Source organism: Microtus oregoni, unplaced genomic scaffold (genome assembly GCF_018167655.1).
Source record: "Microtus oregoni isolate MIOR12 unplaced genomic scaffold, Mior012 000067F_ref0000223, whole genome shotgun sequence".
In the NCBI taxonomy this organism is placed as follows: domain Eukaryota; kingdom Metazoa; phylum Chordata; class Mammalia; order Rodentia; family Cricetidae; genus Microtus; species Microtus oregoni.
This window is the reverse complement of record NW_024543974.1, coordinates 8808125-8952303: the sequence shown is the minus strand read 5'-3', so window position 1 is coordinate 8952303 and position 144179 is coordinate 8808125.

The window sequence follows — 144179 nt, the reverse complement described above, 5'->3', positions numbered from 1 at the left end:
AGGTGTGGTTTCCCTCATTTTAAGCAATTCCAATAAAAGAGATGTGTAACCACCAATTTTGGCATGAAAGCATAATAGTGTTTCAAAATTACACAGTGCATAACAATGAGTTATAATTCCACTTGAGGAATTAATAAGCATAATTGACATAAGTTGGGGAATGTACAAAGATATTCTGTTTTCATATATTGAAGTTTGTAATAACTTAGTCACATATATACTCATATTTAATCAAAGTTAAAGGTGTCAAATGTCCAGACATTCTTTTCTTAACCATGAATATAAAAAGTAAGAATATTCTAACAGAAGAAAACACTAATTCTACCAATATCATTGTATTCTCTAGAATGTGGTATACGTCCTGGCCTTGTCCCCCAGTGTCCCGACTGTTGGGAAGCTGAAATAGGTGAATTCCCATGGATGGTTTCTATGCAGCTGTCTTACTCCCACTTCTGTGCTGGTTCTATTCTTAATGAAATGTGGGTCCTCACTTCTGCCCGATGTGCCAATTTTATGTAAGTCTTACAAGACACTTTAAAAATTGAGATATATCGTACATTGATGTAAATTTGAGAATGTTGAAATGTATGTTTTTTTTAAAATATAGTTACTTCAGTATTCATGTTTCCCTTATTCAACCTTGTCTGTTCCTTCACTCTAACTGTGATCAATTTTCTTATCTCATATGAAAGCATTCCCCCATGGATAGATGAGAACAATTTTTGACCTTGGTTATGAAGCTTATTGCATTCTCCCTTATGTTTTACCTTATGCTTTGACAAGATTACTCTTTATTTTATCAGGATACCTTCAATATTCTCATAAACATATCTATAAGTTATGAAAATTATCATAATTTTATATTATTTAACTTATAAAATGGTGGTAGGTGCTAATTTCAAATCAGATATTAGAGTTTTTCCATTTTGCATTGTTTCCATTTCAGACTTTCCTGGCTTTACAGTCAAGCAAATATCAAATACATTCATTGTATTTAATTTTTAATTTTCAATTAGTACAACACTTTTAAGTCCTGAAAATATTAATGCAATAATTTATTGCTTCATTGTAATAGTCATCTTTAGATTCTAAATGTGTTCATGTGTACAGATCCTCTCCATACTTTGTTTATGATTAGCAAAGTCTTATATGTCTAATCCAGGTTTCATTCTCTTGGCACAAGTTTGCAATCTTCTAAAACCAAATCATCAAAACTGAGAGAGGAGGATTGTGAGTACTTGTTTTGTATGGGCTAGGGTATGTGGTTAATGCTAATATAAATGACTAGAATGAACAGAATCTAGACCAAACTGAAATATCTCTAAAACCAAAGATAAGCGATTTGAAAACATTATCTTAGCAACACACTTGCTATTTCATATAATCAATGTAACATCTAGGTTACTTTTAATTGCAAAGAATAAATAATAAAACTCTTGATAAATTTTCCTCCAGAAAACGGTCAGAATCTCTGGCTTTAGTCCAAGTGGGTCTGGTTGATCTTCAGGATCCTACACAAGGTGAAACTGTAGGTATCCAGCGTTCTATACCATACTTAGGTCCCCGGGGACCTTTAGGACCAGGCCTAATCTTCCTGAAGCAGTCAATACGTTTTCAACCTTTGGTGCATCCTATTTGTCTGGAAGAAAGTCAAGAACAAGAAAGATACATAGAACTATATGACTGCTGGTTACCCAGCTGGTCCCTCATGAGAGGTAAGTAGTAATGATGAAGCAAATAGAATATGATCATAGAATTTTCTTATTATCAATTGAGGTTTTATCTTTTTTATATTTCATAAATGCTTTGATTTATTTGTATCACAATAACCTCCAAACCTTTCTGATTTTTATCAGGAAGTCCGGGTATCCTGCAAAAAAGGCACCTCAGCATCATGCAAGTCAGCACCTGTGCTAAATTTTGGCCACAACTGAATGAGTACACTTTCTGTGTAAAGGCCAAGAAAGCTATGGGGGAATCTGGCTGTAAGGTGAAAAATAGAAGAATGGACTGTAAAGACATAAGAAATATCATTTTATAGTAAACGTTGTCAATTACTATCTTTCAGTTTGTCAACTAATGTTTTATTTTCAATTTTTTTGTAGGCTGATCTTGGGGCACCTTTGGTATGTCATCTAAAACAAAAAGACACATGGATGCTGGTGGGAATTTTAGTTCAATTTGATGATCATTGCACAAAGCCTTATGTCTTCAGTCAAGTTAGCCCTTTTGTTTTCTGGCTCCGGAAAGTTACACAGCCCAGTCATGCACCCTGGTCTCATCAAAGACGTGTGGTTGCCTCTTCTTTCAACACCCTGTCAGTCTCGACTAGTAGGAAAGATTCAACTTTTATGCTGCCATCTGCTGCTGTTCATCCACACTTCATCTCCCTACCATACCCTCAAGGTGAGATCAAAGTGTATTTTTGTATGGGATCAGTATGAAAGAGAAAATTAGAGATTTAAAGAAGGTAAAGAAATTTTCTGTCTCTGAAAATTTAATTATTTTTCTATTATCTGCAGATTCAAGATTTCTTTGGTCTTGGCATGAGCTGTTTATAGCTTATGCACTGTTCTGCTATTGTAATGTAACTGTAAAATGCTTATGTAACTGATTATACTTTATATAATTATAATAATTGACTACTCTAAGACCCAGAAAATTAAATACTTTATTACAGTTTAAAAGGTAATGAGCAGCACATACCTTGATAATTTAATATCTAGCAGAAATTATTGTTCATGTACATATGCCTTATTTTGATAGTGGAATAATTTTCAGTTTAGATACTTTGGCTGAACTGATAGGGAATATTGACTTCATAGGTTCCTGAGCAGACAACTCTGTAATTGTTTGTGGTTGTCATCTTTTCCCCTTCATTGTTTCTGAAATATATCACAGTATCATAAATGGCAATTTAATGTTACTTGCTTAAAGTAGAATATACACTAATGCTGCATACAATCAAGAGCTAGTATAACATTTGAAATGAATATGCTTCCATAGTTACATTGAATATTTTAAACACACAATTTAAGTTATTTTATTTATTTGTTGAAATATAACACTTAAAACTTTTCTTAGAGTACTCATTGAACTACAAACTGGAGATGATAGTTATGCTTCTAGTTTTTTCATCAATTGGTGTTTTATGACATATAAATTATCTTCACCATTTTCTATTAATCTCCATTAATTTGGCATAATGAAATTTCTGTGACTAAATTTCTAATAAACAAGGATATTGGTATTGTCATGCATGCATTTCTTGCCTAAGATATTTGCTCTTAGAGTACAATTTTAAGTAATCTGGCTCCATTAATATTTGTATTTAATGGTCTGTCCAACACATTCTTTCATTTTATAGAATGCTATAAAACTAAACAGTTTTATTTCCTACAAAGGGATAAAATAAAATATAAATAGGAGTTGTAAGATAATAAAATGGTGTCCAATATTTTCTCAAACAGGGAAGTAGGAAATATGAGAAGATAATCCCTTTTGGAGGAAAAAAAATCTTTCTAAGGATTAAGGAAACTCATTTCAAAAACAAATTTTACAATGCTCATTGTTTGAGAAGAGACACATGAAATTAAAATCTTTAAAAATAGTTCCAACTAACATTTACACCAAATTTAACCTCTATTTTATATTTCTATTTCTATTCAGCTTTAGCAGATCATATTTCTGTGCAATATGCTATGCCATGGCAAGCTATAATCTTCAGCTGTGGCAATCAGATCTGCAGTGGCTCCATTATTAGTAGCTACTGGGTTCTTACTGCTGCCCACTGTGTGAGAAACATGTAAGTTAAAGCCAAATATTTTCTCCTACAATATTTTGTATTTCCTCAAGTATGTTGAGAATTTTCTTTGAAAAATTTAGTCTCTAGAATAATTGTCCATTTATCTTTTTCTCATGATACCTTGTATCTGTGACAACAGCAAATTATCTCAATATGTTAGTTAGATTTTATATATTATAATACATTTAATGAATGATTCCATATATATCCTCACTTCCTTTGTTGGATTCTCTCTCTCTCTGTCTCTCTCTGTCTCTCTCTCTCTCTCTCCAAAGAAGGAAATGAACACAAAATCAAGAGATATTGTTTATAAAGGTGTAAATTTTAAATACAATTCATTTTGATAAATTTCTACCTACCATATAGGAATCCTGAAGACACTGTTGTGATACTGGGCCCTAAACATCCTGGAACACCTATGAGAGTTGTTAAGGTGGCTACTATTTTACTGCATGAAAGATTCCGTTTAGTGAGTCAGGTTGCAAGAAATGTCCTAGCTCTGGTGCTTCTTCGAGAAGGCCAGAGTTCTATTCATATAATGGCACCTTTAGGCAGAATGAATAATTTGAACACTTCAGAATGCTGGCTTTCTGGACCCCAAATTCTTAAACAAGGTTAGTGCACAAATTCTTTCATTTATCAGGGGAGGATCAATTTTATTTTTAATAAATACCTGGATTTTAATGTTACACTTAAGGAGGAACTGTAATTAAAATAGTTTATGCAGTCAACATGTTCAAATTATAGACTTTCTCACAGATACATTTTTGTATATAGTAGTCTCTGTTAGAAAGCATGAATAATAAGGTATTGTTACTTCAGTATATCAAGGTAAAGAAAATGAGTATACATATGTTGTACTTTTATTTCAAATTTTGTTGCTTCATGAAAGTTTACATACATGAGACTTTTATTCTTCATCTATTTTCCTAGGATATATATTTGAAAATCCAGAAATGTTACATATACAAGTGATAGGAGCATCCAACTGTGCCTATCTCTATCCAGACATAGGAGGTTCTGTGGTTTGCTACAATGCACAAACTGGTGTTCCTGAAATAAGCTTGGTAAGCATATAAGCTTTACATTGCTTTATTTACCTATCAGAAAATTGAATGTATAAATATGAGATCTATATTTATATTTAAAAATATATCTTTCTTTGATGTTCTCTGAGTCCATCCATTTATATTTCTTTTATTGAAAAGGACAATAGTGTAATTGAAGGCTCAAATATTTTGTCTTTTCTGATTTTTTTTTTTCGAGACAGGGTTTCTCTGTGGCTTTGGAGCCTGTCCTGGAACTCACTCTGTAGACCAGGCTGGTCTCGAACTCACAGAGATCCGCCTGCCTCTGCCTCCCGAGTGCTGGGATTAACGGTGTGCAACACCATCGCGCGGCTTGTCTTTTCTGATTTTGCAAACATTTTAGAAAGAAATATTCTTTTCTGGATCAAAATTGCACATGCCAACTTTATGAACATTGCCAGTACTGTTTAAGAAGTCTAAGAGTAATAATCCCTTTTCATAGCAACTTATCTGTCTTTTGCTTAACAGGAGTCGGTGAGTCCTGGAAGTGCTGTTATATGCAGACCAGTATTTGGAAATGGCAAATGGAGACAAATAGGCTTCACTAGTCTCAAGCAACTAGCTACCATAGTTGCTCCATACTTTTCCTGGATCTTGTCCTCAACAGCAAAGACAGGCTATCCCTTAGATCAGGCACTCATTCCTTGGGTAGAAAATTCCGAGTCTTCTAGACTTGTAAAACATCCAACCATATTGCTACTTTCCATCATAATGATTATTTCAGTGAAAAGGGTTTTAATTTTGTAGTGTACGGATTACATCAATGTGTTCAAACCTGCTGAACAAATATACCAGAAAAAATAGAAAAAAAGTTCTGACTTAATTCCCAATATATTGTTTTAATAAAGAGTATTTCCCTAAACAATAACAACTTATTTTCTTTTTCCATGAGTTACCAATGATATTTGATTAATTCTACAATTTTATAAAATAACTTTCTTAATACATACTTATGTGTAGTCCTTGTACAATCATGGGTTCCCCAGGAAAGTTAGCATGTAGTTGATCCTCTTAGATATACACCCAACTGTGAGATACCTAACATAGTTGCTAAGAAACAAATTTAAGTCATACAAAATAAACACTGGTATCTTTTTGGACTCTCTCTTTCCCTTCACCTGTATTTTAATTACATCTTAGCATTTAAATGTGCACATGAAGAATAGAAGACAGTTCTTGATCCACTAGACCATAAATAATAGTTAATTGAAAGCCACCATTTAAAAGCCTGGCAAGCATTTTAAAGCACTGTGACATTTCTCCCCATGCATTAACTCTTATTTGAAAAATTAGAACATATATGTAGCACTAAAAAAACATCACAGGGCTTGGCTTATTATTAACTTATTTAAAAAAATAAATGATATATAAATAAGATTAAGTTTGTTAGTTATATACAATATGCATCTTTCTTCTCTCACAGTGTATTGCTAGCTATATTCTTTATTAATATTGGTAAGAATTAGTTTATAGACACTTAATTGGGAATTAAACATTATGTTAATTCTAACACAATTTTGCTTTTATTAAATAAAATTCAAGATAATAGCATAGCTAATAATCCAGGCAAAACTAGGACTTAGGTCTTTAGGATATATTTCAGGATAGATTAGAAGGAACTTTTAACACTGTGCAGAACATGAACAAAAATATTCAAGGAGTATTGAGAGCATCACCATCTTTTTAATGCCAAAATTATATTTCATTCTGTATTTGTAGAGTGCTTCTCATCTCTTCTGGAATAAACCAACAGCATCTGAGGATCATGTTCTTCAATGCGACTGTTGATGTCATTTAACTAATGACAGTAAAACAAAACAAAAACTGATTGTAGCACAATGGTACTGTAGTTAAACATCGACAGAAAAATAATAATATTTAATGCCCAGTCCTCCTAGAACTGAGAAGATGTTATTCCCCATTGCAAAGCTCTATCTGTTATACTTAACAATTTTAATCAGGTATTTATTTATTCTTCATTGAGTTTGTGAGAAAATTTCCATTCATCTGAGTGGAGGTGATTCTTTAGGTTATAGAAATCTACAATTGTATGATTCAAAACTATAGTTTCTCAAAATGACCAATATGATAATTGGCAAGGTTTAGAAAGTATGAAAATTTTCTGAAAGTATTATTTGCACTGTTAGATATAGGGTGATGGTTAGGGTTAGGGTGATGGTTAGGGTTAGGGTGACGGTTAGGGTTAGGGTTAGGGTCAGGGTCAGGGTCAGGGTCAGGGTCAGGGGTTAGGGTTAGGGTTAGGGTTAGGGGTTAGGGTTAGGGTTAGGGTTAGGGGTAGGGTTAGGGTTAGGGGTTAGGGGTTAGGGGTTAGGGTTAGGGTTAGGGGTTAGGGTTAGGGTTAGGGTTAGGGGTTAGGGTTAGGGTTAGGGTTAGGGGTTAGGGTTAGGGTTAGGGTTAGGTTTAGGGTTAGGGTAGGGGTTAGGGTTAGGGTTAGGGTTAGGGTTAGGGGTTATGGTTATGGTTAGGGTTAGGGTTAGGGTTAGGGTTAGGGGTTAGGGTTAGGGTTAGGGTTAGGGTTAGGGTTCATGATTGACATATCTCACTCATGAACAGCGACGCAAAAATTCTCAATAAAATACTGGCAAACCATATCCAAGAACACATAAGAAAAATTATCCATTATGATCATGTAGGCTTCATCACAGCGATGCAGGGCTGGTTCAACATACACAAACCTATCAATGTAATCCACCATATAAATAAGCTGAAAGAAAAAAACCAGATGATCATTTCATTAGATGCTGAAAAAGCTTTTGACAAAATTCAACACCCCTTTATGACAAAGGTCTTGGAGAGAATAGGGATACAAGGGTCCTACCTAAATATAATAAAAACTATTTACAGCAAGCCGACAGCTAACATCAAATTAAACGGAGAGAAACTCAAAGCCATCCCACTTAACTCAGGAACACGACAAGGCTGTCCACTCTCGCCATAACTCTTCAATATAGTGCTTGAAGTTCTAGCAACAGCAATAAGACAACATAAGGGGATCAAGGGGATTCGAATTGGAAAGGAAGAAGTTAAACTTTTGTTATTCGCAGATGATATGATAGTGTACATAAGCGACTCCCAAAACTCCACCAAAGAACATTTACAGCTGATAAACAGCTTTAGTAATGTGGCAGGATACAAGATCAACTCCAAAAAATCAGTCGTCCTCTTACACACAAAGGATATGGAAGCAGAGAGGGAAATCAGAGAAGCTTCACCATTCACGATAGCCACAAACAGCATAAAATATCTTGGGGTAACTCTAACCAAGGAAGTGAAAGATCTATTTGACAAGAACTATAATTCTTTGAAGAAAGAAATTGAAGAAGACACCAGAAAATGGAAGGACGTCCCTTGCTCTTGGATTGGGAGGATCAGCATAGTAAAAATGGCAATTCTACCAAAAGCAATGTATAGATTCAATGCAATCCCCATCAAAATCCCATCAAAAGTCTTCACAGATCTGGAGAAGACAATAATCAACTTTATATGGAAAAACAAAAAATCCAGGATAGCCAAAACATTCTTATACAATAAAGAAACTTCTGGAGGCATTACCATCCCTGACTTCAAACTCTATTACAGAGCTACAGTATTGAAGCAGCTTGGTATTGGCATAAAAACAGAGAAGTCCACCAATGGAATCGTATGGAATGCCCAGATTTTAACCCACAAACCTATGAACACCTGATTTTCGATAAAGGAGCTAAAAGTATACAATGGAAGAAAGAGAGCATCTTCAGCAAATTGTGCTGGCAAAACTGGATGTCAACCTGTAGAAGAATGAAAATAGATCCATATCTATCACCATGCACAAAACTCAAGTTCAAGTGAATTAAAGACCTCAATATCAGTCCGAACACACTGAACCTGATGGAAGAGAAATTGAGAAGTACTCTACAGCACATGGGCACAGGAGACCACTTCCTACGTATAACACCAGCAGCACAGACATTAAGGGCATCATTGAATAAATGGGACCTCCTGAGGCTGAGAAGCTTCTGTAAACAAAGGACACTGTCACTAAGACAAAAAGGCAACCCACTTACTGGGAGAAGATTTTCACCAACCCCACAACTGATAAAGGTCTGATCTCCAAAATATATAAAGAAATCAAGAAACTAGACTGTAAAAGGCTAATCAACCCAATTATAAAATGGGGCATTGAGCTGAACAGAGAATTCTCAACAGAAGAACTTCAAATGGCCAAAAGACACTTAAGGTCATGCTCAACTTCCCTAGTGATCAGGGAATTGCAAATCAAGACAACTTTAAGATACCATCTTACACCTGTCAGATTGGCTAAATAAAAACTAATCCTACATAGATATTATGAATTTGGATCTAAGGATATGATACTTTGGAAAGGAGTTTCTTATTTTGTTTTCACAGAGGATGAGACGCTGTTCATTTCTTCTATTCCGATTTGGTATGATGGACCACGTCCTCCTGAATGGTTCCTGTGCACGCCTTCAAAAACTTGCTTCGCTCAACTGCCAACTGAGATGAAACTAGCTCACAGGTTATACCATGAAAGACCTAATTAACGACGCCCCCATTCAGCAGGAAGCAGTTTGGAGAGAAAAAACTGCGCCCATGTTCCCAAATATGGTTTATAAACGTTCTTTTACATTTAAAGGGGGATATGATATAGATATGAATAATTTACATTAGTCTAGATTTTGCTTTATTGATAGAGATTTACGGTCAATTTTGTTATATGTATAAGTGTTTCTGATTTTGATTAAGGTATTGTGATTGTGTAGTTCATTTAAATATGTACTGTATAATTAAGAAATATAGGTTGTTAATGGATAATCATCGATAATAGTAAAGCTTGTAGTCATGTTAGATTTTCTAGATATATAGAGATATATTTTAGATAGGCATTCTTCATGTCTTTCAAAGATTACAGAATAGGACATTTAATATTTTAATAACTGAGGACTTTTCATGACAATGAGATACTCTGCTCCTGGCAGCACCAATTTACTTCAAGAAGAAGATGGGCATCGAAGAGGCTCGTTATGGAGTTTGATAGCCATTTGGGCAAGAAACTGTTCTTGCCTGGACTATTGCATAAACTGGACAAAGAGAACCCGCAGAGAGAGGACTGCTGAACTTGCCTAAAGGTGAGATGATCTTTCGGGGTTCCTGATTCATGAAAGAGTCTGCGAGACATTCAGCAGGACACAACAGATAGTGACTGAACTGACTTTGAATTTTCCTGCTTTATGGAAATGTCTGCTGGATATCATGGGCCTGAAGGCTGAAGATGGATGCCCCAATGGTACAGAGGAACTTTGGGTGACTGTCCAGGCAGCAAGATGTCTCTGTCATTTCTAGAGTTTTCAAAGTTGCTTTTCTCTTGTTTGCTTAGGTAGTATTGTATCTTTCTGGAGTCTTTGATGGAGTTAAGAATAGTTAGTTATAGTTTTCCTTAGTTATGATAAAGATTATTGTAACTTTTACTTGATAACTGTTTTGTTATATGTAATTTTGCTATGGTAAAGTTAAAGCTTTTTTTTTTTGTTTAAACAGAAAAAGGGGAAATGATGGAGGAAGGTCATTGGTTAATAAAGGAACTGTCTTGGCCCATTTTATTGGTTAGAGGATTGGTGGGAGGAGTAAACAGAACAGAACGCTGGGAGGAAGAGGAAGTGAGCTCAGACTCTCGACAGCTCTCTTCTCTCTGGAGCAGACGCCTGAGAGAGACGCCATGCCCTACTCCCGGGATGAAGCTCCGACCCAGGATGGACTAGGCTAGAATCTCCGCGGTAAGCGCACCTTGGGGTGCTACACACAGATGATTAGAAATGGGCTAAATTAATATGTGAGAATTAGCCTAGAAGAGAATGGGCCAAGCAGTGATTAAATGAATACAGTTTCTGTGTAATTATTTCGGGCATAAGCTAGCCGAGCAGGCAGCTGGGGTGTTGGGAACGCAGCCCCGCTGCCGCTCTTATTACTACATACAGGCTTTTGTAGTAAGATCTAATGACTCTCTGAATTTCCTCTGTGTCTGTGGTTATGTCCCCCTTTTCATTTCTGATCTTATTAATTTGAGTGTTCTCTCTCTGTCGTTTGATTAGTTTGGATAGGGGTTTATCAATCTTGTTGATTTTCTCCAGGAACCAGCTTTTTGTTTCATTGTTTCTTTGGATTGTTTTCTGTGTTTCTATTTTGTTGATTTCAGCCCTCATTTTGATTATTTCCAGTCTTCTACTCCTCCTAGGTGAGTCTGCTTCTTTTTTTTTTTCTAGAGCTTTCAAGTGGGCTGTTAAATCTCCAATATGTGCTTTCTCTGTTTTCTTTAGGTGGGCACTTAGTACGATGAACTTTCCTCTCAGGATTGCTTTCATAGTGTCCCATAAGTTCGAGTATGTTGTTTCTTTATTTTCATTGAATTCAAGGAAGACTTTAATTTCTTTCTTAATTTCTTTCTTAATCCAGGTGGGGTTCAGTAGTTGACTGTTCAGTTTCCATGAGTTTGTAGGCTTTCTGGGGGTATCATTGTTGTTGAATTCTAACTTTAATCCATGGTGATCTGATAAGACACAGGTGGTTATTAATATTTTTTGTAACTGTGTAAGTTAGCTTTGTTACCGAGTATGTGGTCAATTTTCAAGAAGGTTCCATGAGCTGCAGAGAAGAAGGTATATTCTTTCCTCTTTGGGTGGAATAATCTATAGATGTCTGTTAAGTCCATTTGCTTCATTACCTTCATTAATTCTCTTGTTTCTCTGTTAGGTTTCTGTCTGATTGACCTGTCCATTGGTGAGAGAGGAGTGTTGAAGTCTCCTACTATTAATGTGTGCGGTTTGATGGCTGCCTTGAGTTTTAGTAATGTTTCTTTTACGTACGTGGGTGCTTTTATATTAGGGGCATAGATATTCACGATTGAGACTTCTTCCTGATGAATTGTTCCTGTTATGAGTATAAAATGTCCCTCTCCATCTCTTCTGATTGATTTAAGTTTGAAGTCAACTTTGTTAGAAATTAGTATGGCCACACCTGCTTGTCTCTTAGGTCCATTTGCTTGATAAGCCTTTTCCCAGCCCTTTACTCTGAGTAGGTGCCTGCCTTTGTGGTTGAGGTGTGTTTCTTGTAGACAGCAGAATGTTGGATCCTGTTTTCTTATCCAATCTCTTAGTCTGTGCCTTTTTATAGGTGAGTTGAGCCCATTGATAATAAGTGCTATTAATGACCAGTGGTTGTTAACTCCGGTCACTTTTTTAGTAGTAGGGTTTGTGTGTTTTCCTTCTTTGATTTGTGCTGGTGAGGGGTCTCTAGATGTCTGAGTTATTGTGGTCTTTCTACATGTATGCCTGCAGGCCAGAAGAGGGCACCAGACCTCTTTACAGATGGTTGTGAGCCACCATGTGATTTCTGGGAATTGAACTCAGGACCTTTGGAAGAGCAGGCAATGCTCTTAAACCGCTGAGCCATCTCTCAGGCCCTATATTATATTTTTAAATGAACTACACAATCACAATATCAGATATACTTATACATCTAACAAAATTAACCTTAAAATCCATACCAATGCAAAATATTCAAATCTATAGCATATCCCTCTTTAAATGTAAAATGACATTTATAAACAATATTTGGGTATATGGGCACAGATTTTTCTTTCCAAACTGCTTCGGGCTGAATGGGGGTGCTGTTATTCAAATTTTTCATGGTGTAACCTGTGTGCCAAGTTCATCTCAGTTGGCAGTTGAGTGAAGTAATTTTTGATGGTGTTCACAGAAACCTTTCAGGAGATCATGGTCTAGCATACCAAATTGGGATAGAAGCAATCCACAGGGTTGCATCCTCTGTGAAAACAAAAGAAGGCCCTCTCAAAAGCATCATATTCTTAGTCCCAAATTCTGTAATCATAATACCCTTATGATATACATTCTGGTTCCACTTGGAAATCCATATAATGAAATGTCTCTCTGTATGTAACTCCTTTACAGTCAAAATATCCAAAGAAAACACAATAATACAATAAATCCAGACTCTCTGTGAATTTTCCATTTTTATGTGACTTGTTTTTACTCTATCACTCTGTTTTATTCTGTCTCTTTAAACACTTTACCCTTTTTTTAAACCATTAACTTTATTTTCTATATTCTTTTTCTTTTCTCTCCCAAGCCTACATATTTCTAATACATTTAAAGGTCTTTTATGTCTGAATCTGTCCTATTGTGAATCTGTAATTCTTTATAATCCAGGAGCATTTCTTAAAATGTTAAGCACTTCTTAAAAACTTAAGTTTCACCAAGTAGAGGTAATACGGTATTGCCTGTATCCTGCCCAGTCTAAACCTTAACTGTGCTGTTATTATGGTAATTAAAATACTTCCTGCTTGTGATCAGCACAGTTCAGCATGGCAGAGCTGCTCCTGACTCAGAGCCATGTGGTGCCCCTGAGCCTATAAAATACCTCCCCCATCCCCCCCAACCCTATACCAACCCCTAAATGATGTCCATAAACCCAAGGGCAAACTCTGCTGGGAGCGAGGACATTGTCCTCTAAGATTGCTTCCAGGTGGCATGGGGGCGATGTTCTTCTTAGGAGGTCCTATGAAAGTAAATGATGGTAAAATTCCCAGATTAATATTTGGTCTGAGACAATTGCAAATAGTATCTGAGTGTTTTGAGGAGGTCTGACCAGAGAGTTGCCAAAAATGTGTACCATTTGAAACTGTCTTGTGCTGCTGGTACCAAAAAACAGGACTAATATTAGCACTATCAATATCATGATGTTATAGTAGCCAGGTGGAGTTGATGTTGTGAGGCCCCATCTCCATCCTGGACACTTCAAAAATTACTGCAAGAAAATTTATTGTTTGTTTCAGGAAAATTAAGCATTATCTACAAAGAGATATACAGACATATATATTCAGTGAAAGGTTTAATAAAGACAGAAACAGATATGAGGAGAGGCAAAGAAAGTTTATCTATTATTATGATTATTATTATTCTGTCCAATATCATGGCTCCTGACATGGACAGAAACTCTAATATATCTCTTATCAACAGGCTTGGAATTAGAGAGGGACTGAGCCAGAGTTCAACTCCAAAATCAGCTCTACATATTTATAAATAAATACACACTAATACTTATTAAAATATGGTCATACTTGCTGAACCTATTTAGTTTTTTTTTCATTTTTTTAATTGAAAAAAGGAGAAAAAAACAAGTTTCCACCTCCTCCCAGCCTCCCATTTCCCTCCCCCTCCTCCCACCCTTCTCCCCCTCCTCCCAACCTTCTCCCCCTCCCCCCACTCCTCTCCCCATCCCTCTCCAGTCCAAAGAGCAGTCAGGGTTCCCTGCCCTGTGGTAAGTCTGAGGTCCTCCCCTCTCCATCCATTTCTAGGAAGGTGAACATCCAAACTGGCTAGGCTCCCACAAAGCCAGCACATTATGTAGGTTCAAAACCCCATGCCATTGTCCTTGGGTTCTCATCAGCCCTCATTGTTCGCCATGTTCAGAGAGTCCGGTTTTATCCCATGCTTTTTCAGTCACAGTCCAGCTGGCCTTGGTGAGCTCCCAATAGATCGGCTCCAATGTCTCAGTGGGTGGGTGCACCCCTCGTGGTCCCGACTTCTTTGCTCATGTTCTCCCTCCTTCTGCTCCTCATTGGGACCTTGGGAGTTCAGTCCAGTGCTCCAGTATGGGTCTCTGTCTCTATCTCCATCCATCACCAGATGAAGGTTCTATGATGATATGAAGATATTCGGCAGTATTGCTATAGGATAGGGTCATTTCAGGTTCCCTATCCTCAGCTGCCCAAGGAACTGACTGGGGACCTTGGCTTGGGCATCTGGGAGCCACTCTAGGTTCAAGTCTCTTGCCAACTCTAAGGTGGCTCCCTTAACTAAGGATTGTGCTTCCGTGCTCCCCTATCCAACCTTCCTTTATCCCAATCCTCCTTTTTCCCCAAAAAAAAGGTTACAATGAAATATTACTCCCCTTTTCCCTCTGGCCTTGATACTAACAGACAAAACATTAAAAGTCAGGTTCTCTTTCCTCCCCAAGTGATGGAGGAAGGTCATTGGCCAATAAAGAAACTGCTTGGCCCTGTGGGTGGAGTAAACAGAACAAAATGCTGGGAGGAAGAGGAAGTGAGGTCAGAGACTCAACTGCTCTCTGCTCGGGAGCAGACGCCTCAGAGAGAGATGCCATGCCCTGCTCCCGGGATGAAGCTCCGACCCAGGATGGACTAGGCTAGAATCTTCCCGGTAAGACCGGTTCTCACAGATTATTAGAGATGGGTTGATTAGTCCTACTGAGATTGCTTGGTAAATTAAAGATTCATGTGGTCAGAAAAAGAGAGATATACAGTAAAGAGAGATTCAAAGATGGAGAAAATTTCTGAATGGTTTAAAGTGTGTTAAAAATATATGCAGACTAAAAGTTGAAGTTCTTAAAGTAAAAAACAAAAAAAAAGGAAGAGAGTTGTTGTGTGTGGTAGCACATGCCTTTAATCCCAGTGCCTAGAAGGCAGAGACCAACAGATCTCTGTGAGTTCAAGGTGTAGTAGCTTACACCTTTAATCCCAATGCCTGGGAGGCAGAGACAGGTGGATCTCTGAGAGTTCAAAGACAGCTTGGTTTACAGAGTTACTTCAGGTCAAAGATACAGAGAACCTGTCTCAAAAAGCAAAGAGTTAAAAGTAAAAATAAACAAAATAGACGTTAAAACAAAGCTGTACAAAGATGGAAAATACACAGAGAATCTTGATACTGTATGCTATTATGCTATCTTTGAATTGTTTAAATGCTGAGGAAGGAGAAACAGATGCTAAAAGATATTTATTTATAAATACTGCTGAACTAATCCTACATAGATATTATGAATTTGGATCTAAGGATATGATACTTTGGAAAGGAGTTTCTTATTTTGTTTTCACAGAGGATGAGACGCTGTTCATTTCTTCTATTCCGATTTGGTATGATGGACCACGTCCTCCTGAATGGTTCCTGTGCACGCCTTCAAAAAATTGCTTCGCTCAACTGCCAACTGAGATGAAACTAGCTCACAGGTTATACCGTGAAAGACCTAATTAACGACGCCCCCATTCAGCAGGAAGCAGTTTGGAGAGAAAAAAACTGCGCCCATGTTCCCAAATATGGTTTATAAATGTTCTTTTACATTTAAAGGGGGATATGATATAGATATGAATAATTTACATTAGTCTAGATTTTGCTTTATTGATAGAGATTTACGGTCAATTTTGTTATATGTATAAGTGTTTCTGATTTTGATTAAGGTATTGTGATTGTGTAGTTCATTTAAATATGTACTGTATAATTAAGAAATATAGGTTGTTAATGGATAATCATCGATAATAGTAAAGCTTGTAGTCATGTTAGATTTTCTAGATATATAGAGATATATTTTAGATAGGCATTCTTCATGTCTTTCAAAGATTACAGAATAGGACATTTAATATTTTAATAACTGAGGACTTTTCATGACAATGAGATACTCTGCTCCTGGCAGCACCAATTTACTTCAAGAAGAAGATGGGCATCGAAGAGGCTCGTTATGGAGTTTGATAGCCATTTGGGCAAGAAACTGTTCTTGCCTGGACTATTGCATAAACTGGACAAAGAGAACCCGCAGAGAGAGGACTGCTGAACTTGCCTAAAGGTGAGATGATCTTTCGGGGTTCCTGATTCATGAAAGAGTCTGCGAGACATTCAGCAGGACACAACAGATAGTGACTGAACTGACTTTGAATTTTCCTGCTTTATGGAAATGTCTGCTGGATATCATGGGCCTGAAGGCTGAAGATGGATGCCCCAATGGTACAGAGGAACTTTGGGTGACTGTCCAGGCAGCAAGATGTCTCTGTCATTTCTAGAGTTTTCAAAGTTGCTTTTCTCTTGTTTGCTTAGGTAGTATTGTATCTTTCTGGAGTCTTTGATGGAGTTAAGAATAGTTAGTTATAGTTTTCCTTAGTTATGATAAAGATTATTGTAACTTTTACTTGATAACTGTTTTGTTATATGTAATTTTGCTATGTTAAAGTTAAAGCCTTTTTTTTTTTTGTTTAAACCGAAAAAGGGGAAATGATGGAGGAAGGTCATTGGCTAATAAAGGCACTTCCCTGGCCCATTTTATTGGTTAGAGGATAGGTGGGAGGAGTAAACAGAAAAGGATACTGGGAGGAAGAGGAAGTGAGCTCAGAGTCTCCACAGCTCTCCTCTAGGGAGCAGACGCCTGAGAGAGACGCCATGCCCCGCTCCGGGCATGAAGCTCCGACCCAGGATGGACTAGGCTAGAATCTTCCCGGTAAGACCGGTTCTCACAGATTATTAGAGATGGGTTGATCGGGATGTGAGAATTAGCCAGTAAGGGCTAGGGCTAAAGGGCCAAGCAGTGATTAAATGAATACAATTTGTGTGTTGTTATTTCGGGGCATAAGCTAGCCTAGCGGGCGGCTGGGGTGCTGGGGAAGCAGCCCCACCGCCCTTATTACTACAGTTGGCGCCCAGACGTGTGGACAACTAAACCCACTTAAAAAACCTGAGAAGGCTTAAAAATAAGGGAGCGAGAGTTTAACACAGATTTTTGCTGTTTGTTGGTGGCGTGCTGTAGAGAGATTTCCTGATTCGGCAACAGTAGCAGAAAAAAAAAAAAAACGCTGTGTCATTTTAAAGCGCGACTTCCTGGGGCTGTGCCGCCATTGCAATCTCTGTCTGGCTCCTGCAGGAGACAGAGCTTTTGAATAGAGCATTTGGAGTAAAGTGCTATGATTTGTTTGATGGCAACTAGACTCGCTGTGTTCTCGGGTCTGCTCTGCTTGTTAGAGGCAAGCAAGCGCCTCATCTAAGAGAGGCTTCCTGACTCAGCTTTAGCTGCAAAGCCTGCAGCTCATTAAGAGGTTCTGCCACGAAACACTTAAATGGTGTTGACGAAAAGCTGAACGCATGCTTTTCAGTTTTCAGCCATAGCAGGAAAAAAGCTGCGCCATTTAAAAATGCCGGCTTTCTGGGCCATCCTGCCAGGGCAAACTCTGACAGTTTGAGGCAGGAGGGCCTGCTACCGAGAGGACTTGAGTGTTGTCTGTTGTAGCTCACTTGCTGGCAGGGACCTTGAAATGCCATACAGTTGTTGCAGTAAACATGGCTACAGCTTGTATATCCGCCATGAGGCTGGAAAGCTAAGGAATGGACTGAATCTAGCTGGCAAAGCCACGCCTTTAGTCCTACTGAGATTGCTTGGTAAATTAAAGATTCATGTGGTCAGAAAAAGAGAGATATACAGTAAAGAGAGATTCAAAGATGGAGAAAATTTCTGAATGGTTTAAAGTGTGTTAAAAATATATGCAGACTAAAAGTTGAAGTTCTTAAAGTAAAAAACAAAAAAAAAAAAGGAAGAGAGTTGTTGTGTGTGGTAGCACATGCCTTTAATCCCAGTGCCTAGAAGGCAGAGACCAACAGATCTCTGTGAGTTCAAGGTGTAGTAGCTTACACCTTTAATCCCAATGCCTGGGAGGCAGAGACAGGTGGATCTCTGAGAGTTCAAAGACAGCTTGGTTTACAGAGTTACTTCAGGTCAAAGATACAGAGAACCTGTCTCAAAAAGCAAAGAGTTAAAAGTAAAAATAAACAAAATAGACGTTAAAACAAAGCTGTACAAAGATGGAAAATACACAGAGAATCTTGATACTGTATGCTATTATGCTATCTTTGAATTGTTTAAATGCTGAGGAAGGAGAAACAGATGCTAAAAGATATTTATTTATAAATACTGCTGAACTAATCCTACATAGATATTATGAATTTGGATCTAAGGATATGATACTTTGGAAAGGAGTTTCTTATTTTGTTTTCACAGAGGATGAGACGCTGTTCATTTCTTCTATTCCGATTTGGTATGATGGACCACGTCCTCCTGAATGGTTCCTGTGCACGCCTTCAAAAAATTGCTTCGCTCAACTGCCAACTGAGATGAAACTAGCTCACAGGTTATACCGTGAAAGACCTAATTAACGACGCCCCCATTCAGCAGGAAGCAGTTTGGAGAGAAAAAAACTGCGCCCATGTTCCCAAATATGGTTTATAAATGTTCTTTTACATTTAAAGGGGGATATGATATAGATATGAATAATTTACATTAGTCTAGATTTTGCTTTATTGATAGAGATTTACGGTCAATTTTGTTATATGTATAAGTGTTTCTGATTTTGATTAAGGTATTGTGATTGTGTAGTTCATTTAAATATGTACTGTATAATTAAGAAATATAGGTTGTTAATGGATAATCATCGATAATAGTAAAGCTTGTAGTCATGTTAGATTTTCTAGATATATAGAGATATATTTTAGATAGGCATTCTTCATGTCTTTCAAAGATTACAGAATAGGACATTTAATATTTTAATAACTGAGGACTTTTCATGACAATGAGATACTCTGCTCCTGGCAGCACCAATTTACTTCAAGAAGAAGATGGGCATCGAAGAGGCTCGTTATGGAGTTTGATAGCCATTTGGGCAAGAAACTGTTCTTGCCTGGACTATTGCATAAACTGGACAAAGAGAACCCGCAGAGAGAGGACTGCTGAACTTGCCTAAAGGTGAGATGATCTTTCGGGGTTCCTGATTCATGAAAGAGTCTGCGAGACATTCAGCAGGACACAACAGATAGTGACTGAACTGACTTTGAATTTTCCTGCTTTATGGAAATGTCTGCTGGATATCATGGGCCTGAAGGCTGAAGATGGATGCCCCAATGGTACAGAGGAACTTTGGGTGACTGTCCAGGCAGCAAGATGTCTCTGTCATTTCTAGAGTTTTCAAAGTTGCTTTTCTCTTGTTTGCTTAGGTAGTATTGTATCTTTCTGGAGTCTTTGATGGAGTTAAGAATAGTTAGTTATAGTTTTCCTTAGTTATGATAAAGATTATTGTAACTTTTACTTGATAACTGTTTTGTTATATGTAATTTTGCTATGTTAAAGTTAAAGCCTGTTTTTTTTTTTGTTTAAACCGAAAAAGGGGAAATGATGGAGGAAGGTCATTGGCTAATAAAGGCACTTCCCTGGCCCATTTTATTGGTTAGAGGATAGGTGGGAGGAGTAAACAGAAAAGGATACTGGGAGGAAGAGGAAGTGAGCTCAGAGTCTCCACAGCTCTCCTCTAGGGAGCAGACGCCTGAGAGAGACGCCATGCCCCGCTCCGGGCATGAAGCTCCGACCCAGGATGGACTAGGCTAGAATCTTCCCGGTAAGACCGGTTCTCACAGATTATTAGAGATGGGTTGATCGGGATGTGAGAATTAGCCAGTAAGGGCTAGGTCTAAAGGGCCAAGCAGTGATTAAATGAATACAATTTGTGTGTTGTTATTTCGGGGCATAAGCTAGCCTAGCGGGCGGCTGGGGTGCTGGGGAAGCAGCCCCGCCACCCTTATTACTACACAGGGGCTTGATTACAGCTCCAAAGGGTTAGATTCCATGACTTTCATGGCAGAAAGTAAGGAAGCAGTCAGGAAGGCATGGTGCGGGGGCAATAGCTGAGATGTCACAAGTGATTCAAATCCAGAGGCAGAGACAGAGATACAGGGCCTGGTATGATCCTTTAGAACTCCAAACCCACCCCCAGTGATTACTCTTTTACTATTTGGGTGGCCCGCTCCCAAATAAATACACATATATAGTCTTACTTTTCCTTATAAATATTTGACCTTAGCTTGGCTTTGTTCTAGTAAGCTTTTCTTAAATTATCCTGTCTACCATTTTTGTCTCTTTGCCTTTAGCATTCTCTGTTTCCAAATCTTTTCTTTCCTTCTTAATCTGTGTCTGGCTGTGTGGCTACAAGGCTGGCCCCTTTTCTTCTAACTTTTTGATTCTTGTCTTTTCCGATTTGTCCTCTTTTTTTATTCTATCTGATTTCCAGTCCCACCTACCTTTCTCCTGTCTTGCTATTGGCCCTTAAGTTCTTTATTAGACTGTAGATGGAAGTTTCTCTCCTGCTCAGTCCTGCAGCTGTTAAATCCCAAGGAAACACACAGAAGATTATATTAATTATAAACTTTTTGGCTGTTAGTAAATCACTCTTACAACTTAAATACACCCATAATTCTTGTATATGTGTAGTCACGTGGCCTGGCACCTTTTTTCAGTAAGGCATTCTCATATAGCTTCCTCTGCATCTGGCTGTGGCTTACTCTCTGCCTTTCATCATCCCAGAAGTCTCCTAGTCTGACTGCCTTACCTATCTACACTTTCTGCCTGGCTAAAATGGCCAATCAGTATTTTGTTAAACAAATATGAGTGACAAATCTTTATAGTGTACAAAAGTATTATCCTGCAGCATTAGACCAATCAGGTCTTTTAGACAGTCAAAATAACACAGCTTCATAGAATTAAACAAATGCAACTTAAAAGAATACAACACAGCCTTTCATCTTTAAAATAATGTTCCACAGCCTAAACAAATGCAACACATCTTTAATTTTTTTACATCAGAACTCGCTGCTTTATTTCAAATGCATGACTAAAGGAATAAAGAGGGTACATTATTATACTTTGAGCAGTGGAATTCATTGCTCAACCTCTCTTAATTTTTATGCATCAGATGAGAATATATCATTCAAGTATTTGTCTGAAGTATTCTGGTTTTGTCAAAAGATTTATGTTAGGCTCTGGTGTTTCTTTTCCAGTACTGTAACAAAAAAGGAAAGGTCTTTAAGCCTTTTAGTCTAAAAATATTCATGATTCCATGTTCCCTAAAGCCCAAACAGGAATAGAGTATATGATAGCTAATCTTCATTGTCATCTTGATTGGATTTAGGAGCTAGAGAAATATCTCAGTGTGATGGCTATGAAGTCACTTTAAAAGGATTATCTGAAGAAGAAACTCTAACTTGAATGTTGGTGGCACCATTACACATACTGTGGCTCTGTCCAATATAAAATGAGAGAACTCCTAATAATACCAGTATCTCTCTTCTCTGAACTTCCCTGCCATTCTTTTCTCACCATGATGGAATCAGCCCCTTAGTACTGTGATCTAAAATAAATCTTTCTCTTTTTGATTTTGTTAGAATGTTGATTACAATGACAGAAAATAATAAATAGGAAAAATTAAAAAGAAACTCCATTGTGTTCACTGTCTTTCCACTGTTTATACCCAATTTTCTACTGTTTACCTATCTTATAGTCACCTTGCAATTGCTATTTACATTTAGTTTTTGGTTGAGTGAGAATAGCAAGGAATGTTGGTCTTAAATTATTTTTTTTATATCTGGGGGTCACTATATTATTTCTGCATTATTAAATATTTTAAAATAATTTTGCAGTATTATATACTGTACATTCTTTATCTAGATGGTTAAATCATTATATCATTCACTATTAAAAATTTTCTGTTCTTTCTTTCTAAACTTGATATGAAGTTTTTCAAATATATTTATCTTTTGTTTTTAGCTATCCTTTTATATTTTACTTCAATATTTTATAATTAAACATATTCTGTAATTTAAGTATACTTTCTAATATTGACTATTTCAATTTATTTTACATATATTTTTGATAATTCCGTATATGCATACAATTAAATATGATCATACCTACCCCAAATGCCTCCTTCAACTCGCCCAATGTTTCCCTATCATATCTTCTCACAACTTTGTGATAAAATATTAAGTATAGTTAGTGTCGCCTTTATGTGCATGTATGTGGAATCATCCACTGCAGTATGGAAAACCCAAAATTGTCCACACACTTAAAAAATAAATGATTGTTGCTGTACCAACAACTATCCCTTTTCAATTAATCCACAGTAAAGGATAAGACTTGGAGTTCATATATCCAATCTTTGCTGGCATTTTTTTTCCTGTATTTTATGTATTTACAGATAGCCTTATGTGTTATAAGTTCACATTTGACATCCATTTTGTATGCAGAAGACAGCATTGCACGGCATTTCTCCTCATCGCTTAGTTCTTACATTCTTTTTGTTTCTTCTTCTGCTATGTCCTCTCAACCATGGTGAAGTTAATATAAATTGCTGCATTTAAGACTGAGCTTGAGTCTCTTACTCTCATTGTTTCCAGAAATTACTTGCCTCTCTATTGATATCTGTCCACTGATAAAAGAAGCTTCTGTGAACAAGACTGAGAGCAGCTTGTGTTCAAGGTAGTTTGCAAGGATTGCAATTTAGCCAATAGTCATAGCTTGTTGATATTTGGGCTTTTCAGAGTTTTTGTATTCTTTAAATATATTCAACACTATTATTTTATATTTGCAGCTTTTGAATCATTTGCAAATAAAATTTAGCTGTATTATCTTTTTAGTTTCTTTAATATGTTTTGTGGTATTTTTCAACAGTGTGTTCATATTTATTGGTAGTAGAAGCATATACATGATTCTATAATTTTGATTAAGTTTTTAAAGACATATTCAAATATTAATCACCATTCTAATGTTCTTTAGCAAATAAAATACATTTTGAAAGAAATAAATTACTGACTAGTTTCAGTATTCTTAAAAGGAAAGTTGCCTAATAGTAGTACCCTAAGAATGGTATAGAGTTAGTAACTGAGTCTTAGCCTTTAAAATTTTTCAAAATAACTTAGTCTGCCTAGGAATTTGATTTATTCTGAAATGAAAATATAAAGTTGACATATTTCATGTTTTTCTAAACACAACAATAGTCTAGTATAAGATTCATTCAATCCAATCAATTCTCTCATAATTTATGATGTTGCATGTAATTTCAAATTAATAAAATATGTATATATTAGAAAAAGCATCTTCCCAGGACCTCAGAATCCCACTCTCAATGATCCATTAATTTTTTACCCTACTCCACTAAAATCTTTTGAGAAAGTGATTAAATTAAGCAAAGATATGAAGGTAATGAATATCCTGCATTATTTGGACAGTCTCTAAGGGAATTTCAAACCATAAGGAATTTTGAAATATGGCAGAGTCAAAAATATCAGAGAAGATATGATGAGAGTAGATAATAGAATTTGAATGAGAGTTCTGGAGATAGATGAAAAAGTCATGATACAAAAACTACAGCTGGCTTCTAGAATCAACAACATCAAGAGAATAGATTCATCCCTAGATTGTGAAAAAATACAGCTCTGTTAACAATTTGTTGTTCACTCATTTTATTTCTCAATTCTAGAACTGTCAAATAATCAAATGTTTCTTTAAAGTAATAAGTTATGTCAATTTTTACAAAACCGTGGGAAAGTTTCATCATTCAAAATTAAGTTTTTAGATTGTTTCCTATAACTCCAGGATGACTAAAGAATATTATTATGAATACCATCATTAATATTACATAAGTGTTTGCTATGTGTTTGAGAAAAAGAATATGTGTATGCATATCTGGGTGTGAGTAAAGGTCAGAGAACACCCTTCAGGTATTCTCGCCTTCCTGCAAGGAATCTAGGAATATGTTCAATCTTGTTTTTTCCCTTTTTAAAAAGATTTGTTTTCATTTTTTTTGTGTCTATGTGTCTCTATGTTTGTATATGTAGTATATTCAAGTTTTGTACCCTTAGAGAGAGGAAATAGGGGTGAGATCCCCTGGAATAGTAGTTACGCCTGATGGTGAGTTATTATATTTGGAATAGGAATCAAAACTGGATACTCTGTAAGAAAAGAAAACAATATTAAGTCATTTCTCCATTGTGCCACTTCTTCAGCCTCTTATCTTCTGTTTGTTCTGTTTTTTTTTCTGTTTTCTATTCATGATTTGTGCATACACGTGTATGTGTATATATATGTGTGTTCTGTGACTGTGTGTATATATAAGTATGTGCCTTGTTGCGCATGCAGAGGTAAAAAAAAAAACTACTTTGGGTGATCATCTTTGTCTTCTTCTTTACTTGATAGACCATCTCTTCTTTGGCCAATGTGTATGCCAGACTAGTTTGCTCATTACCTTTTTTAGAATTCTCCTGCATTTCCTTCCCATCTCGCAGTAGGATTGATGGGATTACAACACATTAAAAAAATATGCTACAAAGTCTGGTTTAAGTACTGCAGATTCTAACTCAGATTCTGACTCTTGGTTTATCCATTGCACTATATCCCTACCTTGTAATAACAGGTTTATTTAAAAAAAACAATATTTCTTTATAGAAAAATAAGTGTACATAGGGTTTGAGTGTATACTTTTCAGATTACATTTGCTTGTACTATTTCCAACTTATATGTTCAAGTTTTTCAATTTTTAGATGGCTTTCTTTTTTTAAATATGACTGCTAGTAATATTATTTATTGTGTATGTTTGGAAGAAGGAAATAAAACTAATCTGCGCAATTCATTTATTCAAATACCTAACAAATAGTAAGCCCTTAACTATAATGTTATGAGCACCACTGCATACGCAATTGCTGCTGAAGTACCTCTGAACAGGCCACAAACTCCCATTTGTTTAATTCTCAAATAATTCTCTATATACTTTATGTTGAATCAGAATGAACAATTAAAGAAATCTGCAATGAGAAACATTTTTTCTAACATCTGGTTCATATTATTCAAAAGTTAGTCATTAAAAATGAAAAAAAAATTATAAACAGTCCCAATGAGCATGATGACTACATGTGATATGGGAACCAGCATTATTTTTGAAGCATATATAATGTTATCAGAAAAAGTGGTTAAATATAAATACAAATCATAGTTTAGTTAATTGTATTCAATTGATAATATTTTTAGTTTTGATGATTGTGCTCTGTTCCTCTAAATTGACAACAATGATATGAAGCTAGTGTGAGTAAAGGGCTTGTGGGACACTGTGAAATTTTACAATTTTTGAGCTAGGGTCACATATATCCAAAGCAGATATCCTAGTGTAGTAATATTTTATTTCTATTTTAATAAATAAAGATTGCCTGGATTTCAGAAAATAAAACAACTGCACACTGGTCAGCCTTACAGATTAGTCAGTGTTGACACATACACCTTTAATCCCAGTAGCCACACCAGTTTGCCACAGAAAACAGGTGGTAGTGGGCATACCTTTAATCCTAGCACTAGAAAGGAATATAAAACATAAAGAGACAGTTCTCAGACACACTATCATTATGAATTACTAGAGACAGGATCACCATTTTGGACTGAGGTAGAAGTAAGAGCTAGTGACTGACTGTTCTGCTTTTCTGACCTTCAGGTTGAATCCCAATTTCTGCCTCTGGAATTTTATTAATCATGTTACAATCCTAGGTTGACTGCAGCCTCCCTATACACTACTCAAATTCATATATCTTGAACTCCCGGTCTTCCTACTCCAAACTCTTAGTGCTGGGATTACAGGTTTTTGCCACCATGGCTGGTTTATGTTTTGCAAGAATCAAGAACCATGTATATACTAGGTTAACACTTTAATAAAAGTTACATCTCTAAACCCTGTAACATTAAAAAAATCTATTAATTCAATTGACAAAATAAAGAAAATGGATATAAAATTAATTGAAAAATGAAATATTTGTATGTTAAGCATTCATTCATTTATTAAAATAGACATGTATATCTTGCGTGTTAGGTTTAAATATTATACTAGATACAAGTCAACCAAATGTAGTCATGACTTGTTTTTCCGCTGAGGATATTTTCCATTGAAATAGAAAATTTTGATACATTAAAAATTATGATGAACACTACTATTTTATCACTATAAGGCAAATGCCTTAGATCTTAAGTCATGATAAGCTGCACATTTTAAATATATCTTACAGTTTATTATCCAATTTCTTTTGTTTAAAATTATTAGTAGAGGTTTTTGCTATAAATTTATATGTTGAATCTCAGAATGTGATCATATTTCATTTCTCCACCAAGAAAACTTTGATGAAAATAATTACAATGATATTTCAATATACTAAAATTATGGGAAATGGACATTCTGATTAACATGTCCTTTATCCTGTGAGAACTTTATCTTGCTTTTATGTGTGATATATTCATCTGCATATGATGTAAACATATATGTTGTAGGTATATACAACTTTATGTCCTCTTTAAATATCATAGAGTTCAGGTCTTGTTCCCATATGGTACTGTATTCAAAACCTTCCAATAGAGCATAGTTGGACTAGTTGGAGTCACACTCCTAAAGAAAACTTTCTCTCAGGTTCCTAGTAGCTATAAGTTGCCAGTATATCCTTAACTATAGGTAGAGCTTCATGCCCTCTTCCCCTAATTAATCCTGTGAACTTGTCTTGCTTTGGCTTTCCAGAGTCTTATATATGGTGTCACAATTGTTGTGAGTTCACAAGTGCAACATTTCTGTCAATTCTGGAAAACACTCCTTTTGGTGCAGTCATCTACTACTTCTGGCTCTAATAGAATTTCTTTTCCTTCTTCTGCAGTGATTCCCCAAGTCCAGGGAGATGAGGAATGATATAGATTTTTCATTTAGGGCTGAGATATACACAGTCTCGTATTCTCTACATGTTGAGCAGCTGGGAGTTTCTATATTAATTGCCATAAACTGCAAGAAGAAGATTCTCTGAAAATGGTTGTCAAATTCACTTATTTATATTATAAAAAAAGTCATTAAGCATCAGTTTAATACTATCTCAATTTATCAGAATAATAGTAATAGCTTTTTTTCTAGGGCTTGTGACTTATCTTTCCTAGGGTTCATGGTCCCATTAATAATGCCAGGCATAAGTTCCCATGAGTGGCATAATTTGTCTGATCAGTGTTTATTATAGCTTTCAGAATTTTAAGCTATGTGAGACTGATGAGAATTTTTCTCCTGTGAAAAGAAAAATAAAATCTCTTTGCACTGAAATAGCTAAGCAATACAGATCAAGCTTTCAAATGAATGCCATTTAGTTTTTTCCGTTTACTGTAAATCAAGTGTGTGATAACACCAGGAATAGAATTCTTATCATCATGTTGTGGGGAGTAACAGAAGTATTGGACATAGCTTGTAATGTTTGGGTATCTACAGGGACCCACTGACCAACAACTCCAAAAGAACCAAAACATCCTTAGTACTACATTTTTTTTTTTAAATTTGTTAGCCTGTGGCATCTAAAAAGGACATAGTAGTATACATTCATTTAAACTTTTCTATAGCATAGAAAAAAATCCCATATATCTGACAGGCAGTATCTACAATGTTTAAAAGCTATAAAAACCAAACCCAAAAGAAAACAAAAGTCCCACAATACTAAACACCAAGAAGCCAAACAAGCCAATCAAAAATTGAGGCATGGAGTAAACAGAAAATATTCAAATGATGAAACACAAATGGTTATGAAATATATTTTAATAAAAACTTTATATATATTAGCATATATATAAAACTCAGCTATCATGTAAATGCAATTTAGAATTAGAGATTTTACCCAATTAATAATGGCTGTCAGAAAAGCAAATTATGAGAAATAATAAAAGTGGGTGTGGAAAAAGGAGTACATTTATTTACTACTGAAGGGAATGCAAGTTGTTGCCACCACTATGAAAATCATTGTAAAGTTTTCTTAAATAGCTAGAAATAGATCTACCATATGACATATGTGTATCAGTATTTTGAAAGAAACCTTAAGGTTTGGGGATCATTAATGAATTATAAGGTCATGAGGTGTTCTGCCATAAGAGTAAAATTAACACTATAAGTTCTATAGTTAGAAGTATTGATTATAGCCAAATCTTATGTAGAAAAGTAATTCATTTGCATTTTTGATGTACAAGTATGATGTGTTGTATAAAGAAGTTGTATTTATTAGTTTAGTAGGTAGTCTATTTCTTCTGTCTCATTAATGATAACATTAAAGAATTTCTGAAATTTGCTTCTATAAGAATCAGCCAATTAACAGTAACACTTAGTTAAATATTCATTTGAAATGAAGAGAGAAAGTCAGTCTTTATCTGTATTTTGTTTGAGCAAATATGATAACCTATATAAAGAAATTCAGTTCCAAGTATAGATTTTTAATTAATGGAGACTGACATTCTGACTTCATGTATTTTATTCACGAGCTAGAATGAGGCAAGAAAGTTAATGTCTCACTTGTGCCTAATCAGTGATCATCTAGTAGAGCAACATGGAATTTCTGAAATCTTAGTTGTTAAAATGCAAATGTCTAATCTTAAGAAACAAAGGGATTGCAGGCACAGAATTTCTAGGAATAATATCTCCTCTGGGAATGACAAAAATAGGAGACCTCGGCCTTCAGGTATATGTAGGAGATGCGGTAAAGGCTGCCATTGGTCCAACGAATGCAGGCCATCAACAGACAGACAAGGCAACCCGATACTGTCGGGAAGCTCCTTAGGGGCCTCTCGCAGGCCACCAAGCCAACAGTGGCCCAGTCATTCCCAGTCACAGTGGAGAACATGCCTCACCAAGAAAACTAAAAGCTCCAGTTTCTGCTGTAAAAAGTAATACTGGTCTAAATGATGAATTACACGTGGAGGATGAGTCAAAAAACCCAGTAGGACAGAGTAAACGTATATTTTGGCAGACTTCTATTAACAATCAAAGACCAAAGCTAAGAGTCTATATAAATGGCACTTTTATTGAAAGCTTATTAGACACAGGTGCAGATGTAAGTATCATTACTACAGAATCTTGGCATCCGAATGGGCCTCCTCAAGAGATAGATGCTCAGTTTCTGGGAATTGGAACCCTATCTCATGTAAAACAAAGCACAAGATGGGTTGAATGCATAGGACCCGAAGGGCAAATAGGAAGACTAAGGCCATATATAGCCAATATTGCAATAAATTTATGGGGCCGTGACCTGCTACAGCAATGGAATACCCAGATTAATGTTCCTGTAGTACCAGAAACTCATAATTCTGGAAAGGATATGATGAGGTATTATGGAAAACAGTCACCAGCCATTCAGATTGTACAAGAGCATACAGCAAATACCAAACCTTTAGAGGTACCAACAGCCCTACCTTTAAAATGGCTAACTGAGAAGCCAATGTGGATCAAACAGTGGCCTCTAGATGAAGATAAATTACACACATTGGAACAGCTGGGGCAAGAACAACTAGATGCTCACCATATTGAAGAATCAACCAGTCCTTGGAATTCTCCTGTGTTTTTTGTAAAACAAAAAATCTGGTAAGTGGAGAATGGTGACAGACTTAAGAGCTGTCAACATGGTAATTCAACCTATGGGCCCACTACACTCTGGAATTCCTTTGCCTTCTCTATTACCAAGAGGATGGCCTCTTATAGTTATTGATTTGAAAGATTGTTTTTTCACTTTATCGTTACAAGAAAAGGATAGAGAAAAATTTGCCTTCACAGTGCCCACTTATAATAATTCTCAGCCTAATAGGAGATATCAATGGACTATCCTCCCACAGGATATGCTCAATAGTCCTACATTGTGCCAATATTTTGTAAGTAAGCCATTGGAAATAATTCATAAACAATTCCCCAAGTCCATAATTTATCAATACATGAATGACATCTTGTTATCAGATTCAAATAAAGATACTTTAGAAAGGATGTTTGAAGAAGTAAAGAAAGTCCTGCCTAGGTGGGAATTACAAATTGCCCCTGAAAAGATTTAAAGAGGAAAGTCTATTAATTACCTAGGTTACAGAATAGGGTTAGAGAAAATCAAAACGCAAAAGGCACAAATTAGGAGAGACCGGTTAAAGATTCTTAATGACTTCCAAAGATTGTTAGGAGACATTTCCAGTCTATGACCAGCTGTTGGGATAACACCTGATCTAATAGTTCATTTAAACAAAACCTTAGATGGTGATAAAGATTTGAACAGTCCAAGAAAATTGACAGCTGAAGCAGAAAAGGAACTGACAATGATTGAGGAAAAATTACAGGAGGCACATGTAGATAGGGTGAACCCAAATCTTAGCTGCATCCTAGTCATATTGCCTTCCAGAATTTCTCCTACAGGGATTCTATTGCAGAGGGAAGATATTATTTTAGAGTGGATATTTATACCTAATAAACCAAGTAAAAAATTAAAAACTTATGTGGAAAAAGTCTCTGCATTAATTATAAAAGTAAGCTGAGACTTCGTCAACTAGCAGGTATAGACCCAGCAGAAATTATAGTGCTTTTTACTACTGAAGAAATACAAAAGTTATGGGAAGACAATGAAATGTGGCAAAGACCTTGTGCTAATTTTTTGGGAGAAATTAATAGCAACTATAACAAAAGTGGTAGACTTAACCTTATAAAGAGAACTTCTTGGATTCTTCCTAAAATTGTACGTGATGCTCCAATAACTGGAGCCCGTACGTTCTATACTGATGCAAATAAATCAGGGAAAGCAGGTTACAAGTCATTTGAATTGAGTAAGGTGGATCAAAGCCTTTATAATTCTGTCCAGAAGGCAGAATTATATGCCATTCTTATGGTGCTAAGGGATTTTAAAGAACCTCTTAATATAATTACAGATTCACAATATGCAGAAAGAGTTATCTTGCATATTGAAATCGCTGAATTTATACCAGATGACACAGAGTTGACTTCATTGTTTATCCAGGTACAAGACATAATCAGGAATAGGCTTTGTCCGATGTACATAACAGACATCCGGTCCCATACAGGTCTGCCTGGTCCTCTAGCATAAGGTAACACTGAGATTGATCAATTGTTAATTGGAAGAGTGTTGCAGGCCTCAGAATTTCATAAAAAGCATCATGTCAATAGTAAAGGCCTAAAGAAAGAATTTTCCATTACTTGGCAACATGCTAAGGACATTATAAAGAGATGTCCTACTTGTTCTTTCTATAATCAAACACCATTGCCTGCAGGGAGTACTAAGAGAAATTAAATCTGGCAGATGGTTGTGTTCCACATTATGGAATTTGGTAAATTAAAATATGTACACTACACCATAGACATGTATTCAGGTTTTCAATGAGCTACTGCCCTGACCTCAGAAAAGGCTGATTCAGTAATCACACATTTATTGGGAGTTATGGCCATCATGGGTATACCTGCACAAATAAAGACAGATAATGGTCCAGCATATTTATTTAAGAAAATGAAAAGCTTTTTTGATTATTATAACATAAAACACATTACAGGTATAATAAATAATCCTACAGGTCAGGCAGTTATAGAAAGATCAAATCGTACTATAAAGGATATGCTGAAGAAACAGAAAGGGACAGAAAATACACGCAGAAATAGATTACATAATACTTTATTGACCTTGAATTTTCTTAACGCTAATGAGAATGGAATGACAGCAGCAGAAAGACATTGGATAATGGAAAAGTCTGCTGAACTAAATCAACTGATTTATTTCAAAGATGTGCTGACCTCTCAATGGAAGCCAGCAGATGTGCTACGATTAGGAAGGGGTTTTGCTCCTATTTCCACAGAAGAAGAAAAATTGTGGATACCATCAAAATTAATAAAGTTTCGATTTGATGAGGAGAAACTCTTGGAAAGGAGAAATAACAACTCATCCACAATGATAATATTTATACAGGTGGTAAGAAAAACTTATAGAATGGGATAAGGGTTCTCTTCTTATCTCCGCAGGAAAACGCTCATCTTCAGAAAATTCAAGGGACCCTGGATGATTGAGTTCTGATTGATGGAAACTATTTACAACCTAAAAGATTCAGCAAGAAAGTCAAATAGATCTCGTAAGCAAAATTATTCTACTATTATCTTTAAATATGTATTAATGTGAATTTATTAATAAATATATATAACTGGTTTTGAAGTTGGACTCTGGCTCAGTCCCTCTCCAATTCCAAGCCTGTTGGAAAGAGAAAAACCTGGAGTTTCTGTCTCATGTCAAGAGCCATGATATGGGACAGAAAGAAATATGAGTTTAGAAAACATATTTTCTTTTCTTCATATCTATCATACTTTTCATTGAATATATCTATCATGCCTTTCATTGAATATATATATATATATATATATATATATATATATAATGTTTAAGTTTTTTACAATGAACAATGAGTTTTTCCTGAAGTTACATTTGAAGTTCCAGGAAGAATATGGGGCCCCATAACAACAACTCCACCTGGTTGATATGACCTCATGATACTGATAGCACTACTACAAGACTTGTTTTGGGTACCAGCTGCACAAGACAATCCCAACTTGATTAGCTGAAATGGTGCACATCTTATACAACATTCTGGCCAGACCTCCACAAAATTACGAAGAGACTATTTGCAATTTTAAAAGACATTGATCTTGAAATTTAACCATCATTTTACTTTCACAGGATCCCCCAGAAAGTGTGTCGCCCCCATGACAGTTGGAAGTAATTCTAGAGGACGATGTCTCTCCCAGTAAAGTTTGTCCTTGGGTTTAGGGACATCATTTAGGGTTAGTATACGGTTGAGGGTTGTGAGAGGAATTTTATAAGCTCAGGGAATATTTAGAAAAAAAATGGGATGATGGAATAATAGATTTGTAATTGTGAGTTGCTGCTTTTAGACAAATATATTGGTATCGATTCTTGTATATTGATACAAAGTTAAATTATATTGACTATTGTATGCATGCATGATTCTACCTCTGTTTAAAACATTTTTTATATGTTGACATGTATTGTATATATATATATATATATATATATATATATATATATATATATAGTATATATTTACCATATTACAGTGTACATTTCTACCTCTGATTAAGATACTTATATAATGTTTGTGTATTGATATATATTTACCACATTGCAATGTATATTTGTACAGTGTTTATATTTGGAGGTCATTATCCTCATGTGTTACACAGTTGTTTGTTGTCTTAGTTTTTACGTTAGATAGATATTGAGAATTATATAGATTAATAGTCATCTAAGTTTGTCATTTATAATTAGACTAATCAGGTTCTTTAGATATATAGAGATTATACTCAGTATAGAAGGTAATCTTCAACCTCTTCAAAGAGCTGTAGAAAATGGCCTTTAATCTAACTCAGAGTTTTTTGGTAGTGAGACACAATTGCTCCTGACAACACCGCTCTATTCCTGAGAGAATGTTGAGCACCAAAGACACTCCACCTGGAGCCTTCTTTTTGGCAGAACTGGCTTTTGGGCAAAGATATGCCCATACCTCAACCACTGACAGAGATACAGAGCATGCATCAATGGATAAAACAGGACTGTCATATCCTGCCAAGACAGGGTAAGATAGTTTTGAAAAGTTGCTTGCCTTTGTTAATGGTATGTCAGTTATGTTAGGCCTTAGCCAAAGTTGGTTGCTTCAACACTGCAAACGTGACTTTGGGTGATAACCCAGGTAGCCAGTTGTCTCTGTGATTTCTTGCATGTTTTGGAAGTTGTTTTACTCAAATTCCTAAGTACCCAGGTAACATTATTTCCCTTCTCAGATCTTCGATGGGGTTGAAGACTATATAAATGTAGTTACTTGTTTCTCATTACTTGGCCAAGTTATTTATTATGCAAGACCTAAGCTAGTTAGAATAGGATATTTGTACTTACTGTATATAATTTCATAGTAGGTTTAGAATTCTCTTACTTAAACAAAAGGGGGAGGTGTTGCAGGAGGTCCTTCTGCTCCTCCAGCCAATAGCCACTGAGATACCAGCCCATTGGGGCATGGTCTCTCTCCCTTTAAAAAAGTGGCTACTTCCCTTCTCGCTCTCTTTGCTTCCTGCTCTGGTTCCGGTGACTAGACTTCTTCTTGATTAAGCACAGGGCTGTTGTCTGGGATGGTTATCTGTAAGTTTTTTTCCCCTTTAAATAAATACCACCCTATTAAACTGGTGTGGCATTGTTTGTGACTTACGCCTTCACTCCTGCATTGCATTGAGAATGCAAGCTGGTACAAACCCTTCTGATGTCGGTGTGGCAATTTCTCTGAAAATTAGGAAATAACCTTCCTCAAGACCCAGTAATACTACGTGTGAGTATATATCAAAATGATGCAAAAGGATGTGCCGCAAGGGCAGGTACTCAACTGTGTTCATAGGAGCATTATTTGTCACAGTCAGAACCTAGAAACAACCTAAATGCCCTTAACTAAAGAATGGATAATGGAAATGTGATACATTTACACAATGAAGTTCTACAAAGCAGAAAAAATAACATCTTGAATTTTACAGGCAAATGAATGGAGCTAGAAAACATCATTTTGAGTAAGGTAACCCAGGCCCAGAAAGATAATTATCGCATTTTCTCACTCATAAGTGGTCTTTACACAAATCAAGGAAAGCTAGCTCACAAATCACAATCCCAGAGAACCTAGACAGCAATAAGAACCCTAAGGAGACATACATGGATCTAATCTACATGGGTAGTAGAAAATGACAAGATCTTCTAAGTAAATTGGAATCATGGGGACCTTGAAAAATGGTTGAAGGGGAGGGGAGAGGCAGGGAGGGGAGCAGAAAAAAAGTGTATAGATCAATAAGAATCATTTTAAAAACAAAACAAGTCTTGAACAATGAATTTAGAATTGTTAAAATGTGTATCTGATGATAAGGGGAATGGATTAACTTTTAGAATAAGTTCAAAACATTAGTGTTTTGTATTTTCTTTGTTATATTCTTATAATATCTTTTGAGTCCTTGCTGACTATAGCTGAAAACTTGAGCAAAACTTGATTTCCTACAAATCTGAAATACACTTGAATAAAAAATGAGATGAGAAGGTGTAAAGAAATTAAGAAAACTGAGACTCTCAACACATTACCCTATTCATCTACAAAAATGATAGTGCTTGCAAATGAATTTTGTTGAAAAGTTCATATTTTCAGTACTCTGATATTTTCTTATCGCCTTTAAATATATGTTTTTGTGATATTTTAGATGTTTCATTTATGATTCCCGTATTCATGTATATTTACTGTTGATTGGCAAATGTAGCAATTTTCATGCTGGTTACTAAATTCTGATTTTTTTCTTTCAGAAAAATGGTGAGATTATATTTGGTGATTTTTCAAGCTGGATGGTTAGATTTTCCAATGAATCATGAGTAGAAAAATCAAGTTATCCTCCTAGACCCAGCATTTAATTGCTGTGAGAAACTAAATATTGCTTTCCTTTTTAGCATAGTGACTAGTGAAAATTACAGCCTTTGGTTAGTTTCTGTAAACTTTAATTCCTAAATGACTATAATGAGAATCATCTCTACAAACTCATGATAGACATATAATAATGAAATACAAATAAGCATTTGCTGCTGTGAGTCTAGATTCTTGCAGCACACCTTAGGTGTTTCTAACTATTGCAGGCACCCATGTAACAACTAAGGACTTTCAATCCTAGGAAGCTTCTGCATTATTTACTGTATTTTTATGACCCATCTGATACTGTGTTAGGCTTCATTTAGAAAGACCTATAAAATAGGTTTAGACTTCGCATACACATCACACACACACACACACACACACACACACACACATATATATATAATCTAAGTGTGTATATATACAATCTAATATATATATATATATATATCTAAGGATATATATATATATATACATATATATATATGAAAAGAAATAGAAGGTTATGTATACAAAATGCTATGCAAAAAAATGACCTATATAACAGTCAACTGTCTAAGCAAGGAAAAAGAGGAAAATTCTCAGAATGTAACATTTAAATTTTATCTTGAAAGATTAGTTTTAAAATGATTCTAGGAATCAGGAATATGTTACATATATATATATATATATATATATATATATATATATATATATATATATATACTCATATCATTAAACGTAGGAGATACATTTCTTTCTAGCCATCTGAGCAGTTTTGCTATTCAAAGCTAAAAAAATATAAAAATACCATGACTAACTTGTAAGATAAAATATTTGTTTGTAGTTTTTTTTTTTGATATTTTGTTATCTGAGGTTTCTGTTACGCCCAGCCTCAGTGTCATTAAGTCCCAAAAAAATCATAAAGAGGTCGACATTAGTTATAAACTGATTGTCCCATTAGCTCAGGCTTCTTATTAACTCTTATAACTTATATTAGCCCATTATTTTTGTCTATGCTAGCCATGTGGCTCAGTACCTTATTCAGCAAGGCAGTCACATCGTACTTCATCTGTGGCTGCTTCACTACTGCTGACCAAGACTTCCTTCTTCCCAGAATTCTCCTGTTCTCATTGACCCACTTCTACTTCCTGTGTGATAGTCCTGCCTATACTTTCTGCCTGGCTACTGGCCAATCAGCATTTATTTAAAATATAATTGAAAGAATACAGACCATAGTCCCACACCAGTGTTTTAGATGCATGCACATAGAATTTCTTAATCCATATATCAAAATTCCCCAATATCCAATACTTTCTAATTTCTACATAACAAGATATATACAAAATTCTCTAAATTACCTCATATGCTATACTATAGTCCAAGGACACTAAACATCTTGCTACAAAATTACATTCAAGCTGTGCACACATATTAAACACAAACCAAATCTCATGTTTAGACTTTGCTTCCATTACAAAGCTATCTCATTATGTACAAAATACATAAATATTCAAAACTCTGAAAAAATTAAATCCAAAATATTTCTAGTCCCTCATATTTTAGAGAAGTGGTACTCAACCATATAATACTTAATATTTGTTTATGTATGTTTATACAATACACCCTGAATTAAGTAATTTAATGTTTGATTCTCAAGTGACAAGAATAATTGTAATTATTTGACATGTATCAGGTAAGTATTCCTTTGGTAGTCTGAATAAAAATGACCTCTAAAGGTTCATATATTTGAATGATTTGTCCCAATTTTTTTGAACTGTTGAGGAAGGATTATGAGATATGGCCTTGTTGGAGAAGGTATGTCACTGAGGGTGGACGTTGAGGTTTTAGAAGTCCATACCATTTCCAGCTCTCTCTCTCTCTCTCTCTCTCTCTCTCTCTCTCTCTCTCTCTCATTATTGTCTTATAACTGTTAAGCTCTCAGCTACTGATCCAGAAATATGCCTGCTGCCATGTAACCCCCCCCAAAAAAAACTGGTTGAGAACTAAATAAAATATTTTCTTTTATAACTTGTCAACAGAAAATTAACAAAGACATTACCTATTTTTTCCATATATATATATATATATATATATATATATATATATGAATGTTACTGTGTTTCACAATGCCTAATCACATATTGTTAAATAAAATATTATTTGTGATACTTAATGAAGTGCATCATCTAATATCACTTTTTATTAGTTTTTGAAGTTCTTGTATTTGTATAAAATGTATCTTCATGAAATTCCACTCTTCCCCAAATAAATATAGCTGTCCCTCTTACATCAAGTGCCATCAGTTTCTTTGTTAGGAGTGAAGCATTGGGAGCTCCTCCTTTACCCATGTTAGAATTTTAATCTCTTGATTTGCAGAGATTGTCTACAGGTGCGAACAGCTGCTGTGAGTTGATATCTATATCAGTCATATTATATCAGATGCCAGCTTTAAATAGAACCTTCTCTATCCTCTGAGTCTTCTGTTCTATCTACTTCTCTACTTCAGTGATGTTTTCTGACTTCTGTGTTTTAGGTGGTAATGATGACACAGAAGTTCCACCTATTGCAGAGCACTCACCACATATTATTCTCAATATTTTGAAAATTTAACCATGTCTGCCTTAACTACTGTCTTCTGCAATCAGAATAGTTTTCTGGACAGAGACAAAATTATCATGAATCTGTTGGCACAAAGAGCTGAGTCCATGACCCACTTGATTTTTAGAGTGACTTCAAAGGTATTTGTATTTAAAACTTCAAATTATTTTTTTCTGACTATCTATTTTGTGTTTCAATTTTCTGACAGAACCCGCTGAAACATCATCCAAATAAAAACAGTACCCCAGGGTATACTTTCAACACACTTACATGATTTTATGTTAGGATATAAAGCTAGAAGTTTGAATGTTTTAAAATTCTGACAGCAAACATTATTCTTAAGTAGTACATGGTGTATAATGCATTTGATAAATATCTTAAAAACTTGTTTGAAAAAGTATGTGACTGAGTCTTCACAATTCAAATCATTAAATTTGTCGTCATAAACTTTTTGATTGGCAATTTTCCCTATTGCCCTTGAATATTATCTTGTCATGCCTAGTGCATGAACTAGATTTATGGAACCCATTCTCTACTGTGGGATAACTTGCAGAGCCTAGGTACAGATCATGTGCCTCGGTTCTGCCTCAAGTGATGTGACAGACTTTATTGACTCCCCACAGGAGGCCTCACCCTCTCTGAGGAGTGAATGTTAGATAGAGTTGGCTAAAGGTGGGTGGAGTGGAATGAGAGGAAGGAGAGGAAACTGGAATTGATGCATCAAATAAATAAGATTGTTCTTTATTTCCCACAGGACAGGGAACCCTGACTGCTCTTTGGACAGGAGAGGGAGGGGAAAGGGGAATGGGGGGAGGGAAATGGGAGGAGGGGAGGAGGTGAATATTTGTAATAATAATAAAGTGTTAAGATGCTTAAAATCATTGTTAATATTATAAAATTAATAATTTTATGTTGTTTGAAATACATCATGATTTCCAGATATATGATGAAATATTATTATGGATATTTCTATGGAGCAGTTTTTGAAGAAGTTTAAAATTTAAATTGGTTTACTCTGAATAAACTGTATTGCACCTTATAATGTGTTTGAAATGCAACCAATCATTAGAGAGCAATACTAGAACAATAAGGATGATTTCTCTACAGCAAATATGAATTGTATTATGAAAATACCTTGTACTTGAACAGTACTCTTTCTTAGGCCCATTTCCTCCTATCCTATCCTATCCTTCATATTTTAGACATTTGAAATATGCCTAATCATGTGAATTAATTCTATAATATCACTATGTGAGGGCATTCATCATGATGCATGTGTGGAAGGCAGGATATCAGTTCTCTCCTTTTACCATGTGAGTCCTGTGGTTTAAACTCAGGTCATCATACTTGGAAATAAATGTTTTTACCCACTAAGCCATCTCCAGCAATGGAATAGCTTAATTCTAATAAAATTGGTGAAAATTTCTTAAGAATCAGTACAGAAATCATGGTAGTGTGCATATATTATGCTTAGAGACACCTGAACAAATAAAAACATTTATATGAAATCATTTTACTATTTTTCTTCATTAAGTAAAATATCTTTAAATTATTCAGAAAAGAACAAAATAATAAAACTTTCATATTGCATATACAGTTTACTGTGGTAGATTGTAAGTTGCATCATAGAAAACTGCAGTAATTATGGAAAAGAGCTCTTCTGTACAATGTAGGTATAGTGACTATGGGTCACAGCTGTCCTGGATGTACTAAATATTATTATCATCCATATATAAGCATTATTAGTATTTATTCAGGTAGGAATGGGTAGATCCCAGGCAAAGAACACTGCCTCAAGAGAATACTTAATTTGGACTTGTTGACAACCAAGAATGGAGTAATGAAGAGAGAAGCATTAAACCCACTAATTACTTTTCTTGTATATTTCAGTGAGGGTGAAATGTCAGATCCATATATTAATTAAAAGAGATTTTTAATTTTTCATTAACTCTAATTAATGTTGACTTTTCATGTTTCATTAACATTACTTATACTTACTTGGGAATTTATCAAAAGTGCAGGAAGGATCATCAGTATATGCCAGATAATGTATTCCATGTATAGAAAGAAGGATGAAATATTCTATTTTATTTTAATTCTATAATCATCTGAAGTACAAGTTACCTCTGCACCAGAAAAATTGTAGGCCAAAAGAAAACCCGGAAAATAAGAATTTCCTGCTTCTAGTATTGGAAGAATCACTATTATGTTCTTATTATTAGTCTAATGCACTGTGGTTACTGAATAATTCACCAGTATTTTCTCTAAGCAAGAAGTGTAGGATAACATGTTTCTTTAATGGAAAACTCTCAGGTCAATATATTTAAAAAAAAATTAATAGTGAAAGAATGGATATTTCTACTCTAAATTGCTTAGCACAGAGAGGGACAATATAATCTGTTGCTTTCTAGCAGTTGTTGCTATAAACATATTAGATTGCATGGATCCTGAGAATGGTTAAGGAAGAAAGCTCAAGGGAGTCAATAGATACAAAACATAGGAATACTGTGAGCCTTTTGAAAATAACTGAATTATAAATAAGATTTTATGCTATGACAAATCTCTAGTCATTGTGTTTGATTATTTACAATAACTAATACTTCGCTTTCTTTTTGTAATTGATTTTATTGAGCTATACATTTTTCTCTGCTCCCATCCCTGCCTCTCCCCTCTCCTTCAACACTTTCTTATGGTAAACATGCTCCCAATTAACTCCGGAGATTTTGTCTTTTTCTACTACCCATGTAGAGAATATCCAAATTAATAAAATCAGAAATGAAAAGGGGGACACAACAACAGATGTAGAAAAAATCTAGAGAATCATCTGGTCATATATATAAAAAAACTGTACTCCACAAAATTGGAAAACTTAATGGAAATGGACAACTTTCAAGATAAATATCACTTACCAAAAATAAATCAAGATGAGATAAGCAAATAAAACAGACCAATAACTGCTGAAGAAATAGAAATAGTCATCAAAAGTCTCCCAACCAAAAATAGGCCCACGATTAGATAGTTTCAGCTCAGGATTCTAAAAGACTTTCAAAGAAGAACTAATATCAATACTCCTCAAATTATTCTACACAATAGAAACAGAAGGAACATTACCAAACTCTTTGTGTGAGGCTACAATTACCCTGATAACAAACCATAGAAAGAAATTACTAAGAAGGAGAATTACAGACCAATCTCACTCATAAACATTGATGTAAAAATACTAAATTAATGCAGGCAAATTTAATCCAAGAACAAATCAGGACTAACTATCTTTCACCATACTCAAGCTGGCTTCATCCCAGAGATGCAGGGATGCTTCAACATATGAAAATCTGTCAATGTAATCCACCACATAAATAAACTAAAAAATAAAAAGCACATGATGATCTCATTAGATGATGAAAAATCTTTAGACAAATACAACATCCCTTCATGATAAATGTCTTGGAGAGAACAGGAATACAAAGAACATACCTAAACATAATAAAGGCAATATACAGCAAGCGAACAGCCAACATCAAACTAAATGAAGAGAAATCCCCAGTAACCCCACTGAAATAAGGAACAAGACAAGGTTGTCTACTCTTTACATATCTATTCAATATAGTTCTTGAGGTCCTACCTAAAACAATAAGACACCAAAAGGAGAACAAGGGGATATAAATTAGAAAAGAAGTCAAACTCTCACTATTTGCTGATGATATGATTGTTTGCATAAGCAACCACAAAAATTCTACCAAGGAACTTCAACAACTCATAAAGACACTCAGTATTATAGCAGGATACGAGATTGACTCAAAAATCAGTGGCTGTCTTGTACACAGATGATAAATGGGCTGAGAAAGAAATCAAGGAAACATCACACTTCATAATAGACACAAACAGAATAAAATATCTTGGAGTAACTCTAATCAAACAAGTGGAAAACTTGTATGACAAGAACTTTAAATCTTTGAAGAAAGAAATTGAAGAAGACACCAGAAAGTGGAAAAATCTTCCATGCTCTTGAGTAGGTAGAATTGACATAGTAAGAATGCCAATCTTACCAAAGCAATCGACAGATTCAATGCAATGTCCATCAAAATCTCAACAAAATTCTTCACAGACATGGAAAGAATGGTACTCAATTTAATATGAAAAAAATCAAAAAAAAAAACCCAGGATAGTCAAAAGAATCCTGTACAATAAAAAAAAAAACTCCTGGAGGCATCACAGTCCCTGACTTCAAACTCTACTACTGAGCTGCAGTACTGAAAGCAGCCTGGTATTGGCATGAAAACAGACAAAAAGACCAATGGAACCATATCGAAGACCAGGATATTAATCCACACACCTTGTAACACCTAATTTTTGACAAAGAATCAAAAATATCAAATGGGAAATGAAAGCACATTTAACAAATGGTGATGACATAACTGGTTATCAACATGTAAAAGAATGAAAATAGATCCGTATCGATCATCATGCACAAAACTCAAGTCCAAATAAATCAAAGACCTCAAAGCCAGCCACACTGAATGTTATAGTAGAGAAAATGGGAAGTACACTTGAATGTATTGGTACAGGAGACCACCCTAAATATAACCCCAGCAGCACACACAGACACTGAGAGAAACAATTGATAAATGGTACCCCCTAAAACTGAAAAGCTTCTGTAAAGCAAAGGACATGGTCAACAAGACAAAATGACAGCATACATAATGGGAAATGTTCTTCACTAATCCCACATCAGAGAGAGGACTGATCTCCAAAAATATACCAACAACTCAAGAAATAGGTTATTAAAAGATCAAATAAGTCAATAAAAAATAGAGTACAAACCTAAACTGAGAACTCTTAAGAGGAATCTAAAATGGCTGAAAGACACTTCAGGAAATGCTCAACATCCTTAGTTCTCAGCTAAATACAAATCAAAACAACTCTGAGATTCTATCTTGTACCTGTAAGAATGGCCAAGATCAAAAACACAGATGACAACTTATGTTGGAGAGGTTATAGGTAAAGGTTACACTCCTGCATTGTTGGTGGGAATGCAAGCTGGTATAGCCCTATTGAATGTCAGTGTGTGAAGAAGGATTCTGAAAAGAAACCTGACACTAGATCAGAATTGAGAAATAGATATTTATTTATGGGTAGACTCACATTTCCAATCAATAATTGATCAATTCCTGCATTATCTTGTGCTAAAAAACCTGGCAGACCTGTATGGGATTGGAAGTATGTTATGTATATAGGACAAAGCCTATTCCTGATTTTATCTTGTACCTGTAAAATAGTGAAGTCAATTCAGTATCATCTGGTATAAATTTTGTGGTTTAAATACACAAGAAAACTCTTTTTTGCATATTGTGAATCAGTAAGTATATTAAGAGGTTCTTTAAAATCCCTTAGAACTATGAGAATAGCATATAATTCTGCCTTCTCGACAGATCTATAAGGGCTTTATTCCACCTTACTTAATTCTTCTGATTTGTAACCTTCCCTGATTTATTTGCATCCGTATAAAATGTACAGGCTCCAGTTATTGAAGCATCATGTACAATTTGGGGAAGAATTCAAGAATCTCTCTTTCTAAGGCTAAGTTTATCACTTTTGGGACAATTGCTAATAATTTCTCCAAAAAAATTAGAACAAGCTCTTTGCAATGATTCATTGTCTTCCCATAAGTTTTTTTTTTTATTTCATCAGTAGTGAAAGGCACTATAATCTCTGCTGGGTCTATACCTGCTAATTGACCAAGTTTCAATTTACCTTTTATAATTAATTCAGAGACATTTTCCACATAAGTTTTTAATTTTTTTACTTGGTTCATATGATAAGAGGTCCATTCTAATATAATATTGTCCCTCTGCAAAAAAATTCTTGTAGGAGAAATTCTGGAAGGCAATATGATTAGAATACAATTAAGACTTGGATTTACCTTATCCATATATGCCTTCTGTACTTTCTCCTCAACAATTGTAAATTCATTTTCTGCTTCAGCTGTTAATTCTCTGGGACTACTCAAGTCTTTATCTCCATCTAAGGTTTTGTTTAAATGAATTATTAGATCATGTGTTATCCCAACAGCCAGTTATAGACTGGAAATGTCTCCTAACAATCTTTGAAAACAATTAAGAGTCTGCAACCAGTCTCTCCTAATTTGTTACTTTTGTGTTCTAATTTATTGCAAACCTATTTTATAACCTACGTAATTGACAGAAACTCCTTTCTGTATTTTTTCAGGGGGAATTTCTAATCCCCATTTTGGCAAAACTGTCTTTACTTCTTCAAACATTCTTTCTAAAGTATCCATGTTTGAATCACATAGCAAAATGTCATCCATGTAATGGAGAATTACAAAGGCTGCTTGCTTCTTCAATACTTGCTTCTAGTTGCTCTTGTACCAGCTGTTTTAAAGCCTACTACTTATCATCAGCTAGAGGCCAGTGCTTAATCCATATTGGATTCTCAGTTAACCATTTTAAATGTAGGGCTTTTGGTATCTCTAAAGGTTTGTTAGTTGCTTTATGTTCTTGTACAGACTGAATGGCTGGTGACCTTTGTCTATAGTACCTTATAGTAGCCTTCCCAGAATTTTGAGTTCCTGGGACTACAGGAATGTTGATCTGGGGCATTCCCATTACTGTAGCACCTCACAACCCCATAAAACTACTGCAATATTAGCCACATATGGTATCAGCTTTCCTCTTTGATTGTCTGGCCCAATACAGTAAACCCATCTCATGCTTTGTTTAACTTGAGATATGGTTTCAGTTCCTAGTAATTGAACATATGTCTATTGAAGAGGCCAATTTGGATGTCAAGATTCTGGAGTAATGATATTAACATCTTCACTTTTGTCTATCAAACCAATTACAAAGCCATTCATATATACTCTTAGCTTTAGTCTTTGATCATTTATAGATGTCTGACAGAATACATGTTTCCTATTTCATATGGGAATTTTTGACTTATCCTCAATGATTATGTCATTATCTAGAACAGTATGGTCTTTTACAGAAGGCTATGGATTTTTTTTATATATTTTCCTGACGAGATATGATCTTCACAGTGACTGGGAATGACTGGACCACGTTTGGCTTGGGGGCCTGTGAGAGGCCCCTCAAGGAGATTCCTGGTGGTTTCAGGTTGCCTTGTCTGTCTTTTGTTGATCTGCATTCATTGGTTCAATTTCAGCCTTTGCCACATCTTCTTCATATACCTGAATGCTGAGTCTTCCTATTTTTGCCATTCCCAGAGGAGATATTATTCCTAGGAATTACTTGTCTACAATCCCTTCTCATATGTCCTATTCTACCACAATTAAAGCTCATTCCTTGGGAAAATCCTTCTCCTACACAAGATTCAGTATTATAGTCAAATGTCTCAATATTCATTGTATGCAGGATCCAAGCATACATAGGTGCTGATCTAACCTTTAAAGGCCCAAGTATCATTTTGAATTCCAAGTTTGCATTTTCAAAAGACAGAGATTCAATAAGTACTCATCAAGCATCTGAGTCTGTTACTTCTATTTGTACAGCTTTAGTTAATCTTTTTTTAAAAAAATCACTAAAGTGTTCTTCTGTCCCTGTTTAACCCTGATATATGGTTCAATTCATTTTCCTAGTTCTCTTATCCTGTCCCAAGCATTTAAAGGGGCTATGTTGCATAAGGACAAGATTTGTTCATTGTAAAGAGCTTGAGCCTGTGGGTCAGTATTAGTGACTTCACCAAGAATTTCATTTTGGAAAGTCTCAAGGCCTTTTGCTTTTCCCCGTTGTTGCAAAATTTTTGCTTTTTCTCTAAAATAAATTCTAAACATTAATTGAGGCCCATCATCCTGGACTGCTGAAACTAACTGAATCCAATCATATGGCGTTGCTTTGATGCTAGAAGACCATGCCTTTATCATATCCCTAATAAATGTGGAATGCAAACCACAAGTTACAACAGTTGCTTAATTTATGTTAGATCATTCATTCTTATAGGTATCCATCTACCTTTTGTTGGATCCTTTTAGGCCTTTGGAACTTGATGCTTTGTCAGAGTAGATTACGGAGTAGAAAGCTAAATCTCTGGGTAAGTCATCTCTGACAGCTACTGACTATGTTGAATCCTGTCCTTGTGCCTCTTTCCCCTGTTTGTCAGCTCCAATAATTTTCTCAGTTATTTCAAATCATTTTACTAGTGCCTTTTGTAAAGCCTGAATCTTCTGGCCTGTATATATTTCTAGCGATTTTATTGAGGCATCTAGCCCCTGGTCCTCATTCTGCACGTTATTCTTTTTTTTTTAAATTAAAATAAAGTTATTTTTTATTTATTTATTAAAGATTTCTGACTCTTCCCTGCCACCGCCTCCCATTTCCCTCCCCCTCCCCCAATCAAGTCCCCCTCCCACGTCAGCCCAAAGAGCAATCAGGGTTCCCTGCCCTGTGGGAAGTCCAAGGACCACCCACCTCTATCGAGGTCTAGTAAGGTGAGCATCCAAACTGCCTAGGCTCCCACAAAGCCAGTACGTGCAGTAGGATCAAAAACCCACTGCCATTGTTCTTGAGTTCTCAGTAGTCCTCATTGTCCGCTATATTCAGCGAGTCCAGTTTTATCCCAGGCTTTTTCAGACCCAGGCCAGCTGGCCTTGGTGAGTTCCGAATAGAACATCCCCATTGTGTCAGTGTGTGGGTGCACCCCTCGGAGTCCTGAGTTCCTTGCTCATGCTCTCTCTCCTTCTGCTCCTGATTTGGACTTTGAGATTTCTGTAAGGTGCTCCAGTGTGGATCTCTGTCTCTGTCTCCTTTCATCACTTGATGAAAGTCGAAAAATGGAATCGAATAGAAGACCCGGACTTTAACCCACAAACCTATGAACACCTGATTTTCTCTAAAGGAGCAAAAACTATACAATGGAAAAAAGGGAGCATCTTCAACAAATTGTGCTGGCAAAACTGGATGTCAATCTGTAGAAGAATGAAAATAGATCCATATCTATCACCATGCACAAAACTCAAGTCCAAATGGATTAAAGACTTCAATATCAGTCCGAACACACTGAACCTAATAGAAGAGATAGTGGGAAGTACTCTACAACACATGGGCACAGGAGACCACTTCCTACGTATAACCCCAGCAGCAGAAACATTAAGGGCCTCATTGAATAAATGGGACCTACTAAAACTGAGAAGATTCTGTAAAGCAAAGGACACTGTTACTAAGACAAAAAGGCAACCCACTGACTGGGAGAAGATCTTCACGAACCCCACAACAAACAAAGGTCTGATCTCCAAAATATATAAAGAACTCAAGAAACTAGACCTTAAAAGGCTAATCAACCCAATTATAAAATGGGGCACTGGGCTGAACAGAGAATTTTCAACAGAAGAAGTTCAAATGGCCAAAAGACACTTAAGGTCATGCTCTACTTCCTTAGCATTCAGGGAAATGCAAATCAAGACAACTTTAAGATACAATCTTACACCTGTCAGAATGGCTAAAATAAAAACACCAATGATAGCCTTTGCTGGAGAGGTTGTGGAGAAAGGGGTACACTCATCCATTGCTGGTGGGAATGCAAACTGTGCAATCACTTTGGAAAGCAGTGCCGCAGTTTCTCAGGAAATTCGGGATCAACCTACCCCTGGACCCAGCAATACCACTCTTGGGAATATACCCAAGAGATTCCCTATCATATGACAAAAGTATATGCTCAACTGTGTTCATAGCAGCATTGTTTGTAATAGCCAGAACCTGGAAACAACCATCTAGGCCTTCAATGGAAGAATGGATGAACAAACTATGGAATATATACATATAAAGTACTACTCAGCAGTAAAAAACAAGGACTTCTTGAATTTTGCATGCAAATGGATGGAAATAGAAAACACTATCCTGAGTGAGGTAAGCCAGACCCACAAAGAGGAACATGGGATGTACTCACTCATATTTGGTTTCTAGCCATAAATAAAGGACATTGAGCCTATAATTAGTGATCCTAGAGAAACTAAATAAGAAGGAAAACCCAAAGAAAACATATAAGCATCCTCTTGCACATGTTATTCTAAGGTCTGAAGTTTCTCCTTTAAAGAAAACATATCATCCTTGTACATTACTTGAATAGTGTGCAGATTACCATCCTGGAGAGATACTATGTCTGCTAACTTATCATAACTTTTAAACAAATTTTGATTGCCAAATTCAACAGTATGAATTCATTCAGATAACTTCTTTGTACCCTTAGACATGGATTCAATTTTGTCTGTTTAATTAATGTTATCCATTTTAATACTATTTTTTTCTGGTAACTTTTGATTTCGAAGGTATTAATCCTGTCAACTAGCTCTTTATTATTAATTTGTAAAGACTGTATCATTCCTAAAAGTGTCATATTCTTCCTTAATGATAGAATATGAAGGGAAAAAACTGAGTCCCAACACCCAATAAATTGAAGTATCACCATAACCATATAAGCATGACATAATATAATCCATAGTATTAGCAAATAAATTACTAAAAGTTTCAATATTAATGTACTCTGCCATATGCATTTATTAATTTTCTCTTATGTGGTCTGGTAAACTGTCATCTTTATTGTCCAGAAGATGTTGTGTTTGCAGAGTCGTGGTGGTGAGAGGAATGATCCCGAGCTGTTTTAGTTTCTGAGCCTCTTTGCTGCCTAGGTATTGGTTAAATACTGATAAATATGCTTTGTTTGACAAATTAAAAGCAATTAAATCAATTCCATACACTGAGTGAGAAACACAGAACTCATGGGCAGGGCGCAGAAATCAGAAGCTGTATAAATCACCAAGAGGCAAGGAACCGCTCCAGGGAACACTGTCAGGGAATGCAGCAGTCATGCATGTGCTTGAGAAATTTCCAAGTTGCCACATGCAGTAAGCTCTGCTGTGGTGGAGGTTCAACAAAAACAATGATTATATAAAAGCAAGCCAAGTGGGCAGTGTTGGGAGAATGTCTGGGCCATGGAGTGGCTAGGCCTGTAAGTCATCCACCTGGTAGCTGTGGAGTATGAATCCATATGGGCCCCAGATGAAGAAGGATGCTTAAAAAAAACCACACTAGCTCAGAATTGATAAATAGACATTGATTTAGGGGTAAACTCACAAATCAGAATTCTCTGCTGAAACAGAGATCAGAAACTGATTCCTACACTCAGAAAAAAAGAGATCAGATGCATACTCTACATCAGCATCAATAATATAAGAGGCTATGCCCCAATGGGTGGGTGATAAATGGACAAAACAATGAATGGATACTTAAAAGAAATGCCTTATGTTGTCTTATTGCTATTGCTAGAACTTCAAGCACTATATTGAAGAGGTATGGAGAGAGTGGACATCCTTGTCGTGTTCCTGATTTTAGTGGGATGGCTTTGAGTTTTTCTCCATTTAATTTAATGTTAGCTGTCGGCTTGCTGTAAATAGCTTTTACTATATTTAGATATGACCCTTGTATCCCTAATCTCTCCAAGACTTTTATCATAAAGGGGTGTTGAATTTTGTCAAATGCTTTTTCAGCATCTAATGAAATGATCATATGGTTTTTTTCTTTCAGTTTATTTATATGGTGGATTACACTGATAGATTTTTCGTATGTTGAACCAGCCCTGCATCTCTGGGATGAAGCCTACTTGATCATGATGGACAATTTTTCTATTGTGTTCTTGGATTCAGTTTGCCAGTATTTTATTGAGAATTTTTGTGTCAGTATTCATGAGTGAGATAGGCCTGTAATTCTCTTTCTTGGTTGGGTCTTTGTGTGGTGTTGGTATCAGGGTAACTGTAGCTTCATAAAAGGAATTTGGCAATGACTCTTCTGTTTCTATATTGTGAAATACATTAAGGAGTATAAACTCAGGACCGCAAGGTGTGCACCCACACACTGAGACAATGGGGATGTTCTAATCGGAACTCACCAAGGCCAGCTGGCCTGGGTCTGAAAAAGTCTGGGATAAAACTGAACTCGCTGAACATAGCAGACAATGAGGAATACGGAGAACTCAAGAAGAATGGCAATGGGTTTCTGATCCTACTGCACGTACTAGCTTTGTAGGAGCCTAGGTAGTTTAGATGCTCAACTTACTAGACTTGGATCGAGGTGGGGGTTCCTTGGACTTCCCGCAGGGCAGGGAACCCTGATTGCTCTTCGGGCTGAGGAGGGAGGGGGACTTGATTGGGGGAGGGGGAGGGAAATGGGAGGCAGTGGCGGGGAAGAGACAGAAATCTTTAATAAATAAATAAATTAAAAAAAAGAAAGAAATGCCACACTAGCTCAGAAATGAGAAATAGATAATTATTTATTTGGGGGTAAACTCACTAATCAGAATTCTCTTCTTGAACAGTAGACATAGATCAAACCCTGCAATCCAATAATCTGAATGAACAGCCAGCAAAAAGGAAGGAAAAAGGGGGCATATGCAAGCTTTGTGTCTGCATATATAGTATAAGAGGCCACACTCCCAGGAGGTGGGTAACCATAAGCTGCGAGCCTTCATACAGCACCTTCCCCTTTTGTTTAAATAAAAGATTTCTAATCCTAATACAAAATTATATACAATAAGAACAAATATCCTATCCTAACTAGCTTCAGACTTGTATAATAAATAATTTGGCCAAGTAATGAGAGGAAAGTAACTACAATTATCTAGTCTTCAACACCATTGAAGATCAGAGAAGGGTAATAATATTACTTGAGTCAGCAGGAAGTGCAATCAAGCAACTTCCAAAACGTGCAACAAATGTCAGAGACAACTGGCTACCTGGGCAATCACCCAAATTTTCATTTGCAATGTTGAAGCAACCAACTTTGATTAAGGCCTAGAATAACTGACAGACCATTTCCATAGTCAGAAAAATTTTCAAAACCATCTTATCCTGTCTTGGCAAGATTTGACAGTCTTGTTTATCCATTTCCAGATACTATATATCTTGTCAGAATTTGATCTTGGGAAATTTCAAGGCCTTTTGCTCTTGTTGTTACAAATTTTGGACTCCTCTCTGAAATAAATTCTAAACATCAATAAAGATTCATCCAGAACTGCTGAAACCAGCTGAAAATATTTATAAGTTGTTGCCCTGACATTAGAAGCCCAAGTCTTTATCATCTCCTTAACAAATGTGTCATGCAAGCCATAAGTTACAACAGCTTGCATAATTTCTTTTAGAACATTCAGTCTTCTAAGTATCCATCTACCTTCTTTGGATCCTTTTGAGGCTTTAGAACCTGATGCTTTGTCAGAGTAAATTACAGGAGAGGAAGCTAAAACCCTGGGTAAGCCATCTCTGACTGCCAGTGGAGATGGTGCATCCTGTCCTTGTGCCTTCTTTCCCTATTCATCAGCTCCAATAATTCCCTCAGTAATTTTTTTAAAAAAATTAATTGCTTTATAAATAATACAATTAAAAATATCTACTTCCTCCCCTCCTCCCATTTCCCTCCTGCTCCCCCACTCATGCTCACCCCTCTAGTCCTAAGAGAGGGCAGAATACCCTGCCCTGTTGGAAGTCCAAAGCCTTCCCCCCTCTATCCAGGCCTAGGAAGGTGTGCATTCAACCAGACTAGGATCACAAAAACCAGTAGATGCAGTAGAAAAAAATCCCAGTGCTATTATTATTGGCTTCTCAGTCAGTCCCCATTGTCAGCCACATTCACAGAGTCCTGGTTGATCACATGCTTATCCAGTCCCAGTTCAGCTGAATTTGGTGAGCTCCCATTAGATCAGTAACACTGTCTCATTGGGTGGAACAACCCTTCTCAGTCCTGACTTCCTTATTTATCTTCTCCCTCCTTCCACTCTTCAACTGGACCTTGGGAACTCAGTCCAGTGCTCTGATGTGGGTCTCTGTCTTTATCTCCATCCATCACCTAACGAAGGTTCTATGGTGATATTCAATATATTCTTCAGTGTGACTCTGGGACACGGCTAGTTCAGGCACCCTGTCCTCTACTGCCCAAGGACCTAGCTGGGGACATCCGAGTGGACACCTGGGAACTCCTCGAGAGCAAAGTCTCTTGCTAACCCTAAAACGGCTCCCTTAAATAAGATATCTTCTTCTCTGCTCCCATATCCTGCTCTTCCTCCATCTCAACCATCCCACTAACCCAATCTCTCACCAATCCTCCCCTTCTCCCTTCTCTCTCCCCCCTCCACTTTCCCCAGCCCTAACCCACTCCTATCACCATGCTCCCAACTTTTGCCCAGTGATCTTGTCTGCTTTCAATTTCCAGGAGTGTCTATATATGTTTTTATTTGGATATACCTTATTATTTAGCTTCTCTAGAATTGCAAACTATAAGCTCAATGCCCTTTGTGTATGGCTAGAATCCACTAATGAGTGAGTGCATTCCATATTCATCTTTTTGGGTCTGAGTTATCTCATTCAGGATAGTGTTTTCTATTTCCATCCATTTGCATGCAAAATTCAAGATGTTATTGTGTTTTTACCACTGAATAGTAGTTTAATGTGTATATCTGCCACACTGTCTTTATCCGTTCTTCCATTTAGGGGCATCTAGGTTGTTTCCAGGTTCTGGCTATTGCAAATAATGCTGCTATGGACATAGTTGAACAAGTACTCGGGTGGTATGATTGGGCATCTCTTGGGTATATTCCCAAGAGGGGTATTGTATCTTTAGGTAGGTTGACTCCCAATTTCCTGAGAAACTGCCATACTGATTTCCAAAGTGGTTGCAGACGTTTTCTTTCCCACCAGAAATGGATGAGTGTTCTTCTTACTCCACATCCTCTTCAGCATAAGTTATCATTGGTGTTTTTAATTTTTGCCATTCTGACAGGTATAAGCTATTATCTCAAAGATGTTCTAATTTATATTTCCTTGATCCCTTATGAAGTTGAACATGACCTTAAGTGTCTCTTGGCCATTTGAACTTCTTCTGTTGAGAATTCTCTGTTCAGTTCAGTACTCTATTTTATAATTGGGTTAATTAGAATGTTAAATTCTAGTTTTTTGAGTTCTTTATATATTTTGGATATCAGACCTTTGTCTGATATGGGGTTGGTGAAGATCTCGCATTCAGTAGGTTGCCTTTTTTTCTTAATGACAGTATCCTTTGCTTCTCAGTTTCAGGAGGTCCCATTTATTCAATGTTATTCTTATTGTCTGTGCTACTGGTGTTATATGTAGAAAGTGGTCTCCTGGGCCCATGTGTTGCAGTCTACTTCCCACATTCTCTTCTATCAGGTTCAGTGTGTTCGGACTGATATTGAGCTCTTTAATCCATTTGGACTTGAGTTTTGTGCATGGCGACAGATACAGATCTATTTTCATTCTTCTACATGTTGACATTCAGTTATACCAGCACCATTTCTTTAAGATGCTTTCATTCTGAGAGAGTCCAGTTTTATCCCATGCTTTTTCAGTCACAGTCCAGCTGGCCTTGGTGAGCTCCCATTAGATCAGCTCCACTGTCTCATTGGGTGGGTGCACCCCTCGTGGTCCCGACTTCTTTGCTCATGTTCTCCCTCCTTCTGCTCCTCATTGGGACCTTGGAAGCTCAGTCCAGTGCTCCAGTGTGGGTCTCTGTCTCTATCTCCATCCATCACCAGATGAAGGTTCTATGATGATATGCAAGATATTCGTCAGTATTGCTATAGGATAGGGTCATTTCAGGTTCCCTATCCTCAGCTGCCCAAGGAGCTAACTGGGGACCTTGGCTTGGGCACCTGGGAGCCCCTCTAGGGTCAGGTCTCTTGCCAACCCTAAGGTGGCTCCCTTATCTAAGAATTGTGGTTCCGTGCTCCCCTGTCCAACCTTCCTTTATCCCAATCCTCCTGTTTTCCCAAGGTCCCCCCTCCTTCCCTTCTCACTTTTCTCTCCCCATCTCCCCTTACCCCAATCCCACCCCACCCCCAAGATCCCAATTTTCTTCCCGGCAATTTTGTCTACTTCCCTTAGCCAAGAGGATGGACTGTGACTGAAAAAGCATGGGATAAAACTGGACTCTCTCAACATGGCGAACAATGAGGGCTGATGAGACGCAAAGGACAATGGCACGGGGTTTTGATCCTGCTTAATGTGCTGGCTTTGTGCGAGCATAGCCAGTTTGGATGTTCACCTTCCTAGATATGGACAGAGGGGGAAGGACCTAGGACTTACCGCAGGGCAGAAAACCCTGATGGCTCTTTGGACTGGAGAGGGAGGGGGAAAGGAGTGGGGGGAGTGGGAGAAGGGTGGGAGGAGGGGGAGAAGGTTGGGACGAAGGGGAGAAGGGTGGCAGGAGGGGGAGGGAAATGGGAGGCTGGGAGGAGGTGGAAACTTGTTTTTTTTTCTCCTTTTCTCAATAAAAAAAAATTGGGAGGCAGAGGCAGGCGGATCTCTGTGAGTTCGAGACCAGCCTGGTCTACAAGAGCTAGTGCCAGGACAGGCTCCAAAGCCACAGAGAAACCCTGTCTCAAAAAACCAAAAAAAAAAAAAAAAAAAAAAAAAAAATTCAAGCTAAAAAAAAAGATGCTTTCATTCTTCCATTGTGAAACTTTAGCTTCTTTTTCAAAAATCAGGAGTTTGTAGGTTTGTGGATTAATATCCAGGTCTTTGATTCAATTCCATTGGTTGACTTCTCTGTTTTTATGCCAAAACCAAGCTGTTTTCATTACTGAAGCTCTGTAATAGAGTTTGAAGTCAAGGATGGTAATGCCTCCGGAAGTACCTTTATTTTATAGGATTGTTTAGGCTGTCCTGGGTTTCTTGTTTTTTCCATTTTAAGTTGATTATTGTTCTCTCAAGGTCTATGAAGAATTTTGTTGGGATTTTGATGGGAATTGCATTGAATCTACAGATTTGCTTTGGTAGAATTACCATTTTTACTATGTTGATCCTCCCAATCCAAGAGCATGTGAGATCCTTCCATTTTCAGGTATCCTCTTCAATTTCTTTCTTCAAAGCATTAATGTTCTTGTTAAAATATCTTTCACTTCCTTGGTTAGTGTTACCCCAAGATACTTTATACTATTTGTGGCTATCGTAAAAGGTGATATTTCTCTGATTGATTCTATGTGTATAGGAGGGCTACTGATTTTTTGAGTTGATCTTGTATCCTGCCACATCACTGAAGGTCTTCCTGTTGCATGTTCCCTGGATTCTAGTGTTATTATGTTGTTTTTCAAGTTGTTGGGGGAATTCCTGCATTGTAGCCTGCCCATCTCTTCCTTCAAATGCAGCCAGGAGAGTCTTGGCGTCTTGGTCCAATCTTTGCTGTGGTTGACTGTGTACTTGGGTTTTTGATTTTGGTCTGCCCTCTCTTAGGTCCCCCTGAGCACTGGAGGTGGATCTCAGATCCCCTCCGCCCTGAAGCAGGCTGTGCTGTTGGATCTAAGGACCCCGCAGATGAAAAGGAGTGCTTAGGGGAAAGATAGGATGGGGTAAATAAAGAAAGCCAATAGCTGGGAAGATTCCCTGCTGGATTACCAGAAACATTTAGTGAATTGGAGGGAGCCTGTATTCTATTCCTGGGATCAGCCTCCCGGGCAGCCACACAGTAACCACTCCAGATAGATCCCTTCAGTACAGAAGCATGGCCTCTTAGATTTCTTATAATTTTTGATTCTTCCTTAATAGATAGGGATAACTAATATTTCAAGTAGTCCATTAAGTGACAAAGAAACAAGTGGGAATCCTTATTTCTGATTTTTGTAAAAATACAGCATTGTTTTTTTTTACTGTTTTTATTTTTATTTTTTCAAATTTTAGCATACTGTTGGCTAAGCATTATTTTTAATATAGCCTTTATAAATGTGAGAAATATTCTTTTTACCCCTCATTTCTTTGCGGAGTTTATCATGAGAGGATTTTGTACTTTGTAACAGACATTTCTCCATGTATTTGAGATGGTCATGTGTTTTTTTGAGTCAGATAGTGTGATCATTACATTTATTGATTTGTATGTATTTATAGTTCTTACATCCATGGAAAAAATTGTCCTTGGTCATACTGAATGATATTTAAGTTGTATAGTTTAACTCAGGGTGCACATATTCTTTTGAATAGACCTTCATCATAGAGAGTGATTATATATATATATATATATATATATATATATATATATATATATATATATATATTCTATTTAAAAGACTGAGTCAAACTGAGCCTGGCCTTCATTAGTTGACAGAGGGTTCTTATTTCTGTTTATCTTTGTTTAATTATTTATTCTCCATTTGTTTCTTAGTTACGGTTTCTATTGCTTCAACAAAACACCATGACTAAAAAGCAATTTGGGGAGGAAAGGGTTTACTCGGCTTATATTTCTTCATTGCTATTCATCACTGAAGGAAGTCAAGACAAGAAATCAGACAGGGCAGGAATCTGAAGCCAGGAACTTTTGTAGATTCCATGAGCAGGTACTGCCTGCTGGCTTGCTTCCCCTGATTGTTCAGCCTGCAATTTTTGTTTGTTTGTTTTTCAAGACAGGATTTCTCAGTGTAGCCCTGGCTGTCCTGGAAGTAGCTCTTGTACACCAACCTGGACTTGAACTCACAGAGATCCAGCTACCTCTTCCTCCTGAGTGCAGAATTAAAGACGTGAACCATCAGTGCTAGGCTCAACCTGTATTTTATACAACTCAGGTCAAATCACCCAGGGATGTCAGGACCCAACATGAGCTGGGCTCTACCATTTTGCTAACTAATTGAGCAAATGCCTTCCTGTTAGATTTCATGAAGGTATTTCCTCAACTGATGAATTTTCTCTCTGATCACTCTAGCTTGCATTAAGTTGATACACAATACCACCCAGTACAACTGAGCCCTTGTAAAACTGACACACAAACACATCACTATTAAGTCAAAAACTCTTCTTTTCATCTTTTCAATCCTAAATAACTTTAAAAGTCTCAAAGTCTTTACAAACACATGGCTATTTCAGTTCCTTTCAAATAGTCATCTCTTAAAATTCAAGTCTTTCAACTGTGGAACCAACTAAAAATTTTCCTTTTACTTCAAGAGGGAAAAATCAATGCACAGTCACAATCAAGTCATAGCAAAACAAAATTATAACCTCCTATGACTAGGATCTTCTCACAGACTTCTGAACTCCACCAAAAGATTGGGTTATTTTTCCAGCTCCTCCCTCTGCAGCATACACAGTTCATTTTCAAGGCTCTATTACACACCTATTACTATTCTTGGTGTTCATTTCATGATATTGGCATCTCCAATATGTAGGGTCTTCTGCTGAAACTGGGCTGCATTTTCAGCTATAGCCTCTCATAGGTTCTCTTCATGATGCCAAGCCTCAACTTCTTTGTATGACACATTCTGTCCTGAGACTTCAACTTTATCCTTTCCTGGCTTTTCATAGTGTCCATCCTCAGCTGCTCCTCATGACCTCTTCATGACTTCAAAGCCCTAGACCAGCCTGAGAGGGAGGAGCAATAATATGAGTAAAGGGATCAAGATCATGATGGTAATATCCACAGAAACAGCTGACCTGAGATAATGAGTGTTCACTTACTCTGGACTGAAAGCAGACGAACCTGCATAGGACCAAATTAGTTCCACTGAATGTAGAGGACAGTTGTGGTACTTGAAAAGTCTGTGGGGCCACTAGTGGAACCAGAATTTATCCCTAGGGCTTAAACTGGCATCTAGGAGCACATTCTTTTTAGAGGGATACTTTGCTCAGTCTAGATACAGGGTGGGGGCACCTTGGGTTTGCCTTGAAGTGAATTGTCAGACTTTGTTGACTTCCCTTGGGAAGCTTTACTCTTTCTGAGGAGAGGATGGGGATGTGGGGTGGAGGAAAGGTGGAGGAAGCAGGAGGAGGAAAGGGAGAGGGAACAGAGATAGTTATGTAAAAGAGAAAAGATTGTATTATAAGACAATTCTTAATAAAGAAAAAGAAGAAGAAAAGTATCAGAAAAATAAAACAAAACAACAACAACAAAAAAAAAACTAGTACAATGACACTTATCATTACCAGGTCTGGTTGCCAGCACAAAGCACAACTTTGGTCACTTCTAGGACACAGCTTCTCTGTGCATTTAGGAAACACTTCATAAAATATTTTACCTCAGTGTAGCTAGTATCTTTTACATCATCTACTGATAATTTTATAAGTCCAGCTGACCAGTCTCAAGTATCCCAGCAAAACAAAATTTTGTTAAAGTAGTTCTTGTATCTTATTAATCATAGTTGCTTTTTAGCCCCAGCTAACCAGTACCACTGTTTTTAACTAATTCAAAATGAGAAATAGCACTGATAGAATTTTTAAACTACCTTCTGAAACTTCACAAACCAGTCTTCCATCTTCTGTACTGTTCTTAATATTTTCACTCCATAGTTCCTAAAGAACATCTTTGATGACTCCCCATGGAAAGTCTTATCCCGTCTAAATAGTAAAGGTGCAGTGGGAGGAAAGAAAGATGGGGGAGCAGGAGGAGGGGAGGGAGTGAGAACTGGGATTTCATTTTTCCTTTTTTTTTTATTTTTCCGTTCAATTATTTACACTTCCTTCTCTCCTCCCAATCCCCTCCCACTCCCCCACACCCCCTCTTCCCACTCCCAACCTGCTTGAGAGAGGGCAGGGAACCCTATCCTGTGGGAAGACCAAGGCCCTCACCCCTACATCCAGGCCTAGGGAGCTGTGCATCCATATAGACTAGGGTCCCAAAAAGCCAGAACATTCCTTAAAATCAAGTCCCAGTGCCTCTGTCAATGGCTTCACCGTCATCCCTTATTGTCAGCAACTACCAGAGAGTCTGGTTTGATCACAAGTTCATTCAAACCCGGTCCAGCTGGATTTGGTGAGTTCCCATTAGAAAAGGTATACTGCCTCAGTTGGTGGACCAACCCCTCGAGGTCCTAACTACATTGCTCGTCTTCTCCCTCCTTCTGCCTTTCAACTGGACTTTGGGAGCTCAGTCCATTCCTCTGATGAGGGTCTCTGTCTCTATCTCCATCCATCGCTGGATGAAAATTCTATGGTGTTATTCGAGATAATCTTCAGCGTGATAGTGGGGCAAGGACCATTCAGCTACCCTCTCCTCTGCTGTCCAAGGACGTAGCTAGGGACATCTCCATGGACAACTGGGATCACCACTAGAGCCAAGTCTCTTGTCAACCCTAAAATGGATCCCTTAATGTAGGTATCTTCTTCCCTGCTCCTATATCTGCCCTTCCTCCATCTCCACCCTCCAACTCCCCCAAGCTATTGCCATTCCTTCCCTTTTCCTTCCTGCTTCCCCCTTCCCTTTTCCCCAACCTCACCCCAACTCCTGCCCCCACCCCCATGCTCACAACTTTTGCCATGCAATCTTGTTTCCTTCCATTTTCCAGGAGGATCTATAAATGCTTTTCTTTGGGTTCACCTTGTTATTTGGCTTCTCTGGGCTTGTGAACTATAGGCTTAATGATCTTGGTTTATGGCTAGATTCCACAAATGAGTGAGTACATACCATGTTCATCTTTTGGGGTCTGGGTTACCTCACTCAGGATAGTATTTTCTGTTTCCATCCATTTGCACGCAAAATTCAAGATTTCATTGTTTTTTACCGCTGAGTAGTACGCTAATGTGTATATATTCCTCAATTTCTTTATCAGTTCTTCCATCGAGGGACATCTAGGTTGTTTCCAGGTTCTGGCTATTATAAATATTGCTGCTATGAACATCGTTGAACAAATGCTTTTGTAGTATAATTGGGCATCTCTTGGATATATTCCCAAGAGTGGTATTGCTGGATACTGGGGTAGGTTGATCCCAAATTTCCTGAGAAACTGCCACACTGATTTCCAAAGTGGTTGCACAAGTTTGCATTCCCACCAGAAATGGATGAGTGTTTCTTTTATTCTTCATCCTCTCCAGCAAAGGCAAATCGGTGTTTTTGAGTTTAGCCATTCTGATAGGTGTAAGATGGTATCTCAAAGTTGTTTAATTTACATTTCCTTGATCGCTAATGAAGTTGAACATGACCTTAAGTGTCTCTTGGCCATTTGCACTTCTTCTATTGAGAATTCTCTGTTCAATTCAGTGCCCCATTTTTAATTGGGTTAATTAGAATTTTAAAGTCTAATTTCTTGAGTTCTTTATATATTTTGGATATGAGAACTTTGTCTGATGCAGGGTTGATGAAGATCTTCTCCCATTCAGTAGGATACCTTTATATCTTAATAACAGTGTCCTTTGCTTTACAGAAGCTTCTCAGTTTCAGGAGGTCCCATTTATTCATTGTTGCTCTTATTGTCTGTGCTACTGGTGATATATGTAGGAAGTGGTCTCCTCTGCCCATGTGTTTCAGTCTACTTCATAAATACTCTTCTATCAGGTTCACTGTGGTTGCATTTATATTGAGGTCTTTAATCCATTTGGACTTGAGATTTGTGCATGGTGATAGATATGGAACTACTTTCATTCTTCTACAGGTTGACATACAGTTATGCCAGCACAATCTGTTGAAGATGCTTTCTTTCTTCCATTGTATACTTTTAGCTCCTTTGTCAAAAATCAGGTGTTCATAGTTTTGTGGGTTAATATCTGGATCTTCTATTCAATTCCATTGGTCGACTTCTCTGTTTTTATGCCAATACCAAACTGTTTTCATTACTGTAGCTCTGTAATAGAGTATAAGTCATGGATGGTAATGCCTCCAGAAGTTCCTTAATTGTATAGGACTGTTTTGACTATCCTGGGTTTTTTGTTTTTCCATTATAAGTTGATTAATGTTCTCACAAGGTCTGTGAAGATATTTGTTGAGATTTTAATGGGGATTGCATTGAATTTATAGATTGCCTTTGATAGAATTGCCATTTTTACTATGTTGATTCTACTCATCCAAAAGCATGGGAGATCCTTCCATTTTCTGGTGTTCTCTTAAAATTCGTTCTTTAATGCCTTAAAGTTCTTGTCAAATAGACCTTTCTCTTCCTTAGTGAGAGTTACCCCAAGATACTTTATGCTATTTGTGGCTATCGTAAAAGGTGAAGTTTCTCTGATTTCCTTCTCTGCTTCTCTATCCTTTGTGTATAGGGGGGATACTGGTATTTTTGAGTTGATCTTGTAACCTGCCACCTCACTGAAGGTATTTATCAGCTTTAGGAGTTCTTTGGTAGAGTTTTTGGGGTCACTAACGTACACTATCATATTGTCTGCAAATAATGAAAGTTTGACTTCTTCCTTTTCAAATTGAATCCACTTGATCTCCTTATGTAGTCTTATTGCTATTGCTAGAACTTTGAGCACTATGTTTAAGAGATATGGTGAGAGGACAGCATTGAATTTGTTCCTGATTTTGGTGGAGTGGCTTTTAGTTTCTCTCCATTTAATATGATATTAGCTGTTGGCTTGCTATATGTTGCTTTTATTACATTTAGGTATGATCTTTGTATCCCTAACCTCTCCAAAACCTTTGTCATATAGGGGTGTTGAATTTTGTCAAATGCTTTTTCAGCATCTAATGAAAGGATCATATTTTTTTTTGTTTCAGTTTATTTATATGATGGATAACATTGATATATTTTTTATGTTGAACCAGCCCTGCATATGTGGGGTGAAGCCTACTTGATCATAATGGATAATTTTTTTTATGTGTTCTTGGATTCTGTTTGTCAGAATTTTATTGAGAATTTTTGCATTGATGCTCATGAGTGAGATTGGTCTGTAATTCTCTTTCTTGGTTGTGTCTTTATGTGGTTTTGGAGTCAGGGTGAATGTAGCTTCATAAAAAGAGTTTGGCAATGACTCTTCTGTTTCTATTATGTCAAACACATTAAGGATTTTAGATATCAACTCTTCTTGGAAGTTCTGATTAAATTCTGCATTAAAATCATCTGGTCCTGGGCTTTTTTTTATTGGGTGGTTTTTTATGACAGCTTCTATTTCCTCATGACTTATAGGTCTATTTAAATTGTTCACCTGGTCTTGATTTAATTTTGGTAAATTGTATTTATCTAAAAACAAGTCCATTTCTTTTTACATTTTCTAACTTTGTGGCATATATGCTTTTGTAATAAGACCTAATGATTCTCTGAATTTCCTCAGTGCCTGTTGTTATGTCCCCCTTTTCATTTCTGATCTTCTTAATTTGCATGTTCTCTCTCTGTCTTTTGATTAGTTTCGATAAATGTTTGTCAATCTTGTTGACTTTCTCAAAGAACCAGCTTATTGTTTCATTGATTCTTTTGATTGTTTTCTGTGTTTCTGTTTTGTTGATTTCAGTCCTCAGTTGGATTATTTCCAGTCTTCTACTCCTCCTGGGTAAGTCTGCTTTTTTTTTTTTCTAGAGCTTTCAGCTATGTTGTTAATTCTCTATGTGAGCTTTCTCCATTTTTTAAATGTGGGCTCTTAGAGTTATGAACTTTCCTCTTAGCCCTGCTTTCATAGTGTCCCATAGGTTTGGGTATGTTGTATCTTTATTTTCATTAAATTCAAGGAAGACATTAATTTCTTTCTTTATTTCTTCCCTAACCCAGGGGTGGTTCAGTATTTGACTGTTCAGCATCCATGACATTGTAGGCTTTATGGGGGTAGAATTGTTGTTGAATTCTAACTTTATTCCATGGTGATCCGATAAGACTCAGGTGGTTACTAATATTTTTTTTTTGTATCTGTGGAAATTTGCTTTGTTACCAAGTATGTGGTCAATTTTAGAGAAGGTTCCATGAGATGCTGAGAAGATGGTATATTCTTTCCTATTTGAGTGGAATGTTCTATAGTTGTCTGTTAGGTCCATTTGGTTCATTACCTCCACTAATTTTCTCAAACTTTGATGCAGGTTCCAGCATGCTCCTCCAGTATGTGGATGACCTACTTCTCTGCAGCCCTACATTGTCTCTGTTCAAACAGGCCTCCCCTGCACTCCTGAACTTCCTCAGATCCCTGGGATATTGAGTTTCACCAAACAAGACTCAGCTATGCTCTCCTACAGTGATATATTTGGGTGTTCAACTTAGCCTTGGGTCTAACACCCTCACCTCTGACAGGATCCAGGCATTGTGGAATTTACAGCCCCCAACCACAGGGGCTCAGATCCTCTCATTTTTGGGTTTGTTGGGGTTCTTTCACCATTGGATCCCTAACTTTTCCATTACAGCCAAGCCTCAAAAGAGATGACCACAGGACCTCTCACCAACCTGGCCATCATCCATTGCCACTTCTCTCTACTGCAGGATGCCCTTATAAGAGCTCCTGCCCTTGCTCTTACAGGTCCCATAAACCTTACCATCTCTATACAGATGAGAGGTCAGGAGTGGCCACAGGAGTTCTAACCCAACAGGTTGGGCTTTCAAATTGGACAGTCATCGTTTTATCCAAACAGCTAGATGTCACCATCTGTGGATGGCAACCATGCCTGAAAGCCCTGGCAGTAGCAGCTGAACTCAAGGTTCTCAAGATTGCCTTGTCTGGGCCAATCATATATATTTCACTCATCTCCTTTCAGACCTTCTGAGACATTTGTCTCTCTCCCTCCGTGGGTCTCCACGAGTCCAGATTTTTCACTTACTGTTTCTGGAAGACCTCCAAATTACTTTGGCTTCCAGTCCCTCCCTAAACCCTGCAACTCTCCTCCCTGCCCCCCCCCTCTGGTACCTCCTCTCACTCTTGCCCAGAGGCTGTAGAGGCTTTAGCCTCACCCTGGTCATTCTTCCAGAGCGGCCACTTGCAGATCCCCAACTCACCCAGTTTGTTGATGGAATGTTCCTTATAGAAAATTCAGGAAACTGACAGGCAGCATATGCATTAGTCACTTCCACTAACATAGTCGAAGCGACCCACCTGCCAATGGGAACCTTCTCACAAAATGCTGAATTAGTTGTCTTGATCTGGGAATTCCAAATAACCAATATCTACACTGACTCTAAATATGCTTTCTTGATAGTCTACACTCATTTTACACTCTGGAAGGAAAGGGGCTTTCTTACTACCAAGGGCACTCCCATAGGTAATGGACCCCTTATAGCCAAACTTTTGGAGTCCCTCCAGCTCCCCGCAGAAGTAGCCATTATTCGGTGTTGGGGCCATCAATCCTCCAAGGATTGGGCAATGCCAAAGCTGACTCAGTAGCCCAGGGGCTAGCCTCCTGCTCTTTGGACTCTACAAAACATATTTTGTTCTTAACTCCCTCCCATCAGCCCTGTTACCAACCTAAAGAAAGGGATGAGCTTATAAAAAGAGGGGCACAAAAACAAAGGACGGATGGTTCTATTTAAATAACCATCTCATTCTTCCTCGAGACCAGGCATTGTCAATCATTTCAGACATCCACCAGACCTTACACATAGGCCCCAAAGCTTTGTTCCACTTCTGGGAACCCCTTTTTGACCCCACCCATCTCCAAGATCATATTTTACAGGTTCACTCCTCCTGTCAGATGTGTGCCCAGGACAACCCACAATCATCAGTCTCTGCACCAGCTTCACAGACACCAACTGGGTGAAGATTGGCAGGGTGATTTCACTCATATGCCTAATCATAAAAAACTTCATAATCTCTTAACACTTTTGGACACTTTTACAGGATGGATAGAAGCATTTCTGTTCTCCAGGGATACACCAGATGTGGTAGCCCAGGTACTCCTGGACCACATCATTCCTTGGTTTGGTGTCCCACAAATCATCCAGATGGACGGCAGGCCAGCCATCACTTCCAGGGTCATGGAGATCATGTCAGAGGCTCTCAACATCTCCTGGAAATTCCGAACCCCCTACCATTTACAATCCTCAGGAAAGATCAAGAGGGCCAATGGACTCATCAAGCAATAGCTAATCAAGCTCTCCATTCAACTCAGGTTATCTTGCCCCTCCCTTCTCCCCACTGCCCTGACTCTCCTCAGGACCACCCCATGTTCCCCTATGGTCCTGAGTCCTTTTGAGCTGCTTTAAGGCATGTCTTTTCTCTTTATTCATCACATCCCAGTTCAAAATCCTCCAACTGGTGGGGTCCCTACACTACCTCTCCCTTTTAATGTCCCTTCTCTGTTCACACACTGACATTTGTCTTCCTGTCACCATATCAGTGGACCCTAATGCCCCTAAACCTGCCTGGCTCCCCCCACGGGTCAGAGTACTCCTCAGATAACTCCTAGGTCTCTGGAACCTTCATAGATAAGCCCTCACATGGTAATCCTCACTACCCCCTCAGCTATCAAGCTCTTGGGACAGCCATGCTGGTACTATCTCTCCAAGATCAAGCGGGCACCTACTCAAGACACTTGGTCTGTCCAGCAGACAGGACCTTCCATCCTCTGGTTTTACAGGATGCCACAATGAAGGGCCTACCTGCTCCTCATCCTGACACACTCAACTTTAGTGAAAACAAATTTTTTTCTAGACATCTGCCTTCTCATCTCCCCCAAGGAACAGATGCCTGCTCTTTCTGGGATGACAATACATGGGATAACTTTCCAGCCACACCTCTCACTAAACATGGACACCTATCTCTTCCCTTCCCCATTCCACCCTGTGCCCACAGGAAGTAGCCATATTTGAGTCTATATCTTTTTTTCTAAAGAGAGCCTAAATGTTTGTCATAATTATCACTCAAATTTTCTGTCACTCCTATATCCAAAGAGTCTGGAATGTTAAGTTGGAAGCATAGACCCCAGCCCCTTGCATATATCCCAGCCACCAGGCCTGAGAGTTTGTATTGTTCTTGACTCCAAATCCCAACAGGCCAGGCATTGACCTTTCCCTGGGGGGAGGGGACTTTAGGACCACTCCCAAGAATATTTAAGTGAACTTCCAAAAAAGGAACACATGGTCTCCTTTTCTTCCTCCTTTTAGTTGCGTTCACAATGGCTTCATGGTTTCCCTTCAGGGCCACCCGAGAGTGAAGAACACCCAGTAAACCTGGATATCTTTTAATTTGGCTTGTTTTGATTTGGCTTGATTGGGAATTTGCATCAGCACAGATCTCATGTTAGGAAAATATTCCTAACAAGTAGAACCAGCTGAAGAGAAAGAAGTATGCTACAGTAAACAAAACTGTACAGAGTTGGAAATCTGAAGAATTATTTTACATCAGGTATGGAGATGCAGATTTTGAAGTTTGCCCAGATTGTTTTTGGTCTTGCATTCGTCGAGTATTTCCTTGCTATGCTCCTTTCCCTGCATTTTGGAATGGTAATATATATTATGTCCCATTATATGTTAGAAGTATTTGATCTACTTTTTGATTTTTATTTTATAGAGGATTATAGCTAAGAGATTGCATGAATCTCAGAAGAGACTTTGAAATTTGGACTTTAAACATTGTTGAGATTTCTATAGACTATGGGGAATTTTGAAGTTGGACATTAACACATTTTGCATTATTATATTATTACAAGGTTATGGGGGCCAGGGAGTAGGAGTGGAATGTGGTAGCTTGAACATAATTGACCCCTATAATATCACAGAGAGTGTAATGGTGTAAATGAATGCAGACAGATTGTAAAAATATATACAGATTTAATGGCAAAATAGACTTACAGAACCACCGTTCCCATGGAGATCAGGAAAGCAGAAGCAAGCCCTGTGAGCATGCTCGCCAGATTTATAGGTAAATATTAGCCCAAGGAGAACATGCCCCCAACGGGCGGGATTTATCCCTACATCTCCCCTTTTTGTATAAATAAGACAGAATTAAACAAAATACAACTATATACAATAATAACAAATAATAAATATAACAAACAATATTGAGAACAAAAGTTTTGCTAAACATTCTATCTCAAGGAGTCTAAATAATGTAGAAAGTAACTACAATTACATATTTCTTCAACTCCGTCAAAGATCCGAGAAGGGAATAAATATTACTTAACAAATGAGGCCAGCAACTTTTCAAAACTATCTTACCCTGTCTTGGCAGGATATGACAGTCCTGTTTTATCCATTGATGCATGCTCAGTATCTCTGTCAGTGGTTGAGGTATGGACATTTCTTTGCTCAAAGGCCAGTTCTGCCAAAAAGAAAGGCTCCAGGTGGAATGTCTTTGGTGCTCAACATTCTCTCGGGAATAGAGCGGTGTTGTCAGGAGCAATTGTGTCTCACTATCATGAAACTCTGAGTTAGATTAAAGGCCATTTTCTACAGCTCTTTGAAGATGTTGAAGACTATCTATCTATACTGAGTATAATCTCTATATATCTAAAGAACCTGATTAGTCTAATTATAAATGACAAACTTAGATGACTATTAATCTATATAATTCTCAATATCTATCTAACTTAAAGACTAAGACAATAAACAACTGTGTAACACATGAAGATAATGACCTCCAAATATAAACAATGTACAAATATACATTGCAATATGGTAAATGTATATCAATACACAAACATTATATAAGTATTTTAATCAGAGGTAGAAATGTACACTGCAATATGGTAAATATATAATATATATATATATATATATATATATCAATACAATATATGTCAATACATAAAAAGGTTTTAAACAGAGGTAGAAACATGTATGCATACAATAGTCAATATAATTTAACTTTGTATCAATATACAAGAATCAATACCAATACATTTGTCTAAAAACAGTAACTCACAATTATAAATCTATTATCCTATCCTAGAGCAATACTGACGAATATCTTGCATATCATCATAGAACCTTCATCTGGTGATGGATAGAGATAGAAACAGAGACCCACACTGGAGCACTGGACTGAGCTCCCAAGGTCCCATTGAGGAGCAGAAGGAGGGAGAACATGAGCAAAGAAGTAAGGATCACGAGGGGTGCACCCACCCACTGAGACAGTGGAGCTGAACTACTGGGAGCCCACCAAGGCCAGCTGGACTGTGACCGAAAAAGCATGGGATAAAACCGGACTCTCTGAACATGGCGAACAATGAGGGCTGATGAGACGCCAAGGACAATGGCACGGGGTTTTGATCCTACTTAATGTGCTGGCTTTGTGGGAGCATAGCCAGTTTGGATGTTCACCTTCCTAGAAATGGACGGAGGGGGGAGGACCTAGGACTTACCACAGGGCAGGGAACCCTGACTGCTCTGTGAACTGGAGAGGGAGGGGGAGAGGAGTGGGGGGAGGGGGAGAAGGGTGGGAGGACGGTGAGAAGGGTGGGAGGGGGGGAGGGAAATGGGAGGCTGGGAGGAGGTGGAAACTTGTTTTCTGTTTATGTTTTTATTCTCCTTTTCTCAATAAAAAAATTAAAAAAAAATCTATTATCCCATCACCCCTCTTTTTTTTTTCAAAATGATCCCTGAGCTTATAAAATTCCTCCCCCAACCTCCCAACCCCTAAATGATGTCCCTAAACCCAGGGGCAAACTTTACCTGGAGAGGGGACGTCATCCTCTAGAATTACTTCCAGCTGTCATGGGGGTGAAGTTCTTTATGGGGGATATTGTGAAAGTAAAATGATGGTTAAATTTCAAGATCAATGTCTTTTAAAATTGCAAATAGTCTCTGAGTATTTTGTGGAGGTCTGGCCAGAATGTTGTACAAGATGTACAACATTTCAGCTAACGAAATTGGGATCATCTTGTGCAGTTGGTACCCAAAACAAGTCTTGTAGTAGCGCTATCAGTATCATGACTTCATATCAACCAGGTAGAGTTGTTGTTGTGGGGCCCCATCTTCTTCCTGGAAACTTCAAAAGTCACTTCAGGAAAAACTCATAGTTCATTGTGGAAAAACTTAAACATTAATCATATAGACATGTATATATATATATATATATATATATATATTCAATGAAAGGCAAAAGATATATTCAATAAAAAGTATGATAGATATGAAGAAAAGCAAAGATGTTTTCTAAACTCATATTTCTTTCTGTCCCATATCATGGCTCTTGACATGAGACAGAAACTCCAGTAACTCTGGGTTTTTCGCTTACTAACAGGCTTGGAATTGGAGAGGGACTGAGCCAGAGTCCAACTTCAAAACCAACTCTACATATGTATAAAAAAATGTTTAATAAGATATATATATATATATATATATATATATAAATTAATACTTACAAAAATGTGTCCATCCATCAGTAATTAAATATTCAGGGTCCCTTAATTTCTTTGAAGATAAAAATTTTCCTGTGGAGATAAGAAAAGAACCCTGCGACCAACCTATCTGTATTTCTTACCATCAGTATGCTCGCCATACTTGTGAATGAATTGTTATTTATCTTTTCCAAGTGGCTTCTCTTCTTCAAACTGAACCTTTATTAATTTTGATGGTATCCACAATTTTTCCTCACCTGTGGAGATAAGAGCAAAACCCCTTCCCCAACGCAGCACATCTCCTGGCTTCCATTGTGAGGTCAGCACATCCATGAAATAAACTGGTTGATGTAGTTCAGTAGTCTTTTACATTATCCAATGTCTTTCTGCAGCTGTTGTTCCCTTCTCATTAGCGCTGAGAAAATTCAAAATTAACAAAGCATTATGTAACCTATTTCTGGGGGTGTTTTCCACCCCTTTCTGCTTGTTCTACATATCCTTTATAGTTCGATTTGATATTTCTATGACTGCTTAACCTGTAGGATTGTATGGTATACCTGTAACATGCTTGATATTGTAATAATCAAAAAACCATTTCATTTTCCTAGAGACGTAAGCAGGACCGTTATCCATCTTTATTTGTGTAGGTATACCCATGATAGCCATGACTTCTAATAAATTACTGAATCAGCTTTTTCTGAACTTAAAGCAGTTTCCCACTGAAAGCCTGAATAAGTGTCAATGGTGTGATGAACATATTTTAATTTGCCAAATTCTGCAAAGTGGAACACATCCATCTGCCAGATTTCATTCCTTTGGGTGCCCTTTGGCTTAGCTCCTGCAGGGAGTGGCATTTGGTTATAGAAAGAGCAAGTAGGGCATTTCTTTACAATCTCCTTAACTTGTTGCCATGTAATAGAAAACTCTTTCTTCAAACCTTTGCTATCAACATGAGGTTTTTTATGAAATTCAGGGGCTTGTAGGACACTACCAAACAATAATTGATCACTTTCTGCATTACCTTGTGCTAGAGGACCTGGCAGACCCGTATGGGATCGGATGTGTGTTATGTACATAGGGCAAAGCCTGTTCCTGATCAAATCTTTAACCTGGATAAACAATGAGGTTTCTTCCTTATCGTCAGGTATAAATTCAGCAGTTTCAATATGTAGAATAACTCTTTCTGCATATTGTGAATCAGTAACTATATTAATAGGTTCTTTAAAATCCCTTAGCACCATAAGTATGACATATAATTCCACCTTCTGGACAGGATCATAAGAACTTTGTTCCACCTTACCCAAGTCTTCTGATTTGTAACCTGCCTTCCCTGATTTATTGGCATCAGTATAGAATGTACGGGCTCCAGTTATTGGAGCATCACGGACAATTAGAGGAAGGAACCAAAAAGTTCTATTTATGAAGTTAAGCCTCTTGCTTTTTGGATAGTTGTTATTAATGTCTCCCAAAAAATCAGCACAAGCTTTTTGCCATGGTTCATTATCTTCCCATTATTTCTTTAGTTCATCATCAGTGAAAGGAACTATAATTTCTTCTGGGTCTATGCCTGCTAGTTGAAGAAGTCTCAGCTTGCCTTTTATAATTAACTTAGAGACTTTTTCCAGATAAGTTTTCAGTTTTTTTACTTGGTTTATGTGGTAAAAAGATCCATTCCAAAATAATATCATCTCTCTGCATTAAAATTCCTGTAGGAGAAATTTTTGATGGTAGTATGTCGAGAATACAATCAAGCTCTGGATTCACCCTCTCCACTTGTGCCGGTTGTAATTTTTTTTCTCAATCATTGTCTTTTCTGATTCAACTGTTAATTCTCTGGGACTGTTTAAATTTTTATCACCATCCAAATTTTGTTCAAATGAATTATTAGATCAGGTTTTATCTCAATAGCTGGTCATAGACTGGAAATGTCTCCTAACCGTTTTTGAATGTCATTAAGAGTCCGTAGGCGATCTCCCCTAATTTGTGCCTTTTGTGTCTTAATTTTTTTCAAACCTAAATAATTAACAGAATCTCCCTTCTGAATCTTTTCAGGGGCAATTTGCAATCCCCATTTAGGTAAAAGTATTAACTTTATTTCTTCCGACAGTCTGTTCAAGGTATCCATGTTTGAATCGGATAATAAAATGTCGTCCATGTAATAATATACTATTGATTTGGGAAATTTCTTGCATACTATTTGCAATGGTTGATTCACAATATATTGGCACAGGGAAGGGTTATTTAACATACCCTGGTGGAGAAAGGCCCAGTGGTACCCCCTCGAAGGTTGAGAATTGTTATAAGTAGGCACTGTGAAGGCAAATTTTTCTCTATCTTCTTTTTGTAAAGGTATAGTGAAAAAACAATCCTTTAAATCAATATCTATGAGAGGCCAGCCTTTTGGTAATACAGATGTCAAAGGAATTCCAGATTGCAGAGGACCCATAGGTTGATTAACCTTGTTGATAGCCCTGAGATCTGTCACCATTCTCCATTTACCTGATTTTTTCTTAACCACAAATACAGGAGAATTCCAAGGGCTGGTGGATTCTTCTATATGTCCAGCATCTAATTGTTCTTGTACCAGCTGTTCTAAAGCCTGTAACTTTTCCTCAGCTAAAGGCCATGGCTTTGTCCATATTGGTTTCTCAGTCAACCATTTTAGAGGCAAGACTGTTGGTATCTCTGAAGGGACATCAATTGCTTGTTCTTGTACAGCCCGAATGGCCGGTTTTCTCCTTTTGTAATATCTTTTAATATTATTCTCAGAAATATAGACTCTAGAAGTAGCAGGGATGTTAATTTAGGTATTCCATTGTTGTAATAATTCCCAACCCCATAAATTCATTGCAATGTTGGCTACATATGGCCTTAATTTTCCTACTTGTCCTTCTGGCCCTATACATTCAACCCATCTCGTGCTCTATCTTACTTGAGAGAGGGTTCCAATTCCTAGGAGCTGAACATTTACATTCTGAAGAGGCCAATACGGATGCCAAGATTCTAGGGTAATGATCCTTACATCAGCACCTGTGTCCAGCAGGCCAGTAATAACAATGCCATTTACACACACTCTCAGCTTAGGTCTTTAATCATTTATAGACATTTGCCAAAACACACGTAACTCATCTTTCTGATTATTATTGCTTGTAACAGTAGGCATGGGGCTTCCTAATTGTCCTGACGAGGCATGTTCTCTGCAGAAACTGGAAATGACTGAACCATGTTTGCCATGGGGGCCTGTGAGGCCCCCCCTTCTCACGTTTACCATCTGTATCAGGTTGCCTTGTCTATCTCTTTTAGACCTGCATTCATTCTTCCAATGTCTGCCTTTTCTACATCTTCTACATAAACCTGAAGGCTGAGTCCTCCTATTTCTGTTATTTCTAGAAGATGCTTTATTATTATTATTTCTGAAAATCCGTTGTCTACAATTCCTTTTCATCTGACCCATTTGCCACAATTAAAACATTTGGTATTCTGGTGTCTCCTTTTACCATTGGAAATTGTTTCTTCTACTAATGCTTCAGTGCATTAGTGTTGATCAAATGTATCAAAATTCAGTGTATGCGAGACCCATTCTTCCAAGGGCGATGATCTGAGCTTTAAAGGGCCCAAAATCCTTTTGCATTCCACATTTGCATTTTCATAAGCTAAAGACTCAATTATTATACGTCTTGATTCTGGGTCAGATATCCCTATTTGTACAGCCTGTGTTAGTATTTGTAAAAAGTCACTAAAGTTTTCTCTCTGACCCTGTTTAACTCTGACAAATGATTCCATTCTCTGTCCTGGGTCTTGTACCCTGTCCCAAGCCCTTAAGGCTGCTGTAGTAAACATCGAGAATGTGTTTTTATCCAAATTAGCTTGTTCCTGAGGGTCAGAAAAGAGCCCTTAACCCAGAATTTTATCTAGGGAAATGTCAATTCCCTTCGCTTTTTCCTGCTTTTCTAAAAGTTTAGCCTCTTGCCTGAATAAGCATTTCCATTTCAATTGTGGTCCACTCTCAAGTTCCACGGAGCTCAGCTGTGGCCAGTCCGCGGGGGGTGCTCTGCTTGTTGTGGCCCAAGATTTTACCATCTCTTTAACAAAAGAGACACACATCACAAAAGTCATGACAGCCCATTTAATTTCTTTGAGATCATTCATACGGACAGGCTCCCATGTATCTTCCTTGATGACCCTAGGGTTTCTGGAACCAATCATCTTCTCTGTTGTTATTACTGTAAAGGCAGGTAGAGCTGTAGGTAGGGCTTTGTGGAAATTGTCCCAGAGAGATTTACCCACAGATGGAGTTAAAATTTGCCTTTCTACCCTTTGCTCTTCTTCATCAGAATTTAGAAATTCCTCAATCTTTTCAATTCTATTCACCATTGCCTTCTGCAATGTCTGAATCTCCTGTCCAGAATTATGTTCCAAAGCCTTCATTGAGAATTCTAAAGTATGACATTTGTCTATTAGAGATAACATCTCATCTTTGGACATAATTTTTATGGCATAAACTGTTCCTTCTTGTATTGACAATCTTTCTGCCAATCTGTCATAAGCTTTAGACTAAATCCGATTGTCATATTCAGCAGTTTTAATTCTCTCAGTTAATGTTTCAGTTCCTTCAGAAAGGGACTGAAGCTTACGATCCAAATCAGCTGTTCCCTCATCCATAGAAATGAATTTCTCCTTAATATCAGCCACTAATGTTTCAGTTCCTACAGAAAGGGACTGAAGCTTATGATCCTAATCAGCTGTTCCCTCTTCCATAGTAATGAATTTCTCCTTAGCATCAGCCTGTACCTTTTTAAAATTTTGTTCAATTGATTGAATCATGTTAAACAAATATCTGTTCTCTTCCTGGAGAACTTCAAACTGATTCTTGAAAAGATTGTTGTCATTCTCAATTATTTTTAAGTGTTCAACCTCTGCCTTAAGAATCCTGGATTCGTCTCATAAAGACTTTATCATATTTCTATTATCAAACCATATAGTGCTAAGGAAAACTATGAATCCCAGAAGGATCCATAGATGTGGGGTGATAGACACCTCTTGTAAAATCTCCCACATGGTACAATAAAAAAACTGTTAAATTCTTGAATAGTAACATGTTCAGACATTTTATTTTTAAAAGAAAAATTTTTTACCTGCAATGATCAGTTCCTGCCACTGGTGGTCTCTGTGTTTTTGAAGCCTGTCCTCTTGTAGACCTCTTGTAGACCAGGCTGACCTCGAACTCACAGAGATCCGCCTGTCTCTGCCTTCCGAGTGCTGGGATTAAAGGCGTGCACCACCACCGCCTGGCCGTCCTCGAACTTCCAGAGATCCGCCTGACTCTCTGGATATTATGGGCCTGAAGGCTGAGTGTATCTCGGACTCGGCACTGGGGCCCGCATGCTGTGTTAGCTAGCGGGCTACGTGCTTGAGTCCAATCACACTTCCTGAGGTCCAGTAGCTAATCTTGCTTGCAAAGGCTGGGAAAGGTCGAGCTTGCACCCCCCGTGCCGGGGCGGGGGTAAAATAGCCCGACGTTGGATGCCCACATGTTCCTACTAGGATGATAATGGATTCTGAAACTGTAAGGCAGCCACCCTAATTAAATATTTTCTTTATAAGTGTGCCATGGCCATGGTGTCTCTTCACAGCAATAGAAATCCTAATTAAGTCAATCTGTATATAAAAATATTTCCTTTTTGTAGATTTTTCCATTTACTGGAGTATTACTTTTAAAAACAAGCCTTAATCATTCTCTGCATTCAGTGCTATCTCTTATATTGTCTCTATTTTGAATCAAATTTTAATAATTTATGTATTATTTCTTTCTTTTAGTGAGGTTTTTTCAATCTAGTTTATTATTATTCTTTTCATTTCAGTTTCAGTTTTGAACATTAAGATGGCCCGTAGATGTAGATCCACTCCACTCTGACCAAAGGTCAGAGAATTCAAGCATACATTTGCATTTTCTTTGAAATGGGAGGTTTGACCCAGGGAGGGACTGTGTTTTCATTTCTCCAAGCATCAAGTACTTTTCTCAAGAAATAATGACTTAATATTTCAAAGTAGTGAAACAAGTAACTGTTCTGGTTTTCCTTTGTAACATGTTAAAGCAGTCTTGTGCCTTCCCCCCTTTTGTACTGGGGTATAAAAGTGTATGAAAAATAAACATGTGCTATCTCAGAACTCAGAATTCAGCATTCAGTATTCACTGATTGGCCCTCCTGATGCTATATTCTGTCTCTGTATTTCTTTCTTATCTCTGTTCCTCCTTCTTAACATTTCTAATCCTCATTTCTAACATTTCTAAACATCACAGGAATGTACAATCCAGCCATAGCTTGGATCATGGCAGATGTCATCCCAAAAATGATGACTCTTGAACTCAGGTGCCCATTGTGAAGCTTTTGACACGTGACACCCAATGTGGGGCTTAAAGTGATCAGCCCAACCTAGGGCTTTTAAGAGAATAAGCTTAAGAAACACATAATAGACTTGGAGACACACATGTTTGCACACACGGGAATCCTGTAATATATAGGCAAAGAGCCTGTACAGTTAAAAAGTAAAATGCTCCATCTCCGTTATGATTTCTATTACTGTGACAAAACACCATAGACAAAAGACAAGTTGAGGAGGCTTATTTGTGTTTATTTTGGCTATAATTCCACAAATTCCACATTGTTGTTTATCACTGAAGAAAATTAGGACAGGAATTCAAACAGAGCAGAAAGATGCAGATTCCATGGATGAGTCCTCCTTACTTGCTTACTTTTCCTGTCTTTCTCAGACTGCTTTCTTACACAACCCAGGTCCACCATTCCAGGGATGGTACTGTGGGAAAATGGTCTTTTATGCTGTCTATCACTTGTATTATTTTTAATAAAATGCTGATTGGCTAGTAGCCAGGGAAGAAGTATAGGCAGCATGACCAGGCAGGTAACAAAACATTATGAGACAGTATCTTCAAAGACACCACTGAGTCCCTTTTATATAGGACACCTACCGTTGTTGTAAAGAAATTTCTTATGAATTGAAATATTCTCTCTGAGAAGGAAGAGAGAGTTGATAGTAGGATAGTTGGCACAAAGATATCTTTATTATATCACAGCATGATAAAAAATTTACAGAAACAGAAACAAAAACAAACAATAACAAAATACCCCATGCAGCCTTGGAGCTTCTTAAAAAAAACTTACAGGCAAGTCAGCTGGTCAGGGTTTCTCTTCTATAAGCAATTTTTATTGCTTTTCCCTACCTTATTCATCTTGTATATGTCTGTTTCCATAGATTTTCAAGTTTTATTTAATGCCTTACTATTATGAGACTTTCTCTTTGTCCACCATGTAAGCAATGATATTGGTTAGGAATAGTTACTTCTTCTAGTGCATTGATTCTCAACCTGTGAGTTGCAACCCTTAGGTGATTGAACACTCCTTTCACAGGGGTTGCCTAAAAACACTACAAAACACAGATATTTACATTTTAATTCATAACAAGCAAAATTACAGTTATGAAGTACCAACAAAAATAATTTAATGGTTGGGAGTCACGAGATCATGAAGAACTGTCTTAAAGAGAATCTTCTAATGTCACATGCAGTATAAGAAGGTTGAAAACTACTGCTTCAGAGTAATAATTTTGGGGGTGTAAAAGAGCAAGCATAGAATGATGTATACCAAGATATTAGTTATTAAGGATTGGAGTATATGAGGTTTGAATAAGAATCACCCACATAGACTCATATATTTTAATGTTTATGGGGTGACATAAGGAGATGTGACCTTATTAGAATAGGTGTGGCCTTGTAGGAGGAAATGTATCACATAGGATGTGGACTTTGGGGTTTTAAATGCCTAAGCCACGCCCAGTAGTTTGCTTTCTTCCTAATGCCTCTCTAGCAACATGTCTGCTTGCCTGGATGCTACCTTGTTTCCTTGTGATGATAATGGACTAAATCTCTGAGCCTGTCAGCCATTCTTGATTAAATGATTTTCTTTATATGAGTTGCCATGGTCATGGTGTCTCTTCATGGCAATAGAACTCTAAATAAGCTAGAATAGAAAGGAATTAAGTAAGCAAGAATATAATTTAATGTACAAGGAACAAAGAAAAATAAAAGCCAGAAAAGTAAATAGATGACAAGAAAAATGAAGACAAAAGGAAAAGTAAGATAGATGCAGCTGAAGAAAAACTATGGGATGAGAAAGAGGTGGAAGAAACCAAATCAGTCAAACAACTTAAAACAATCCCAGAACTCAGGGAGGGCAAAGCATAGCAACTTTAAAACAATACCCAAACTCAGAAGGACAAAGCAGAGAGATCCTCAATTTCAGGCCAAATTATAGTCTTTGTGGGTGTCCTCCCCCAAGACACATGCACACACATGCACACAAAAAAAAAATATATAAAAGAGAACATGGGTCAGGGTGCAGCTGCTATAATGAATTGAAATTATATATTGAGTAAAAGAAATGTCAGAATGATGTAGTAGTGTAGTCTTTATGCAGTCCCTCACCTGTGCATGTGAGCCAGGTCTTTTGTCCTTTCACAGGTTTTCGTGCTTGCTCTGTCTCTGTGGTTCCTTGAAGGATGGTATACAAGTACTGTGTCACCTTGCTGAGATTCCTCATGTGATCCCAGGCTTGAATTCATTAGTGTGGGAGTATGATTGTTGGACTTTCTTTTCTGTATATTTTATGGAGTGCAGCTGCCATGTCTCTTTGTAATCTCTCATAAGGCTGAATTGATGGTGGTCCTATCTCTTCCTGTTCAGGCCCTTGTGTGCATGGGAACCAGGTATTTGTTCCAATTCTGTGCAGTCCTTCATGTGGTTAGGATGTCATTTCAGGTTTGTCTCAATGAGGTCTGAGGCAGACGAGCAGAAAGTATCCTGGGATGACACTTTGCATTATTATCTCTGTTATCTTCTAATAATACACTTGGTCATTGGTTAAAAAATAAAGAAACTGCTTGGCCCTCATAGGTTAGAACATAGGTGGGTGGAGTAAACAGAAAAGGATGCTGGGAGGAAGATGAAGTGAGGTAAGACGCCTCAGACAGACACCATGCAGCTCATCGCCAGGGCAGACGCGATCAAGCTCCAACCCAGGATGGACGTAGGCTAGAATCTTCCCAGTAAGTGCACCTTGAGGTGCTACACACATTATTAGAAATGGGCTAGTCCAGGTGTGAGAGTTAGCTGAGAAGAGGCTAGATATAATGGGCCAACCAGTGTTTAAAAGAATACAGTTTGTGTGTTGTTATTTCAGGGGATAAGCTAGCTGAGCGGCCGGGAGCCAGGTGGCAGGAATGCAGCCCACAGCTCCCACAACAGAATGGCACCCAACGTGGGGCTCGAACCCATGACCCTGAGATTAAGAGTCTCATGCTCTACCAACTGAGCTAGCTCTGTTACTTTCATGTACTATGCATACATACTGTAGAGGAGTGTGAGTGTTAAAGCTCTAGAGTTAAAAAGCTATCCTGACTTATGGGGAAGCCAGACTATACATAGAGCCAAAATAGGACAGCTCGGGACACTAGAACATCAACAGGACAGTTCATTATTGAAGAAAAAGGTGTCCTGACTTTTTTGAGAAGCCAGGCTACCTAGAGCTCAGTAGGACAGCACTGGAGGCTGGGACAGCATTAGGCCAGCTTAGCCCTGCATGAAAGCTATCCTGAACTGTTTGGAAAGCCAAGTTACCTAGAGCCACAAAAGAACAGATCTGGAGGCTGGAGCTGTAATAGGAGAGCCATGCCCAGGAGGGAAAAGTGTCTGTCCTGACTTGTCAGGAAGCCAAGGTATGTGTAGCTCTGGTGCAATGGGGAATGGTTGTCCCCTCAAGAAATAACAATCCTGTTCCTCACCCTTAGAGCCCCTACAGCTTACTATGCTCTGTTTTCCTAAGGGAGCTATCAGATTCTTCTCCTGGCCCAAGATGTTACTTCTTTTGTTAACACTCTGCTAAAGGGGGAACCCTTGCAGAACTGTAGCAACCTCCTGTGGCTATGGGAAAAGTTGTAACTTTTTCTGCTCAGCCTTGCTCAGTCCCCCACAAGGAAAAGCTTCAGCAAGGATTTTCAACTAATTCCCCTAAAAGACCTTCTAGTCAGGTTCTTCTATTCTGTTCCTGGGAATGAAGATATTCACCTAAAATGCTTTTGAGAAAGAGATTTATTTTGGAAGGAAGAGTCCAGGAGAGTAGCTACCTCTTCCAGGGGGATAAAAGCATCCTCCAACTGAACAGGCAAAGAGGTTTATGTAGGGCTTCTTAGTGGTGAAGTTTTCCCAGAAAGAAGAGGGACTGGTTAGTTTTCCCTATTCAGAGATTTGTTAATTTAGTTGGTCAGGGGCGAAGATGGCTCTGATCTCAGGGTCACACACACTGTTTTTCTTCCACTTGTATGTTTTAGCCTTTTGCATCTAATCTTAAGAGCAGGGCACATTTCTTTCACATTTAACTGTCTCTGATTCTAGAGAAAGTGTGTTTCTGTCACACTGGTTTCAGAGTCAGGGCATGTTCCCTTGGTTCCCTGGGTGCAGAGGTAAAGATGTTTCTTTCGCTGGCTCAGGTCTCCTATACAGGAAGTATTTCTTTCACTGGCTTTGGGTTCAGAGTCAGGGTGCTCAATGATAGATTGCATTCCTTCTCCAGTTAGCCCTTTTACCCTACACATACTCTTCTCTGTACATAACAACCCTGGAAAGCCATCTGAAGTAGGAAACAAATATTACATTCCCTAGGCAAGGTTGGAAGTTTTTCCCTTCCACTCATGAAAACCGAACTTTGAGATTTTATTTCTATTCATAGTCCTCATGTGTCTGATAGCAAGAATACAAAGCCCAAGCCGGGCGGTGGTGGCGCACGCCTTTAATCCCAGCACTCAGGAGGCAGAGGCAGGCGGATCTCTGTCAGTTCGAGGCCAGCCTGGTCTACAAGAGCTAGTTCCAGGACAGGCACCAAAGCTACAGAGAAACCATGTCTCAAAAAAACCAATAAATAAATAAATAAATAAAAAAGAATACAAAGCCCAATTTGGTCTGAGCTGGGTTGGGGTGTTTCAACAATAAGAAACTGTCTTCAAGTGACCTTTCAAGGTGAATGTCCTATTTATCATCTTATCCCTATCCATAATTAAACATGCATATGAGTAAAATCAGATGCACTATGGAAAAGGACATGCATGACAGAAAAAAAAAACTTATTGCCCAATGTATCAATCACGAATAGTCAATTTATACATGTATAAAATTGTCAAAGAAAAACATCCTCGCTGTATCTCTTAGTAACCAACCTCTTCTTGAAATCTATTTTTTAAAAAGCCATGAGCAATAAAAAGGGCCTTGGATTATTACAAGTACAAAATTGTCAAAGATAAAAGATAAAAAAGGAAACACCCTGACTATCCCTCTTTTTAACCAACCTCCTCTTGAGCTCTACTTTAAAAGAAGCTCTGAACGAACAGGGCCTTGAATTATATTAACTTCTGTTGACTGTTTCTTTGCAGAGTATTCCGATTTTTGCTTTGATTTAAATAAAGTTTTCATGCCACGTTTGTAAATCTTTGAGGATTTTTACTTCAATTCCTCAAATACAAGCCCAAGAACCTGAAAACATGTGGTACTGATCCTTCACTAAATGTCTACTCTAGAACACCCTTTCCATCAGACTTCCAAACTGTGCAACACTGCAGAGTTCTAAATCAAAATTTCATCCTGTATCTACAGGCGTTCTGGAGGCTGGATCTCACAGAGTCTCTTGACACTTGGCTGGGTTCCTAGAGTCTGGTGATTTTAATTTTGCATTGCAAGATTCTTAAATATTCTTGTCAACTATATATAATCATTTTATTTATATATTCATTATCATAATCAACATATTGCAATTATTTAATCACATTTGTCTTTGTGTTGCTGAATGTTTTATTAGGATAATACTGTTTTTTTTTCTTGTAGGCTAGGACTGAATTAATATTTTTGATATTATAAAGATTATCTAGATTGGAGACTAATACTTGGTGGATATAGGACTTGAGAAAACAGTGGCCCTGGGACCCTGCACCATTCCTTAAAACCTCTACATGGGAGAAAGGCCAGCCCCCCCCCCCCCAGATGCCTTCAGCATTCCTAGCACCAACAGGGATCTGTTCTGATAGACAGCCATCTACCCTGCCCCCAAAGCATCATTCCCTGCCAGTTCCAAGGAGACAAATTCTTGCTGGACATAAGGGACATACGAGTTGAAGGAAGAGATGGGAAGGCACCAATACAAGAACTCCTCCAACATCCTAAAAAGCAACATAGTACCACCAGAAACCAGTGGACACACAACAGGAAGACGTGATCATCCTAACCCAGAAGATACTAGAAGAAAATTATTTTAAACATTATTTAATGAAAATGATGGAGACCCTTAAAGAGGAAGTGAAAACCTCCCTTTAAAAAACAGAAGAGAATACAAGCAAACAGCTGGAAGAAATTAATTAAGCCCTCAAAGAAACCCAGGAAAACCAAGAAAAAACAACAGGTGAAGAAAGCAGTTCAAGATTTGAAGACTGAAATAGAGGTAATAAAGAAAGAATAAATTGAGGGAACTCTGGAAATGAAAAATCTGGGTAAACTAACAGAAACTAGAGAGACATGTATAACCATCAGAATACAGGAGACAGAAGAAAGAATCTCGGGTACTGAAGATTCTATTGAGAAAATAAACTAGTTGTCAAAGAAAAAAAAGCAAATCCAACAAATTCTTAACATGACACATCTAGGAAATCTGGGACACCATGAAAAGACCAAACCTAAGAAAAATAGGGCTAGAAGAAAAGATGAATTCCAGCTCAAAGGCACAGAAAATATATAAAAAAAATTATAGAAGAACACTTTCCCAACCTAAAAAAGGATATACCTATGAAGGTACAAGAAGCTTACAGAACACCAAATAAACTGGATCAAAAAGAAAAAAAATCCCCTCACCATATAATAATCAAAACACAAAACATACAGAAGAAAGAAAGACTATTAAGAGCTGCAAAAGAAAAAGATCAAGTACCACATAAAGGAAAACCTGTAAGACTTACACCTGAATTCTCAATGGAAACTATGAAAGCCAGAAGGTCCTGGATAGATGTTCTGCAGACACTAAGAGACCATGTGTGCAAGCACAGACTATTGTAACCAGCAAAGCTTTCATTCACCATTGATGGAGAAAATAAGGTATTCAAAGACAAAAACAGATTTAAACAATATGTATCTACAAACCCAGCCTTACAAAAAGTACTAGAAGGAAAGCCACAACCAAAGGAAGTTAATGGCACCCACAATAACACGGGCATCTGATAACCCCTCCCCCAGCCATCATATCCCAAAGAGGGGAAACACAGAAACACCACTACTGAAAGATATCTGGAGCTAACAACCACTGCTCATTAATATCAATTAATATCAATAATCTCAATTCACCTATAAAAAGACAAAGGCTAAGAGAATGGATATGTAAACAGTATCTCTGCTGTTTATAAGAAACACATCTCAACCTCAAAGACAGATACTACCTCAGACTAAAGGGTTGGGAAAAGGTTTTCCAATCAAATGAACCTAAAAAACAAGCAGTTGTGGCAACTCAAATATCTAACAAAATTGATTTCAAACTAAAATCAATCAGAAGAGATGGAGAAGAACATTTTATACTCATAACAGGAACAATTCATCAAGAAGAAGTCTCAATCCTCAATATCTATGTCCCAAATTCAAGAGCACCCACATAGGTAAAAGAAACATTACTGAAACTTGAATCGCACATCACACCCCACACACTAATAGTAGAAGATTTCAACACTCCTCTCTCAAAAATGTACAGGTCAAACACAGAGAAACTTAACAGAAAAATAAGAGAACTAACAGATGTTAATCAAATGGACTTAACAGACATGTATAGAACATTCCACCCAAATAGAAAAGAATATACGTTCTTCTCAGCACCTCATGGAACCTTTCTCTAAAATTGACCACATTCTTGGTAACAAAACAAACATCCACATATAACAAAAAATTGAAGTAATCCACTGTGTCTTAACAGATTTCCATGGAGTAAAGTTAGAATTCAACAATAATACTGCTACCAGGAAGCTTACAAACTCATGGAAACAGAATAGTTAACTACTGAACTACTCCTGGGTCAAGGAAGAAATAAAGAAATTGAAATCTTCCTTGAATTCAATGAAAATGAAGGCACAACATAGCCAAACCTATGGGACACTATGAAAGCAGTGATAAGAGGAAAGTTCATAGCACTAAGGGCCCACATAAAGAAAACTAAGAAAGCTCACATCAATGACCTAATAGCATGCCTGAAAGCTCTAGGAAAAAAAAGAAGCAGACTCACCCAAAAGAAGAAGAAGACAGGAAATAATCAAGTTGAGGGCTGAAATCAACAAAATAGAAACACAGAAAACAATCCAAAGAATCAAAGAAAAAAAGAGCTGGTTCTTTGAGAAAATAAACAAGACTGAAAAACCCTTTTCCAAACTGATCAAAAGTCAGAGAGAGAACATACAAATTAAAAAAAAATCAGAAATGAAAAGGGGGACATAACAATGGACACTGAGGAAATTCAGAGAATTATTAGATCCTACTACAAAAAACTGTACTCCACAAAACTGGAAAATGTATAAGAAATGGACAATTTCCTTGATATTTACCTCCTACTAAAATTAAATCATGGCCAGGTGAGCAATTTAAATAGAACTATAATCTTCGAGGAGATAGAAGCTGCCATAAAATACCTCCTAACCAAAACAACCCAGCGCTGGATGGTTTTAGTCATGACTTCTACCATGACTTTCAAGAAGACCTAATACCTATACTCCTCAAAGTGTTCCACATAATAGAAACCCAAGGCTCACTGTCAAGCTCTTTTTATAAAGCTACAGTTACCCTTATACCAAAGACTCAAACCACACCAAGCCTCACAAAGTCTCAAACAAGAAAGAGAATTACAGACCAATCTTACTCATGAACATTGATACAAAAATTCTCAATAAAATTATGGCAAACAAAATCCAAAAACACATCAAAAATGATCCATTATGATCAAGTAGGCTTCATCCCAGAGATGCAGGGCTGGTTCACATATGAAAATCAATCAATGTAATCCCCCATATAAATAAACTGAAAGAAAAAATATACAATCATTTCATTCGATGAAGAAAAAGAATTCGACAAAATTTAACATCCCTTCATTTTGTAGTGATGAGCTGTGGGCAGGCCTGCTTTTCATCCTGCCGACTCTTGCATCGCTAGCTTAGCCCCAGAATGATTACATGGAAACTGTATTCATTTAAACACTGCCTGGCCCATTAGTTTCAGCCACTTATTGGCTAACTCTCACATCTTGATTAACCCATTTCTAATAATCTGTGTACCACCACAAAGTGGTGGCTTACCAGGAAGATTCTAACTACCATCCATCTTGGATAGGAGAAGCATGGTGTCTGACTCACTTCCCTTCTTCCCAGCATTCTGTTCTGTCTACTCCACCCACCTATGTTCTGACCTATCAGGCCAAACAGTTTCTTTATTAATTAACCAATGAAAGCAACACATAGAAAGAATACCCACCTACATCATTTCATCTTTCTCTGTTTAAACAAAAAAGAAAGGCTTTCACTTTAACATAGTAAAATTACATATAATACAACAGTTATCAAACAAAAATTATAGTTACAATATTTATATCTAATTTATCTTTTATCATAACTAAGGAAAAGAATAACTATCTATATATTCTTCAACTCCATCAAAAACTCCAGAAGGATTATATTACCTAAGCAAATAAGAAATAAGCAACTTCCAAACTCTAGAAATGACAGAGCCATATCACTGCCTGGACAGTCGCCCAAAGTTCTTTTGTACCATTGTAACATCCATCTTCGGCCTACAGGCCCATAGTATCCAGCAGACTTTTCCATGAAGCAGGAAATTACAAAGACAGTCAGTCACTATTTGTTGTGTCCTGCAGAATGTCTTGCAGACTCTTTCATGAGTCAGGAACCCTGAAAGACCATCTCACCTTAAGGAAAGTTCAGTAGTCCCCTCTCTGTGGGTTCTTCATGTCCAGTTTATGCAACAATCTAGGCAAGAGCAGTTTCTTGCCCAAATGGCTATCAAACTCCATAAGGAGCCTCTTCAATGCCCATCTTCCTCTTGAAGTAGATTGGTGCTGCCAGGAGCAGATTGTCATGAAAAACCGTAAGTTATTAAGACATTAAATGCCATATTCTACAGTCTTTGAAAGATATGAAGAATGTCTATCTAACTGAAATATATCTCTATATATCTAGAAAATCTAACATGACTACAAGCCTAAATGTTATCGATGATTATCCATTAACAACCTATATTTCCTAATTATACATTACATTTTTAAATGAACTATACAATCACGATACTTTAATCAATATCAGAAATACATATATATATATATATATATATATATATATATAACAAAATTGACCTTAAAATACATACCAATGCAAATTATTCATATCTATACCATATCCCTCTGTAAACGTAAAAGAACATTTGTAAACAATAGCAGTTCTCTCTGAACTGCTTCCTGCTGTATGGGGGCACTTTTATTCAGGTCTTTCATGGTATAACTTATGTGCCAGGTTCATCTCAGTTGACAATTGAATGAAGTAGTCTTTTGAGGGTGTTCACAGCAACAATTCAGGAGGGCATGGTCTATCATACCCTATTGGGATAGAAGCAATTCACAGGATCTCATTCTCTGTGAAAACAAAGGAACTTTTCCAAAGCATCATAACCTTAGATCCAAATTCTATAGTCAAGGTATTTTCAAAATATCTATCTTGGATTAGTTCAGCAACATTTATAAACAAATACCTTTTACCAGCTGTTGCTCCTTCCTCAGCATTCAAACAATTCAAAGAGAGCATAATAGCATACAGTATCAAGATTCTCTGTGTATTTTCCATCTTTGTGCAGCTTTATTTTAACCTCTATTTCGTTTATTTTTACTTTTTGAGACAGATTCTTTGTATATCTTTGTCCTGGAATAACTCTGTAGACTAGGCTGTCCTTGAACTCACAGAGACCTGCCTGTCTCTGCCTCCACAGTGCTGGGATTAAAGGTGCATGCTACCACACCTTGAAGTCACAGAGGTCAATCTACCTCTGCCTCCCAAGTGTTGGGATTAAAGTTGTGTACCCCCACACCCAACTACTCCCTTTTTCTTTTTTACTTTTAAGAACTTTAACCTTTAGCCTGCATATATTTTTAACACAGTGTAAAACATTTAGAGGTTTTCTTTGTCTTTGAATCTCTCTTTACTGTATCTCTCTCTCTTTTTCTGACCACATGAGCCTTTAAATTACTGAGCAATATGGGTAGGATTAAAGCTGTGTCTTTGCTGGCTGGATCCAGCTGATTCCTTAGCTTTCTGCAATTCCAGCCTTGTGGCTGAGGTACTGGCCAGAGCCGTGTTCATTGCCACAACTCTACTGTATTTCAAGGTCCCTGCCAGCAAGCAAGCTACAGCATTCTGCTCACAGACCGTTGGACTGCCTGCCTGAAAGAGTCAGAGTTTGCCCTGGCAGGATGGCCCAGAAAGCCGGCATTTTCAAACAGCATGGTTTTTTTCTTGCTACAGCTGAAAACTGAAAAGCATGAGGTCACCTTGTTATCAACACTGTTTAAGTGTTTCATGGCAGGATCTCTTAAAGAGCTGCTGGTTTTTGCAGCTAAAGCTGAGTCAGGAAGCCTCTCTTAAATGAGAGTGCTTGCTTGCCTCTAGTAAGCAGAGCAGACCAACAAAATTGCTGCTACCAAGAAAACATACTTTATTTTTCCCAAGTTTTCTCAGGCTTTATATCTGGGTGCTGTCACTTCATGATAAAGGTCTTGGAGAGATTAGGGATACAAGGATCATATCTAAATATAATAAAAGCAATATACAGCAAGCCAACAGCTAACATCAAATTAAATGGAGAGAAACTCAAAGCCATTCCACTAAAATCAGGAACAAGACAAGGCTATCTGCTCTCCCCATATCCCTTCAACATAGTTCTTAAAGTTTTAGCATAGCAATAAGAAAACATAAAGAGATCAAGGGAATTCAAATTAGAAAGGAACAACTTAAACTTTCATTATTTGCAGATGATATGATAGTGCATATGAGTGACCCAAAAAACTCTACCAGAGAACTCCTACAGTTGATAAATACCTACAGTGAAGTGGCAAGATACAAGATCAACTCCAAAATATCAGTAGCCCTTCTATACACAAAAGATAAAGAAGCTGAGAGAGAAATCAGAGAAACATCACCTTTCATAATAGCCACAAATCACATAATATATATTGGGGTAACACTAACAAAGGACATGAAAGACCTATTTGACAAGAACTTTATGTCTTTGAAGAAGAAAATTGAAGATGACACCTGAAAATGGAAAAATCTGCCATGCCCTTGAATAGGAAAAATCAAAACAGTAAAAATGGCAATCTTACCAAAGACAATCTATAGATTCAATGCAATCCCCATCAAAATCCCAACAAAATTTTTCACAGACCTTGAAAGAATGATACTCAACTTTATATGGAAAAACAAGAAACACAGGATAGCAAAAACAATCCTGTACAATAAAGGAACTGCCAGAAGCATCACCATCCCTGACATCAAACTCTATTACAGAGCTACAATAATGAAAATAGCTTGGTATTGGCATAAAAACAGAGATGTTGAACAATGTAATTGAATTGAAGACGTGGATACTATTTTACACACATATGACCACCTGATTTTTGACAAATAAAGCAAAAAAGATACAATGGAAAAAAAGAAAGCATCTTCAACAAATGGTGCTGGGATAACTGGATGTCAACCTGTAGTAGAATAAAAATAGATCCCTATCTATCACCATGCACAAAACTCAAGTCCAAATGGATTAAAGACCTCAATGAAAATCCAACCACACTGAACCTGATAGAGGAGAAAGTGGGGAATAGCCTGCAATACATGGGCACAGGAGACCATTTCCTAAATATAACCCCAGTAGCACAGACAATAAGAAAATCAATAATAAAATGGGACTGCCTGAAACTGAGAAGCTTCTGTAAAGCAAAGGACACAGTCAATATGAAAAAAATGCAGCCTACTGAATGGGGAAAAATCTTTACCAACCCCACATCAGACACAGGTCTGATCTCCAAAATATATAAAGAACTCAAGAAATTAGACATTAAAATTCTAAATAACCCAATTAAAAACTGGTGTACTGAAATAAACAGAGAATTCTCAACAGAGGAATTTCAAATGGCCAAAAGATACTTAAGGACAGGTTCTTCCTCCTTAGCTATCAGGGAAATGTAAATCAAAACAACCTTGAGATACCATCTTCTACCTGTCATAATGGCTAAGGTCAAAAACACTAATGATAGCTTATACTGGATTTGTTGTGGAGCAAGTTGCTGGTGGGAATGCAAACTTGTGCAACCACTTTGGAAATCAGTGTGGTAGTTTCTCAGAAAACTGGGAATCAACCTACCTCAGGATCCAGTAATTCCTCTCTTGGGAATATATCCAAAAGTTGGTCAATCATACTACAAGAGCATCTGTTCAACTATGTTCCTAACAGCATTATTTGTAATAGCCAGGACCTGGAAACAACCTAGATGCCGCTCAACTGAAGAATGGATAAAGAAAGTGTGGCACTCTACACATTAGAGTTCTACTCAGAAGTAAAAAGTAATGACGTCTTGAATTTTGCATGCAAATAGACAGAATTAGAAAACATCATCCTGAGTGAGGTAACCCAGACCCCCCAAAATGAATGTGATATGTCCTCACTCATAAGTGGATACTAGTCATAAACAAAGGGCAATGGGCCTATAGTTCAGGATCCTAGAGAACCTAAGCCATAAGGTGAACCCAAAGAAAAAAATATATAGACCCACCTGGAAATTGAATCAGACAAAAATTTGATAGCTGGGTGAGGAGGGGTAGATGGAGAGAAGGGAGTGGAGGAGAACCTGAGGGAATGGGATGGTCGAGATGGCAGAAGGACAGATATGAGAGCAAGGAAGGAGTTATCTTGATTGATAGAGCAAATATAGAGTTAGCAAGAAACTTGGCTCTAGAAAAATGCCCAAGAACCCACAGGGATGAACCCAGCTGAAACCCTAAGCAATATAGGAGAGGGTGTCTGAACTGACCTTACTCTGTAGTCAGAGTGATGATTATCTTAAATATCACCATAGAACCTTTGTCCAACAGCAGATAGGGAACAGAGGCAATGGCCCACATTGGAGCTGAACTCCCAATATCCAGTTGAAGAGTGGAGGGAGTGAGAGTATAAGCTAGGAATTCAAGTCCATGAAGTCGTCATCCAATGAAACAGTTTTCTTGAGCTAATGGAAGCTCACCAACTCCAACTGGACTGGGAGTGAATGGGTATGGAAACAACCAAGGCCCTCTGAAGGGGGTTGACAGCTTGGGCAGACTGAGGGGCCACTGATAGTGACACTGGGATGTGTCTCTACTTGCATATACTGGCTTCATGGGATCCTATACTTTTTGGATGTAAACCTTGATCAACCTAGAAGTAGTAAGGAAGGCCTTGGACTTTCCACAGGGTGGGGTGCATGGTCCTCCCTTAGGCTTGGAAGGGTGGGTAGAGGGTCTGTGTAGGGAGAGAGAGGAGACTGGGAGGAGAGGATGGATTGGGAATTTGGATTTGTAATTTTTAAGGTAATAAAAAAAAAGAACTATAACAAAAAAAGAAATAAATTTTAGTTTTTGTAAGGTCTGAGAAAGAGAAAATAAAATATGAACTATAAGGGAATTGAATCATACATTGGTTGAGGCTTTTGTTTTTAATATTACTAGTCCTGGATTATTTGATTTGGTTGAATCTTGGAAGATGGACTATAATGTCCATCAAGGACAAAGCTCTTTTAGAGTTATCACTGGTTTTCATTACTGGTCTTTTCAATATACCCTTGAGAAATAAAATACATTTTTTTTTATTTAGTGACAAGTCCCTTACTACCACAAATTTAATCTTGCTGAAACATGTGTGTTTTCTGACTGTCCTTTGCTGAAGCTCTGCAGGTGTTTGCTTTGTTTTCCCTTGAAGCTCCAGCCTTAGGGCAAACTGAAATTTACTAAACAACCACTCCTAACTTGTTGGGCAAGGTAGGGCAGTGAAGCATGGGGCTAGAGGGGTTAAAAATACATGGGACGCAATGTAACTGCAATGTTTGTCTGTCTTCTTTGAAACATAACATTTTTGAAAATATTTGATGTTTTATTCTAGTTGGGGTGGGTTTTTTTTAAAAGATTTGTTTATTTAAATTTTATTGTTTTTGTCCTTATTTAATGACCATCTGCTATACTTGTGTTTGTTTTTTTTAATGACTGAATGATATTATATGGTGTATGGTGATATTATATGGTGTATGGGGACCACACTTCATGAATTGTTGAATACTTCATATTTTTCAATTTCTTAGCTAATTGTTAACCATGCTGTGTTAAGTAAATATTTCAATTTACTTAAAAAAAATATCTAGATGGGCTCGAAAATCTCTTAACTGGGCACAGTGAAGTGTTGTCACTTCCTCTGTGAAGCCAAGGAAGTTTTTAATACTAATGATATCTATTTTCATTTTAATGGTGGGACTAATATGTTGTCTTCATCAACTTGTGAAAATGCAATACAGAATTTTATAAAGGTTTAAGTTTGCTGCTTGGTTAAGAGTATGTTGCCAATTAATTCAAGTTACTGTACTTAAATATATTTTTGAATATAAATTAATATAATTAAAGAAATTTATTATTTTAGAAATTGCAAAGTCTAGAAATTGTCTATACCAATTTTAAAATTATTTTCTATGTAGGCTAAGATGAATAAGAAAGAAGCTTGTCACATATGCACACAATTTTTCTTCCAAAATTCTCAGTACTGCTTTTAAAAAGGCACATACATACAAAGGGGTTTGATTTCTTTATTCTCTTCTGACAGATTTTTCTCCAAGAAGGAAGGGTAGCTGACCATGGAAACCAATTAATCTCTCTCCTAAGGCAAAGCAATCATTTACACAAGAATGAGCTCCAGTGCCCTCCTCAAAAGCAGCAGAACAGCTAAAAAGAAAAAAAAAATGCTTTCTATCTGATTTACCTGGCCCATTAAAGAAGTAACTTGGGAATCTTTGTGTGTGTGTATGTGTGTGTGTGTGTGTGTGTGTGTGTCTGTCTGTGTGTGTGTGTGCATACACTTAGTACAAAGAGCCTCGGAATTCCTATATGGCTTGTGGAATATGTCAAGATTATTGGGATCTGATGCCCCAACATAAACTATTTTTCCCTCTCTGGACCAGCATGGAGGCATGGGAATAATTGGCACACAGTTCACACAGCTATATTGGAAGGGAGTCTCAGGCTTCATTCAAATCCTGAAGATCAGCGGTGCATTTATTACCCAAGGGCCTTTTATCCCCAAAGGTAAACTAAGGAGGACATTCATTAACATTCTTTCTCCTGGGTAACAGGACTAGAGTCCACAGCTGGATCACTAGCTTAGAATTCACACCTCTTCTTAGGCGATCTACATAATTACAAAAGAAAAGGAGCAGCACGGGTCCTGAGCTTTTGTTAGGGTAGGGACAACCTATCTGGAAAGTTATGTGACTGCTTAGATACTAGCCAAGGACCAGAACTTGGCTGTCACACTATGTAGAAATATGGGCCCACACAAGATAGACTGGCCCTAATAGGAGACTTTTTTGACATCAGCAATGAATTGTTAATTGTTATCTTCTCTTCCTCATTGACAACAGATTTATTTCTCATGTCACCCATTCTAAAAAAAATCAAGACAAATATAAATCTTCTTGAATTTTTCAGTTAGAGCAGAGATTAAATTGGTTGAGAAAATTGATTTCTTTCTTACAATTCAGATTCCAATTCTGCCACCCATTGGCATAATCTAATCTTGGATAATTTGTTTAGTAAAGTAAAAGACACTTTACCCTTAATGCTTTAGCAATAGCTCAAAATCTGTGAACATTCTGAAAGTTTGAATGATGTAATGTAGGGAAAGTATATTACATGATACTGTGAGCTCTGAGAACCAAGGCAATGTTTGTCAATTGAATGAATGGATAGCAATTCATGTCTTTGTAAATCATACTCTACATGTCAGTGATATTCACTTCAGGAAAAGGAAGGTTGAATCGACTCATTCTCTAATGTATCTTGTATTGTGTAAAAATTAGAATGATAAAGCTAATGAAAGCCAAATTGGATTAACAATGTTGTTGGGTTATAAATAATGTAAAATAAGGACCCTTATAAGTGTGCCCTCTGGGTATATTCACTGTAACATTGGTGACATATCATTAAAAATTGGAACATAGATAAAATGTCAAAGAATTGTATAATAATTGTCTGTACACAGGTCACCTAATCTTTACTATCAACATTTGACATATTTGTTTTATCACTTATATTCATTCATTAAGAAAGAAAGTCTGATTAATTTTAGCTCATTTTGAAGTTGCTGATATCTGTATACTCAACTGAACAGAATACATATCATTAAGTAAAGTTCAATATTTACTCATATTCTTTTAGAAAAGATAAAATTTACATAGCAAAATGCACATATATGTATGAAGTATCTTCTGACAAAATTTAGTACCTATGTAAAACAGCAACTGTAAACAACTGTAATGTAATAACAAGGACAATGATTTCTTTAACTCACTTCCTTGTCAATTTTTTTTACAAAAAGTCATTATCTATGCCAAAGTTACAAATATGCTCTTGACTTCTGTAGAGAAGGAAAGTGAAAATATTTTATCCATCAATATAAAGATTCATGAATCAGTTCTATATACTGACAGACAAGTATAGAAGCTCAAACCTTACAACTTTGTTTACCATTTTATAATATCATTTTGTATATATAGACTTCTTCTGGTTTCATATGAATGTTAATATTTATGTAGAAAGTGCTATTTGTATTTTGATAGGAATTTCATTGAATCTAGATTATTTCATATAATTCTGACATTTTGCTCATAGTAAATCCTCGATTGCATGAGCAGAGGGTATCAATTCATTTATTTCTTTGTTCTTTAGGCTTTGCAGCAGTTTTGTAGCTTTTATTTTATTTTCTTTTTGGGTGATCTTAATCTTGTGATTATTCTTTCTTTTTGATGTTATTATAAGTTTATTCTTTCTTACTTTCCTATTCCTATTATTCTATTAGTGAATAGAAATGGCCATGATTTTGTGCCTTGATTTTGTATTTAGCAATTTTGCAAGTTATTTTAATAGTTTAGTATTCTTTTGTGTATATTCTAGGGTTTTCTACATGCAAGATCATGCCATCTACACAAAGATTAATTCTCTCACTCAAATTAGATTCCTGGCTTTTATTTCTTTTTCTAACTTAATAACTTTCATACTTTGTTGAGTAGAGACAAATATCTTACTTCTGATCTTAGAGGAAAGAAGTTTTATTGTTTCACAGTTGAGCATATATAAGCTTTATTACATTGGCAAATTTTCCTTTTATTTCTAATTTGTCAGTGATTTTTTTAAGATTAGAAATGGTTTTGTATTTTCTCATGTGCTTTTGTGCATCAATAGTTCACTTATCGTTGCTGCTAAATGGTTTTCTATTGTTTACATATGACAGAATTTATTTAGCCACTCTCATTTGGATGCATAATGGCTTATTTTCAGTATTTGTCTATGGTGAATAAATGACCACATTTTAAAACATTAAAAGTCAAGACAATTAGTTCCATCTGCTATTTCCTATGGACACACAGTTATACTTGTTGGCTGTTTTATTGGATTATGCATGAAATTTGTTTCTGAATGTTACATTTTCATTATATTTGCATGAGTTCAAACTGTCAATGTACCTAATTTGTTTTTCTGTAATTTTAGCTTTTAGAAATTTTTCTTTGATTTCTTGTTATTTCTTAAGTAGTACAAATTCATTTTCTTTCTACTTCTTTGTTTTCATTTGTAACTGAAAAATAAGAGTAATAGATGATACTTCGCTTTTTTGGGTTTGATTAAAATTTTATGTCTTCTGGCAAGCCTATTACACATTCAACACAAGTTGAATGATTGTTTAATCATAATTCAGTGTAGATTATTATATAGAGCCTATAAGCATCTTTTGTTTGCTGATTTGTTGAAAAATCAGCAAATTTGAGAAATCTCCATTCGTTTATGAATCCACACTGAGCCCTTTACCTTGAGGTTTTGAACTTAAAATTGTGTTTCAATATAGCTCATTACTTTAGTTGATAGCCTAACAAAGGAAACAGAAATCAATCAAAATAAATATAAATATATGATTAAAATGGTGATAATAATAAGAAAAGGTACCCAGAGCTATTATAATATACAGCACAGGTATATTATTTATTTTAGTACATGGAAAGGGGATGATTATGAAAGAATCCTTAAAGACACCTGAGCAGAAATTTTAATGGTAAGTGGAAGTTAAACCGATGAAGCAGAATCTGGAAATGCAAGTGCAACAATTATAGAAAAAGCAGCACATACAAATTTTGCAAGAAATAAAGGATTGTGAAAAGTGCAAGAACTGGCTAATGTTCTATGTGGTTTGAGCATTAGCAAGTAAGGGGAGATTTAGGGATTTCAGGCTATGGCAAAATACAGATTTTGATGTGCACCTTCCATCAACTGAAAGTATTAAAATTTTGTGTTATAGACTTTCACTTTGGATATAATGCAAGGAATAGATTTCAGTGAGAAATTATGGGAACAGCAAAAAAATTTAGAAAGCCAAGGTTTTACAAATGGATTTTGTTCTTTAGACTAGGGCACCATAAACTGAAAAAGAAGGTAGAATATAAATCATTCTGAAGGATAAAAAACAATGAAAATTGGTCGTGTGATATGGCTACGAACTCATTAGTCTCTCTAAACTTATATTAGGGATTTAACTCACATGAGTAGGTGAGAATATCACTGTTTACATATATGATACACCCCCTTGCAAGGTCTTTCCCATATACGTATTATAAGATGCCAACAAACTTTATTCCTTAAAGTTGCTGCAAAAGTTGCACAAAGGAATTTTACATTTATGGTTATATGAGTTGTGACACTGTCATTAACCCAAAGATACTTTTGGATGAATTGTGGAAAAGAACTTGAACCCCATATTGTGGGACATCAACATGGATTTCACCTGAGTTTTTTTTTCTTCTTCTTTTTTTATTTCTTTATTGAAAAAAATTTCTGCCTCCTCCCAGCCTCCCATTTCCCTCCCCCTCATCCCGACCCTCTCACCCCCCACTTCTCTCCCCCTCCTTCTCCAGTCCGAAGAACAGTCAGGGTTCCCTGCCCTATGGAAAGTCCAAGGTCCTCGCCCCTCCATCCAGGTCTAGGAAGGTGAGCATCCAAACTGGCTAGGCTAACACAAAGCCAGAACAGGAAGTAGGATCAAAACCCAGTGCGATTGCCCTTGGCTTCTCATCAGCCCTCATTGTCTGCCATGTTCAGAGAGTCCAGTTTTATCCCATGCTTTTTCAGTCACAGTCCAGCTGGCCTTGGTGAGCTCCCAATAGCTCAGCCCCACTGTCTCAGTGGGTGGGTTCACCCCCCTCGGTCCTGACTTCCTTGCTCACATTCTCCCTCCTTCTGCTCCTCATTGGGACCTTGGGAGCTCAGTCCAGTGCTCCAGTGTGGGTCTCTCTCTCTATCTCCATACATCACCAGATGAATGTTCTATGGTGATATGCAAGATATTCATCAGTATGGCTATTAGGATAGGGTCATTTCAGGTTCCCTATCCTCAGCTGCCCAAGGAACTAACTGGGGATATTGCCCTGGGCACCTGGGAGACACTCTAGGCTCAAGTCTCTTGCCAACCCTAAGATGGCTCCCTTAACTAAGATATGTGCTTTCCTGCCCCCCTATGCAACTTTCCTTTATCCCCAATCATCCCTTTTCCCCAAGTTCCCCCCATCCTCCCCTTCTCACTTTTCTCTCCCCATATCCCCGTACCCCCTTCCCACCCCATCCCCAAGATCCCATTTTTTTGCCTGGGAATCTTGTAGACTTCTCATAGCCAGGAGGATAACTGTATGTTTTTCTTTGGGTTCACCTTCTTATCTAGCTTCTTTAGGATCACAAATTAGAGACTCAGTGACCTTTATTTATGGCTAGAAACCAATTATGAGTGAGTACATCCCATGTTCACCTTTTTGGGTCTGGGTTACCTCACTCAGGATAGTGTTTTCTATTTCCATCCATTTGCATGCAAAATTCACGAAGTCATAATTTTTTTACCACAGAGTAGTACTCTAAATGTGTATATATTCCACACTTTCTTCATCCATTCTTCCACTGAAGGACATCTAGGTTGTTTCCAGGTTCTGGCTATTACGAATAATGCTGCTATGAACATAGTTGAACAAATGCTTTTGGCATATGATAGGGCATCTCTTGGGTATATTCCCAAGAGTGGTGTTGCTGGGTCCAGGGGTAGGTTGATCCCGAATTTCCTGAGAAACCGCCACACTGATTTCCAAAGTGGTTGCACAAGTTTGCATTCCCACCAGCAATGGATGAGGTTACCCTTTCCTCCACAACCTCTCCAGCAAAGGCTATCATTGGTGTTTTTGATTTTAGCCATTCTGAAAGGTGTAAGATGATTAAGGCATTGAAGAAAGAAATTGAAGAGGATACCAGAAAATGGAAGGATCTCCCTTGCTCTTGGATTGGGAGGATCAACATAGTAAAAATGACAATTCTACCAAAGGCAATTTATAGATTCAATGCAATCCCCATCAAGGTCCCATTAAAATTCTTCACAGATCTTGAGAGGACAATAATCAACTAAATATGGAAAAAACAAAAAAAAAAACCCAGGATAGCCAAAACAATCTTCAACAATAAAGGAACTTCTGGAGGCATTATCATCCCTGACTTCAAACTCTATTACAGAGCTACAGTAATGAAAACAGCATGGTACTGGCATAAAAACAGAGAAGTCGACCAAAGGAATCGTATAGAAGACCCGGTTTTTAACCCACAAACCTGTGAACACCTCATTTTTATAAAGGAGCTAAAAGTATACAATGGAAGAAAGAAAGCATCTTCATCAAATGGTGCCGGCACAACTGGATGTTAACCTGCAGAACAATGAAATAGACCCATATCTTTCACCATGGACAAAACTCAAGTCCAAATGAATCAAAGACCTCAATATCAATCTGAACACACTGAACCTGATAGAAGAGAAAGTGGGAAGTAAACTACAACACATGGGCACAGCAAATCGCTTCCTATGTATAGACCCAGCAGCACAGACAACATTCAAGGGCAACATTGAATAAATGGGACCTACTGAAACCAAGAAGCTTCTGTAAATCAAAGGACACTGTCACTAAGACAAAAAGGCAACCTAGGTGGAGAAGATTTTACCAACTCCGCAACAGACAAAGGTCTGATCTCCAAAATATATAGAGAACTCAAGAAACTAGACTTTAAACTGCTAATTAACCCAATTAAAAAATGGGGCACTGAACCGTACAGAGAATTCTCAGCAGAAGAAATTCAAATGGCCAAAAAACACTTAAGGTCATGCTCAACCTCCTTAGTGATCAGGGAAATGCAAATCAAAACAACTTTGAGATCTCATCTTCACATGAGTTTTATAAGTATGACATATAGAAGACTGATTCTAATAATGTAGTGTGGTTCCAGAGAGTCTTGAGCAATACTGTAAAGAGTACCTCCTTTTAATAGCTAAAAAATTTGGCATTTATTTATTCTACAGATCAAAAATAACTTTGTTATGCATGAGGTGCCTTCTAGAGGCTTCTAAAGGAAATTATTCAACCCTTACATGGAAAAATGAGTCAGTGAACTGAAAATTGCCAGTGATTTGAGAATAGATGAGGCAGAGACTACAGTTAGTAATTTTGAAAGATGACAGTAGATCCAAAGTATAAGGATATAAGGAACAATGACTAAAATATTGAGCTACAAAATCTCTTTGTTGACTAGAAGCCTAATTCCTGCTTTATCACAGCAGGGATTACCAATAAAGAAGGAAAATAATGTGTTAAGTGGAAGAAGAAGTTGGATTTGATGATCAGAGATCAAATAAATATCGACATTAAATGTTCTATTGCCTGGTAAAAGTTTTGACAATTCACCAACTTCACAAATCTTTGCTCTTAATTTCTGGAAATAGAATGTTTTACTACACTATAGCTCTTGTTTTGTTTTGTTCCTCCTCCCTAGGATTTCTATCCTTTGTCTCTAGAATTCCTATGAGAGAAAGGATCATCAGGTTTCTGAAAAACCCATCTTTGGAAAGCAGCTTTTCCACTCCCTGGAAAACCTGGTACCTTTAAAACAGATACTGAAACAAGACAAACACCCAGGTTTACCTGATGCCAGTTGGCCTTGCCAATGTTAACATAAGTCAAAAAGTTGACTCATAGAATGATATTTATTAATCTGTTTAAAAAGTAGAAACTATCTGCAATTCATATCAGGGCTAAAATTTCAAGTTTCAAAACACCATTTGAAATTCTCATTATTCAAAATCAGCACTGTGGTACATCAGCCATGTACAATTAGTTTGCTAGCTTAAACAAGATGCCTAGGTGATTACAGTACATATCAGTCTAGAGATTCCTTAGCTTTATCTGGATTCAGGAAGACTCATAAGAATGAAATAATCCTTACAATGATGTAGTAGTTGGGTCACTGAAGGAGTTGTATGTTGAAGGAGAGGTTGCTTGTTTGTTCCCAGCCACCAGGATAGCATAGACCCGAAATAATTACAAAGAAACTGTATTAATTAAATCACTGCTTGGTCTATTAGCTCTAGCTTCTTATTGGCTAACTCTTACATATTAATTTAATCCATTTCTATTAAACTGTGTATTGCCATGTGGCTGTGGCTTGCCAGCTAAAGTTCCAGCATCTGTCCCCAGTGGGGCTACATGGAATCTCTCCTACCCTGCCTCCTTTCTCCCAGAATTGACTATAGTTTTCCCCACCTAGCTCTGTTCTTTTTTTCTATCACAGGCCAAGACAACGTTTTAATTCATTAACCAATAAAAGCAACACATAGACAGAAGGACTTCCCACACCAGTTGCATCCTTAAACATGAAACTTTCTACCAGAAAAAGTATGAAACCTGTAGCAGATTACTGAATGAAAACTTTCAGTGAGAAACATAATCACTACTGAACAGTCAGTCTCTTGAGAACTGTTTTTCGACATATCTTCCATAGAAACATTTCCCATCACCTTGATAACTATCAGGGAAATTTGTGTGAGAATTATGGTGGTAGGTTTGATTGGGACTTTTTTCTTTTTCTTTACATGAGTCACCTTTGAAATTTAATCTTTATAATATTCTTTGAACAGAGTAAAGTATCATTGACTGAAAAGGATATTTACTTGTTTTCTACATTAAAATATAGTAACTGAGCACATGTATAACACTGCAACTAAATTATATATTCAGGAAATATATGTACCTGTTAGAGAAAAACATCACTTAGGTTCTTTTCAAAGTAAGTGCATTGTGTACTATTGCAAGAGCTACTGAGGTTGCTTCCCAAGCAATCTCACATTACTCAAACTTGATTTTCTTAAGAACTGATGAAGATGAATCTATATTGCCTTCTTCTACTGTTATAGCCAGTCATAAATCCCATGGTATAAGTGTCTGTCCCTGATTTAAAATTCATATTTTGCAAATTTTAATTATCTAAGTTTAATTTTCAAAAGTAATGACGACTTATGATTGAAATATTGACAAGCCATATGGCAATTCTCTCTGTAAGAACCATAGAACAAAGTTGACAAGTGAAACACAATTATTTTACTGTACAATATCTAATTGTGACTGGGTTTTGTCTGGAGCTTTGCCCTGTAGGGTGTTGTGAGTTGATAGATATCTTTATACCTTTGAATCAAATCCTTTTCCTCAAATAGACCGTATTATTTTTTTTTTTTAAAAAATTCCCACTCAGGTAATAAATTTGATTTTTTCTCAATTACCTTGTCATCAGTTTTGATAGTACTCTTAGAACCTATTGTGATTGCTGAATTAAAGAAGTGTTTTAGGGTTATATAGGTGTACCTTCATTCTGCATAATCTAGCTCCATCTCATCACTTTCTATGATAATTAGTAACTTTGGTACCTAATACTGATGGCATGATATTTACTATGGTAAAAAGCAACAGCAGTGTTGACTGAGGTTTCTGTCCTGCCTGGTCCTGTGGCCATTTAGTCCCAAGGAAACACACAGAGGTCTTCATTAATTATAAACTGATTGGCCTATTAGTTCAAGCTTCTTATTCACTCTTATAACTTAGATTAGCCCATAATTCTTGTCTGTGTTAGCCATGTAACTTGGTACCTCTTTTCAGTGAGGCAGTCACATCTTGCTTGCTCTGTGTCTGACTTCCTCTGTCTGGGTGATGACTGCATACTAAAACTTTCCTCTTCCCAGAATTCTCATTGCCCTTCCTCTACTTCCTGCCTGGTCACCGTGCCTATAATTCCTGCCTGGCTACTGGCCAATCAGCATTTATTAAAAATAAAGTGATATGGTACAGACCATTGTCCCACAACATAACAGAATCACACCATATAACATATTATAATACTTGAATTTACTTCCAACCCACAGGAAAGCTACTGAGTATCTCATTAGTGTATTTCATCCTTTTCTGTTCTAAAGCATAAGCACTTATTTTAAATCCCGAGTTACAGTGCAGAAATGCTGATAGATACAAAGCAAATGGACAGATACAGGTTACCTCAGAGAAGGAGTTACAAGGCACAAAGGCCTGGTATATTTTGTCAGAAAAAAATATTAAATAATAATCACAATCTCTTTCTTTCTCCTTTTTTAAAGACTTCATGGAATTTCAAAAAACTTATAGAAATAATTAAAATGAGACTACACTAACATCTTGCTATAAAGGATTACATTTTTTAGAACACAGCAAAAATTGAGATAGTCATAGATCCACTGTAAATATATTTATTCATTTGTAGATGCTAAATATTTTATGAAGACTTTAGAATTGATGATAGCATTAGGCTATAATATTTTTATTTTTTTTTGTATTTTTCACAATGGTGTTTTTATTCAAGTTTCTGATGAACTTTGTTGAACTCAATGCATTGTTTTTGTATAAGAGAAATCTAGGATGGGCTAAGTTGTGCTTCTACTGAATGATGGTTTATTTTTTCAAAGGTATTCATGTAACTGTATATACAATTTTTCTCATATATACTAGAAAGCTTAGAGTCTATACTGTATTCAAATTTTTCATATTGAATAGGGTTTCATGGCACTTTTTTCTTACTAACATGACACTCTTATTTCTTTCTTAATTGCTTCCTTTTCTCCTTTATTTTACCTTTACTTTACTTTATTTTTCTTGTTCACATGGTATTTCTGAACTTCTTATTTGCCTTATTTCTTTTTGAAAAATGAGGAAGGAGAAAAAGAGAAGGAAGTAAAGATGAGAAAGAAGAAAATAACTTGCCCAATCAACACATTTTTTTTTTTATCTTCAGGGTGAATTCAAATTTCTGAGACTAAGACAATACAGCTATTTCAGTGAAAAGTGAATAATAAATCATATATAACAATGAGCCTCTGGGGCACTGTTGTCCAATCTATTATTAACATACTAGTAAACTGTAAGCTCTTCACGTAGAAAAAAAATCTCTTGGAAAGTATTTCTTATTCTAGAGATAAAAGAGACTGTCTTGTCTCCTCTGTTCTTTCACTCTGTGTTATGTATTTAATTATTCAGATTTCTCAACTAATTGAAACTGTTTTCCTCAGACTCAGAAAAATAGCAAATAAGAAGAAAAGAGGTTTGTTTCTATCCTCTATTCCCTAAAATTAAGCTACTATCATAATATTATCTTGCATTTATTACCTTCAACTCATTGTTCATTCTACCCCTTTGATTTTCTATATGGTGATTTCTCTCCTTAAAATACACTAGTTTTTCACCCAACAGATGAGCAAACTCTTAATTTTTCTAGACTATTCTTAAATTATCCTTTTCAAGGCATTCTTTTTGAACCAGCTCCAGTCTGGTTGGATGCTTGCCTGAGGACTGCCTAGTCATTTGTACATATTGAATCTAATTATGCATCTTTTTGAAGAATTTTGTTTCACTTGAGGGGACAAGACTATCTTCTTTATTCATTAATGTCTATATAACCTTTATTCATATCTTTTTTCAAGATGTATCTAACCAAATGAGTTGAAGGATTGTCTGAAAAAAAATGTTCAGCTGTCTAAACATGCAGAAACTCAGATGGCCTTAACAAGTTAAGAAAACAGTAGATTCTTTGACAATTTTATGATTTGACTAATTTTGAAATAGGCAAAGCCAGAATGTCATATATCTGTCTATATGTTTTATTTAGTGACTGTATAGTTGGAAAATTTCTATGATATAACCCAGTTGTTAGGTAACCTTACAAGGGCATTCTTCCGTGGGTGTCAGCTCTCCCACAGAGTATCTGCTTTTGTTCTATATTCACTAAGCCCCAAAATCACTAGGTAATTTTCCCTCCAGTGCTTACATACATTGACCAGCCCATGTAATTGTTTTCAACCCTGTGGAGGCCATTAAACCCTTCAGTTGTTAAGGACGCAACCCAGTTATAGTTAGAGCTACTACATCTTTTAGATAAAATCAGTAATGCTGATACTAAGGCACTGGATGTCTGAATTCTGCACTGGGTTGTAGAAGAATTTCTCATTTTACTCAATATTGTGTTATAAGATCCATTTCTGAAATGCAAATGTCATAAGATGCCTGGATGTGACAAGTATATTTTTAATGGGAATCTAAAAGTCTAAATTTCTCATGCAAATGGACTAATAGAAATTCTTATTTCCTCTTCTTAGTGAATTTCTGGAAAATTCTTATTATTTACTATGGTCACATAATTGTACACTGAGAAATTATTTTTTCTTGAACATGTGGCAGAGCAAATTATTGCACAGGAGGGGTATTAATGAAATTGTCTGCCAGTGGAGTAAATAGTAGAGGGACAGAGAACTGATTGAATATTAGGTTGATTAGCAGAATTGTGCCCTAAATCATGCCTTGTTAGAGGTAGGGAGTCTACTCAATGTGTTTAAGTGGAAACAGATGACTTGAATTAAGCAACACTACACACCTAATGTTTTTGTGATGATGAGCTCTTTTCTCTCAAATTATGTAATTACAGCTGTAAAACTGTACTGAAACTAAAGCATTTCTTTCTTATCTGTTATAATCTATTTAGAGGGAAATAGTGATGGTTTTTAGAGATAGTTATAAAAGTACTAATAAATATGTTCTCCCAAACATATTCAACTAATTATGTAATATATAAAATTCAAAACTTCAGTTTAAAAAGCAAGTCATTCTTTACTCAGTAAATATTTGTGTATATAAGAGCTTACACAAACTTTTGAGGTATTTTATCTTACCTTTCCCTTTCCTTGAATAAAATATATTAGACATGACTTTTGTAAAGTTACTATCTACTTGGTACTACATGGACAGCCACAGGATAAACTTGATTTAAATACTGTCATTTTGATTTTTTTGAAGTGGCATTGTTCTAGCCCTTTATTGAGACATATGCTTCCAAAGTAATGGTATTATTAGTGAAGACAGTGTCAAATTGCATATATTTGCTTTGTAATATCACTATCTTCCTAAATTATTAATAGAACACTTTTGGCATTTCATAGTTCATAGATACAAGAGAAAATGAAAGGATGATTTGATATCTGTTTCATAATTTCCAAAATAAATTTAATATGAATAATTTTACCTAGTTTTTGCATTATTTTTTGGAGAAAGGGGATGAGTGTTTTCAAATAGATATACTATAAAAATAATTATAAATGTTAAGATGCAAGTATTTGTTGATAGTAATTAGAACTTAGAGTGAGGCAAATAGAACACATAATATTCATACTTCAAAGAAACAGTAAATTCATGAGTGTCTTCCGGATTAGCATTAAATAAATAGTTACCATATAATAATAAATAAATTATTTGGCAATAGAATGTAGTCTCAAAAATATGCTGAATAACTATAAAGAGATATTTTTTTTGTCTTGAAAGAAGACTGGTTAATAAACTGAGAGGAGAAGAGACTAGGTAAGCTAAATAACAATTCAGGCACTCGTTAAATAGATTTTTATTGTGTTCCTGCAAGATAAAGTCATGGATTGCTCAGAAATCTGGGAATTCAACAAAGAAGATAACTGTTTTTAACATGCAAGGTGGATGTTTCTGAGGAATTTTTTTCTTGATTCTTTTTTTTAGTTCTTTATTAGTGAATTATATTTTTATTTAAATTATATTCTACTACAATCATAAATCAGTGCCTTGCACAGTGGTCATCAAAGAAGCTTCCTCCTGCAGCAGATAGGAACAAATAGAGAGACACACAGCCAAACATTATGCACAGAGAGGGACCCTGGAACACATGGCTTTATAGGAGACATCTCCATCAAACCACTCCACTTAGAGTTCAGGGTACTCAACAGAAAAAGGAGGCAGAAAGATTGTAAGAGTCAGAAAGGATGGAGGATACCAAGAAAAAGAGGTCCTATAAATCAATATGATCAAAGTTCATATAAACTCACAGGGACTGAAACAATATATACAAGGCCCACATAGGTTTGTACCAGGTACTCTGAACATATATCTTAATGTTTTTATTTGATTTCTGAGGGCATGAACATGTAGGTCTCTGAATCCTGTGCCTTTCCTTGGGTTCTTCTTCTATTTGTTTATTTTGTCAAACTCTGGTGGCTTAGTTTTTGTTTGACATTATTATATTTTATTGTTATCCTCTAGAAGCCTGCCTGTTTGATTTCTAATGAGAGACAGAAAGGAAGTTGGTATAGATGGGAAAAGTATGGGGAGGAATTGGGAAGAGTAAAGGCAGGGGAATCATTATTATGTGTGAAAAAAATCTATTTTCAGTAAAAGAAAAATTAAACCAGTATTAATTTGTATGTAAAAGGATCAAAGTCTCCTAGTCATTCCATAAAATAATTTGATATAATGCTAATTATCTTGAATTAAGATAACAAAATGGTAACTAGAGAGGATCTTCCATACATTGTCAAATACAACAAATTGTTTTAAATACATAGCTCTCAATCCTGGCTTTATACTGTTAAACATAGAAATACACTGTAGTTTAGAGTGAAATGCTGAAAATAGAATTTAACATGCTGATACACATATCTACATATGAGCATGAGCTTCATGGAACTGTATGAGGATGAAAAGCAAACTATGAAAATGTTAGGTGCAACACAATAAAGTAATATGGTGTGTTATTGAAAAATGTCCTTTCTGGTGAAGTGCTGTTAGAGATGAATAGGTATGTGCATGTGTGTCCACATGCCAGGAATGTACTTTGTTGGAAAATACTGTACGAATAGTGAAAACATATTTGTGAAGATTTTAAAATTATTAGCATGGGGATTGAGAGATATCTTGGTGCTTAAAAGCACTTGTTATTCTTACAGATGAACTGAGTTCAGTTACCAGTACCCAAATAGCAACTTATGTAACTCCAGTTTCAGCAGGTTCAACACTGTCATCTGTCTTCTACAGATACTTCACACACAGTACATCTGAGCATGCAAGAAAAATACTCATATATTAAAGAAAAAATAAACATTAAAACAAAAGAGATAAACATTAGCTGTTTGAAGAACAAAGAAAAGTGAGCAAATAAGTTATTAAAGAACATAAATTCTCTTATCAGCATCATAACAAATTGATCTTGATAGCCATGTTCTGAGAATCTGAAATTGCTATAAAATGTAAAATTATTTTGAGCTTCGTGTGACATATTAAAGTTTTAGATTTTGGAATATATTGGACTTTGTTGCATTTTAGATTTCTGATTTTTATATTATGAATGGTCAACTGGTATAAAAATATTCTAAAAACATAAATCTCTAAAATTTGAATTTAGATAATTCTATTACATGAATGTTATATTCCTCTTAGTTCTGAATTTGGAGTGTTAGTGCCTTGGTATACCCTCCTCCAGAAATTTTGACTTTGTTTAGGGTCATCTTTTTTTATATTGCTTGATATTAGGGTTTAGTATGGAGTGACCTTGACATGAAAAATATATCTAGATAATATATACTTAAGACAGTATTCACAAGTATGTAACATTCTTCAAACAACCTTGTTTTGTCCAACAATGTTGTAAAAAATTAATATTTTAAAAATAGAAATTTGATTTTACTCAATTTCTAGCTTTCTGTTTCTTTTTAGCTCTCTGAAAATAATGTTTTGCCTGAGTAAATTAGACATAATATCTATGCTGTATCCTCCAGACACTACCTACACAGAGATAATTTTTATTTTACTGAAAAAACAGGAGGATATCTGCACACAAATAAAAGCTGTTGAAGAGATATTCACTAAATGCAGGCATTAGGGGGGTATCCTGTATCTGTGATGTTGGAAAAATTTGGATTACATTAATAGATGATTAATCTTTATTTTGTTGTGTTTTTGTGTGTCTAGGTGAATATTTGCTGTGTTATGTGTTTTTTGGTATCTACAGAGGTCAGAGGAGGGCATCAGATTTTCTGAAACTGGAATAACACTAGTCTTTGTCTGATTTGTGTGCTAGGAACCAAACTCAGAAACTCTGGAAGAGCCACAAAGTCTTTTCATGACTGAGCCATTTGTCTGGCTATGCAGTATAAATTTTGAATTGAAAAGTATCATTTTTATAGAAGAGTTGGATGTGATGTACAGAAAAATTGCAGAGAACTGCTAAAATGCTTTTTAAAAATAATATCAGAAACTTTGCTTATTAATGTTAACATGTAGAAGGGTAAAAAGTAGTGTTCACCAATTTCTGAGATAAGAATTCTGATCTATTTATATATTTATGTAAAGCTATTGAAAAACTACTCAAGAAGGCCAAAAGTATATTTTATCCAACAAACTTGCAAATTATAGGACATAGTTAATGAATAAGGCATTTATATAATAAGATACAAGGAGAGGTACAACACCTTATTAAGTGTTTTTCAGAATGTTTTCAAGATTTGACTGATCAGTCAAATTAGGGAACTTATCTCTCCCCCATTTAAAATCTATCCCCTATGTACTATTTGTAAAGCTCTTATACCTCTTATTATGCAGTCTAATTTCCTTATAATTTTATTTGGATATCTCCTTTTGAAACACTTGGCCTTTCAATTAGCACAGCCACAGACTAAGAAAGTAAGAGAACAAGTTAAATATGCCAAAAAACAGGGGGGGGGACACAAAACTGTGTGTAACTGAGTTGAACTGTACATGATTCACATCCGGGGTGAACCTGGAAGGTTATAAAATTTAGCAGTTTTAAAAACAGCAGGTGAAGCTTTGGAATAGTCACTATTTCCTGCTAACCTCATACAATCTATAAGTTTAATTTCTACAAGACTGTCATGGTTAGCAAATAATTCTCCTCCTAATCTTTTCTAAACATTTTTAAAATTTTCCAATTCACTAAATAATGGAGAGACCTTATATCAAAAGTTCTCTAGGGAGCCAGGCGGTTGCAGCACCTGGGAGGCAGAGGCAGGCCTATCTTTGTAAGTTCAAGGCCAGCCTGGTCTACAAAAGCTAATTCCAGGACAGGCTTTAAAAAAAAGAAAAGAAAATTCTTCAGGGATAAGTCAAAACATATAAATATATTTGAAGGTGTTAACTTAATTACTAAGATGTTGGTCACACCTCAATACATGATAAGTAAATCAAATATTATTATGAAATATGGACTTGTGCTTGACTGTTTTGACCCTTTTTGTTGTTTAAACATTCTGCCTTTCAAAACTCAAATAATGTCTTTGCAACGAAGGTTCTGGCAAAAACTTCAGTTACATCAACTTTGGGTAATGAATTATGAATCTTTAAAAGATAATGATTAGAAGTAAGACGATGGGATATGATTAGAAACAGTATTGCTGATCTTGAACACTTTCTTTTCAGAGATGCTTTATTAACTCTAAGACATTAAGAATGTTTCCAGGCAAACCAAAAAGTTTGGCATAGGAATAAAAACTTAGTGCTTTATAAGCATATTTCTGCTGAATGCTAGATAGAAATTTATTGATGTTTTGAACCCTGGAAGCTTTTTGGTTATTTTTTTTATTTTAATTAATTAATTTATTTATTAAAAATTTCCACCACCTCCCCTCCTCCCATTTCCCTCCCACTCCCCCCAACTTTGCCTCTGCCTCCCTCTCCAGTCCTAAGAGCAGTCAAGATTTTCTGCCCTGTGGGCAGTCCAAGGTCCTCCTCCCTCCATCCAGGTCTAGGAAGGTGAACATCCAAACAAACTAGTCTCCCACAAGGCCAGTTCATGCAGTAGAATCAAAACCCAGTAACATTGTCCTTGGTTTCGCAGTCAGCTCTCCTTGTCAGCCACATTCAGAGAGTCCAGTTTGATCACATGCTCCATCAGTCCCAGTCCAGCTAGCCTTGGTACGCTCCCATTGGATCACTCCCATTGTCTCAGTGGGTAGGCCCACCCCTCGTGGTCCTGACTTCCTTGTTCATGTTCTCCCTCCTTCTGCTCCTCATTTGGACCTTGAGAACTCAGTCCAGTGTTCCAATGTGGGTCTCTGTCTCTATTTCCATCCATCGGCAGATGAAGGTTCTATGGTGATATGCAAGATATTTATCAGTGTGGCTATAGGATAAGGCCAGTTCAGGTACCCTCTTCTCTGCTGCCCATGGAAATAGTTGGGGAAATCCCCTTGGCCACCTGGTGCCACACCAACTCCAGTGTCGTCTGTGTGACATGACATATGTCATTATGCCAGACGGGAGCTACGTGTCCCATGGGACTAGGCTTCCTGTAGGTCAATGGCAGACAGCCCGGTATTGGCCGCCCTTGGGGCATAGATGGGTTTCTCAAGTAGCTGACTATGAGGAACATGGGCTTGTACAATCTCTTTTATAATAATGATATTCTTATATCTATAAGACAAGGATTATCTTTTCAGGAACAGCTCTGGGAAAGAAGCACAGTATGGGAATGTATAAGACTACAGCCGAAATTTTGTCATACACGGGGTGTATGATGAGCAAGGGAATAGATGGGTTAATGTTGATGGACAAAGACTGTTATCCTTTGAACTTGCTATATCCCAACCTCCATAGTGTCTGCTGCATCAGAAGGTACTAAAAAGTATATTTCAGCAGATGCAAAAAACTGATTAGGTATATTTGGTCACTAGATGAGATAAATAAAGGGTTAGAAAGAGAAAGGGCCATGATAGCGATAACGAGACAGAAACTTTCTTTTTTAAAAAAAAATTATTTATTTATTAAGGATTTCTGACTCCTCCCTGTCACCGCCTCCCATTTCCCTTCCCCTCTCCCGATCAAGTCCCCCTCCTTCATCAGCTCGAAGAGCAATCAGGGTTCCCTGACCTGTGGGAAGTCCAAGGACCACCCACCTCCATCCATGTCTAGTAAGGTGAGCATCCAAACTGCCTAGGCTCCCCCAAAGCCAGTACATGCAGTAGGATCAAAAACCCATTGCCATTTTTCTTGAGTTCTCAGTAGTTCTCATTGTCCGCTATGTTCAGCAAGTCTGGTTTTATCCTATGCTTTTTCAGACCCAGGCCAGCTGGCCTTGGTGAGTTCCCGACAGAACATCCCCATTGTCTCAGTGTGTGGGTGTACCCCTCGCGGAGACAGAAACTTTCTATTCATAAGATGAAACCACTTGTCTGAGGTTTACATTTCCAAGGACAAGGTTTCCTCTTCTAAGGATGCTTTATGTCTAACACCTGTTCCTGATAATATACTTTTCTTAAATATAACTGATGTGACTAAAAGAAGCTTTCATATTGTGCCAATCAATGATACACGACCTTCTGATTTGTTCTTTGTTTGAATACTATATAATGAAAACATGAATTCAGTAAAATAGCAGCAGATTTCAACCACTCTCGTGTGTGTTTTGTCTGTCTGTCATTCGCCGAACGTGTGCCTTCCTGTTAACAAGACCCTGCTTCTCCCACAGTCTGAGTGGCTCCCCTGAGCCAGTACGTGGCAACCTGGGAAACCCTCTAGAGCCAAGAATCTAGCCAACCCTAAAATGTCGTCCTTGGTTAGGATAAATTCTTCCCTGCTCCTGTATGCACCCTTCCTCCACCTCAATTATCCCATTCCCCCAAACTCTCCCCAATCCTCACCTTCTCCCTTTTCTCTCCCCATATCTCCTGCCACCCAATCCACCCCCACGCCCCAGCCCCCAACTTTTGCCCAGTGATCTTGTCAAATTCCAATATCAAGGAGGATAACTATATGTTTTTCTTTGGGTTCACCTTCTTATTTAGCTTCTCTAGGATCACGAATTCTAGGCTCAATATCCTTTGTTGATGGCTAGAATCTGCTTATGAGTGAGTACATACCATATTCTTCTTTTTGGGTCTGGTTGTCTCACTCAGGATAGTGTTTTCTATTTCCATCCATTTGCATGCAAAGTTCAAGATGTCATTTGTTTTTTTACCGCTGGGTAGAACTCTAAAGTATATATGTGCCACACCTTCTTTATCAATTATTCTATTGAGGGGCACCTGGGTTGTTTCTAGGTTCTGGCTATTACAAATAGGGCTGCTATGAACATAGTTGAATAAATGCTTTTGTATTTGATTGGGCATCTCTTGGGTATATTCCCAAGAGTGGAATTGCTGGATCTTGAGGTTGGTTGATTCCCAGTTTCCTGAGAAACCTTTACACTGATTTCCAAAGTGGTTGCACAAGCTTGCATTCCCACCAACAATGGATGAGTATTCCCTTTACTCCACATCCTCTCAAGCACAAGCTATCATTGGTGTTTCTGATTTTAGCCATTCTGACAGGTGTATCTCAAAGCTGTTTTCATTTGCATTTCCCTGATCGCTAAGGAGGTTGAGCATGACCTTAAGTGTCTTTTGGCCATTTGAACTTCTTATGTTGAGAATTCTCTGTTCAGTTCATTACCCCAATTTTTAAATGGGTTAATTAAAGTTTTAATGTCTAGTTCCTTGAGTTGTTTATATATTTTGGAGATCAGACCTTTGTCTGATGCGGGATTGGTGAAGATCTCCCATTCAGTAGGTTGCCTTTTTGTCTTAATGACACTGTCCTTGCATTACATAAGCTTCTCAGTTTCGGGAGGTCCCATTTATAAATTTTTGTTCTTATTTTCTCTGCTACTGGGGTTATACGTAGGAATGGGTTTCCTGTGCCCATGTGTTGCAGACTAATCCTCACTTTCTCTTCTATCAGTTTCAGCATGGTCAGATTTATATTGAGGTCTTTAATCCATTTGGACTTGAGTTTTGTACATGGTGATAGATATGGATCTATTTTCATTCTTCTACATGTTGAAATGCAGTTATACCAACACCATTTGTTAAAGATGCTTTCTTTCTTCCATTGTATACTTTTAGCTCCTTTGTCAAAAATCAGGTGTTCATAGGTTTGTGGGTTAATATCCAGGTCTTTGATTTGACTCCGTTGGTCAACATCTCTGTTTTCGTGCCAACACCAAGCTGTTTTCATTACTCTAGCTCTGTAATAGAGTTTGAAGTCAGGGATGGTAATGCCTCCAGAAGTACTTTTATTGTATAGGACTCTTTTGGCTATCCTGGGTTTTTGTTTTTCCATATAATGTTGATTATTGTTCTCTCAAGGTCTGTGAAGAATTTTGTTGGGATTTTAATGGGGATTGCATTGAATCTATAGATTGCTTTTGGGAGAATTGCCGTTTTTCCTATGTTGATCCAAGAGCAAGGGGGATCCTTCCATTTTCTGATATCTTCTTCAAAGACTTAAAGTTTTTGTCAAATAGATCTTTCACTTCCTTTGTTAGAGTTACCCCAGGATATTTTATGCTATTTGTGACTATTGTGAAAGGTGATGCTTCTCTGATTTCCCTCTCTGCTTCTTTATCCTTTGTGTATAGGAAGGCAACTGATTTTTTGGAGTTGATCTTGTATCCTGCCTTATTACTAAATGTGTTTATCAGCTGTAGGAGTTCTTTGGTAAACTTTTTGGGATGGCTTATGTACACTATCATGTCATCTGCCAATAATGAAAGTTTAAATTCTTCCTTTCCAATTCGAATCCCCTTGTCTCCTTATGTTGTCTGATTGCTATGGCTAGAACTTCAAGCACTATATTGAAGAGGTATGTACAGAGAGGACAGCCTTTTCTTGTCCTTGATATAGTGTAATTGCTTTGAGTTTCTCTCCATTTAATTTGATGTTAGCTTTCATCTTGCTGAATATTAATTTTATTATATTTAGGTATGAACATTGTATCCCTAATCTCTCCAAGACTTTTATTATATAGGGGTGTTGAATTTTGTCAAATTCTTTCTTAGCATTTAATGAAATGATCATATGATTTTTATTCTTTCAGTTTATTTAAATGATGGATTACATTGATAGATTTTTATATGTTGAACCAGCCCTGCATCTCTGGGATGAAGCCTACTTGATCATAATGGATAATTTTTTAATGAGTTTTTGGATTTGGTTTACTAGTATTTTATTGAAAATTTTTGCATTGATGTTCATGAGTGAGATTGGCCTGTAATTCTCTTTCTTGGTTGACTCTTTATGTGGTTTTAGTATCAGGATAACTATAGCTTCATAAAAGGAATTTGGCAATGACTCTTCTGTTTCTCTATTATTAAATACATTAAGGAGGATAGGTATTAGGTCTTCTTGGAAGTTCTGGTAGAGTTCTGCATTGAAACCATCTGGTCCTGGTCTTTTTTTGGTAGGGAGGTTTTTGATAACAGCTTTTAATTCTTCACAAATTACAGGTCTATTTAAATCGTTCACCTTGTCTTGATTTAACTTTGGTATATGGTACTAATCTAAAAAAATGTCAATTTCTTTTACATTTTCCAATTTTGTGGCATATAGGCTTTTGTAGTAAAATCTAATGATTCTCTGATTTTCTTCTGTGTCTGTGGTTATGTCCCCCTTTTCATTTCTGATCTTATTAATTTGCATATTCTCTCTCTGCCATTTGATTAGTTTGTATAGGGGTTTGTCAATCTTATTGATTTTCTCCAGGAACCAGCTTTTTGTTTAACTGATTCTTTGGATTGTTTTCTGTGTTTCTATTCAGCCCTCAATTTGATTATTTCCAGTGTTCTAGTCCTCCTATTGAGTCTGCTTGATTATTTTTTTTCTAGAGCTTTCAGCTGTGCTATTAAGACTCTAATGTGTGTTTTCTCCATTTTTTTTTTTTTGTTTTTTTGTTTTTTTTTGGTTTTTTCGAGACAGGGTTTCTCTGTGGTTTTGGAGCCTGTCCTGGAACTAGCTCTTGTAGACCAGACTGGTCTCGAACTCACAGAGATCCGCCTGCCTCTGCCTCCCGAGTGCTGGGATTAAAGGCGTGCGCCACCACCGCCCGGCTTCTCCATTTTTTTTTTAATGTGGGCAGTTAGTGCTATGAACTTTCCTTTTAGCGCTGCTTTCATAGTATCCCATAGGTTTGAGCATGTTGTGTCTTTATTTTCGTTAAATTTAAAGAAGTCTTTAATTTCTTTCTTTTTTCCTTGACCCAGGGGTGGTTCAATAGTTGACTGTTCAGTTTCCATGAGTTTGTAGGCTTTCTAAGGTTAGAATTGTTGTTGAATTCTAACTTTATTACATGGTGATCTGATAGTGCACAGGTGGTTACTACAATTTCTTTGTATCTATGGATGTTTGCTTTGTTACCAATTATGTAATCAATTTGAGAATGTTCCATGAGATGTTGAGAAGAAAGTATATTCTTTTCTGTTTAGGTGGAATGTTCTATAGATATCTGTTAAGTCCATTTGTTTCATTACATCTGTTAGTTCTCTTATTTCTCTGTTAAGTTTCTGTCTCGTTGACCTGTCCATTGTTGAGAGTAATGTATTGAAATCTCCTATTATTAGAATGTAGCATTTGATGTATGCTTTGAGTTCTAGTAATGTTTCTTTTATATATGTGGGTGCTTTTATATTAGGGGTGTAGATATTCAGGATTGAGACTTCCTCTTGATGAATTGTTCCTGTTATGTGAATAAAGTGTTCTTTTCCATCTCTTCTGATTGATTTTAGTTTGATGTCAATTTTGTTAGATATTAGTATAGCCACACCCACTTGTTTATTGGGACCATTTGATTGGAAAGTCTTTTCCCAACCCTTTACTCTGAGGTAGTGTCTGTCTTTGAGTAAGAGGTGTGTTTCTTGTAAACTGCAGAACGTTGGATCCTGTTTTCTTATCCATTCTCTTAACCTGTGGCTTTTAATAAGTGAATTGAGTCCATTGATATTAAGTTATATTCATGACCAGTGGTTGCTAACTTCAGTTATTTTTCCTGGTGATAGTGTTTGTGTGTTTCCCTTCTTTGAGTTGTGCTGGTGGAGGGTTGTTAGATGTTTGCATTATTATGGGTGCTGTTGGCTTCCTTGCTTTGTGGTTTTCCCTCTAGTCTTTTCTCTAAGGCTGGGTTTGTGGCTAAGTATTGTTTAAATCTGATTTTGTCTTGGAATATCTTATTTTCTCCATCGATGGTGAATGAAAGCTTTAATGGATATAGTAGTCTGGGCTTGCATCCATGGTCTCTTAGTGTCTGCAGCACATCTATCAAAGACCTTCTGGCTTTCATGGTTTCCATTGAGAAGTCAGGTGTAATTCTGATAGGTTTACCTTTATATGTTACTTGACCTTTTTCCCTTGCAGCTGTAAATATTTGCTCTTTATTCTGTATCCTTTGTGTTTTGATTATTATATGGCAAGGGGATTTTTTTTTTGATCCAGTCTATTTGTTGTTGTATATGCTTCTTTATACCTTCATAGGAATATCCTTCTTTAAGTTGGAAAAGTTTTCTTCTATAATTTTGTTGAATATATTTCTGGGCCTTTGAGCTGTAATTCTTCTTCTATTCCTATCATTCCTAGGTTTGGTCTTTTCATGGTGTCCCAGATTTCCTGGATGTTTTATGTTAAGAATTTGTTAGATTTGTTATTTTCTTTAATTAATGAGTTTATTTCCTCTATAGTATCTTTGGTGTCTGAGATTCTTTCTTCTATCTCTTGTATTCTGTTGGTTATCCTTGTCTTTGTAGTTCCTGATCGATTTCCCTGATTTTCCATATCCAGCCTTCCCTCTGTTTGTTTTCTTCATTGCCTCCATTTCATTTTTCAAGTCTTGAACTGTTTCCATTACCTGTTTGATTGTTTTGGCATGGTTTTCTTGGGGATCTTTGAGAGATTTATTCAATTATTCTTCCTTTTTATTTGTCTTCTCTAATTCTTTACAGCAGTTTTTCACATCTTGTTTAAGGTACTCTATCATTTTCATAATGTTACGTTTAAAGTCGATTTTTTCTACTTCTTTTGGAATAGGGTGTTCAAGTCTTCTTATTGTGTGATCCCTGGAATCTGGTGTTGTCATGTTGCCTTTCAGGTTGTTGGACGAATTCTTGCACGGACTCCTGCCTATCTCTTCCTTCAAATACAGCCAGTAGTGTCTTGTTGTCTTGGCCCAATCTATGCTGTGACTGACTCTGGGTGAATCTCCTTATTTCAGGAGCAGGAACTCTTCCCCTTTGGGTTGATAGCCTCAGTGCAGGAGTAGGCACTTTTCCTGGGCCAAGGACCTTGCAGCCAATAGGGCAGGCTTGGGGTGGGTGGGCAGGGGTGTGTGGATCAAAGAAGCCCCCGCAGCAGGAGTTGAAGGGGCCCAATGCTCTTTTCCCAGATGTTCCTCCTTGCTCCGGGATGGCACCCACTCACCAGTCTGAAAGGTTGTCCTCAACACAGGGACAGGACTCTTGGAGTTCAAAGGACCTGGCAGACAAAAGGGCGAACTTTGGGGGATGGGATTGTGTGGAGCCAAGAAACACTGGCAGCAGGAGCTGGAGGTTCCATGCACTCCCCTCTGGCTGGGCGGGTATACACTCATCCCTCTGGGTGGGTAGCCTCAGTGCAGGAGCAGGAACGTTTCCTGGGTCAAGGACCTGGCAGACAGCAGGACAGGTTGGGGGGGGGGCAGGGTCAGGGATATGTGGAACAAAGAAGCCCCTGCAGCAAGAGCTGAAGGGGCCTAGTGCTCCATTCCCGCATGATCTGCCCCACCCTGGAATGGCACCCATTCACAGGTCTGAAAGGTTGTCCTCAAAACAGGAACAGGACTCTTGGAGGTTTAAGGACACCACAGACAAAAGAGCAAACTTGGGCTAGATCTTTTTCTAAAATAATCGTGTAACATATCTTCTTAAAAGGTATCTCTTATTGCTTTCACAGTCAATTTCAGGCTCTCTTAAAATGACAAATGAAGTTTAACATCAGCTTCTAATCTCCTCTGTATGTGTGTTTCAGTCACATTCAATTATTCCATTTTTTAAAAAAATAAACCATAATTTTCTTTTATGATTCATTTTACTTTTACTTTAGCTTGGCATATTTTATTTCTGCTTCTCTTTTTTCTTATCCAAATCCTGATTGTCCTTTGAGTATCCACTTAAATGCCTATCCCTCCTGGGAATGCTGGCAGATGTCTCTCAAACTGCTCCTCCATAGGATTTCCTCCTTTATCTCACACAATATGAAAGCATAGCATATTGACTGTTGTCAAACTGGTTTGGATTTGTGCATATTCTCTGCCAGCCAGTGAAGGAATGACCTTGGGGAGGTTGCATTGTAATAAGAATATTATGCTTGTATTTTTGTAGCACAATTAGTAAAGACCCAGAGACAGAAACTGGGGTTCAACCTAAAGGTCAGAAAATCAAAACAACCAGTTTTTACCTCTACCTCAGTATAAAATGGTTATCCTGCTTCCTGAAATCTCAGAATGAGACTGTGTCTTTGAGCTGTCTCCTCTCATCTTATATTTTTTTTCTAGTGCTGGGATTAAAGGTGTGTACTACTACTGCACGCTTTCTGTGGCAAAATAGTGTGGTCACAACTGCCTGGCTTGTAAAAGTGATTGATGAGGCTGTTTTACTCTCTGAAATTCAGCCAAACTTTATTTATTAAAATACAAATGAAATAAGACTACATATTGATAAGATCATGTCCTTTTAGTATAGCATTCTGTTATGGTTTCTAATAAATGTTAGTTATCAACAATATCTTGCTTACAGAGACTATTTTACTTGATTCCTGAATAAGGTACTACAATTTCAAGTTTGTGAAACTTTTATCTCTATAATATTCACCTATTTAAAATCAATGAAAGGACCTCTATTCATGGTGGCAAATATATACTCTGATTTTCCTAATGCAACAACTACTTTCATTCAATTCTAATTGAAACTGAACTAACATAACAAAAAATTTTCAACAGCTTGAGCTTACATTTATTTCTTAACACTTTTGAAGGCTCAGATCATTGCATCTCCTAATTATAGAGATTTCATTTACATGCAGAACGCATACATTTTCTTATGCATGAAAATCAAGAGACTATGCCAAGTGCCTATCTTGGTCAATATACTAGGTTGCCTGTGTATTACAGAGTAATTTTTGTGCTTAAGAAATTCCACAGAGGCTCAATTTATCTAGTCTTTGGAGACCATCTGCTTGATTAACATGCAGGGGGAGTAGTTAATAGAGCAAAAAATATTTTTCATACTATTTTAGATGGAACTGTATTCCTTTTACAGTGCACTCTCTTCCAAATGGTTAGCAAATGTCCTCAGAGTAACTATAACTGAAAAATATTATAAAGCCTTGTGTTCAGCCCTTAGAAGATCACATATAATTTCTTTGTTTATCAATCTGAGATTTCTTTTGTGGCTTTAGACATATGCTTTGATATTGAGGAACTAGAGACATGCATATCATTGCTACCTTTTATATATCAATAACTTTGATATTTGATAGTAATACATTTGTAATACATTATAAATGAAATAGGATTAGTAGGATGGGATAAGGATGAGGTTATTAAAGGACTGTCCCTTAATTTTTCCTAAATCTAGTAAATACTCTTTATTTTAGTTTTGATACATTGTTAAATGCAAATCAAAATAAATCTGATGTGTAAAAAGCCCTCTGTTAAGAACATACAAAGTTGGTTCTATCTAAAACATTGATTTCAGCAGAAAAAAAATAATAAGTGAAACTCTTAATCTAGCCATGCATAAGTACCCATTGGTGGCATTTTTTTTCTGTTATTTCTCTTCAAACCTATCTTACATTACAGTCCTTGTGAGAGAAAACAAACTTTTAGATGTACAGATTTATACCACTCAGACGCAAAGGTAGATACCAGCCTTAAAGCAGGATACAAAGTAAGAGAGTCATTCCTGCAGAAATGAACATTATAGACAGTCCAAGAATAAAACCTTTGTAGTGATTAGCTAACATCTTCTCAATCTACTTCCACATATGTGTAAACCTTGTGAAATATGACACTTTTTAACATACTTCCTTGATATTATTTTTTTGTTATTGTTCATTAAATGTATAGTTGTCCTTAAGACAACTTTTTTATTACTGTAAAACAGAACGTTCCAATACAGAAGACTGAATGATTTGGTTTAATCTTGAAATCCACTACCAAAAACACCTCCATTAAATAATTTGAAGAAAAATATTGAGGAAATTTGTCAACAATTTTTTTTTTGCTTTCTATGAAAATAATGATGGGGGGAAACATAGGTCACAGTTCCATTCATTAAAATTTTACTACTAAAGTGAACCAAGCTTTGGATATATTTCTACCTTTGTTTCTATGTTTTAAAATGGGCCGTTTTTCTGATTTACCATTAGGTGGCAATATAAGATAAGGAAAATGATCTGCAACCAAACCGGCAAAACAGGCTTTTGCAAAATAACTTAGGTAAGGGAAATTTAGAAATAAAAATGTGAAATCTGCATTTAATATTATTGTTGTAGTTAGGTAAGGTAAAACCATAGCTTTTCTGGAATATATTCTAAGATATGATGATACTTTGATGTTCAAAAATTAGTAATGATACTAGCTACTGGATTCTGAAGTCCTTCTATTGTAATTTTAATTTAAATTTATACCAAAGTTAAATTATTTAGTGTTTTATGTGGAATTTCAGCAATTTAGATGTTGCTAAGCTTCTGAAAATAGAAGAACAATGAACACACACACACACACACACACACACACACACACGTACTAAAATGACCTTGGCAGCTTTGACCTCCAAAGAAATGACTTATAAACTAAAAAATGTAGGCAGGGAAGATGTTGCTTAACTAAACATTTCAATAGGAGACATTTTCCTTCATTTATAACTTGGGCACATGTAGTTAGAGTTTATTCCCTTTATATTTTGCTTTATTCCTCTTTATCCATGAATTTGTTATTTGTTTGTAAGTGTCCAATAAACAGTTAGCTTTTAGGATGAATTTCAAGCTATTTAACAGAAATAGGAAATAAATAAGAGTACATACTACATATATTTTAAGTTCATTTTGGGCTCACATTTTTTATTTTAGCAATAATGCCATTTAATTGAATATAATCCTAACAAAATATAATTCATGCTGGGGATGCAGGCAGCTAGCTGTCAACCATGAATGCATGCATTCATGATGAATAGTATTAAAAAAGAAACCTTGTCTTAAATGTTACTTTGTACTTTTGATTCTATGATCTCATGACTGTAAGAAAGTCATCTGTTCTTGAAATGACTTTTCAAATAGCTGTTTCCTTTCTTTCTTGTTTTCTATTCCCTTTGTGGTATTTAGAAAAATAGTATGAAGAGAAAAAAAGAAGTTAAAACTTTTTAGGCTTCTAAAAAGAGACTCAGTGTAATATTTGTGTGTGTGTGTGTGTGTGTGTGTGTGTGTGTGTGTGTAGACACTGTTCAAAATGAGCTTTTCATCTAGTTTTGGAAAGATATGTGAGAATGTTGGGTACTCCTATGGTTTTACATTCCAAATATTTGGGCACTAGGTCTTGGGAGATTACTCCCTTGAAAAATTGAATTGAGGTGAATTAGGGTGACTAGTTGATTCTTTACATCTTAAAGCAGTAATTCTCAGAGGTACCACTTTTGTCTAGGAGCCAGAAAGAAAATAGAAGATTCACCTGTTTAAAGGATTCTCCTTTGCCTATTCTTTCTCTACCTGTCCAAACACAAGTAACTCATTGAATGTAGCTATTGATTTTTGGTATATTTTTCTCTTATGGTTTTTGAAAAGTACTTTGTCTGTACCATCTAACACTACAAAAGATAAGAACAACCTGGTAAATATCTGATTAATTAATTTAGGTATAAATGATAAAGTATATCTAATTCCCAAGCATGTATGTATTTTTTGCAAAGAGCTGTTGCTAGCTGTGGTAGAAACCAAAAGAAACATAATTAGCACTCAATGTGAATGAGTAAAATGCTGTTCTGGGACAAAATGTAAACAGGTAAAATTGATTTTTTCTACTCTGCAATCAGTGCCCATTATCTTCCATGTAAGAAATCAATGATAAAATGAGAAAGTGCAAAAGTTATTCTAATCATATAAAGTTGTATTTGATTCTAATCCTAGATTGATAACTTAATACACAATGCCTGGGTAATTCACAAAGTTCAGTTCTATTACTTATAAAATAAGAATATTGATATCTAGATGTTTGACTTGATTTTTCTTTCTTCCTTCCCCTTCCTTCTCTCTCACTCACTCAATGTCTCTCTCATCTATCTCACTCCTATCTCTTTGTCTCTCTCGTTCCACTCTCTTTCCTTTCTTCCTTTTTGCTATTGGGTTTCTTTCCAGTTCTTAGAATCAGAGAACCTTAGACATTTTTTTTTTTTGGTTACATTTTCTTTTTTTTTTAATTTTTTTTTTATTGAGAAAAGGTAAAAAGGTGCCGCCTCCTCCCAGCCTCCCATTTCCCTCTCCCTCCTCCCACCCTTCTCCCCCTCCTCCCACCCTTCTCCCCCTCCCCCCACTCCTCTCCCCCCTCCCTCTCCAGTCCAAAGAGCAGTCAGGGTTCCCTGCCCTATGGAAAGTCCAAGGTCCTCCCCCCTCCGTCCATGTCTAGGAAGGTGAACATCCAAACTGGCTAGGCTCCCACAAAGCCAGAACATGAATAGGATCAAAACCTCATGCCATTGTCCTTGGCTTCTCATCAGCCCTCATTGTTCGCCATGTTCAGAGAGTCGGGTTTTATCCCATGCTTTTTAGGTCACAGTCCAGCTGGCCTTGGTAAGCTCCCAATAGATCAGCCCCACTGTCTCAGTGGGTGGGTGCACCCCCCACAGTCCTGACTTCCTTGCTCATGTTCTCCCTCTTTCTGCTCCTCACTGGGACCTTGGGAGCTCAGTCCAGTGCTCCAGTGTGGGTCTCTGTCTCTATCTCCATCCATCACCAGATAAAGGTTCTATTGTGATATGCAAGATATTCGTCAGTAGTGCTATAGGATAGGGTCTTTTCAGGTTCCCAATCCTCAGCTGCCCAAGGAACTAACTGGGGACATCACCTTGGGCTCCTGGGAGCCACTCTAGGTTCATGTCTCTTGCCAATCCTAAGGTGGTTCCCTTAACTAAAAATTGTACTTCCGTGCTCCCCTGTCCAACCTTCCTTTATCCCAATCCTCCTGTTTCCCCAAGTTCCCCCCATCCTCCCCTTCTCACTTTTCTTTCCCCATCTCCCCTTACCCCCTTTGCACCCCATCCCCAAGATCCCAATTTTCTCCCAGGCAATTTTGTCTACTTCCCATAGCCAAGAGGATAACTATATGTTTTTCCTTGGGTTTACCTTCATATGTAGCTTCTTTAGGTTCACCAATTATAGACTCTGTGACCTTTATATATGGCTAGAATCCAATTATGACTGAGTACATCCCATGTTCATCCTTTTGGGTCTGGGTTATCTCACTCAGGATAGTGTTTTCTATTTCCATCCATTTGCATGCAAAATTCGAGAAGTCATTGTTTTTTACCGCAGCATAGTACTCTAATGTGTATATACTCCACACTTTTTTCATCCATTCTTCCATTGAAGGGCATGTAGGTTGTTTCCAGGTTCTGGCTATTACAAATAATACTGCTATGAAAATAGTTGAACAAATGCTTTTGGCATTTGATAGGGCATCTCTTGGGTATATTCCAAAGAGTGGTATTGCTGGGTCCAGGGGTAGGTTGATCCCGAATTTCCTGAGAAATCGAAACACTGATTTCCAAAGTGTTTGCACAAGATTGCATTCCCACCAGCAATGGATGAGGGTACCCCTTCCTCCACAGCCCCTCCAGCAAAGGCTATCATTGGTGTTTTTGATTTTAGCCATTCTGACAGGTGTAAGATGATATCTCAAAGTTGTTTTGATTTGCATTTCCCTGATCACAAAGGAGGTTGAGCTGACCTTAAGTGTCTTTTGGATATTTGAACTTCTTCTGTTGAGAATTCTCTGTTCAGTTCAGTGCCCCATTTTTTAATTGGGTTAATTAGCATTTTAAAGTCTAGTTTTTGAATTCTCTATATATTTTGGATATCAGTCCTTTGTCTCTTGCGGGGATGGTGGAGATCTTCTCCCAGTCAGTAGGTTGCCTTTTTGTCTTAGTGATAGTATCCTTTGCTTTACAGAAGCTTCTCAGTTTTAGTAGGTCCCATTTATTCAATGTTGCCCTTAATGTCTGTTTTGCTGGGTTTATACATAGGAAGCGATTTCCTGTGCCCATCTGTTGTCGTTTACTTCCCACTTTCTCTTCTATCAGGTTCAGTGTTTTGGACTGATATTGAGGTCTTTGATCTGTTTGGACTTGAGTTTTGTGCATGGTGATAGATATGGGTCTATTTCATTGTTCTACAGGTTGACATCCAGTTGTGCCAGCACCATTTGTTGAAGATGCTTTCTTTCTTCCATTGTATACTTTTAGCTCCGTTATCGAAAATGAGGTGATCATAGGTTTGTGGGTTAAAATTTGGGTCTTCTATGCGATTCCATTGGTCGACTTCTCTGTTTTTATGCCAGTACCACGCTGTTTTCATTACTGTAGCTCTGAAATAGAGTTTGAAGTCAGGGATGGTAATGCCTCCAGAAGATCCTTTATTGTATAGGATTGTTTTGGTTATCCTTGGTTTTTTGTTTTTCCATATAAAGTTGATTATTGTCCTCTCAAGATCTGTGAAGAATTTTGATGGGACCTTGATGGGGATTGCATTGAATCTCTAAATAGCCTTTGGTAGAATTGTCATTTTTACTATGTTGATCCTTCCAATCCAAGAACAAGGGAGGTCCTTCCATTTTCCAGTATCCTCTTCAATTTCTTTCTTCAATGCCATAAAGTTCTTGTCAAATAGATCTTTCACTTCCTTGGTTAGAGTTACCCCAAGATATTTTATGCTGTTTGTGGCTATCGTGAAAGGTGAAGCTTCTCTGATTTCCCTCTCTGCTTCCATATCCTTTGTGTATAAGAGGGCGACTGATTTTTTGGAGTTGATCTTGTATCCTCCCACATAACTAAAGGTGTTTATCAGCTGTAAAAGTTCTTTGGTGGAGTTTTGGGGGTTGCTTATGTACACTATCATATCATCTAAAAATAATGAAAGTTTAACTTCTTCCTTTCCAATTTGGATCCACTTGATACACTTATGTTGTCTTATTGCTATTGCTAGAACTTCAAGCACTATACTGAAGAGGTATGGAGAGAGTGGACAGCCTTGTCATGTTCCTGATTTTAGTGGGATGGGTTTGAGTTTCTCTCCATTTAATTTAATGTTAGCTGTCGGCTTGCTCTAAATAGCTTTTATTATATTTAGGTATGACCTTTGTATCCCTAATCTCTCTAAGACCTTTATCATAAAGGGATGTTGAATTTTGTCAAATGCTTTTTCAGCATCTAATGAAATGATCATATGGTTTTTTTTCTTTCAGTTTATTTATATGATGGATTACATTGATAGATTTTCATATATTGATCCAGCCCTGCATCTCTGGGATGAAGCCTATCTGATCATAATGGATAATTTTTCTAATTTGTTCTTGGATAGGGTTTGCCACTATTTTGTTGAGGATTTTTGCATAGATGTTCATGAGTGAGATTGGCCTGTAATTTTCTTTCATGGTAGAGTCTTTCTGTGGTTTTGGTGTCAGAGTAACTGTAGCTTCATAAAAGGAATTTGGCAATGACTCTTCTGTTTCTATATTGTGAAATACATTAAGGAGTATAGGTATTAGGTCTTTTTGGAAGTTCTGGTAGAATTCCGCATTGAAACCATCTGGTCCTGGCCTTTTTTTGGTAGGGAGGTTTTTGATAACAGCTTCTTATTCTTCACGACTAGCAGGTCTATTTAGATTGTTCACCTGGTCTTGGTTTAACTTTGGTATATGGTATTTATTTAAAATTGTACATATCTTATACATTTTCCAGTTTTGTGGCACACAGGCTTTTGTAGTAAGATCTAATGATTCTCTGAATTTCCTCTGTGTCTGTGGTTATGTCCCCCTTTTCATTTCTGATCTTATTAATTTGCATATTCTCTCTCTGCCATTTGATGAGTTTGGAAAGGGGTTCATCAATCTTGTTGATTTTCTCCAGGAACCAGCTTTTTGTTTCATTGATTCTTTGGATTGTTTTCTGTGTTTCTCTTTTGTTGATTTCAGCCCTCAGTTTGATTATTTCCAGTCTTCTACTCCTCGTAGGTGAGTCTACTTCTTTTTTTTTTAGAGCTGTCAGGTGGGCTGTTAAGTCTCCAATATGTGCCTTCTCTGTTGTCTTTAAGTGGGCACTTAGTGCTATGAACTTTCCTCTTAGGACTGCTTTCATATTGTCCCATAAATTTGAATTCAAGGAAGACTTTAATTTCTTTCTTTATTTCTTCCTTAATCCAGGTATGGTTCAGTAGTTGACTGTTCAGTTTCCATGAGTTTGTAGGCTTTCTGGGGGTAGCATTGTTGTTGAATTCTCACTTTAATCCATGGTGATCTGATAAGACACAGGTGGTTACTAGTATTTTTTTGTAGCTATGGAAGTTTGCTTTGTTACCGAGTATGTGGTCAATTTTCGAGAAATTTCCACGAGCTGCAGAAAAGAAGGTATATTCTTTCCTATTTGGGTGGAATATTTTATAGATGTCTGTTAAGTCCAATTGATTCATTACCTCCATTAATTCTCTAATTTCTCTGTTAGGTTTCTGTCTGATTGACCTGTCGTTTGGTGAGAGAGGAGTGTTGAAGTCTCCTACCATTAGTGTGTGCGTTTTGATGGCTGCCTTGAATTTTAGTAATGTTTCTTTTACGTATGAGTGTGCTTTTATATTAGGGGCATGGATATTCAAGATTGAGACTTCATCCTGATGAATTCTTCCTGTTATGAGTATAAAATGTCCGTTTCCATCTCTTCTCATTGATTTAAGTTTGAAGTCAACTTTGTTAGAAATTAGTATGGCCACTACTGCTTGTTTCTTAAGTCTATTTGCTTGATAAGCCTTTTCCCAGCCCTTTACTCTGAGTAGGTGCCTGTCTTTGTGGGTGAGGTATCTTTCTTGTAAACAGCAGAATGTTGGATCCTGTTTTCGTATCCAATCTCTTAGCCTGTGCCTTTTTATAGGTGCGTTGAGTCCATTGACATTAAGTGATATCAATGACCAATGGTTGTTAACTCCGGTCACTTTTTTTAGTAGTTGAGTTTGTGTGTTTCCCATCTTTGAGTTGCGTTGGTGAAGGGTCTCTAGATGTCTGAGTTATTGTGGGCATTGTTGGACTCCTTGGTTAGTTTCCTTCTATTTCTTTCTGTAAGGCTGGATTTGTGGTTACATATTGTTTCAATTTGTTTTTATCCTGGAAAATTTTGTTTTCTCCATTTATAGTGAACGAAAGCATGGCTGGATATAGTAGTCTGGGCTTGCATCCATGGTCTCTTAGTTTCTGAAGAACATCTATCCAGGACCTTCTGGCTTTCATGGTTTTCATAGAGAAGTCAGGTGTTAGTCTGATAGGTTTACCTTTATAAGTAACTTGGCCTTTTTCCTTTGTGGCTCTTAATATTCTTTCTTTATTCTTTATGCTTTGTGTTTTGATTATTATATGGCGAGGGGATGTTTTTTGTTTTTTTTTGATCCAGCCTATTCGGTGTTCTCTATGCTTCTTGAACCTTCAGAGGTACATCTTTCTTTAGGTTGGGAAAGTTTTCTTCTATATTTTTATTAAATATATTTTCTGGAACGTTGAGCTGCACTTCTTCTCCTTCTTCTACTCCAATTATTCTTAGGTTTGTTCTTTTTATTGTGTCCCAGATTTCCTGAATGTTTTGTGATGAGAGCTTGTTGGACTTTCTATTTTCTTTGATCAGTGTGTTTATTTTCTCTATGGTATCTTCAGAATCTGAGATTCTTTCTTCTATCTTTTGTATTCTGCTGGTTATGCTTGTTTCTGTAGTCTCTATTCATTTATCTAGATTTTCCATGTTAGCCGGCCCTCTGTTTGTGTTTTCTTCTTTGCCTCCATTTCAGTTTTCAAGTTCTGAACTGTTTCCATTATCTTTTTGATTGTTTTTTCCTTGGTTTCCTAGGGTATCATTCACTGATTTATTCAATTCTTCAAACTTTCTGTTATACTTCTCATCCATTTCTATTAGGGCATTTTTTACATGCTGTTTAAGGGTGTCAATCACTTTCATAAAGTCAGTTTTTTTTTTTATTAAGAAAAGAAGAAAAAAAACATAAACAAAAAACAAGTTTCCACCTCCTCCCAGCCTCCCATTTCCCTCCCCCTCCTCCCACCCTTCTCCCCCTCCTCCCACCCTTCTCCCCCTCCCCCCACTCCTCTCCCCCTCCCTCTCCAGTCCACAGAGCAGTCTGGGTTTCCTGCCCTGTGTTAAGTCCTAGGTCCTCCCCCCTCCGTCCATATCTAGGAAGGTGAACATCCAAACTGGCTAGGCTTCCACAAAGCCAGCACATTAAGTAGGATCAAAACCCCGTGCCATTGTCCTTGGAGTCTCATCAGCCCTCATTGTTCGCCATGTTCAGAGAGTCCGGTTTTATCCCATGCTTTTTCGGTCATAGTCCAGCTGGCCTTGGTAAGCTCCCAGTAGATCAGCTCCACTGTCTCAGTGGGTGGGTGCACGCCTCGTGGTCCCGACTTCTTTGCTCATGTTCTCCCTCCTTCTGCTCCTCATTGGGACCTTGGGAGTTCAGTCCAGTGCTCATGTGTGGGTCTCTGTCTCTATCTCCATCCATCACCAGATGAAAGTTCTATTCTCGAATTTTGCATGCAAATGGATGGAAATAGAAAACACTATCCTGAGTGAGGTGTCCCAGACCCAAAAAGATGAACATGGGATGTACTCGCTCATAATTGGTTTCTCGCCATAAATAAGGGCCACGGAGTCTACAATAGGTGAACCTAAAGAAGCTAAGTAAGAAGGTGAACCCAAGGAAAAACATATAGTTATCCTCTTGGCTAAGGGAAGTAGACCAAATTGCCGGAAGAAAATTAGGATCTTGGGGGTGGGGTGTGATGGGGGTAAGGTGAGATGGGGAGAGAAAAGGTAGAAGGGAAGGAGGGGGGACTTGGGGAATCAAGTCAGTTTTTTCTACTTCTTCTTGATTAAGGTGTTCCTGTCCTCCTGTTGTGAGGTCGGTGGGTTTTGGTGGTTTCATGTTTTTCTTCAGATTGTTGGGTGAATTCTTGCATTGGCACCTGCCCATCTCTTTCTCTGAATGCTTCCCTGTGTATTTTCTTTTACAGGATCAGGTCTCCTTGCCTACTGATGTACCTTTCCTGTGATCGCACTCCCCATTGATGGCTCTCCTGGTGCTCAAGTGATGTCTCTCCTAGTAACGAGATCAGATCTCTGTGCTGTTTGGGTAGCTTGTAAACAAAGTGCCTACCTTGCTTGCTGCAGGTAGGCTGTTGAAACAAATGAGCTCCTGCCCGCTAGGTTGCCCTTGGGATTTGGTCCCAGAGCCCCAAGAGGGAAGGGAGGCAAAAAGGGGGGAAGAGTTCTGGATGCAAGCTGGGTGTGGTAGGAAGAGAGAGGCAGTATGCTGGGAGTATAGGCCCAGCAGGAAGCCCAGGAACTATAGGGAGGATGAGGAAAGTCTGAGTTCGCTGTCCCTGGCTGCTGCCGTGGGTCCCAAACTCACCCCAATGATGGCTCTCCTGGTGCCGAGATCAGATCATTCGAACCTTAAACTTTGTAAGAGAGTTTCCTACCTCTGATCCCTGGATACCTTTATCTAAATGTACAGTTCTTGAAAGACTGAAATATTCTTCAAGGTTCCCACCACAGAATTTGGCATACAATTGCTCAATAAATTTTACTTCATTTCCAAAATTACTAATACTCTCTGTCAAAAAAAATTTCATAAGGTATGCACAAATGTATTTGTGTGTATGATTGTGTACATATGTGTTTTATCACTAATGATAGTATCATTACTATCAATATATAGCTGGGGAGCTAGAGGCTTAATGAGATTAACTGACTTGAATAGACAATAAAAAACAAATGATTAAAGGGGAGGAATTTAAAACTTGACATTCCAGACTATATGCTTTTAATTATCCAATTAAAGATTTTAACTATCAGTGGTTATTCTTCAAAATATGAATGATGACACATTGCAAGAAAAATATTCTATAATTTTCACTTGATTTTCCCGTGTGTGTACTTGTGTGTGTGTGTGTGTGTGTGTGTGTTTATTTTTGCATGTGTGATAGCAGTATTTCACAGATTTAAATTTATCTTCAGAAGTCTTTCCCTTCTCATGTTGTTAAGGAACTATAAACATAGCCTGGATTATTGAAAGAGAAAACTAATTTAGAATATCATTAATGTTTTCTGGCTTGACTCTGTTGCCAGCATCTTTTAGCCCAGTAATGTAATCTATATTACTTGTATAAGTTTAATGAGGACAGACTTAAGTAAACTAAAATTACATCACATTTGTTTACTGAGTGTAAGGCACTCATTAGGCAAACCAAATATGTTGAAAGATGCAAAGATTGGGACTGAAAATATATGTGAGTCAGCACTTTCTAAGATGAGGATTGCTTTAGAAAGAAATATTAAGCATCAAATCTCGAACACTTACAATTTTAAATCATTGTAGAAAAATAAAGTGTATCTAAACAGACATTATTATTTAATGAATAACATTTGTGTAGACTTTTAAATTTAAAAATGTATGAACAGAATACTTGTTTCCAAATGAGCAAATAAATAGCTCAAATTCTGGAGACAAACAGAAGATTTTACATTATAATTTCATTATCATATATAATGCATCCAGAAGTATGAATTTTAGTAAGAAAGCCTAGTGATAAAATAGTAGAAGAAACTGTTTGCATATTTCATGGGGTAGTTGTACATATAAAGAAATATAGATATCCTAAAGCACAATATAATTTTTCTTAATTGTATTAAGTAAGGTAGAATGTTTTAGAGGTGACATACTTTTCTTTATTACATTCTAGATCAATTAAAGTATTTTTGCTACTTAGAAGTAACAAATTCTAGTCAAAGGAGTTTTACAAAAATAGTTCAGAAAATTTCTCTTCAAGAGCATTAGTCAGTTAATAACTATTCTACTCTTTTATCTTTCTCCCTGTAATTTAACTTTTTTTCAATTTGTTCCAAAATTCCAACACTGAAGACAACTCCCAGTGCACTTTTCCTTCTCCCTATTGTCCAGAAGACAGAAGGATCATCAGTGGATTCAATACAGTCACTGTTTCCCAGAGTGTAAGGTCATCCACTTTTGTGCCCGGGAGAATTGACAATGATTAACTTATCTTAACAGCAGTCGTTCTCTCACTTCAGGTAAAGATTTTGCGTTGCTGATGGCCTCTTAGAGAAATATCGTATTTAAGGAAAGGATAAAATATTTTCACAACCTAGAAGATGTAAAAATTCCTTGAAGAACATGTTACTTTATTTTTCTCTTGTTTTCAATACCACATAAAGCCCATGTATGAAGCCATCTTATGGGTCCATGTATCCAATACATCTATTTCTTCTCTTATCAAAAGCTAATTACTAGATTACAAATGACAAAAAGACACAATATATCACAATATATTACAAAGATTCATGAGTACAGGAGGAAAAGGTATATTTAAGGAAAATCACTGCTTGATGAGAAGACATAAAATTGTGAAATTTTGAAATACTATTTTGTCTTTTCCCTAGCTCTTCTCTTGGAGAGCATTTTCTTCTAATCAAAAATGCTCCATTACTATAGATCAGCTTTTTCAATATATACAGTTTTAATAACAACAGCTGTGAAACAATATTTTATCCCAAAATACAATTATTATGGACTGTTACTTGTATTAAATTTTTTATTTTGTATTTACATATGTGGACAGATTTATGCTTGTAGGTCAGGTTTCTTTTTAACCTTTTTATATATTTTAGTCCAAACTAGAATTTTGCTTTTACATTTTTGGGCTAGAAAAAAGACTTAGAAATTTGCTGACCACATAGTATAACTTGAGTCTTTAGAGTCAAACCATGTCTTGAAGAGAAGCAAGAGAGGTTATACACATGTAAAAAATTATATAATTCTAGAATCTTAGTATCACTTAAGGATATACTTATTCCTCTGTTCTGAATCTTTCTGGATATATCTGCTTACTTCCTTGAACAGATAGTATATTTCTTGTGCTTGCCAAATTATCAAGACCTTTCAATTCTATAAGTTCTTTCCTTTTTATTTTCTTGGTTAAAGACTGAAATGTCTCCATTTAGTCGAGGCTGTTCATTAAATACCATCTATCATCTTATCCATGGAAACCAAGAAGAGGAAGATTATCAGTTCTTAGTGAAAAATGGGGATAGGATACAGAGAAGAACGATGGCAGATTTAACTGTAAAGATAAAAAACAATGTTATTAAACTGACTCCAATTACACACAGTTCTTGTTAAAACAGAGTTATCCCATTTCCAAATTCTCTGCATTTTCTCTGTAGATTATTTCATCAACACATTCTTAACACCTCTAACTAACTCTTAGTGTTTTTGCCCCAGGGACATTGCCAACATTGCTACTTATCTGATTGGTAAACAACTGCTTCACTTGTCCTACCTTTATGTTTTAGAGGAAGTTTCTTATTCTCTGCCCATTTTGAGAGATAGGCATATCTTAATGTTGTTGCTCTGAACCTACTAATTAGTGCCTAACTATAGAATTTGTTATTAACAAACCCATCAGATTAAATGAACTAATGCTACATTCTAATACTTTATCACTAAAAATGGTGATATGGTTCTCAACCTAATTCTCCTTTATTCTGTTTTTCAGTTTTTTTCAGAAACTGATGAGCTAAAACCACCCAAATATCAAATATGAATGCTGAAATAATGGACTAACCTGTCGAATGAATACACTTGTTCATTGCACAATTGAAAAAAAAATGTTAAATTCTAGAAAAGAATCAGAAAAATATGTCATATATTTTCTTCAAATTCATTCAATGCTTTATATTAAAAGTGAAAATCATATTAGATGCTTCAAATCCCAGGAATCATTGACCCAGGAAACCTTATAACTCTATATTTATTGTCTTTAGATAAAATGGATAAAAATCATTCTACTGGTGATAATATTTGGTTTATAATGAAGATAACTTCAAAAAGTAACATTGTAACACTTAAAAATACATACACACACATACCTGCAAAGTTTTATTTTAAAGTTTTTATTTTAAAGTTAAACCAATATCAAAGCATTTTTTTTTTATTTTCTGCCCGTGAATATATCTCCTTTCATTTATTTATATCTTCTTTTTTTTCCATTTTTTTATTGAGAAAAGGAGAAAAAAAAACAAGTTTCCACCTCCTCCCAGCCTCCCATTTCCCTCCCCCCCCCACCCTTCTCCCCCTCCTCCCACCCTTCTCCCCCTCCCCCCACTCCTCTCCCTCTCTCTCTCCAGTCCAAAGAGCAGTCAGGGTTCCCTGCCCTGTGGTAAGTCCTAGGTCCTCCCCTCTCCGTCCATTTCTAGGAAGTTGAACATCCAAACTGGCTAGACTCCCATAAAGCCTGCACATTACGTAGGTTCAAAACCCCGTGCCATTGTCCTTGGCTTCTCATCAGCCCTCATTGTTCGCCATGCTCAGAGAGTCCAGTTTTATCCCATGCTTTTTCAGTCACAGTCCAGCTGGCCTTGGTTAGCTCCCAATAGATCAGCTCCACTGTCTCAGTGGGTGGGTGCACCCCTCGTGGTCCCGACTTCTTTGCTCATGTTCTCCCTCCTTCTGCTCCTCTTTGGGACCTTGGGAACTCAGTCCAGTGCTCCAGTGTGGGTCTCTGTCTCTATCTCCATCCATCACCAGATGAAGATTCTATGATGATATGCAAGATATTCGTCAGTATTGTTCTAGGATAGGGTCATTTCAGGTTCCCTATCCTCAGCTGCCCAAGGAAGTAACTGGGGACCTTGGCCTGGGCATCTGGGAGCAATTTTTAATGAAGTGATGGAAAATGAAATAATACGCTGGAAATACTCAAATTTCTGAAAGATTGTAATGCAATCTTAAAATAATAAATATGTATCTTATATGAATGAAAAATTTATTCAGTGTAGAAACATGTTTTAAACAGAATTTGATAATATTATAAATTGTCAAAAACTGATATTGTCCCATTCAGCAGTTACCCTTGCAGAAATGGGAGAATATGTAGCGAAATCAGAAGATAAATTTTGACATATAAATTGTCATTCATGAAAAGAAAGTCTTTTTATTAAATCTTAGTTAAAACACATTTTACTCACCCATAAAGATACCTCTCTTAAGATTTTTTTAAAGAATATAGTTGATTCTAGTACATAATTTTATGCCAGAGAATTTACCTACTGTGGCTCATTTAAGGCTTTTGAAATCATTATAAAATAACTTTTGAAATAAAGACTTTTTTATTTTAGTGCTGGCTTAGTTGCCTTTGAATGATACCTCATTAAGAATAGCAATATGCATATAACACTGTCTTGAGTTACAGCTTAAGCATAGTATATGTCTGCTTCACCATATATAAACTTCTGTAATTATCTTTCCAAATGTTACCTATCATATGCTAAACTGTCATATAGAGAACATTGAATAAGGAATCAAAGGAACTTGACTCTAGTCATGGTTATTTTATTTTTGAACTATATGGTCTCAAGACAACCACAGATTTTGAGCTTCCATTTTCACACATACAAAATATGGCATGAGCTTTTTAATATTCTTTTTCCTTTTGAACATACTAATTATAATATCTACTATGGGTATTATAATAAAAAACAATAAAATCAAAGAGATAAAATAGTGTGATTTAATTATTGATAAATATAGCCCATAGAAATTGGGGGACACATATCTTTCACTGATTAGTGGAATTAAAACTGGATCTTTATGATAAATGCAATTGTCCTATATATGCATATTTACATGCAAAAGATTTCATAACCTTAGCATTTGTAGGATGCTCAACAAATGTTAAATATTGACACTACTTATTTAAAATTTTTATCATTAACCTTTTATCTGCACTTTGTTCAAATGGAAATGAAAACATCCTGTTGGTGGCAGCAATAATTTAATTTTACATATCATAGACATAAATCGAGGATATGATTTATAGTCAATTAAGTCAAAACAAGTTACCAGTATTTTAAAAGATTTTTCCAACACCAATATCTTGAAATACAATTTAGTCTATTAGTGTTTGAAATATGTCAAAGGTGTTACATTTTTACCAAGGTATGTCTATGTCTTGTAGCTCCAGAGTATAAAATACCAATGACATTTCCAGTGCTGCATGAATACTAAAATACTTTTATTTATATCCAGTATTGATTGTCTCCTTTGTACTTGTCCATAAATAGCTGGGTAGTTTACAGAGATTAGTTTAGCAATCAAAATTCACATTCTAGTGGGGACAGTACTGAGCAGCCAGCATAAGGGAAAATTGTTTGAATTTATAAGCTATTTCAAATGTCCTTTGACCTTTTCTCCTGCATTATTTTATATTGATTATATTGTTTTAGCTATAAAATATCCCTTATTTCTATATTTGTGGAGAGAATTACATACTTGTATTATCTACGAGTTGGTTTTGTATTATGAATTATGTATTCTGTATTATGGAACTAAAATAAGGATATGCAAATTGTATGCTTTGTTCTTCAACAGATTGAATCACAAATCTACAGAAATACAGCACAGTGTCAATTTCTACAATTATAGAATCACTGATCATGGCTCTTACTATCCAGTCTGTAGCTCTGAAACCAATTCACAAAATTATTAGGGGACAGTGATAAATATGAGACCTCATCCTAACTGATGAATCAGTCTATATTTGTACAATTTCTTCCATGTCATTTATATTCATATTAAAATATAGAAGGGAGCCCCAGGAGACAGGTCAGCGAGTAAAGACCCTTGTTGCCAGGCCTAAAGACCTGATGCCAATCCTCAGGACACATGGGTTGGAAGGGGAGAACCGATTGCCAAAATTTTTCCCTTGGCTTCCACTCTTGTGCTATGGCATGTATATGTGGATGAGCACACACACACACACACACACACACACACACACACACACACACACACAACAAACATCTGAATTAATTTATTAATTAATTTATTAATTAATAATTAATTAATTTATTAATGTAGCAAAATTGAAAAACTTTTGACTAAGAAATAGATTTGTACACACAAGGTTTTCATGTAACCTTACCACTTAATATTGGAACATCATGTACAACCACAATATCTGCAGGATAGCATGGACTTGAACACCTAGAACTTAGCCCCAGAGACAGTATTTATAGGTTTTTCCTCTTAAAAGACTCCTGTACACAACCAAGGTCAAATACAGCAAATATACCAACTTCCCACTTTTAATTGGTGAATACTAGACATAATGAGATGCTAAGTATATTAAGAAAACATCTATTGTAATCATTAATATGTAAGGTACAGTGAGCAGCACAGGTTTGTAGTTGTGCAGTGAATTAGGAAGGAATTTTTCAATATGAAAGTGTCATGAGTCAGTCTTTTAATGTGTCTGCAACTTTAACTTGGGTTTCAGGTGTCAACGTATCAATAAAATAATTGAAAATCCTACCACATACAAAACCTGTGTTTTTACCTCAAATATATCTCCCTGTACTTTGATGTGAGTTTCAGGAAAATATCTAGCTGTAAATATATTATGCTTCTGGAAGTAATGTAGGTTATCACTTGCTTTTCTCTTTCTCTTTGTCTGGACTATCAATATTTAAAAGATATAACCTATTTCTTCTTGGAAAAGTATCATCAAAGAAAAAGAGCTATTTTGATAGCAGAGACTGAGAGATTTCTTTAAACTATTTATGCATATAGAAGATTCTGTCAAAAAGAATATAAAAATACAAAGTAAAATAAGAAGAAATATGAAAAGTGATAGAATGGGAGGAATGAGTATATTTTCTCATTCATTGTACCTTTAGGAAACTTTTGTAAAATATAACAGCCATTAGGAGCTATAACAAAAGTCCAGACCATTCCAGCTTTCTGTCACCAACCTCCATCACAGATTTATGGAGATCTTACTTTAGCAGCTGTAAATGTAGAAACTCATCTCTGCTTCCTTTTCTTATTTGTATCTCTCAGTAGTGTTTTAACACCTAAACTAGTCAATTTTGCAATGCTTTTTTTAATCAAGTTCTCTACGCTACTCAAACAAATTTCCATAAGACTAGTTCCTTAAAAATTAAAATTTATTAGGCACAGAGAGATGGCTCAGTGGTGAAGAGTTACTGTCTGTCCTTGCAGAATACCTGTGTTGGATTCCTAGTACATATAGTGATTGCAATTCCAGGTCACACACATGACAGAATGGCATACATGCAGGCAAAGCACACACATAAAAATTTAATTTAACCTTTCATAGTTTTGAAGGCAGAAATCCAAACTTACCACCACTGAGTTGAAATTAAGGTATAGAAAGTTACTAAACATTGTTCTTGTGCAGGGTCTAGACAAAAATATATTTTCCTTCTTTCATGATGGTAGTTGCTGGCAAATCTGTGACCTGGTTTGCATCATCACACAAATGTCTGTTCTGATTTTGTATTGCCTTTTCCTCTGTGTGTATTTTCCCCTACTCTCATTTTCATGAGGTAGTTCTGTTTATATTTAGGTTCAATGCAGAAAACTTAGTATATGGTATCTCAACACATTTAACATTATCATAGTTGAAAACAACTCTTTGACTCTATAAAGTAATATTTATATTTTTAAGAATTTATTTAACCAATAAAAAGGACTTCTATGTATAGGGAAAAATTCATGAGCTGTATGTTACAAACATACATATGTAGAAAACATGGTTCTTAGGTAAAACATATCTTTGGATAAGTCTGTTTCGATGTAGGATTTATGTTTCCAGTCTGGTCTATTGTGTCTAAATGTCCCCATCTTCTGGAATTGTTAATTTAATTCTGGTTCTATCAGTATTCTATGTCAAAATCTTTTCTTTTTCAACAATGTGCCTGGTCTAGCTTCCAAGATTTATTCTATGTTTTGCTGGTGTGACTAAAAATAAAACCATGATCTATTAGAAATTCCACTATACAATGACTTCCCAAATATTAAAGCAGTTGCATCTAGCCAGTGTCCACAGTTCTTGCATAAAAGGCTGATGACTCCAAACCTTTGTGAAATCGCTAACATATCTTTATCATGAAGAATTTATATGGCAGGCTTGGTATAACAATTGGATTTTTTCTTTTATCATTCTCACATAAAATTTCTCAGACAAATAATTAATAGATATTATCCTTATTTTAGCTGTGATATGTTACTCTCAGAAAATAAATACTCTTAGAACTATATGAACAGAGTAACAACATCATTTTAGCTAGATTTAGCCTATGGATATAAAAGTTACTATCTCCAGATGTTTCAATTGCTTTGATCAGTATTATGTTTATAGACAAGGAAAATGGCTCAAGAGAGAAAAATGGTTTGCTGACAAGTCTGACAACCTGAGTTTTATTGCAGGGACCCATATGGTAGAAAAAAGGAACTGACTCTTACAAGTTGTCCTCTAGCCTTATGCATAGCATGGTGTACACACACACACACACACACACACACACACACACACACACACACCACATGATATAATATTATAAAAATAGCTTTTACATGCTAAGAGAATAGAACTTTTCCTGAACTTCACAGAACTAATAACACACTTTGATGTTTGATGTCACTCAAGACTTATACTGTCTACTCAGCTTATTTGTTTGAACTGCCTTTAAGAGAACAATGTAACAATAAATCTTACTTGCTTTGAGTTTCCCATGTAATCAACTTTTACAACCTAAGCTAACACATAGCTGTAATCTTACATTAGTACTCTTCCATGCTCTTAACCCAGACTATCACATTTATATCATTTGCCAAGAACAGCTACAATAGAGGTTGAAAGTAATCTAATAAAATGAACATTAACTATAAATATTTAACACAGAATTTATGGATATTGGTTGATAAATAGTGATGTTTATAGTATTCTTTCTTATCTGGGTCACTTGTAGCTAGTGCTTTATTTTCTTGTAAAACTCAGATGAAAATTTTTGTACAGCATCTCATTCCTTTTCCATGTGATACTATTTGGGCTAGTCATAACAGCAGATCAAAACCCTTTGTGAAATTCAGAACCCCACAGTCCCACAATAAAAGGACATATAGAGACACCCAGATACAGATACAAACATACAAAGTGACAGACTCATGAGACAGCCTTCAGTTTCACACAGAGTAATGTTCATATAAAAGAAAGTGTAACACACACATACACACAAATTGATAAGTATATGTAATAAAAATTAAAACTATGTTTGTAGTGCTTACCCAGGGCCAATATCAAAATATTCACTTACAAGTCATTTGCTGACTCATTTTTAAAAATCTACTTGCTCAGTGACTAAAGAAGATTGTCTTTTGTGAGAGGAACATTCTGGCTGAATTCTCCCTGATTTCTGATTTTACAAGAGTAGTATAATGTGGTAATATTCATGATCACTACCATGGCTCAAATTGTTCTAAAGAAAACTGCTTGTCTGACAATAAGAGCAACAATGAATAAATGGGACCTCCTAAAACTGAGAAACTTCTGTAAAGCAAAGGACACTGTCATTAAGACAAATAGGCAACCTACTGATTGAGAGAAGATCTTCACCAACCCCGCAACTGACAAAGGTCTGATCTCCAAAATATATAAAAAACTCAAGAAACTAGACTTTAAAATGCTAATTTACCCAATTAAAAATGGGGCCCTGATTTAAACAGAGAATTCTCAACAGAAGTTCAAATGGCCAATAAACACTTAAGGTCATGCTCAACCTCCTTAGCAACCATGGAAATGCAAATCAAAACAACTTTGAGATATCATCTTAAACCTGTCAGAATGGCTAAAATCAAAAACGCCTTTGCTGGAGAGGATGTGGAGTAATGGGAACACTCATTCATTGCTGGTGGGAATGCAAACTTGTTCAACCACTTTGAAAATCAGTGTGTCAGTTTCTCAGGAAATTCAGGATCAACCTACCCCAGGATCCAGCAATACCACTATTGGGAATATACTCAAGAGATGCCCTATCATACTACAAAAGCATTTGTTCAGCTATGTTCATAGCAGCAATATTTGTAATAGCCAGAACCTGGAAACAACCTAGGTGCCCCTCAATGGAAGAATGGATAAAGAAAGTGTGGAATATACACACATTAGCGTACTACTCAGTGGTAAAAAAACAAAAACATCTTGAATTTTGCATGCAAATGGATGGAAATAGAAAACACTATCCTGAGTGAGGCAACCCAGACCCAAAAAGACGAATATGGTTATGTACTCACTGATAAGTGGAATCTAGCCGTAATTAAAGGACATTGAGCCTATAATTCGTGATCCTAGAGAAGCTAAATAAGAAGGTGAACCCAAAGAAAAACATATAGTTATCCTCCTGGATATTGGAAGTAGACAAGATTGCCAGGCAAAAATTGGGAGATTGGGGGTAGGGGTGGGAGTAAGGGGAGATGAGGAGAGAGAAGTGAGACGGAGAGGATGGGTAGAGCTTGGGGGAATGGGATGGTTGGGATGGAGGAAGGGTGGATATGGGAGCAGGGAAGTATATATCTTAATTAAGGGAGGCATTTTAGGGTTGGCAAAAGACTGGACTCTAGATGGGTTCCCAGGTGTCCAAGGAAATGTCCCAGCTTGTTCCTTGGGCAGCTGAGGAGAGGGCGCCTGAACTGGCCCTATCCTATAGCCACACTGATGAATATCTTGCATATCACCATAGAATTTTCATCTGGCGCTGGATGGAGATAGAGACAGAGACCCACATTGCAGCACTGGACTGAGCTCCCAAGGTCCAAATGAGGAGCAGAAGGAGGGAGAACATCAGCAAGGAAGTCAGGACCGTGAGTGGTGTGCCCACCGACTGTGACGTTTGGGATGATCTAATGGGAGCTCACCAAGGCCAGCTGGACAATGTCACTGAGTTTTGATTCTACTGCATTTACTGGCTTTGTGGGAGCCTAGTCTGTTTGGATGCTCACCTTTCTAGACTGAGATGGAGGGGGGGAGACCTGAGACTTTCCACAGGGCAGGGAAACCTGACTGTTCTTTGGACTGAGGAGGAAAATGGATGGAGAGTGGGGGGGGGGAGGGGAAGAGAAATGGGAGGACATGGAAATTTTTATTTTTATTTATTTTAATTAATTTATTTATTTATTAAAGATTTCTGTCTCTTTTCCGCCACCGCCTCCCATTGCCCTCCCCTCCTCCTCTCCCAATCAAGTCCCCCTCCCTCGTCAGCCCAAAGAGCAATCAGCGTTCCCTTCCCTGTGGGAAGTCCAAGGAACCCCCCATCGGTGGAAATTTTTATTAAAAAAAAACAAAAAGAAAACTGCTTGTTAAAGATTATAGATCTTGATTAAATTTTGTTTATCAAAATATTCTAAATATTTTAAATTTGATTTCACTTTAAGAGATGGTTTTAATATATTTCTCATTTATATTGTCTACATCTCATTCTATGGAATTACTTCCATGTTTGAGACAGTGTGAAAGAAGCTGTGATGTTAAACATTCACCTTATTCTTATTCACTGGTTATTTCTTTAAAAAAATTCACTACTTCATTCTACAAATGTAGACATTTGTAGACATTCTACTAATAAGTATCCAATGGAGAGTGTGTATGTAGCCAACTGTAATTATATAAGTTGTATCTGAAAGCATAAATAATAAATATATAAGGAAAGAATAAATATTTCTAAATATAATGGATTTTATATTTATTGTAACAGAATACTGGTGTCTAGTGGCGTAAAACAACATTTTGAAATTATTGAATAACTAAAAAGTCATTTGTTTTCCCACAAATGCAGCCAGGTTCAGTACCCAGTTTATGGGACAAAATTTGAAATCATAGTAAAGTCTTATATTAAAACAAAAAGGCAAGAAACATTGCAATATAAAAAAGATAGTGATTGAACATGTCATACTTATTTTCCCTTGTGACAATTCCCAGTTGAAGTTATATGGGGTTGGACTATTTGGAGAGAATGTTTATATCTTTCTAAGCTTCTTAACTCTTTATTATTATTATTATTATTATTATTATTATTATTATTATTATTATTATTATTATTTTATATTAAAAAATACCATTACAAATTCCCACTCCCTATCAGCCTCTCACTCCTTCCACATACCTTTCCCTTACCCCCTCCAATCTTAAGAAAGGGCAAGGCACCCTTCCCTGTGGGTGCCCCCCCACTACATCGAGATTGAGCAAAATATACATCCAAAGAGAATAGGATCCCCAAAAGCCAGTACATGCAGTAGAGACAAATCCCAGTGCCATTGTCATTGGCCTCTCTGTCTGCCCCAATTGTCATCCACATTTAGAGGGACTAGTTTGATCCCATGCTTGTTCATTCCCACTCCAGTTGGAGTTGTTGAGTTCCCATTAGCTCAGGCAAATTGTCTCAGCAGGTAAACCCCTCATGGTCTTGACTTTCTTGCTCATACTCTCCCTCCTTCTACTCTTCAACTGGACCTTGGCATTTCAGTGCAGTGCTCCAATGTGGATCTCTTTCTCTCTGTTTCCATCTATTGTTAGAGAGCTTGAGGGAATGGGATAGTTGAGATGGAGGAAGGACAGATATGAGAGCAAGGAAAGAGAGATGTGATTGAGGGTGCGATTTGGGGGTTAGCAGGAAACCTGGATCCTTTTCCTAAATTTATGGTGTTTATTCCACAAAACTGAGTAACACAGGACAAACTGCTAATTATCATTGCCATATATCTGGTTAACTCTCTGTGGGTCAGAAGGTTATGTCCTGAATGGAATGGCTCTTTGACCTGAATATAGTGCCATGAAAGGATGAATAGAGGACAGATAAACAGGCACAGACACAGAAAATCTGGGCTCAAGTGGGCCATGCATACTCTGATGGAGTGGTATTTAATAAATAGCAATATCAAATTTCATTGTGTCTATTATTTACAGCATAGGGTACTGTATGTTATTATGGTCTCTTTGAATTGTTTAAATACTGAGGAAGGAGCAACAGCTGCTAAAAGATATTTGCTTATAATTGCTGAAGAATTAATCCATGAAAGTTACTTTAAAAATACCTTTGTCCTCAAAATTAAAGTCAAAGGTATGTTACTTTGGAGAAAAGATTTTGCTTTTGTTTCCACAGAAAATGAGAGGCCATGGATTTATTCAGAGTTAAGAAAAATCCAGTTTGATCAAGGGAGACCACCTGAGAAGTCTCCAGTAGGAACAGATGGCCCGGATGTCTGAGTTCTTCCTCCAGGACAGGTTCAAGACTGCTACCTGAGATGATCAAGACTCACAGGATACTTCAGTCAGGACTTGATGATAACTCTAAATTTTCTTTAGGTCCCAATAAGATTATCAGTGCCCTCAACCAGCTGGAAGTAGCCTGGAATACTATGCCTACATTCCCAAAAAATGGATTATGGATATTTTCCTTTTTTTTTTAGAGGGGGAAGTAGTGCAGGAGAATTGTCTGTATTCTGTCATTCATGTTTTAAATAAACGCTGATTGGTCAGGCAGGAAATATAGGTGGGAAAACCAGACAGGAAATAGAAATGATGTAATGAGAACAGGAGAATTCTGGGAAGGAGGAAGTTGATTCCTCCCACTCCTGTCCAGACCACTGAAGCAGCAGGATGTTATCTGCCCTACTGGAAAAAGGTACTGAACCACATGGCTAACATACATCAGAAAATGGGTTAATCAAGATGTAAGAGTTAGCCAGTGAGAGGCTAGAGCTAATGGGCCAATCAGCTAATAATTTATGGAGACCTATGTGTAATTTTCTTTGGGGCTAAACATTTGTGGTGTCCTGGTGGGAGGACAGAAAAGACAAACAAGCAGCCCCTCTTATGTTACAGTTAGCTATTCTCAGTAGGTCTCTTTAAGTCACCAGTCTCTGACTATAAACATCCTGGAGGGAACTGGGGTTACTAATTTTTGAATGTGCTGCCCAAATTCTCACTTAGAATAAAGGAAGGTTTTGGAAAATTTCCATGGGTCTGAGGCATCAATTATTTACATGGTTGTGCCCATGTCAACAACACACATTTATTTAGGAATTCCTCTACTCTCCACAGCAGAACTTTACTTTACTGATTTTATTTGGTTACAGTTTCTTGAAATGTGATATATATGTTTCCTATCCAAATATATATATATATATATATATATATATATATATATATATATATTATACTGTCATTTAATTGTACACTAATGACTCAGACATTATTCCAAAATGTAGGTTTTTAGAAGGAACTGTGGGCAGGTCTGCTTTTTGTCCTGCCTGGCTCCTGCATGGCTAGCTTATGCCCTGAAATAACAACACACAAATTGTATTCTTTTAAACACTGCCTGGCCCATTAGCTCTAGCTTCTTACTGGCTAACTCTCACATCTTGATTAACCTATTTCTATTAATGTGTGTAGCACCACAAAGTGGTGGCTTACTGGGAAAGATTCTAGCCTACATCCATCTCAGGTCGAAGAATCATGGTGACTGCCTGAATCTGCTTTTTTCTCCCAGCATTCTGTTCTGTTTATTCTGCCTACCTAATTTTCTGTCCTATCAAAGTGCCAAGGCAGTTTCTTTATTAACCAATTGAAAGTAACACATAGACAGATGATCCTCCTCCATCATAGGTTTGCTTATAATCTAGGTGCTAAGACCTAAGCAGTCTTCTGGTACTTGTTTTTGTAAAAATTCTGTAATGTGAGCTTTCATTTGAATTTCTTCCTCAATTCTCTGCATGGAAGTTAAGGAGAAGAGTAGTTTGGGTAACATGATATGGCTCTCTTTAAAATTGTGTGTGAAAACTGAGCACTTTTCTAATTCTACATAAAACTATATTATTTACCATTCCCATCATTTTCTTCTGAATTGGCTGCATGATCCAGAACATTAACTTTGTATTTTTACTTTTCAAAACACATTATGGACTTCATGAACATTTATGTATATTTTTATTAGCAGCATTAACTCATAATTTAAGCAAATTAGCAAACTGAATTAAAAAAATTAAAATCATAACCCACTAGAGGATATAAGTTATGAGTGACTTATTTGTCACAATAACCCTTATCAGGTAATAGTACTCCTGTTGATCAATTCCATTCTTATGTATTTTTGCTGTCTTCAATTATATTTTACTGATAATAGAATTCCAGAAAAAGAAATATTTTC